At 37.5% G+C, this 144,179-nt stretch overlaps 2 protein-coding genes and 1 pseudogene across 2 annotated transcripts; 2 read left to right on the plus strand and 1 right to left on the minus strand.

Annotated features, from left to right (window-relative positions):
- Positions 1–8,645: 8,645 nt before the first annotated feature.
- On the minus strand, positions 8,646–91,031 carry LOC139727903 (dolichyl pyrophosphate Glc1Man9GlcNAc2 alpha-1,3-glucosyltransferase-like). The gene is made up of 13 exons (XM_071638874.1): positions 90,964–91,031; positions 54,996–55,074; positions 52,866–53,059; positions 25,305–25,429; positions 23,718–23,785; positions 18,206–18,332; positions 16,131–16,234; positions 13,157–13,277; positions 12,711–12,853; positions 11,699–11,838; positions 10,420–10,517; positions 9,609–9,681; positions 8,646–9,122 (listed from the first exon to the last, which is right to left on the minus strand). Exons 1-13 carry the CDS (start codon positions 91,029–91,031, stop codon positions 8,867–8,869), a joined length of 1,596 nt encoding a protein of 531 aa, XP_071494975.1. The 3' UTR covers positions 8,646–8,866.
- Positions 91,032–101,215: 10,184 nt separating this feature from the next.
- On the plus strand, positions 101,216–125,282 carry LOC139727937 (uncharacterized). The gene is made up of 13 exons (XM_071638910.1): positions 101,216–101,282; positions 106,679–106,861; positions 108,189–108,334; positions 110,082–110,331; positions 113,037–113,131; positions 113,679–113,880; positions 114,579–114,677; positions 119,128–119,310; positions 120,027–120,154; positions 121,241–121,490; positions 123,182–123,276; positions 123,801–124,002; positions 125,173–125,282. The coding sequence occupies exons 1-13, from the start codon at positions 101,216–101,218 to the stop codon at positions 125,280–125,282; spliced, it is 2,010 nt and encodes a 669-aa protein (XP_071495011.1).
- A 14,984-nt stretch (positions 125,283–140,266) lies between these two features.
- The window catches only part of LOC139727938 (sulfotransferase 1B1-like), a 13,924-nt pseudogene continuing 10,011 nt past the window's right edge, over positions 140,267–144,179 (plus strand).

Consider the following 144,179-nt stretch of genomic DNA (forward strand, 5'->3'; position numbering starts at 1 on the left):
TATGTTATGTTGAAGTAAGCACAGTAACTCCTATCTTTATGTCAATGTACCACAGCGGGTACTATAGTCATTGACACATGTTGTTCACAAGAATTTTGCCCAGAACTGCCAATTTCCTAATAATCTTTTTTGACTACACATTTTGCATTACATCTCACAATTGATTGCATTTTTAACCAAGATGTGTGTAGCAACGATAACACCGGCACTGGAGAAAGAATAAAACAAGTTAACATTGCGGCTCTGGTTGCATTGTACATTGTTATACACCCATGCACACTGAAAGTAGAGCAGATATACATGTAGAGATGCAAGTGCTTTTAATGAGAACCTCAAAGGAGAGCTTCGGATAGGAACATTTCATTCTGGTATGATAATCATCTAGTCTAAAGAATCAACATGACAATGTACTGGAGTGTGGTGCTATGTGTGGCTCCAGTCTCAAGATTTCCCTGTGAAATTTTAATAAAGGCAAAATAAATAAACTAAAAACAAATAAAAATAAATACATGCAGTGCACGACAAGTAGGTGTCTATGTGTTTTTTTTTTTTTTCTGTGTTACGGAATCTTTCATGCTTTTGCCTTCTCTTTCCTTTTCAGACCCATACTTCACCCATTCAATATTGGAATATTTATGCAGACGACGCAAATCAGTATGGTCTGTCTGACCTAGATATGAAGCTGAGTCAACAGTATGTGGGAAAACATTCACATATGATATATGGAGACCGATATTTGCAGAGGAAAATTCAAAGAATTGAATGCTCTGGGTATTCAGCTTCTCTACGCAGGATTCGCTAGAAGAAGTGTGAATATAGGTCACATGAACACATCTAGTCCAGCTGTATGAATTATTACAATGTACAGTACTTCATTCAACTCAAATACACATGATATGAATCAATTGACACAGAATTTTCTCATATGTGTATTTTGATAGCTTCCATCAATAGAAATGTTTACATTTCCAAGGCTTTATCTGGCAGCCAGTCTTTTGCAGTACCCACGCACAAGAGCGCAAAGCATCATCTCACTGAAAAACTTAGGAAAGAAAAAAAAGTGGCATAAATGCAGGCAAACACTGCAGATGCTGAATGTTTCTTCGTACAGCTTGCCTGCACACAGCATATTGGTGTGCAGGTGCACAGAGCAGGCTTGGCATTTATGTGCAGCTCCTGCTCGATAACTGGCGAAAATATACTCCCCCCCCCCCCCCCCCCCCCCCCCCCAGCAAAATATTCTGCATCAAAAGTATCTAAGGACACAAAAAGTTGAATATTGGCGATCAAAATTTACAGAAAGACTACAATGTATTAATTGTTTTCATTCTTTATACTTGATGGGAACCTTTCACAAAATGCAGACGTGATCATGATTCTGTAAGGGTTGTGTGTGTGTGTGTGTGTGTGTGTGTGTGTGTGTGTGTGTGTGTGTGTGTGTGTGTGTGTGTGTTTGTGTGCTCAGTGTAAATTTTGTGAGCAATGCTTGTATTACCCAAAAGGGCCATATGTTAAGGAAAAATTGATTTAAATTCCCTCTGCCAAATTGTCTTGTGATGTACCAATTAGAATGATTAAAAAAAAAATTGACACATTGATCTAAATGTGGAGCACAAGTTGCACACATTATAGTACAGCTGTAGATTTAGTACATTGTACATGTATTCTCATCAGAACAAATCTTTGGGCTAAGGAATATTGTCTACTATGGTGGTGAAACCAATCAAATATTGTACATAGTAACTTTAAGCTGTTGGACCAATAAAAGTAGCTAATTTATTGACAAGTGTTTGTTACATAAATGTTCCAAATGATGAGAGTCTTGTATTGGAATAAGGCACCAAGTACAATTATACAAAACATGTAGGAGGTTCACTTTCACCTGAGCAGTGAATGCACAGTTGTAGAATACACAGGCTCTGTCTTGTTCCAAATTACATACAGGGAAATCCCATTATAACAATGTCACTGGGACCATTGATTTTACCACATTATAACTGGTACTTCATTGTAAAGATACTATTAAAAAAGAAGAGACCAACTGAAGTACAGTAATGGAAAATTGTGACTTCCAAATTTACCTTCTTAAAAGTGGTTCTCAGTTATAAATGAGCTCACTACAATGGTGTTTCTGTGTATAACGGTGATACTTGTACACCATGTACCTTGGCAACCAAATAAAGCACTGAGTATTACAGCGAAAATTGTATACAAGGGAAATTTTGCTCTGAAGAACTGATGAAACCACATAAAACAGTCATATGGAACACAATTACATCAGTATGGCTTATGATTCAGTAATGGTTCAATGTCAGAAAATTTTTTGTTGCATCTTGAAAATGCACCACAAAATCAGCTACATCTGTATCACAGTCACTCAAATGTTACATAATTCACTGTATGCAGGAAAGACACACACACACACACACCCTACACACACAAACGCATGCACACACACAAATGCACACACACACACACACAAACACAAATCATTCTCAATGTATGAAGGAAGTTTTCTTTGAAGATGCGTATTAGTGCATCACTGGTCAATCTTGAGTAGAAATATAGAAGAGTATACACTGTATCTTCGAAGAAAACATCCCAGGCGGCATTATAATGTACACAAGTAAGGTACAGTAAGCGCAGGTGTGGTACTTTAAGAACCATTCAATGGGTCGAATTTGGCATCACATCTATAGAGTGAAGTACAAATTTCCCCTGATATTTTGCTTTTGTTTTATTGCATTCACAAGGAGCTAAACACAAGCAACATTCTTCTTCAATTAAAGAATGAAATTGTATTTCAGATGCATTCTCCGATCATCATGCCAGTATTTATCAACTTGATGCTTCTATCAGCAAGGCAGTATGACCTCATAAATCATTTCATATTAACCCATTGAAACTCAGTCTGTCCTCAACAGGGTAGTATCGCTCACATGGTAGGGTACATGATCTACCTTAACACTGACTCTCAACTTGTGATGTCCTCTGTATACACATCATACAGAAGCTGGGAAGTTCAGGTAATACATACACAGTGGATGCAAACACCTACACAGTGGACATAAATCAGAATGGCTTTCACAAACACATGTTGAGAAACAACTTTCGGATTGCTTATGGAATAGCCTTGAATCTAGTGATGATATAAGACTACCATCTTAAGGACAATGACAGGGCAAGCAGGCAAAGCCACTGGTATGCTATACATTGTAGTGACTTTTTATTAGGGCTTTACTTGAGATTTTGCAGATTTTGCATTGTTTCTGACTGATGTCAGAAAATTCTTTTTTTTTTAGTCCACCAGACACTTAACATGTGCATTTTCCCAGAGTTCATTTCTCAGAGAGAGTGATACGTAGAAAGACCAGGTACCGAAAAACCCTGTTATAACACGGTCTCCTGGACTTCCCATTTTACCTTGCTATAACTGGTACTTTGTCGTAAGTGTAAAAATGAAAAGAAAGACCAGCTAAATACAGTACCCCGAGGTATAGTGGAAAATCGGGACCATCAGGACCATCGGATTCATCTTAAAATCTTGTTGCAAGCAAACTCATCATAGCAGGGTTTCCCTGTACATTGTAAACCACACTGCGAGCATGAATATCGTCTCGCTTTAATACATCGTGCATCAATCTGTAGTACTGTCATATCACAAAATGAGGTATCAATTAATGCTCTCCAAAGATTTTATTTTGCTTACATACACCAATATGTCATACCCATGATTGCTTACAAGCAAGGTTGCAGAATTCGAATGAAAGTAATCAGAGGCGGATCCAGGAATCCGGAAAGGGGAGGCGCATAATAATATAAAACGAGACATGAAAACTCGTCACATTGAGGACGAGTTAGGTGATACGCTTGGGGTCATCAGATGACAGTCATCTGTGATCGACAAAGAAAAGAATGTGATATAGGCACCTTGAAGTTATATTGAGCGTGCATGGGAAACCGTTTCTGTAACCACTCGGCCACGGGTCATGAACGGAAATGGTTAGACAAATAAAAACAACAATGTATAGATATAACAGGGGGAAAGTCAATGCCCACTCAACTAACGTGGCCGTGTGAACATCTATTGCATTGCTAGACGGAAAAGCGGCCTTGTAACGACTGAGGTCGCTATGCCATTTCTGGCAACTTGGGAAAAATACGTCCCGCAGACATAAAACCTATAATCGGCTGGTTTTCATACCTTGCCTTTAATCACAATTTTCAGTGTAATGACGTCATCAAATTACAAAACAATGACATCGTCTTGAAAGACAATTGTTCAAAGTACAACACCTCAGTCGTCGTCATTACATACTATGATCGGTTTGACAAAGTCAACCTGGAAAATTTTGCTGCAGTCGAAGCAATGTGGTCTCCAACACACAAAAAAGAGGGATATGGCGTGTGTGTGTGTCTGTGTGTGTGTATAGGTGCGTTTATATACGAACGTGATTTCTACATGGACGAATATGTAATACAAAATTGAAGAAAAAAAAGTAAAATAGCTAAGTATTTTGTTTCGTGATCTTGTGGGGTTCGAACCCGCAACCTCACGTCTCTGAGACGTCGCCTTTAACCACTCGGCCATACGTCTCCACGAGAAAACATGAGGAACGCAAACTTATGTATGTGAAAGATGAATCAGGAATCGTTTCGTCCACATTCCATTCTCATTTTCAGTTTTAAACTGCAAAATTGTCAACCTGATGAGGAGATTTCGAAGAAGAAAATGCATGATTATTGCAGCTTATTGTCTCAGCTACAACATACTTAAGTTTCAGAGGAAATGAAGCAGAATCAGCTGAGATAAAGGTGCTTAAACGTTGTCAAGTCAATGCATGGTTTTAAAAAAGATCCCCTCCCATAGACATAACACGTAAACTTGTCCGATTTTGCGTCTTTACCTTTAATCACAATTTAAAGTATGATGACGTCATTAAATTTCAAAACCATGACATGGACCTGAAAGGCAAATGTTCAAAGTACAACATATCTGAATTTGGGATAATATTGAGCTTAAACAACAGAGATACGAGCAAATGAATGTCAGAAACAGTACCTCAAAAAAATTAATTCCACTTTTTTGATTTCAGATGATGATATGATGACGTCATAATGTAATTATGGAAATATTAATACTTGAAACGTTATTTCCAATTCATATGTTTTTGTAATATGCAATAAAAACATAGGGTAACCAGACGTTTTAAAGAGCTATGGCGAAATAAACAAAGACATGTTTTTCGCTATATTTGCACAAAGACGCGCACACGAAATTTCAACTTTGACGCCAACGCATTCCTTTGTTATAGGTCAAAATTGATCGGAAATCAATGGATATTGTTACTTAATGTATCAGGAATCCAAATCTGTCAAAAAATGTGCATTTTCAGTTTGCTTACGCGCACTACGCGCGAAAATGTGCGGACGGACGCGAACGCGCGAAACGCTTAAAATTGTCTGAAACTTCGAGATTTCCCATTGGTAAGTTGTTTTGAGCCTTTTAAAAGTTTGACGCGCGCGTACGCGCGCGTAATAATGTCTTAGGTAATTAGCATTAAAATGTATGATAGAGCGTGACCTGAACTTAATGTCCGCCGAAAATGATACAGACATGACCTTTAGATATGAAGTTATGATCGATCATGTAACATGGTCCGAAAATCACAAAATGGCGCCTAGATGACGTCATAGATATGTTACTGTCATGAAAACCTTATTGTGGCTAGATTTTGTCATGAGACATGTTCCCTGAAAATGTCATGTTATTCCGTAATGTCATTCTTGAGATATTGATGACACAAAATTGTCCAGAAAGAAAGAAGAATAACGAGACATGAAAACTCGTCACATTGAGGACGAGTTAGGTGATACGCTTGTGGTCATCAGATGACAGTCATCTGTGATCGACAAAGAAAAGAATGTGATATAGGCACCTTGAAGTTATATTGAGCGTGCATGCGAAACCGTTTCTGTAACCACTCGGCCACGGGTCATCCACGGAAATGGTAAGACAAAAAAAAATAATGTATAGATATAACAGGGGGAAAGTCAATGCCCACTCAACTAACGTGGCCGTGTGAACATCTATTGCATTGCTAGACGGAAAAGCGGCCTTGTAACGACTGAGGTCGCTATGCCATTTCTGGCAACTTGGGAAAAAAATACGTCCCGCAGACATAAAACCTATAATCGGCTGGTTTTCATACCTTGCCTTTAATCACAATTTTCAGTGTAATGACGTCATCAAATTACAAAACGATGACATCGTCTTGAAAGACAATTGTTCAAAGTACAACACCTCAGTCGTCGTCATTACATACTATGATCGGTTTGACAAAGTCAACCTGCAAAATGTTGCTGCAGTCGAAGCAATGTGGTCTCCAACACACAAAAAGAGGGATATGGCGTGTGTGTGTGTCTGTGTGTGTGTATAGGTGCGTTTATATACGAACGTGATTTCTACATGGACGAATATAGAATACAAATTGAAGAAAAAAAAGTAAAATAAAAAAAATTGTTTCGAGATCTTGTGGGGTTCGAACCCGCAATCTCACGTCTCTGAGACGGCGCCTTTAACCACTCGGCCATACGTCTCGACGAGAAAATATGGGGAACGTAAACTTATGTATGTGAAAGATACATGTGAAATCGTTTTGTCTACATTCCATTTTCATTTTCAGTTTTGAACTGCAAAATTGTCAATCAGATGAGGAGATTTCAAAGAATAAAATGCATGATTACTGCAGCTTATTGTCTCAGCTACAACATACTAAAGTTTCAGAGGAAATGAAGCAAAATCAGCTGAGATAAAGGTGCTTAAACGTTGTTAAGTCAATGCATGGTTTAAAAAAAAATCACCTCCCATAGACAATACACGTAAACTTGTCCGATTTTGCGTCTTTACCTTTAATCACAATTTAAGGTATGATGACGTCATCAAATATCAAAAGCATGACATGGACTTAAAAGGCAAATGTTCAAAGTACAACATATCTGAATTTGGGATAATATTGAGCTTAAACAACAGAGATACGAGCAAATGAATGTCAGAAACAGTACCTTAACAAAATTAATTCCACTTTTTTGATTTCAGATGACGATATGATGACGTCATAATGTAATTATGGAAATAATGATACTTGAAACGTTATGTCCAATTTATATGCTTTTGTAATATGCAATAAAAACATAGGGTAACCTGACGTTTTAAAGAGCTATGGCGAAATAAACAAAGACATGTTTTTTCACTATATTTGCACATAGACGCGCAGGCGAAATTTGAACTTTGACGCAAGTGCATTCCTTTGTTATTTGTCAGAATCGATCAGAAATCAATGGATATTGTTACTCAAAGTATCAGGAATCCAAATCAGTCAAAAAAAGTGCATTTTCATGTTACTGACGCGCTGTGCGCGCGAAAACGCGCGGACGGACGCGCACGCGCAAAATCGTTTGAAACGCTTAAAATTGTCTGAAACTTCGAGATTTCCCATTGGAAAGTTGTTTTGAGCCTTTTAAAAGTTTGACGCGCGCTTACGTGTCCTAGATGACGTCCTAGGTAATTAGCATCAGAGAAAGAAAGATAGAGCGTGACCTGAACTTTATGTCCACAAAAAATGATACAGAAATGACCTTTAGTTATGAAGTTATGATCGATCATGTAACATGGTCCGAAAATCACAAAATGGCGCCTAGATGACGTCATAGAGACGTTAATGTCATGAAAACCTTATTGTGGCTAGATATTGTTATGAGACATGTTCCCTGAAAATGTCATGTTATTCCGTAATGTCATTCTTGAGATATTGATGACACAAAATTGTCCAGAAAGAAAGAAGAATAAAAAGAAATAAAGAGAGATTTTGACAATCACAATAGGTGATACGCTGATAGCGTATCACCTAATAATAATAAAGGGGGGGCCCCTTTCAGTTTTTATTTTCTAAAATTTCTTTTACTTTAACAAAAATTAAAGGGGGGCTCGCGCCCCTTGTGTCCCACCTGGATCCGCCACTGGTGATTTGAGACATGATTCTGATTTTCCACCTCTCTTGTAATCCACTCAAGAAATTCATACCACATTTTTATCATTATTTTGTCCATGCACTCAAACACACAAGTAGGACAATTACAGTGTACATTGTAAATGAAAGATCCTCCATACTGATTGAATTGAGAGGAAAGGAAATATTATGTTTGTTTGTTAGGTTTATTTGTTTTCGTTTAATAGTGAAGTACCACGTTAAGTGAGGCGAATAGACATCCCTACATCGACAATATTGAAACAAGTTTTCCTGAATCACTGAGTTGGGATATTCAGAGTTCCTCTGTACATCTCCAATGGGGTTTTGCATTCACTGTATGTATACGGACTACTCATGACATGCACATTCTGAATATGTTTTTACTTATTCTTAAAAATAACCCCTCGGAAACTAAGACAAGGGCTACGAATGCAATTAGGGACCCTTAAACAGAGACGATGATGCTTAAGTACTGGCAAGAAGGGTAAACTCACATCATGATAAAGCGAAAAATAGTTCCAAGTCTTGGACTGGTAGAGAACTACAATATCACACAAAGGACTGATTCAATTTTTTTCTTGGCATGATCTATGCTGTTCTGCATAGGGATATACAATATCATTCATCTTAGTTTATTTCCTCTCACCTGCTAATTCTTTATTTCTTTGCACACCTCATTGTAATCCTATGCTACATAAGAAAAGAAAAAGAAGTGGAAAATCTATCAACATAAATGAAAATAACATTACACTGTGCTATACATCAAGAACTGTTCATTGGTTTGTTCTTAATAAAGACACATCTGAAACAAGGCTTTTTTTAATAACTTCAGAAAACTATTCTTGCTTATTCTTGTTAACACCACCCCTCTTCAATGTGTTCCAGTACAGACATAGCCAGGAGTAGAGGACACCCACTGAGCAGTATACAGACATGAGGAGAAGAGGGAGGAAGGCCAGTTTTTGTGACAGCCCCAATGCGTAGTGCACCAGTTCGCAGTACAGGAAGAGTGGCACCAGACCCACAATGTACAGCGTCTCCACAGGGTTTAGCAGGGAAAAGTGTGGGAGGGAGTAACTCACAACGAGGGATCTGCCAAGGGAAAGGGAGAGAGAGAAAAAAAAATTCACACAACAGCTATGACACAAATGTCTGTTAAAGCAGGTGAATTTCTGAGCCTACACACCTGCTGGCTCACTTTACCATTTAATTACAAGCTATAAAATGAAAGTGAAAGTCATGCATATTTTCAGTGAGATAGTGCAGGTACATTTAAGACATAGGTTACACTTTTTGTTGTTAGTACCAGATGTGTTACAATTCATGAACTGACTACATGTGAATGCTCCATACGTTTTCATACTTCTTTTTCTTTTTTTCATACATGTGCTTCTTCGAATCTATTACCTGCCTTAGATCAATAGAGTTTTATGAATGTGATTCATGCGATCATCAATGCTAATTCATGAAAAAGACAAACAAAAATATAACATATTCTTTATTTTTTCTTTTTGTCTCAGTCTTTTAAATAAGAGGAAATTCTACACAACTCATAAACTTGTGTTGTCATCAACTTGCCTGTGGCATGTTTCCATGGCAACAAAAGTAAAACTGGTGTAAGCGATCATCAGTGCCACTTTGATGGGTGTTTCTGCAAACAAGAGTTAGACAAAGGAAACAATGTTAGATTTACGTTGTCTGATTGCAACACAGTTGAACAGATGAGACACAACTGTGTATAAATCACAAATGCAAATTATGTCCCATTGAGCTCCAGAAAAAAAAAAGGAACATGCCCTGCATCAACAACAAACTGCAATGTGATGAAGTTGTCTTGTGAATTCAAATAAGTCTGAAGAAATAGGTCAGCATGACTTTTGGCCATTAAAGCATGGCCATTAAAGATTGCGATAGAAAAATATATCATGATCTGCTTTAAAAGTTTAAACTTGTACCATATGCCTTTTTGAACTTCCATCAAAGTTTCCACGATTGTAGTACTTGAGAAAACATGTAAGTCAAACCATTAATGTAGTTGCTTTTCCACAGACAGATAAAGTTAATATGTTTCCTCTTCAAAGGGTAATATGGTAATTGCAAAAGAAAAGGAGAGAGAGAGAGACACGAAAAAAAAAAAATCAGGCTTTTGATATGACAGGAAGAGGAGTTTAGTATTGTAAAATATGAAATATTCTTCAAGAATGCCCACAGTATATATGGTGCTAAATGTAGGCTCGCTCCCTGCCCTTCCGACAGTGTACGTCTCAGATTATCTCGCGGCAGACTGGACAGAAAATTTCTGCATTTGCTCTCGGGGCCGAATTTTAAAATGAGAACACAAGAGCTGGAGAAAGGAGAAATTCTTCAGAAATATGAGATTCATTCTTACCGGCAGCAGAAAAGAGCAGCGGAAAGAGAGAGAAATGGCCAACGGTCGATAGGATGAGAAACACCTGGGCATCCTTGAAACTCTGAACGGCGAGCAGACTATGGAAAACGAAAAAGAAAGTGGGAGGAAATTAATTCGGGCGTCAAGTTCACTCAACTCCTTGATGCTTCCAGCATTTCATACAAGATGTAGTAATTCATTTATAAAACTACATCAAGACAGGGTGCTTGACTATATGGAAATGACTCTTACTTTCCCAAAAATTCAAAAGCATTTCTTCTCATGGGTTTTTCCCCTTTTCTCCACGAGAAAAAGTAGGTGGGTTCAAACACTGTTTCTGGCCAATTCTCCCTATCGCATACAAATGTAGACAGTTTGTCTCTAGCAGTTGGGTCCATAAACTGGCTGTACGCTACGTGCAAATGAATGAGGTGATCTTATGCATCCACACGCAACACGCAGAGGTCAAGTGGGGTCACACTTTGTAGGTGTCGACTTGTGCACTTCCGGTATGGCATCATAAGTGTGGTATCATAGGCTACAAGATGTATCAACATAATTATTATAAATACCATGGAACATTCAACATTTACATGTAGATATTTCACATTTGCAGTAAGCAGGGCCTGTGAAAAGAACCTTGCAGTATCTCTGAACAAAAGACATAGCTGATACAATGTATTTGTAATAATCTTCAAGACCGAAGGGTGCTGCATACTGCAAAAGCAGAAACATTCGCAGTATGAATTTTCGCGAACTGAGCCAACTTTTGCGTTCTGCTACTGGCATTCAGTGTATTGTGTAGGCACAAATTTTTGTGTGCAGTTGGTTTTTGCAAATCTTGGCTCCTCGCGAAATTCAAGAAAGTTTCATGCACCCCAACATTTCTGGCTTTACATGAGAGGAAAAACTGACTATTACTGAATTTTTGCAAATTGAGCCAAGGGCCTTTATCACGGCGTGAAACTTTTGCGTTCTGCAACTGGCATTCAGCGCCAGTAGCGCTGAATGCCAATGTCGACAAAAGTTTTTGTATGCAGTTACTTTCGTGAATCTTGGCTCCTTGCGAAATTCACGAAAGTTTCATGCACCCAAAAATTTCTGGTTTTACAGTAGGCCTTAAGAGGAAGAACTGACTAATACAGACATTTAAAAGAGCATGATTAACTCGTTGAGGATGGGCTGTTTTTTGCTATACTCAGTAACATGCATTTCCCGTAGACACATGCCTGAGTATATTCAGGACTAGTCTTCAAAGGGTTAATGGGACAAAAACTACCTGAGAGGAATGATCATGAGGAGTATGGCCTTCTCGTGGACGTGCCAACCAAAGATGAATGAGCTGAAGGCGCAGAGCGTCAAACAGCGGATGAAGCCCTTCGGGCCACCCGGGTACCGCCAGAGATGGAGCAGGGCTGGCTACAAGGGGATGTTAACGCATCATTAGCATGTAGGTATCAAAGTAATCATACAATAATAAAACACCTAACAGCATAAAATATAGAAACATTCTGTAGGAAAGTGACACAGATCTTGTAGTTGAAGTGATACAAGTAACACATCAAAATGTAACTGTTGTATGTACAGAGACTCCAACTCTCCCGCTTTCGACGGGAGATATCCCGCCGAAAGCCCATTTTTGCAAAATCTCCCGTTCTCCCGCTTGAGATTTAATTTCTCCCGCCCTGGCTCTGTGTCTCCCACTTGAAATGCTTTCTTACTTATTGCCATCAAATCAGCCTTAGATAGCACGAGAGAGCATCTAGAACCCTAGAGCTTCGGACCCCGGCCGTAAGGGACTTTGCATTTCGCGCACATCAAGTTGGAGTCTCCCGTTTGCTAGGGGTTTCAGGCGGGAGAATCTCCAGATCAGCAGGTGCTTGGGGTTGGAGTCTCTGTATGTATAGGCAACTTGTAGAAGAGTTTGTGGGAAAACTAACCATATACATTGTAACATACTACAAAGAAAGAAACATGTAATGTCACTTAGGGTTGGAAAACTTACACAGACCTATCACATTGTGAGAAAAGTACAGTCATTTAAATGATACTGCAAATGCCACATATTTCCTTAGTACATTTTGCAAATGGGACTTTTTGCATGTGGTTAGATTCATGCAACTGCAATCACATATGCCTAATTGTACTTCCCAGAGATATTCTTTCAAATTCTTTGATTTCTTCAAGAGCAAACAAAACAATATAAAAACAGCTCAATATGGAAAACATCCCATCATTACTGGAATTCAGTGTGCCTCAGTGTTTCTCTCTCTTTCAACAAAAAGACTTACAAGCATGGTGACACCAGTCAGCACAAAAGTTGCTATGGGTGGGACTGAGGGAAGAGCAGTGTGCTGGAATTCTTGCACAAGACCGCCAGTCATGGCTGCTTGCTTGGTCGCAAAGTCAGCTGGAAGTAAGCCCAATTTCAGACCTGAAAGATATGGCATGTAAATAGACAATTGTATTGGGGACGGCTGCATACAACAACACACACAGTTACAGGATGAATACGATACAGATCAGAAAGTAAAAAAAAAGAAACCAACATCTTTTTTATTCTAATTATAAAAAAAAAAAAAAAAAAAAAAAAACAGATCAGCATCACACAGTATTGACAGTGGAATATTCTATCATATAGAATATAATCATCATCATCATCATCGTCATCATCATCATCAACATCATCATCATCATCATCATCATCATCATCATCAAAATGTAAGTTCAGACATACCAGCGAGTGTTACAGTCTTGTCGGCAACATTGTAGAGGGCCCAGAAGTTTGGGGCCCAGTAGGCATGGCAAAGGCCTCGCTTAAATGGAAAGAGCCGGGAGAGAACTTGAGGTAGCTGGTCCTGCAGAGCCAAGAAGACAAAGTCATCTTTATCAATATTATTGATACTGTTATTAACATAATCAAAAATCATGACACCATAGTTACCATCATAACCATTATTATCAATAAATATCATCAATATCATCATATTTGGAATAGCAGGAACTATACAATTATAACAAATTTACTTGACATCTCCTAATACACATGTTGGAAACACTTTTGTAAAATTTCATATGCCATAGTCTTGGTTGCCAGGGGTGCAGAAACAATTCACTTAACACGTTGAGGACGAGTGCCGAGTATACTCGGGCAATTGTCTTATGGGAAATGAATGTTGAAGCAAAATCAGCCCATCCTCAACGGGTTGATAACAATACGGTCCTTGGACCCACCTCACTACACCAAGACCACTGCACATGCAGTTCATTATGCATCACATAATATTAACTGAAAATACAACAAGAAATAAAATTTCCATCAAAAAACAAAACAAAAACAAAACAAAAAACCCCCCTAAATTTAGGTTCCTATTAAATGGAAGCAGTTGGGAGCAGTAGGAAGAACAGTAAAGAAGAAAGAACAGGGGGAATCATGGGTACACCTCAAACTTCCTATAGTCTTCTTACTTTGAGCAGGATCATCTTTTCTTCAGGAGTATGTGAAGTACATTATAGACCATTTCTCAAATACATTCTAACATTGTGATTTGTTTTTTACTCCTGGAAAGTTCAGCCAGGACAATTCCCAAACTTTCAAGAAGTTTGCTTATCTCTACCAACGACTACATTTAATAGGCGAAACAGAATGCAGCCCCAAGCTCAGAGCTGAAAGACTTGGGTGCAGCAAGCAGCTTGTGAAGGTACTGTGCAGGTAATACCCATGATCTTGAACACATACGAAAAGCTGTCTTGTTGGTAAAATTTTCTGAACAAACAAGTAAGAAGAATTGCTATTAATTGACCTCAAGAGACATGAAAAAAAAAAAAAGCCCGCTAACCTGGCATTCACAATGGGTGTCTGTACAAGATTTAATCTGTCATAACTTTCTTGATTTTTGCCAGCATTTGTGCTCGGTTTTTGACAATCTATTCCTTTTAATTTCCCTGCTGCAGTGTAAGTCACATTATCTTCCTTTGCGGTCAATTCCCCTCTAATGGATTGAACAGACCAGGAGCAGGTGGTTTCATTGTCGGTGGTGGCGTCATTTTAAAGTTGGAATGGGGGGGGGGGGGGAGGTGGGGGATGGCAGTTGTTATTATGAGGCCAGAGGATATGTTGTGTGTAAATTATTGACCCCTTAAGCATACTTTACTTCAGTTCACTTTCACAAAGCAGTCAAATGACGCACCTGCCACATTCAACTAAAGACAGATGGATGAGAGCCAGAGGAATATTGATGTATTTTGCCTAAAGCCTGCAATAACCCATGGTCAACCTACAATCAAATCTCATGAAAGTTACATGCCCAAATAGGAGCTTGCCTTTTCACTTAGACATGACATAAAAAGTATTTTTTACATTTTTGCTATTAACCCATTGAGGATGAACTGATTTTGCTACAACATGCATTTCCCATAGACACCTGCCCGAGTATACTCGGGACTCGTCTTCAATGGGTTAAAGTTTCTGATGCAAATGGATTCAATGTCACTAGGAAAATGTCTTACACAGGTACGGCTGACATATTAAGAGGGGTATCAACAAGTGGCCCTCAACAAATAAAAACAAAAATGAAATTAATTATGCTTAATACTGCAAGTGGTCTTGCAGTATTACAAGAATGATAACAGAATACACATTTGGGGCAAGGATACTCACGATCACATGCAAAATGCATTATCATAAAAAACGGGGTAAAGTCTGAGGAAATCGCTAACCCTTTCTATGCCATGGACTTCAGAAGGTGTGTGCAATGCTATGGGGTTTTCTGTACCAGTTGGCACTCAAGATACACATAGGGTTAAACATCTTTGACTAATGCAAGAAGACAGTCAATATCACACAATATGTGACTTTTTGTTGTTGTTGTTGCTGTTGTTATTTACTCTTTTTTTGGGGGGGGGGTTGAAAATCATGATGTAGCCTTTTCAATGGCACTCAATGGCAGGTGCAATTATTCATATACATTGTATGAACAATGATTGAAGATGTTTTTGTGACATGGGGATGGTGTGTATGTGGGGGGGGGGGGGGGGGGGGGGGGAGGAATCTAATTCTATCAGTACTGTGTAGTTTGGAGCACATGATCATTCAATTATACATGATCCATTTACAACTATATTTCTCCCAAAGGAAACCCTGAATACAAAAGGACCAAGTGTGAACATGAAAACAGATGCAAACGGTATTAGTTTGTTATTTTTTTTTAATGTTTCTTGTCAATAAGGGAACCAGCTCTAGTAACGCTATGCTGCAGTACTTCATAAAAATCTTCAAAAGTACTTGACATGGAGAGCTTGCATCTATTGCTCTATCAAAAAAACTTCATGCTTCACCAACAATAACCAACGCCCACACCTACATATCACAATTAGTGAACCGTCAATGTACTATTGCATCAAGTGTCTCAAGGGAGGATAGACTTCTACAAACTACCTAACTGTAAAATCAAAAATATTCGCGGCATGAAACTTTCGCAAATTGGAGCCGACTGCCTTTTTTTGCTGCATGAAACTTTCGCAAATTGGCGACTGGCATTTAATGCATTGTGTCCACACGCAAAAAAATTGTGTGCACTGTACTTTTGCGAATCTCGGCTCCTCGGCACAAAAGTTTTGTGCAGGCAAAACTGTCTCGTTTTAGAGTACTTTCCAAACTACAAACATTGACAAGGCCTGACAACCCAATTCATATTGAGCGAGCTCCTCACCATGAGAATGAATGGTCCAAAGGACAAGGCACACACGGCGACAACGAGGACTCCAAGAGCCAGGAAACGAATGATGGAGAAACTCCTCCATCTAACACCACCATCTGGGGAAATGAGAAATATAATGAAATAGATCATAAAAGTAGAATTTGGAGGTCATTGACACCTCCAGTAACAAATTGCAACACTAGAAAATGTCATCATTTGTGCTAGAGTTGATAGGCCATTCTACAAAGGAAAAAAAAAACAACAACACAAAAACACTGGACAGATTATGACAAAATTTGAAGACCAGAGTGACATAATGTGTATTTTCTCATTACACGAGAAGTTTGCTTTGACCTTTAAGAATGTTCACTTGCCAAGAAATCATAATTTCTCTGCACACATGTGAAATGTGTAGCTAGCTTGGCTGGTCATTGTTATGTCATGCTCATAGTTGCATATGATAAAAGCAAACTGTGGAACAATCATGCATGCATGCAGAGACCTGCCAGATTTCTATTTTCATGATTTCTTTTTTTTTTTTTTTTTGCAATATGATGGGGAAAACTAAAACATAGCGATCTTTGCCCCTGAAGTATTCTGCAAATTAGAATGGCATTCAGTCAGGTCTCATGAAATACTGAACTTGGACAATAGACACTATCTACTCTTTGAAGATTCCTGTGTTGGTAGAACGTTAAGTGGTGGATGGTTTCATGGTACACCATGTATTCTTTCTTGGGCATGAGTTTGTTCCTGACAAGGACCTATTGACTGTATTTCCATTATTTCATATCATGGAGTACATAAATCAACAGCTCCATATATAGATTTGTGGAATTTATTGTGGTCCTTGAGCAGAGGTATCAATACTCTGAAAAAAAAACCAACAACACAAATTACACTGAACAGGGATGATGACATAGAGCCTCACATATTTCAGAAATGTAGCAATGTAATACCAATACAATACCACAAGCTTAACAAGTTCACCTGTGTAGAATTCATGCATTCTTTCTTCTTTTGTTGTGCTTCCTTGAGCCCCTACTCATGCATTCTCATACTGAGGCTGCCATGTCATCATCCTTGTTCATTGTGACTAGTTATAAATTTTGAAAACATTCTAATTCCTCATCCCAATCATGAATATTAAAACTCTGTTCCCAGTATAACCAATTTATAGTTGTTGATATGTAAAAGTCTGAAAACTATCCGGAGGTTTCCTTTAATCTTGACATTTCAGTATGTACACATGTACACTATATTCTTACTCAATACTGGCTGTTTTCTTGAGGACTGTAAGAGCATGCTCACCGAAATTTTTGAGATTGAGTATGTCCTTGTCAAGACCACTCTCACATTCACACACACACACACACACACACACACACACACACACACACACACACACACACACACACACACACACACACACACACACAAACACACACACAAACAAAACAAACAAACAAACGTAGTATACCATGAAACCATCCACCACTGGACAAAGTTGAATGTCTCTCTGTTTCTGTTTGAACCACAGGTGCGATTCTTGAGGAACAAATTGAAAACATACATGTAATTGAATGTCTGACAAGGAAGATACACAATGTAGTTGACACCAACATCATTAAGTGAGTTGAGAAAGTGCAAAAAAACAACAACCCATAACTGTAATTTTCACACTTCTGACTTGACACAAACATGCAGATGTCTTCTATTTCTTTTTCTTTTTTTTCTTTTTTTTTTTGGGGGGGGGGGATTCATTGCATTTACAATAATCAGTAGAAAAATACTGATATCAATGTTGATTATTTTGAGAATTCCAGAGTCTGGCAAAAGTTCGACACCTTTGTCACTGTCTTGCTAAAGAAGAAACAAGAATGAAAAAAAAAATCTCAATCACCACTACACGATATTATGAGCTATTGTTACCCCCTTTGCCTCCCCCCCCCCCATTTTATTTTTTCTTCCTTTTTTTCTGGATTTTCATATTCTTAGTATGATCTCCTTGGTTTAAGGTGATACAGTTTGTAGGTGCTAAAGAGTTATTGATGCATTGACACACCAGTTGGTTTTAATATACTTGCCTTGGTTTGAGGCGGTAAAGCAGTACGTCCTCAGCAGATACACAAAGTAAGCTGGCGCAACGTAGACATAGATGTGCTTGAAATTCAGAAGCGCCGCAAACCAGACGGCTCCCTCAAGGGTTCGGTCCTGGAATGGTACAATGCAGATCAATTTACCAAATTTCAATTATTCTAGTCCAGTAAGGATAAATGGTAGGCTCGCCACTTTGCATACTGAGGTACATCTTGCACAAAAAAAAAAAGGGGGTGGGGAGACCCGTGGGTCTGGTGCTCAACTGAGCATCACACTTGGCCTTCAAGGCATTCCGCCTGAAGCAAACTACGTCAAATTCTAGAGATTCAGGGATTTGCTGCAGGCCCCCTGGGCAACAACATCCTAATTTCGTATGTACATGTACCTATGGGCCCCATCCTCTGGGTCCCCTCGAGGCATCACCACCATTTTGTACAAACTATTATTCCCTCCCCCTATTGATGATATTGGCCAAGTTTGGTCAAAATCCAGCTACAATTTTTCAAAAAGAAGATGAAAATGTGAAAATTGTCATGTGCAACGTACAACCAACAATTAAAAAAAAAAAGACATCAGCAACAGACAATGCATAGGCAAACTTGAGGAATCAGCATTTGAACATGAAAAAAACCCCAAAAAACAATAGAGACCTGGGGTCTCACCTGAGTTATCACATATCCACCTTCCACGCATTACACATACATGCAGCACTAACATAGCTTTTAGTTTGCAATTTTAGAAAAGATTTGAAAAGATTCTTTAATTTGGGGGGTTTTGTCCATATTCCCCCCCCCCCCCCCAATACATTGTACAGTATATTATTCTATCACCCAAGTGATAATACATCGTACATGCCAAGTTTGGTGAAAATTTGACCATGCATTCCCAAGAAGAAGATGAAAATTACGATTAAGTACAATTACGGCCCATTTTTGGAACTTCCTCCCCCCCCCCCCTAAAAGTTTTTATGAACATTTATGTAATTTGAAGACTGGAAGATATCAAACTGTTAATACTTACTTGCTTTTTTGATACTCAAAGTTCATGTAAATGTTTGGTAATCAACAACAGACTAATTACAACATACAGTACTTGAAAGCTAAACCAATAAGAGCATACCCACAGAAGTCATCATAAGCTAACCTTTTGCCCAACTTGCAATAAATCTCCCTCTATCTTACACCCTCGTTCCACAGAGATTTTTTTTTTCTCATCGGTCACAGTGTCAGACATGCTGGGTGTGATCCGATGAGTCAAGATGGTCAGATGAGGATCACGCGCGACATGTCTGACACTGACCTGATAGTCGACAAACACAAGTCGGATTCATCAGACTGCCATCCGATACACTTCGGTGGGTGGCTGGAAGCAACAAACTTTGCTTCTGACGAGTGACCAATGAGAAAAAAATCTCTGTGGAATATTAAAGGGTATAATGCTCAATCCCTGACTTCAAACTTATGGAAATATGTCATAAAGTTTGTTGGGTCTTTGTACAGTCAGTGGAAGAAAAAAAATATTGGAAGGATAATTCAATGTATATTTTATAAATGAAAATTATGCCATATTCCATGAAAACTATAACTTTTCATTCAAAACTTTTCATAAACTATGCAATCGCAAGGACTGACTCTAGAGTGGGGATGGTTCAAGGAAATGGAAGAATCTGGGCAAAAAGGCCGGCAGGTCTGGCTCTTGGCTTGACTTTACGTCCCACTAGGTGATGGAATATAAGTTGGGCACAGGAAATGCAATGCTTCAGGGGGAGAAAGAAGGAGAGATTTTGGGCATTAAGACAAGTGGAAATGAGACAGGAGTCAGTGTTTGTTACGAGATGAGCAATACACAGAGTCTCCTTGGCTTGATGCACCGTAACCGTACACCTTTGCAAAAAATACCACACCCGGTGGAGGCATCATCTGCATTTCCCATTTCGCAGTTTCAAAACTCGAGTACTTGCCTGCAGAGCGTAAATCCTTCTCTCTTCTTCTTCTTTGCTTCATTTTCTTCTTCTCATCTTCTCACTGTCTATGTCCTTATTTTTTCTTCTGCATCTTCTCCTTCTTTTTTTAATTTTCTTCCTCTTCTTTTCTCAGTTTTTTTTCTGCTTTTCCTTTTCCTTATCTAAGTACAAAATTTGATGGGGTGATGATGCTATATGGCGTCACCATCATGTCTCATGCTGACCTATCCAAAAATACATCTTTACTAAGTCTTCTTCTTAATATTGTATCTCCTCATCAGATTATTGTAGTGTTGTGAAAATTCAGTAAGAGAGTAATGATGGCTTTCACAGGGAGAGGATGGAAACTGAGAAAACATTGACTACAAACATGATTTCTATTCAATTTTTTGAGTTGTGAAATGATAACATGGTGATTTCATTTTGCGGTAAACTATTCGACTCTTTCTTAAGTGAACTTTGGTGGGGGCTGTTGCAATTATAAAAAAGCCCAATGAGTCTAACTATGACTTGCCGGTACAGATTTTTTTCTTACCATGTGATGAGAAAGTGACATTCCTCAAAATCTTAAATTTTTTTTTTTTTTACGAGTGAATTTTTTTCTTTCATTTTGAGAGCTAAAATATTCAATGAATTCTTAGATCGTTTCAAACCCCATTGCCGTTTTATCTGTGCATTACAGTTGATTTTGTTATTGTTCAGTGCATTAAACGAGAAAGGAAAGGGTATATCGGCTTAGCTCCATCTTGAACTGATAACTGATAATAGGTCAGATAACCACAATTAAGTGCTTCTTTCCATGAATGATATCAGCACCTTAGGTATTTTTAAAGACTTCAACAAAAATAAAGAGAAAATATAACAATAACAACCACCCCTTGGAAATCTGGACTTTTTTCTTTATTTCTGTTTTTCAATGACAGGTCAGATTACCTTCCTCTCCTTGAATAACATTAAACTATATCTGCCAACACCTAGATGTCCATGGATACTCATGCTCCTGGTTGACATACTCCCCAATCACTGCCAATGGAGATAACATCTTAGTTTTCCGAATGAAATGGCAGCCTGGGCTTGAGGTACTGGACTGGGAGGCCAGTGGCAAAAGTAGAAAAAAAAAGAAGAAGAAACAAATACGGAAAAATAAGGATTTATCCTCACTTGAGTAGGCCTAGATTTGCCACAGAGGCAGAAAGTAAATGTTGTGTTTTGAGGGCAAAAGATGAAAAGTGATGCCCAATGACGTAGAAAGAAACAAGGGGAAAAAAGGATGAAATTCAAGAAGAAAGAGGAGGAAAAATGGTTTGAAATGGCTCTCAATCTCCCACTGCCTCACATCACCAAAGAAGTTTTTTGAGGCATCTATGACGGCAAATCTTAATGGATCTATCCCAGTTTTCAATCCGCTTTGGTAATCCCAAGTGAGCCGGCAAAACTGGCGATGAAGTGCAAGAAAAACACCGCCCTGGCAAATATCCATGGATCACCTTCCTGGTCCGTCCCTGTTTCACCATGCCTGCCCTGCCGCCGCCGCCGCCGCCGCTGCCGAGACATTTGAACCGTAATCCGATCCCACTCGGCAAATGCCCACCACCTACAGGACACCACGCTTCGCCGCATCTCTTCTTTGGCGCGACAAATCTTTTGATGTGAAATTGACAAACAAAGAGCCGGTGCCATCTCATTCATCACATTCCCATGTCACAGCTTTCTTGGAATGCTGGTCCTACACCGGGAACATTTTCCTGTTCTTTTCTTTTATCCCCTTTTCATTCTTTTTTCTTCGGCAAACCAAACATGACGTGGGTTGAACTGATGCAAAGCGGATGGACTAAAATGTCACGGTCAACTGGATTTCCTTTCTTTTCTTTCTTCTTTTTTTTTTTTTTTTTGCATTCCTAAACTCCAGGGGAAGCTCTCACAAATTGCTCAGGTAATGTCCACTTCCCCGCATCTTCCCCCGGGCCACGGCAAAATAGCGGCCCAAATCCCTCAATCTGGATGATCGGATTTCACCACCAAAGGCCGGACAAATTCAGTGCTCCACGGTCCCCCGGCTCTAACAAGTGCATGTCCCACTTTTCTGCGCGTCCATCCACGTTATACCGAACAGAGCTCAATTTTCGCTGCATCCACAAACAGCTTGACACTGATGTGGCGGTGTGGTTCAGTAAATGTGTTCTCTGACTTGCAAAAGTATAGGAATGTTTGTCAACGGTGACTTCATTATTCATTTATCTAATTAGCCATTGACATACCACATATCACTTGGGCAGTCAGTTTTTAATTACTACCAATCAAGCAAAGTGACAACATTTTACAGAATTCTGTAGCTGTACTCTTGTATCATAAAGACATCCATATATGACTGTAATATTCTCTTCTTTCTTTTTTTTTATACTGAAATGTACTACCCTTGTACATCGACCTCAATCAGATACAAAAGACCCTCAAACTTCTGGATTCAATTTTACGTGATACATAATACTGTATCTTTTTCACAACATTGTCTCTGAAATATGTGTGCACTGTAACCAAGGTGTTTGCCCTAATATTACGAAGATAAATCTAGCATAGCATTCTTTTGATTCAAAGTTGTTGCTTCGGATACAATGTATTTGTTAAAAGACTATGCGTATACATGTGCTGCATTGTCCCCCCAATCATTGGGACATCAAGATAGTGACAGCCAGCTCTAAAATCATGACACATATATCATAGATTGTCATGTAATGCACCTCACAGTCACATCCTCTTATTCATATTTTGATAAGAATGTCATTATGATTTGTCATATAATGATTTCCTTTGTACAAGTGAAAAATTGAAATAAACTGTAAATGAAACTGACAGAATGGCAATGGCCATTTGCAAACATTGTGTTTTTGTCATTATTTTTTTTTTCAAGAATGAGAAAACCATTCCAAATGATAAGATCCTAGTGATCAATTGCATCAGCAAAGTGAACAACATCACTCCATTATAAATTCACCAGAGCAGACAATGCTTACATGATCTGTTCTTTTATACTAGTATTCACTATCCTTGTCTTCCATGTCTTTTTGATTGCTTTGCAAGACAAGCTTTATATAAAAGTGTGACTAATACACTGTCGCATCAACTGTCGGTGCAATAATGCGAGAGGAGATTTGAAACAGAAATCACAGGACTTGATTCTCTTCTGTTCTTAATCTGCACAGACACGCTATCCAATCATCACATTCTTCGCAAAATCGATATGAAATCCATAAATGCGGTACATACGCATGTAATGTGGCACCACAAATCATGATTAAACTGACATTGTGGGGTACATTATAGGAGTGATTGCGACATTGAAAAGCAGTTTTAAAAGAATTACAAGCCATGATACTGGAAGGGGGGGGGGGAGGAAGAAGCTTGAATCTATTTGAGGCGTGAGAAATTGCCCGACATTACCGTCGATATCACACCATGAAGAGGCATATAAAGTGGCATAAAAGGGAGAGGGTACACAAGAGAGGGAAGAGACAAAACTAAAAATAGGAGGAACTTACCTGACAGATTCTGGTTATGGAGAGAAGCATGAGGCCAAACAGGAATCCATTATACTGAAAGTGGATATCTGCGAGTCAATTGATGGCGGTGTGTAAGTCAAGGAAAGGCACTATCCAAACACACACTCCAACCAGAAGATTGCTCAGAGCTTTGTGTTTTTTCCCCCACCCCACAAGTCAGCACTCAGCAAACACATTCAAGTGAAATGCGACTTGCGAGACATGACGAATCCCAAGTAATGCAGTTCGGGAGCGAATGATAAAAACACAAAATGTTGTGACCTTAAACAGTAGAGTCTAACCCATTTGTTACTCATTGCCTGGTAAAAAAAGGGAAAAAAATGCAGACCACGATGCATAACTGACAGAGACACTCTCTCTCAGACTGATGGAGTCGTTTCTGAAAAAGATTGAGGGGTATACACACTGCATCACTGATCATAATATTCTGGTCCAGTTGAGAAGCTGTACCGCACTCCTCACAAGAACTGTTACCTCAAGAGAAGTTACAGTACCTTGGTGTTGAAGTACCCATTCAAGGAATATCATAATTACACAATCTCAGCCAGGTATTTTGAAATCCCTACCAAGTAATCATCAAGTTACAAATTAATTACCTTCAGATTCTCAAATATTAATGATATCTTTTATCTAATTTCACTTAAAATTCAACTGTCCTTCTTAATATTGATTCCCTGCCTTGGCAATATAATTTTTGCTATGATGAACATTCTTCCAAAAAAATGTTGCCAGAGTTTTCATCTCTAAATGGTATCTGACATCTGTATAGATGATGTCTCAGTTCAGATAAGTACCAGGCTCATTGCTCAAGAGGTCCACATCAAGCACATAGACCTTAACTCTTTACGTGCCACATTCGCACGCCCGACTCAGTCGACAGAGTGCCAACTTCGCGTATTCTGCTCAAACGCAGAAATCCGCCCAAACCGATCGATAAATCGCCAAATGCCGTGGTACAACAAAAGCAATTCTAGCGATTCCCTTCCTCTCACACATCGCTCGCATTTAGTGATTGACTAGCAAGCGGTGTTCCCTACTGGATTTGCGTATGAATGATAAGTTTCTGTCACTGTTTTGTGTGCAAAAGTCATGACTTTAAAGTAATGTACCGTAGCTGCTGGTCATTTGAAAGACAAACAATTATAGACTTGTCATAAAATATACATCAAAGCAAAGCTTGGCATTTTCTTTACAACTTTGCTCACTACATGTCCAGTTTATCTGAAACCCATAAAAGTTACATGGATTTGAAAAAAAAAACAGAACGGTTTGCCAAAGCATGAATATGTTGGTGTCTTAGAACAACGTGGCACACAGGAGGTTTACACCATGGCACATAAAGAGTTAAATTGAGTCAGGACTCTCATATGAAGAATTTGTTACTGACTAACAAGAAAAAGAAACCTTGCACTAGAGATGGGTTATCACAGAGCTCTCAGATCAGAAATATAGCAACAGCCTGCATGGGTCCTCACACTGAAAGGGTTAAAAATCACCCTATGTCTGCAGGTCGCGTGTGGCTGATGATGGAGGGAGACTCCAGTGGCTTAAAAAAAAAAAGGATACGATCAATGATGAGCAGACCAAAGTTGCAGATGAGCAGGATGGCAAGGGTGAAGCTCGGCTCAGTCCAACCCCCGACGACTCCTTCCCGCCTGTAGCTGGACGGCTTAGGTAGAGTTAGGCAGAACCTGGAGGAGGCGAAAAGAAGAAAAATGGGTGCCAAGAGAAACCAGAAAGACAAGAAGAGAGAGAGATACATTGTAGACAAAGAGAGGGAGAGAGACACAGACAGAAAGAAAGAGAAGTAGATGAAGAGAAAGTGAGAGAGGGAGAGAAAGAAAGAGAGATAGACAAAGAGAGAGAAAGAAAATGGTAAATTGAGAGGAAAAATAAGGGATCAAAACTTAAAAGTATTAAAGACAAACTCATTAACATGATGCACACTACTGACATGCACGATTGTTCTTGGTCTCGATCTTGATAATGAAATTCAATGTGTCATATGTGCAGTATATACTACACATGCAACATACACACAAACACTCCTGTAGAATTGAGACAAAGAGTTAGGCAATTTTCAGTGTGACTGTAAATCAGAGAAGACATGTACAAAGTTGTATGAGGGAAAGGCTATGATAGCAAAACTCGTTTGCATTGCCACAGCCGTAGGGACCTCCATCCCCAGAGAATCTTGCGCGCAACGCAACGATCGCTTTTGCTCACAGCGAGAGTCAGCCACGAGTCACGCTGCAAACGTGGACCGATAAAGCAGCCGGCAAGCCAAAGAGGACTCAACGATCTTCTTGCGGCGAAAGTTTGCTCGAGATGTTTGCGCTCCCCACCGTGTTTGCTCATGGATGAGACGCCCTCTTCCAGACGACCATCAGTTATGTGTCCATGTACCCCGGGTGTGACGGTTGCCTAGCAACCCTTCCAGAGGATCGTTTCGAGCCTAGCTCTCAATCTAATTTTCTGGTTGCCTTAATGCTGCCTGATTTCTTTCAAATCTAATCAAAGGCAAACAAAAAAGGAAAGATGCTGAATGATGCTGCATTTTATGATGGTGGGGGGAGGGCATTATGGGATACTAGCTCTTTCATTTCTTTGTTTGCAAAAGGCTTTCGACTCATTCAATTCATTCACACTGACTAAGCTAACTGTATGTTTGCATACCTCCTTCATTTCGTGGAGCACATGACTTCCCGTGCTTGCTGTCATCAGAGCGCTGATGAATAGGTATATCTCTTTTTTTTTGGGGGGGGGGGGGAAGGGGGTCTCTTTATAATGGAAAGTCATTTCTGCAATCACACTGTATCGAAAGGGAGTGAAAAATAAGGCAAGGTAATGAATTATGAATATTTCATGTGCACTCTCCAGGTCTCAATGTTACTTCAACAAAGGAGGCTTAATTTACGAACTGTCACATCTCAGAAATCACACATTAGATCGTGTATTGGCTACCTGGAACATCCAATATTCATGGGTATGTTACATACGCACATAACTCCTTGCGCAAAAGAGCACAAAATGTGTTTGGAGTCACGCTTGTCTCATGGGATGAGAAACTGACAATTCAATGTACACTGACCTGATCGGGGTTGCCCTGGAAGCCGATATGATGTCAAACAGTGGCAGCCACTATACTCGGCCCGGGTCTCACGGCACATGACTGGAATGCTCAAAAACAGACTGCTCCAACTAGTCTACCTCTTCAAAAACCATGGAATCAGTTCCTTGAAATCTCTCCCATGGCTCACATTTTGGTCACGATGTACCTCCCTCATCACAAACCATAAAACACTACTTTCACTGCTCACTAAAATAATAACATTTCTTTTTCATGTACACTGTATCAAAATTCATTGCGTCCCATCATCATTATAGTGACTGTGGACTAATGTTCTTCTGGTGTCTTGTAGAAGAGATATACAGGGATTCCTCACTTGGATTTTAATGAAAATTTTGTACAATATTTTTACTAAATTTCTTCAGACTATTAGTCACCTCTTGCAGCTATTATCATTATTATCTTAAGGATAAACTGTAGTTTGAATGTAGATGGAAATAATGATTTGTTGCGCATTCGAGGAACAAGTCATCCGACTCGTGACATACGACTCTCAGAGTACAGATGGGTCACAAGTGTCACACTGCATGATTTATCACGTTCTGTCACGTCGTGACTTACGACACCCTGGGGCTACAAGCGCAGCCGAATGAAAGAGCAACTTTTAATGATAATTGAAGGAAACTGAAGCACTATCAATATCCACATCCAAATTTGATGGTAACTGGGGCATGGTGAAATGGAGCCCTCTTTAATTGGTCCATCCATAGAATGTAACAGATACATATGCATCAAGAGAATACATTCCACGTTTGCTCAGCAGAAAAGCAATATAATTTCAAGGAAGTGGTGCTTTGCATCACCATACCATAAACTGAATCCAAAAAAAAAAAATATCGAAAAAAAGTGAAATGAACACAACACATTCAAATGCCATGATAGGATCCCATTTTATTATTCAGGTAGTAGCAGAGTCAAAAGAGTAATACTCTTTTGATCCTAAATGTGAGTTGAATTCTAGCTAAAGCTGCATGCATAGTGTAGATATGGGAAAAATGCATACCCACCACTTGCATTTCCTTTTTCTTCCTTAGCACGTTTCTGGCTGTCTCTGAATTGAACAAATAGAGAAAGATTACTAGGTATTCTCTTTATATTGTTCAAAATCCCATATCTTGCCTTATGCCTAATTACACTTCTCCTTGAATGATCATTATCACTCCCCCCCCCACCTTTTTTTTTTTTTGCAGGGGGAGGGATATTGGAATTGTTACATGAGCTGGGCAGACTAATATATATTATTTGTCCACTACTGTCCACCAAATACACTTTTGATATTCATACAATACTTGCCACCTTGCACAAGAAAGCCCAAATACGTACTTATCTTTTGACATATCTTGTAATCTCTATCCTGGTTGTCATGGTTTCCATGTGGCTGCAGATTTCATGTCCTCCCTATCAGTTTCAGACTATGACCACTCAGTAACAAAAAGCATGTATCTTTATGATACTTTTTTTTAAACTGCACTTCATCATCACATGACATTGGGACATTTCTCAGTTAACCCGTTGAGGACAGATTGATTTTGCTACAACACGCATTTCCCATAGACCTCTGCCCGAGTATACTCGGGACTCGTCCTCAACGGTTTAAGCGCAGTAAGCAGGAAATATTTTTCATCAAATATGTACCAAATACTCTGTCTAGAAATAATGACTTAATTGAATTTTCCTACAAGGAGAGAACATGATTCTAAAAAGTTTTATAAGCAATTACCACGGGGGGGGAATCAGATAATTGTCACTAGGGAGTATAAACAGATTGGTGAGGGTCGAGAGAGTTATAAAGATTGGCTAAAACAAGTTTGTAACAGTTTTGCATGGAAATCTGCACTCTATTGTATTGTTTGGTTTTAGTCTTTTGCTTCTATCTGTTAATTACTGCTGCAACAAGAAACCCTTTCCTGTCCTGTAGTTTTAATACCGGTACCCAAAATGAGTGCTCTCTTAAAGCCATACCTGTCAATCAAGCCAGCACTTTAACTTTTCAAATATTGGATGGTGATGCTTCTGTGCGAAGAGCAGCCACTGACCTAGGCTTGGCCTAGATGCTTTTCATCCATCACAGAAAAAAGAGCATCCTCTGATACCAAAAGTGTGACATCTCCAAGGTTGAGAAGCCATTAAATTTTCTCTTGAAGAGGGATAATGCTTGTTCCCATCTCCTCATTGCGATTCTCGATTACAAATTCAACCACTCGCAGATATGTCTAAGTCCCAACTCGTGAAACAGTATGCTCACAAAAAAGTAAAGGCACAACATACAGAACATTTCCTGCATGGGAGTACATGAATGAACTCCCGGCTCAACCTATCGCTGGCCGGCTGATGGAGAAGTGTGACAGAAGATGCCAATGGCCTTGATTGCGGTAACCAAGCCTCAACGCTGCCGATGAGTCAACGCCCCCGTCTTCCTGAAAGCTCTGCGGTCTTAGCCCAGTCACATGGAAATTCAAAATCCGAGGGTCCATGATAAAATATTCCAGTGATCCGCATAGGTCATTATCCAGGCATGGTTCAGTACGTCTCAATGATAGCCACACTATCCAATGTCTTGCCCTTTGACCTATACCTAACCTCTTGTAATGTCACATATAGTTACGTCCTTGAGAGACTGACATTGTCGCTGTACAACAACTGGTGGTGAGGGGGCCATTCCAGAAGACTCAATATTTTCAAACAAAGCCAGTTGCATGAAAATCACTTGCCAGCAAATAATTGCTGTAATGATATCTATTCCAAAAGAAATTCTTTCCAAAGATCGGCACCGATTATCTGATGATTTTCAAAATATGAATGGCAGCTAATGTGTCTTCACAAATTTTGTCACTATCACTGGTAAAAACTGTACAGACACTGAAAAAGAGGAATGTAAATAAAACTGTCCATTCCAGCAGGGGCTAACTTAGAAGAAAGAGTAATTCGTGTCTCGATACATCTAATGCAAATGCTTATGACCGTAAACTTCAAAATCCACAAATCCACCTACTACACCTGCAGTGAATGAATTGCGGGGGGAAAATGAATATCTAGGAACAGTCTACTCATGACAGAGAGACTGGAATTGCTTAAAGGGGGTAATGTTCACTATTCCGAAGGTTCGTGGATCCAAAAATGAAATAAAGTTTGTTTTTTCCAAAGGTTCATTATTCAAAAACACACAAAATCTGTATACTTAGAAGTTCATTAATCCCAGAATGAAAAAGGGTTCGGTAATCAGAACATTTGTGGCGTTATTCTGAAGGTATGTTATTCCGAAGGTTTGTAATACTGAAAATGGAATAAGGTTCATTATTTCACAGGTTCATAATACCAAAAATGGAATAAGATTCATTATTCTAAAAGATCGTTAATCAAAAAATGAAAATAAAGTTCATTATTCCAAAGGTTTGCTGATTTCAAAATGAAATATGGCTTATAAGTCCAAAAATGAATAAAGACTGTGCATACTTAAACTGTGGAATCACAAACCTTATTTCATTTTTGGATGACCAATCCTTCTGAATAACAAACCTCTCTTCATTTTTGGTTGAAAAACCTTTGGAGTAACAAACCTTGTATCATTTTTGGATTAACAAACCTTTGGAATAACCAACTTAATTTCATTTTCAGACTAACGAATCTTTGGAATAATGATAACCCTATTTCATTTTCAGATCAACAAACGTTTGGAATAATGAGCAGTAATCCTTAAGGGCACATAGTTCTCACTGAGAAGGGCTCAAAATTCATCTTCCAAAATTTGAAATTTGCTTGCAATGTACTGAAAAGTCTATCAAGAAAGTTGTTCTGCTGACAGGATAATGAGTTCTTTTGTAGTATTTTGAGATCAAATGTATAAGATAAGTTAAATTGGAGTCCCTGACATTTATTCCTCACAAGCCCTCCCAGTTCAGCATAGCAGTAGACAGTGGGTAGGAAGAACGTTACATGATGATCGAATGTGTCCAAGCAATCATGTTTCCCAACATGCTGCATGCAATTTATTCTCGTGTGGAAGATTGATGGATACTGCTATGGTCCGATTTGTCTATTATCGATAATCGATTATAAAGTATTACATAGCAACCACGATCCAACATGTTATCAGACTGCAATACTGTTGATGTACCTTTCTGGCTAATACTTTGCATTTTCATCGTTAACCAACTGAATTTTTTTTTTTTTTAATGACAGTGTTATTTCACACATTTCTCATGCCTACAATGTATTAATTTTAAAATAAAAACTGACAGTTTCTGCATCACATGGAGTCCATGTTTCACCTTACCTGCCTGAGATAGAGATCCACTTCCCAACATCCTCATTAGAGTCTCAAGAATCGACTCATGTATAAGTGGGGCCACATTTCACGTGAAATGTCCCGCTGGTCAATAACCTCCCTTACCTTGCGAACTCAATGCCTCATTCTCCCCTCCCCCTTTTTTCATTGAACTCATCTGTCTTCACATTTCAAGAACTCATTATCTTTGATAATTCAATTTGGGTACACCAGGAGAGAAAAAAATAAGAGCAATGGGCAAGTCATACTTCTACAGAGCAGGCTGATCACTTTGTAATAAATTGGATTAATGTTCGCGAGGTGCAGTATGTTAAAAGGTATTATTCGCACATATCTAGGGGATGGGGGAATGGGTTTTACACTTCCTAGCAGATCTGTTTGCACAGACAAGACATCTGTGGACACTCAGTGCCATTACCTTTATTAGTGTACCTCCATCGAGGTGGTTATGTTTTTGTCGGTGTTGGTTTGTTTGTTTCATGACTTATACTAACTTTCAATGCAGCAGCATTATTGTTTAAAAAGTTATTACAGTTGAAAGTGAAAAGTGTGTAAAGGGTTTTTAACCTGTTGAGGACAGGCTAATTTTGCTACAACACACATTTCCCATAGACCCCTGCCCGAGTATACTCAGGACTCGTCCTCAACGGGTTACGAAATGAAAAGGAACCTCTCAGACATATCGCATCACACTATAGGAGAAAAGAAGTGTTCTAGATAAACTACACAAATAAATCTATCCACTCATTTTACGATTCCGCACTTCAGAATTTGAATGTAAAAGAAAAATCACTAATTCAGAAAAAAAGGGGGGAAAATTGACTAAATTGACTATGTTGACCCATTTCACCTATTTTGAGCCCTCATGTTACATCAGATCATGCAACATTTTGTTGACTTTGTGATGAACCATAAAATATAATCTATCATGCAGACTTGCTATAGTTCTGCATCTGTAATGGACTTCCAGTTATAGTAATAGTCATATAGACTGGGGTCCTGTGTCTTTTTCTTCTGCTTCTTTTGTGGTTCTTTATATGTCACTCCTCTTGCAAATGTTAATCTTCTCTGCACATTTCTGCTCATGTACCTATCTAATAGATGCATCTTACAAATTATTGTCACCATCAACTTTTTTCCATTTCATGATTGATACTTTCAAATTGAATTACAAAGGCTCAGAAGCTCCATATGTTTCCTGGACATTGTAATGTATCTTTAATGTCAGCAGTGAAAAGCAGCGACAAGAAAAATGACATAAGCAGATTCGACGTCTGTTTTTCTGTTTTTTTCCAAGACATTCAACATAAATGCTACATGTCTGGACAAAAAAAAAAAGAGAAATTATTGCATTAGAAGTATGACTGTGCAAATTGGACAATTCTCAAAATAATCTCTGAATGAAACTAGTGATGGCTATCAAGGATAGATAGCATCTCTACATGGGAATACGATGACTCCATAGTGCAAGAGCCCATCTGGAATCGAAGTCTCATTTTTTACTGCCGTTTGTCGAATCGGCCAGCTGATTTCTGCATTCCTGTCAGCTTCAATACATCACTTTCAAAACACGTCGACTCCCCATTCAGAAGATTTAAAAAAAAATGACTGAATGGATCTTGTTGTTGTTGTTGTTGTTGTTGTTAAAAAGGAAGAGTCACCCGACACAGTGTCATCAATTGCCTTGCTGAAAGCTCTTAATCCCTTCTTTTTTTCTTTTTTTTGTCTTCACATCTCGGTTGTCTCTCACGAAAATGTCACCGCTCATTTTCCCCCGATATATATATTGCTTGCCAAATCTGACGAGCTATGGTATGAAACGAAACACTGAAAGGAGGGACCATCATCACAGAACGGGCTGCATTAATGTTTGTTATCCCCCGGCGGTGTCATCGCATCCCTTCATTACCCCGCGTCCCTAATGGGAATGGTTACAGTAACCGGAGGCGCTAACAAAAAAATGCGGAGATTGCTGACTGCCGTGACGACGCCAACTCCAGCCTAAAATGGTATGAGCATCGAGGTGGCTTGGATTTTGATGATGCAGTATTCTCTGGGGAAAAAAAAAAATGACTTCTCAATCATTTGTGCATGGAAATGAGAAATGGGGAATCTGAAATGATTTGGGACCACATAAAATTTGTATGTACATGTAGGCCCCTACATGCGTGATCATGAATCCAATGAATGGGTAGTGCACAGTTGCATGTTTGCATGATGTTAATTAAAGGAAAATTCAGCACCAGTGAAAAAATTACTGTCTTCAAATAAAAAAGAGACAAGTACAGTTGTACAAGCACAACACTAACAGTGCAAATTTGACCAAGATCAGGTAGACTTTTGGGCAGTCATGAAATTGTGAAGTTTTGTTATTCTTCACAAAACAGTTTGGGAACAGTCAATCTGAATAGGCAAATGAGTGAGTTAATGATGTTTTCATAACTGCAACTTGCCACATAGTTTGTCCACAAAATCTCAAAATATCAAAGTTTTTTTGTTGTTGTTCAAATGTAATTACTATGCCCCAGTCTCAAATCCTAATAGATATGACTGATCATTATTTTGAAGCTATTCAGCTATGAATAACATTATGTTTGACATTTCACAGCAGATCAATTGAATTTTTGTGAGGATGTTGGGAACAATTAATAAGAAATCAGAATTATGAGGTGAGGATATCATCAGTTCACTCATTTGTACATTCATATCAACTGAATGAGATCTGTTTCGCAAAGTTAGCAAACTTAGTTTGCAAACTTCGAAATTTCATAACTTCTTTTTTTTTATACTACACTAATAGAATATTTATTGCTGTGCTTGTGAATTGTTCATCTTTTTTCCCCAAAAATAATGTAATTTCTGGTCAAGAATCATCCTGTAACTGTGAATGCCAATCCTCATTCAAGTGAGTTGAATGACTGGAGAGGAATTTATCTGACAGTATGGTGGAGGTTGCAGCAAAATCAAGAATGAAATAGGAAAGTGAAGGGATTTGAGAATGTCGCAGGCTTTCAAGACATAGCCATAGTGGTATCAGTGGCATGCATGGCAATAACACAAAGAGATGGTGCCCGCATTTCCCAAGTTTCCCATTTAACCACATCCTTCTATAAGAAGGTCTGGCTTGAAATGAATTCAAGAAGAATAAGTCATTTCCTTAGCATCAACTTTTTGTGTTTGAATAGTAGAGTTGTGAGTTATCAATGATGTCTTTCACGCAGCTAATGGTGAATTACAGACAAAAATCACTGGAGGAAATTTCTTTAAAAAGAATCTGTTGCTCAAACACAGAGATCGGGGAGATCGAGTGAAAGCACAGAGAAAAATGTTACAAAGGTGAGGACCACTGTACTTCCAGAGCAGCCAAATACTCCCAACTCCTTAAAAACTCATTACCAAACCTTGGACATGGCCAGTATGGATGTGTGCTTTCTTTCCCACGCTCCATCCCCCAACGAATACTGGACCGCCATCAGAGCTGGGGGAAAACGTGATTAATTGCTCTCGCCAGCGCTGACGGAGCAGATGATCAAATCTGATAATCACACGCAAAACTTTGCTCTGCTCCGCCCGCGGAATGAAACATGGCAAAAAAAAATGAATTACTGCCATGATGTCTTCCAGCAGATCGTATGATAAACTGATCGTCATGACTAGCAAAAAAGTGTAGGCTCCTACAGAGACAAGTCGGGAGGACCAAAAACAAAAACAAAAACAAAACAAAGATTTTTTCCCTTCCCACACACATGCACACACACACAGACAAGCATGAAATGAAACAAAATGTGTATAATGTGAAATATTTCGGAGCAAACTAATTATTTTTTGTGATTTGTAATTGATTGTATCATCATTCACACTTTATATATTACGGCTGCCAAATTGGGCGCTATCACGCTTAAAATTGAAAATTCAGGCTGCAAAATATGTACGCCTATCTATAGCACCATTGTGGCTACAGCTGGGCTTGACTGATTCGTAGCCCCTTAATTGTAATAGCAGTTTGCAGCTGAGAGGAGGGTGACGCCTTCGATGTGCCGCAATTTCTGTTTTCACAAAATTGGATCAATTTAGCTAATCAAAGAACAAGGGACGCGTTCTGAAGATGAGGGAGCTTTCTGCGAAATGGTGCCAGACGCTTTCTATCTTTGAGACTCATTCTGGTCACACAAGAGCAGTTCACTCTTTATACATGATGGGGTACCACTCTTAGAGGCAGTGTGCTCCATTAGGAGAACGAGAGCGCCAGAGAAGTGTCCCCTCAGATGGCCTGCTCTGTAAATTTGTGCGAAGGATTTAAAAAAAAGAAAATTTCTTGTCATAAAAATCTTGTCTGATTAATGAATTCACTACAACTTGTCTCCCGGCTGTCCTAGATTCATAAACAAATTAGTATCCCACCTAATCCCATAATACCGCCTGAATCCAAAAGCAATCTTGGTAGAAATAGGCGGGTTAACCCCTGAGAATTGGTGTACCTTCAATACCATTCTGGCTCTAGATTGACGACACATGTTCCAGACTTTTTCTGGTCTGAGTTCCTCTTCATTTATACAATCTTTTCCTCTTTTTTTTTCAGAACAAGAAACAAGACTTTCTTTGGAAGCTCTGTCTCTTAACACATTGAGTACAGACTGATTTTGCTACAATACGCATTTCCCATAGACACCTGCCCGAGCATACTCGGGACTCGTCCTAAACGGGTTAATAATTCCCCTTATCTCTTGTTTTCCCCTAGAAAGTCAGTGTGCTGAGATAGGAAATGTCTTCACATTGGTAGTATCACAAAAAATGACATTGTCATCGGCACATTTAACATTCTAATCCTGACATAATGAATCTCCAAGACATTGCAGCCGCAGATATTTCAAATGGGACTACACTGGATGAAAGGTAAAACAGTCTGTTTGTGGTGAATTTCTATTCCATATTAAAGCTGGATGAAAAGGGCGAGTAAATCACAAACAAAGTGATGATGAAGACCACGTTTGTATACTACAAGAATTAAAGAACAGACATGTAGGAGTTCATTCTTCATATTACCTCAAATTCCACTGAAAAAAAAAAAAACTTGATGAGCTTTGCTGGTGAGAGCATATTTACATGTACAGTGTATTTACTTATCATTTTCCTACTTTCATGGGCATTTACTTCATTCATTTTTAGTGAACATGATTATCAATTAATATAAGTGTCTTCAAAGGCATACTGTCTGATTTTATGGTGCTTCTCTCAAAAGTATACCTGCAATTTCTTTCCAGAAATTTTTATGGGTTTCTTGTTTTTGTTTTGCTTTATTTTTTTGTGCATTTGTTTGTTCATTTGTGGTTTTTTTTGTGTGCTTTTTTGAAGGGAACTCTGATCCCCTTGTCAGCTTCTACTAATTTACAGATCAAGATCAAGATAGGGTTCACAAGGACACACTGACTTTTGGTTTCATCGATATTGTGTCCACAACACATAAGCTATGAATGAGGACCCCCGGCTGCTCATGGATAGAGCATAAACCCTAAGATGTATTGTGGTTCTATTCATCGACTAATCTTTAAGATTGCTAACCTGCAAGTACATCTACTTGGTGCTAATCTACAAGCAAGCTAATTAATGAAATTCAAAACTATGAGTTACTCTTTGAGACTAGAAATGTCATGTGAACCCTACTTGTATCAATACCTGAATGCAGCAATTAATGATTCTACCAATTTCAATTTGCTTTATTTCCCTTCTAGAAAGCCATACCACATCACATCACACACGAGTCATTACATTCATAATGTAGCTGTTGTAAGACACAAAATCTGTCTAGAAAAGATACCTTGCCAAAATTAAGAAACTCAATTTCTAGTCTGCAGATATCTTTACTGGGCATGGAACAGATTCATATTATCCTTCTCCTCACGTAAGAACATCATCCACTTCCTTTTCCCTATCTGCTCCCCCATGTCACTCCAAAACCATCCCCACCACTGGCCATTTTTTCGATAATACTTGAGATATGACATAAGGGCAATGGCAAAGAGATTAACTGGTCCCAGAGTACCCTTGAGTGGCCATTCTGAATGAGAATGATTTAAATAGCAATCCTCTCCCGGTCAAGAGATGAAGTTTCAAGTCCGACGGGCTGTTGCGGGCAGAATACCAATAAGGATGAAAGTCCACGATGGTTCAGTAGAGGTAGGGGGTCAACGTCCACATGATTGTAAGATGTTAAGGGTTTGTCCAGAAATTAGCAGATATAAATGAGATGCCCTCCCCATCGATGACCTAGAAATAGATCTCTTCATCCATAATATTCGGCCATCAGGACCTCTTCCGTCATCACTCGCAGCCATCTCGACAGACCCCGTGCGTGAGCGCCGGCCGCTCGCTGAGCGAGCGAACAGAGGCCTGGATCTGACCGAGGAGATGGAGCGCGTGTTTACCCTCCTCCACTTCAGCGCTTGGCAAACGGAATTGACCGCGCTCTCGTAAACACGGCGGAAGAAAGCCCGATGCCACTCGAGTCGGGGATAAGTGCTTGGGTCAACAAGTGAAGCCCATTGTCATGACCTCATTATGACCATCTGATATGTACGAGCCCGCAGATCAAGTTATCGATGCTCTACGCCGCAAAGAAATTGAGACGCAGTGCAAGAAGATAGAGACAAGTGACCATTCAGTAGACAGATAAATCAGACAGTGAGAAACACAGACCTGCATTAAACCCACCAAATTCATTCAATTTTCAAATTTTATAGTGCCTGCATTAAGGATTTTTTTCTTTCTTTCTTTTCAGTGCACTATGACAGTAATCTGTTCTTTCACTATCTCTCAACAGAAACTATGAAGCAATTGCTTATTGAGGTAATATACTCTCTAATGAATAATACTTCTAATTCTTCTTTGGCTATCAAGTAGGCTACTATGATTATCTTCATATACTCATATAAACAAACTAGTTCAAAGTTTTGTCCATGTGAGGAAACCACCCCATCATGGTAATCCACAATATGTATACCTTGATAATTTCAAAGAATACCGACTTTTTTTTAATAGATAGGTTAGGAAAATCCATTAGTATTGCATTTTACATCATTTTAAAGCTTAATGTCTGCTCTTTCAGAATCTGCCCTTAACTAAAATCATCTTATGGCAATTTTTCTGGTGGTTTTTATGATGCAGGGTCACACATACAGTTACATGCTTCTGTCATGACAGCCAAGTTTTAGCAATCAGAAGTGTTTTAAAAGGTAAAGTGATCCCAATGCTATCCTCATCCCTGTTACAACATGTTTCATGTAAAAATCACAGTCATAATGATAACTTTGTAATAACTTTTTCAAAATATGTTATTATATTTTGGGACAGTGATATAGAAAGAGATCATTTTAACTCATAAACTAAGTCCTTGATTACTTATTCTTGACTGTGGAGCAATGATGCATAGTGCAGTGGTACTAGTGCTACTGCTGATCTTCACATGCATGGACTGCCTATGCAGCCGCTACGGCAGCAGGCCATTTTAATAGCATTATACAGTTTGGTATTGTGATCAAAGAAATAGAAGGAAGAAAAAAAGACAAATTACAGGGCTTATTGTCAGGATTAAAATTCAATCTATACTGAAAGACACAAGATCCATAATTATAAAGGAATTCATATTCATCTATTTTTGTACATAATTGACTTAATAAATAATTACAAGTATTAGCATTAATTAATTGTTGTGTCACAATCACTAACACAGCAGAAGTATGGACTGCACAGATTATACTGCAAGTAGTACCGTAAAGCACAACATTTTCATGAATTGCCACAGGCATTGAATGCATATAGTGTAGAAGAAATTTTGCGTGCATTTTAATTTCATGAATCTTGGCTCTCACAAAATTCGCAAAACTAAAATGCATGCAAACATTTCTGGTTTTACAGTAAACATCACTGGGTTTGTGTGTGCATACATAGAACTAAAGAAGAAAATGTGTGAAACATGGCAATATCTTCAGTATTCAATGAGAGCCAATTACACTTTGCATGGTCCTCATATTAATGTATGGTTAAAAAAAAGTATCTAGTTCTTTAGAATCTACTTTAGACCTGCTTTATGGGCACGTGGGCAGAAATTGACGTCCTTTACAGGAGTGCCAGGTGTTTGTACATGGAAAATGGTTATAATGCATGAAGATAGTACCAGGCTAGTGTTTGAGTACAGCACAGAGCTTTCAAAGTATGGGATAATCTATGTAAGAGAGAATGTGACTTGGCTGTATCTTTAAGCTATTCATGATTACCCCATTTCAGGTATGCAATATTCTCTGATCAATGTAGTACACAATGGGTAAGAAGAGCATGGAGCTCTTTTAGAATCAACCTTCATACTTCTGAGTTATGGGTGTGTGGGTGGAAAATGGACTAATAGCCTTTGAAGGAATGTCAGGCTTATACTAAAAGTGCTTCACCGACCACTGACACAACATGGCATTAAGGAAACACATGTTATTCATACCCAAGTGAGCCATGCTTAAAAACCTCCTTGGCTTGAGAACAGAATGTATTAAAGTGAGAAAATGGGAAGCATTTTCATGGATAAAAAGGTCATCAGAAGGAGTAAAAAAAAAAACCAGAATATGTTGAAATTTTACAGGTAGCCGAGCCGTGACAATCTATCTATGACTACAAACTTTGTGATGCTCAATCCCCCCCGCCCCTCAGGGGTACCCAGCAAGATATAAGTCCCACTCCAGCTAGTGCTTGAGACAATCCCCTAAAATGTCAAGAAGCTATCACGCTCCGAAACAGCCTCCGGAAACTCACGTCTCTCCTCAGATCCTCCCGTGAATGAAACAGAGTCTTATTTTTGTGGCAGTTGGGCATGCTGAATAGAGCTGTACATGTTCCACAAGTCGACCAAATATATTTTCCTCTGGCAAATTTTCCGAGCCCCCGCCGTCACGGCAGCCCCTGGGAATAGCTCCCTCCTCGCACGCTCTGAACAGCAGCTGAAGTTTTGTCCCCCGCCACAGAGTGCCATTTTACTCTCTCCATTCCTGCTTGAATAACAACAAACTGGGGCTACAAATATTCTCTCTCTCTATCTGCTCTTTGAATTCCCAGGGCGACAACTAAATGCTTCAAGTTGTGTGCCCGAAAGGACAGTGACACTGCTCCGGGGAGAGAAGGCCATATAACATCTCCTCTTGGTTTCACAGTAGTGGTCACGGAAACAATTACCAGTAGTTCACTCCCATCTCCCTTACTTTTTTTTTTAATGTGACCCTGCATCACAAAACCACCAGAAAATCAGCAGACAGGGATTTCTAGCTAAGGGCAGATTCTGAAAGAGCAGGCTCTCTTGTATGAGCTTTAGAATAATAAACAACTGAAAACAACCTGGCTTTCCTAGCCCAGCTAAATAATGGAAAGAAAGTACACCCTCTGGAAAAGTGTTTACTGAGAAGAGAGGCTTGAAGTTTAGGGTCTATTCGAGTACTCGATCTGCCCAGTGGTGCTCTCTGTACAACGAATGGGGCAAAGCACAGGACGTAAAACTCCGTAGCAATGCACTGTGAAGGGATTATCAGATTAAACTGAAAATTTAAACACTTTTTGAGTAAATTCTATTCAGGCCTAAGACTAACTTAAATGCAACAGCATCATCTTATCAAAGGTTATTAGAGTTGAAAGTGAAGAGTGAAGGGCTATAAAGGAATGAAAAGGCACATTTACATTCTACCTTATCACACAGACCAAAGAAAAAACCCCAGCAAAAGCGACAATATCCCATTTGTTTTATGATCCAAAACTTTAGAATCACAGAGAAAAATTGCTCAGTAAGAAAAATATCAGAAACAAAAAATTGACTGGGTTGACCCATTTCACCTATTTTGAGATCTGATCTAAAATCAGATCATGCAACTTTTTGCAGTTTGTAATTCATTCATAGATTTTAGAAATCAAGATGATTTTGAAAATGTTTCAATGAAAATATACAAGAAGTTTGGTGTTTAAAATACACAGAACTCACTTTAAAGATGATATTTTTACTTTTCATAATAAAACACTATCTATAAAAAGGGCAGTTTTGAACAAGGAGACACAGTATCACACCATAGAAATGCAGCTTATGGGACTTGTTGGGTTCAGCAAGTGGTCATCCTTTCAACCATAATGCTGGTCACAGTTTGTTAATTTTATTCCAAAGTTTGTTAATCCAAAAGTTCCTTATTCCGAAAACTTTTATGCTTATGTGGAGAAGAAATTGGCATAAGCTTTCAGATCTGACTTTTGCATCAATCTGTAAAAGAACACAAAAACAACATCTTCTATTATGTCACACAAATGAAGGAGCATAGAGTACCTTTCCCATATTTGTGTGCCTGATATAAGATACTTCCTCAAGACAAAAAAAAGAAAGAAAAAAAAAATGGAAAAAGGGCAGTGAAAGAATGACACAGAACTTGTTCTACCATCTGCTCTAAATCTGGAAATGGAACATTTAAGTGCCTCACCCAAAATGCCCCATGGGTGGAGGTATATAATCAAAAACTTCTCTGTACGCTTCTTTCACATCTAACAAAGATCAGAGAATATATCATCCAACCAATCAGGAGGGCAAAGAACTTTGAAGGAATCTTTCATTGTTGAAGGCAGTAGCAACAGATTGAGATTTAGTGAAGTTTATCATAGCTCTTTTTTTTTCACTTAAAACATAAAAAAAGCAACAAAGCAAAATAGGACCAATATTAATAACTGCTTTCTGTACTTATAATGGAATGGTAAACTCTGGAAAGTCATAAAGGTACATATAGTGTGGCCCATTTCTTCTGCAAAGTGATTTGTCCCTGATTTTTATTTGAAGCAGTCGTGAAGCCATTGTACATGTACTGGCACCATCTCAAATGAACTTAAATGGCCTACTATTCTTTACTGTGATTTTACTCCTATGTAACATCAACCTCATATTGGCAAGTCATTCGATATTCTAATACATTGCTTGGATTGCAAGTTTCAAGTCTTATATGGCTTTATGGAGAAATTCATTCAACTTGTGCTGCAATATATAACAGAATACCCTCTCCAATCACCCCCCCCCCCAAAAAAAAAATAAAGCAAAAAGGTAACAAAGAATAATGCCACTACCTAAATGTGAGAAATTTGACTAGAGCCTAACAGCTCTAATGCAATCATTACAGACATTCCCCTGAGAATATACAACATGTGACACTTCATATTGAATATTTATGAGTATTCTTTGTAAGCTATGTTCCTTAAAGGACAAGTTCACCTTCATAAACATAAGGATTGAGAGAATGCAACAATATTAGTAGAACACATCAGTGAAAGTTTGAGGAAAATTGGACAATCGATGCAAAAGTTACGAATTTTTAAAATTTTTGTGTTGGAACCGCTGGATGAGGAGACTACTACAGCTTGTGAGTCATATGCGTACAACAGTATAAAGAAAATGTAAAGAAAATTCAACATATTTTCACTTTTTTCGCATAATAAAAGAGTACTTGACTTGCCTCTTTCTAAAGGCAGGGGGAATAATATTACCCATAACATTTGTCGATAACGAGTCGGGGGAATGTGTACTTTTTTCGAAAGATGAAATTTTGTGAAATTCTCTTTATATTTTCCTTATATTGTTGTACACATGTGACATCTAAGTTATTCACACATTGCAGTAGTCTTCTCATCCAACGGTTACTGCACAAAAACTTCAAAAATGCATAACTTTTGAACGGATTGTCCGATTTTCCTCAAGCTTTCAGTGATGTGTTCTACTAATATTGCTACATTCTCTCAATCCTTATGTTTATGAAGGTGAACTTGTCCTTTAATCTAAAAAAAAAACCCATAACAACAACAACAGCAGCCATCCTAAAAACAAAAATCCCTGCTCAGGGTCCTACTCATCACATATGGAATATGCTCATCCAATTCCCATCCTTTCCCTATCCTCCCCTACCCCCATTTCATGACATGTAAAGGCAAATGGGTCTTTTCCTAAGGTATCCAATTACAAACACCTTCAGCAGATCAACGAGATATTACATGCATTCCGGTTCATTACACCTGAAAAGTGAGATTCCACGACACCCATTAAGCCTCTGGTGAAATTTCATCGCTCCACAAGATCCCCCTGCCCCCACCCCCCCCCCCCCTCCAATCCGTCCATACAAGCTGAAAGAGCAGCAACTCGGAAAGAACATCTCGACGGCATGATGAGTACCCCAAGTGCATCGTGGGAGATAACTGATTCAGAATCTTCCATTCATGAAGCAAACCATGAAGGGAATGTTTTTATTTTTCTTTAGTTTATGTGTTGCTGCTTTGGGTTTTTTTACACTGCACTTGTCCTTTACGACATGTCCATCCATATTTTTGTTCGTAAATCACATATGGAATTAGAATCGCTGGGTTTTCCCTTTTTGCGATTCGGTAATCATTGTGACTGAGCATGAATCATTAATGCACATGAACTGATATCACTACCTACACAATGGGAGCAGTCACGCACGCTGCAGGAAGTGGCGGAATGCAAAATTTTCAGACAGATGCCAGAGACGGGTTAATACCATCACATGACTGGCAGTAATGAATTCTTCATTTTTTTCTGAGAAATCACGCATATCATACACCACATCAATGCATGCATGTACACATACAAGTTCTCCATGTTTGATTAATGTTATATTTATCATTATCATCATCATTATCATCATTATTATCTGATAAGAAGTGATGCACAGTGCAGGACATTACGACGAAACATTCATGCATACCACAAATCATTTTTGTCAGAAGTGTAATAGCATACTATTCTGAGAACAGAATTTTTTTTTGAGGGGGTACCATACATGAATAAGAATACTCACGACACAAAAGTTAAATTTCATTCAACGTTTCACCTCTATTAATCTTGTTTGAAAGATCTGTAAATTTTCTCTTCATGAAGCAGCACGACCTACAAAGAGCAATTCACTGTCTAGAAAGCAATGTGCACCGTTTGCACCTTTCTCTTAATACAAGGCATAAAACACTGTGTTCCTTGGATTGGACATTAACTCTTCATGTGCCACAGTGTAAAACCCCTGTGTGCCACATTATCCTGAGGGTGCAATGCAGGCATGCTTTGGGGAAAACATTCTGTGTTTCAAATCCATGCAACTTCTTATAAATTGTTGCTATGCTTGACATGAGTAATGAGCAAAGTTGTAGAGAAAATCCCAAGATTCCCAAAATTCCAACAGGGAACATTGCTCAATATTCAATCACCACATAATGAAAGCTACAAGTGAGTAGATCAGAATTGCGAGTGACGCTTTCATTGTAATGTGGCATTTGGCGATTTATCGATCGGTTTGGGCAGATTTGTGCATTTGAGCAAAATCTGTGAACTTGGCACGCCATCGACTGAGTCAGGCGTGCGAACATGGCACACAAAGAGCTAAAAGAAGGACCCCGTTTACAGTGCGAGGCTCGGCCGCGGCTGAGTCCACCTTCATTTCAGTGTAAACGCGCAAAAGGCCAAATGCAAGGCCAAAATTGGCCGCGCATTTGGCCTCGCTCTGGAGGTGGTCTCGGCCGTGGCCGAGCCGCGGCCGAGCCCGGCCTTTTCTCAGTGTAAACCAAAACTGGGCCAAATGCGCGGCCAGTTTTAGTCTGGCTTCCAAACCCTCTGCCTGTACTATTTTGCTGTTCAGGATATCAACCCCCTCAACGTCGATAACTAGTATAGTTTAAGGTGGTTTTGTCCTGCAAAGGCTTTTTTCCTTCGGCAAAGGCCTTTGCCGGAACGTCGACTTCGTCGCCACGGAATTCATTTGGCAAAGGGTCTGAAAACCAGACAATACCAAATTGCATTTGTTTACAAGCAGAGGGCCACTACGACAAAATATTGAAAGGTTTGAATCAAAAGCGCGCCCGAGCCCGGCAGTGTAAACGGACAAAACTGCTCGGCCGCCGCTCGGCCCAGCCCCGCACTGTCAACTGGGTCTTAGTCCCAGTGTAAGAGCTGGCCATGACTCACACACGTTAAAGATTCCACTTCATTCATTCATTGCAAAGAGCAGGGGGCTAACCTGGTGAAGTGGCCAACCTAGCTAAACACACAGAAAACGGGCAAATGATGCCAACCCCTCGTGGTTTGCCCCAGGTGACTAGCTGTAGTCAGCAAACGGTATCAACCAGGCACGCCGTGCCATACGAGAAGAAGAAGAACCTCCGTAAGTGACCTTTTACTACACTTATGCTGCTTAAACTGTATATGGAATGTTGATCATACTGTAAATCTGTAATCATATCGTGCTTATTTGTAATTCATAATGCTGAAATCCATCCTGCTCTCATATATACATGTACATATCTTGGCTCAGTTGCAACTTGCAAATATAAATCCTTTAGCATAATTTCATATCATCTTTATCCTATAATCTTCCCACACTTTATGCTCTTAGATATCAGTGCAAACCTTTCTACCTCTTTGGGAAGTTAAAGGAATATTTCCTTCAATCTTGGGAGTTTGAAAACAAGTTTGCAATCTGAGTATGAATCAATCTGAGTATGAATTCTACTCAGTGCCACAAATGTCAAATACAACTTGCACTTTACGTGTGCTGGATTATCCTGAACTTTATGATCAGGCAAGCAACACTCTGCGGTGATCCAAACTTATCTCAATGACATGACAGATATATGCCTACTATGACTGTTACAGGGAGATGTCTACTACTTTGTTGATGATGATGATGATAACAAAGTTGATAAAAATAGTAATAATGATAATTTATTAATATTATCAATAATAATAATAATAATAATAATGATAATAACAACAACAATGATTATCATAATATGATGTAATATTAATCAAATCAAACAATAGTAAGAGTAGTAGTAGCTATAATTGAACACATACATTTCTAAGTAGTCACTTCTTACACTGCCATTACAGAAGCTTCAATTCTTTTCTTCATCTTCTCTAATTACATCTCTGTCTCTTGTTTGTACCCATTTTCATTGTTAAGTTTACTTTGGAGTATGGCAATGATTAACCCTATTAAGCCCAAGCTATTTTGACCCCTCGCAGGCCCAAGGGGGGGCACATTGTGCCCCCCCTAAATAACTTTTTTATTATTTGATGTATCATCGTCATATTTGGCACGTGGGTAGAGTAACTCATACTCTACATGACCATACATTTGAATTTTCACAAGGTCACCCATGGAGGGCGCTATTTACAAAAATATAAAGAAATACATAGGAAATATGCTAAAAACATGATTTTTCGGTATAATTTCTTTATCCCCATTATATATGTCTTATTATAGACCAATCATTTTCATATTTGCCACAAATGATAAGCAAGTGGAATTTTATTGTTTTTTTATGTTTGAAATTTCTCAAGGTCACCACATGGGGGCGCTATTCATATCAACATAGTGATACATTATGAGACCTGAGATGAAATGTTTGGGATGGGAACATGTATAGTAATGACATTTCATATTTGCATAATAGTGGAATTTTGAGATTGCAAATTGATAATATGATAAACTAATGATATATAGAGGCATAACTTGGGTGAAGGAATCAAAATAACTCAAAATATAAGGGCAATCTGTAGAAAATATTATTGTTTTCAATTATCTCTATTATATCTATTGTTTTATGCCTTTGTCACATAAAAACAAAGGAAATAATAAGAAAAACTTTCCAGGACCATAATTACTTCAAATTTTGCTTCTTCAACAAATTTCAGCCAAGAAACACCCATTTCATACACTGTAATGCTGTTAAATGAAATGGGAACAGAAAAAAGATGCAAAATCTGACTGACATGGTTGTCAGTTTATGGTTGCCATGGCAACCAGCAACATCAAATATAGCTAAATTATATACCAAAATGTTCGCAATAAGATTTTAGGAAAAGTCACCAAATTTGGTTGAAATCGAATTAAGGACGAAGGAGTGGCAAACGAAAATCTGGTAGGGGGGGCACAATGTGCCCCCCCTTGGGCTTTATAGGGTTAAGGTACAGCAGTCATACAATTGTATGTACGTTCTACAGCAGACACAAAAGCATATCAATGTGATTGAGTTTCAGACTCTTAGAGTGGAATTGCTTTCTGGCATGCCCTAAAAGAAAAGCCCTTTTTTATAAAAAAAGCAATCAAAATGAGGAAATTCCATTCAATAGAAATGAGCACGCCAGACTCCCCCATAACTTTGCATCAAATTGCAGCAGTTTGTCTACAGATTCAGACTGGAACTGCAAATGTGAGTTTCATGGATTGCTATGTTTGAAATATTAATGATGAATATCTGCCATGAGCATCTGCTCATTTCAAATAAGGCAAAAAGGAATCGAGAGGTGAATTCATTACATTTTTTTAACAATAACATTATGTATCACATCTCAAACAAGCAATTGTTGTGAAGCCAGAAGCCAGAGAGAGCAGAGGTGATAGTAATATTCATTGAAACGGGAAGATCTGGTATATATTTCTTTCCAAAAATGATTGCATGAACACATGCTAGATTTTTTGTTTCCTGTGAGTGATAGGCAATTAATACTCTAATCCCAAGTAACATAAAACTTCACCACCAGGAAAAAGTACATTGGCAAAATCAAAGCAGAAACTGTTTAGGCTTTCAAAAGAAACAAGGAAAAGTAGAAATTACGCGGTGCATAATATATGTCCCTGCCGAAAGTAGCATTTTGTAGCAAAATGTACAATATAGGTCAAAAATCAAGGTCAAAGGTCAAAGAAGTCAAAGATCAAAATTCTGTGTAGAAATTTTGAAGCCCTCACCTAGTGCCATCACATAAAGCAAACGGAATCAAAATCGGGTTAGAAATGGCGAAGGAGTAGCATTTTGTAGCAAAATGTACAATATAGGTCAAAAATCAAGGTCAAAGGTCAAAGAAGTCAAAGGTCAAAATTCTGTGTAGTAGTTTTGAAGCCCTCACCTAGTGGCATCACATAAAGCAAACAGAATCGAGATCGGGTTAGAAATGGCGAAGGAGTAGCATTTTGTAGCAAAATGTACAATATAGGTCAAAGGTCAAAGTCAAAGGTCACAACTGAAATTCTGTGTAGAAGTTTCAAAGCTCAAATGTAGTGCTATCATATAAAGCAAACAGAATCAAAATTGGCTCATAAATGACAGAGAAGTAGCAAATTGAACGTTTTGATCACACACGGACGCACACACGGACACACACACGTACCGAGCCCGTTTCATAGTCCCCTGCTCGAACTCGTTCGGCGGGGACAATGAAATATAGGAGATGAAAATGTAACTGTCATGAAACAGCATATTAGACATTTAATCAATGTACATTTTTGAAATACAAAAATGGTAGATTTCAATTAAAAAGATATGAAAAGAATAAACAAAAATATATATGTGTTCACCAATCAGACAGTTATGTCATAAACTGTCACTAAACCATGTGGGCCGACTTCTGGATGATTGAAGAAAGCAATGGCAGCTGGGCAGCACGACGACAGGACAAGATTGTTTTTCATGTTGAACATGACACGTAATCAGAGCGACAGTGCGACGACACTCACACCCACGCTTCGGCAAATGATCTGCTCTGAAAGACGGCGCGTTCTGTTCCTGCCCCACCGCCGCCGAAGCGCATCCATTATGGATCAGTTTCTGCTATGATGCCGAATGGCTCACATGAATTAACTTAAATCCCTTACACACTCACTAAATGTAGCCCAGGGCGGCAGTCGGGCTTACTGAAAAACAGCGAAAAAAGAGCAAACAATACGCAAACAATGTTTGCAAATGTGGAACCAGTTGATGTAAGAGCTCTTTGAAAAACATTCGGCTTCAGTTTGCAAAAACCTTTTCTTAATCCCTCTTAAGTCCCCAAAGTGGCAAAGAAGGTGATTGTAAAACCACAGAATATCTTCTTTTTCTTTTCTTTTTCCAAATTACACAACTTATATTCAACTTTGATAAGAGAGATATTCCATCACTTCTAACATATACATACTATTCTCCTCAGACCCTTTGTATTGTTATATGATTGAACCTGCTGAATTACAGTCACATGTAGCTTTATCATCATACTGACAACATTGGACTCATTTTTGTTTGGGTCTGGGTCTCAAAGACTAAGAACTAATCTAACTGTTACTGTCAAAGAACTCATATTATGCATAGTTTCTTTTATCATGTATGCATAGCATAAAGCTAATTTCTCTCAGGGACAAATAAAACTCTCAAGATCTGGGAATACCCGTAACTTGTTGCTTGGGTAATGGATGAATTCAGGCAAACTTTGACAACTCCAAAATGCAACTTTCTTTCCAATAGTCCTTCCTTCTTTCCCCGACTGCCCCTTCCCAATACTGTACCGTCTACATTTTTGTTTCCCGATCGTTTGTATACCTGTGTGCATGTGTGTGCATCTGTGCGCTTCCATTATTTTGTCTTTTTTCTTTTGTAAGTCCCATCTTACTGCATGTACATTGTACCACATCTCTACAAGCTTGTCTTTTACATGGGCCTCTCTTTTCCAATAAAGCAATTTATTTTGAACAAATAGTTTCCCATAGATTACACACTTGCTCATTAAATCTTCCACTTTCAAATTTACGTTTATATATTTTGTATTGCATGAATTTGTTGTAATAGTTGCATTTGAAAGAATTTGTGATATTGGAAATTAGAATTTGATTTGAACTGAACTGACCTGAACAAACTGTATTAATGTATTATAATTGTGTAGTTGAAAGAATTTGTGATACTGGAAACAGAATATGATTTGAATTGCATTGGTCTGAACAGACTGCATCAATTTGTTGTAGTCACTGCAGTCGAAAGATTTTGTGATATTGGAAATGAGATTTGATTTGAATTGAATTGAATTGAACAAACTGCATTTCAATTGTTGTAATTGTAATATTTGAAAGAATTTGTGATACTGGAAATAGAATTTGAATTTAATTTAATTGAACAGAACAAACTGTCAAGCAGGCAAACAAGAAGTCTTTCATTTTTATTTTTATTTATTTAGTCTTGTCCTGTGCCTTCAAAGCATCGCCATCTAATTTTGACAGCTTTGCTCTTTATTTCACTCTCACTAAGTGAAACAGAGAATGTACAGCGTTCTAAAAAAAAAAATCCCCTTGCCGTGCTCTCTTCTGGGGCATCTTGTTGATCTTACACAAAAATAATGTAAATGGGATATCTGGAGACTATCTCTATGCTACATCAGCCGGACATTCAAAACTGGACTATGTCACTTGATTCTGATCATTCTTTTTAGATTTTAGGGACATCATTTTTTTTTTTCCAACCAGGACAGTCTCAAAAGACATGGGGCAGATTCTAGTTCATACAATCTGATCTCGCTGCGGTATCTCATGGCTCCCAGATGAGAATGCAAGCACTCCTCTCAGGCTGATTAAAACATGATTGGATGTGACTCTCATGTAGCTCTGGCACACATATATCTATCGACAGAATGTTTGATAGAGTGTGCATCTGCATATGAAAAGTCAACATTTGTCGCAAATGAGGAATTTTTACCGGTCGCCTATTGGGGATTCTTCTCCATTTGTAGCAAATATCATGGGGGGAAAATACCATGATTGAGTACCTTCTCACAAATCACAATTCTAAAATGAAATAGACAACAGTTTCATCATGGAGTTGACATCAATAGCTAACTTGCCTGAAGGGATAGAATAGTTTTGGTAGAAATGGTCGGCTTCAGGTTTCCCACTTTTTTGTGTGAGATAATGAAAACCTCTTATGAAATATGAAAGAACATAGAATTCTAAGAGGAATCAAATTTTATTTGATGAAAACTGGTTTTGAAATGGCTGAGATATCCAAAACAAAGCAATCCTAATAAAAGGTGGGACCCACCTTTTATGAATATCGCTTTGTTTTACTTGTTTTACTTCCTGCGAAACTTCTCACGAATCTTCCCACTCCAGCTAGGGATACTTCCCCCACCCCCACCAAGCTTCTCCATCTTTTGCCAGTGTGACCGCTAGAAACTGAAACTTTGCGAAGTTTGTCGTGTGACCAGTCCACCACCTGTTTGCAGGTGGTGTCTCCAAAGTGCAGGCAATTGTGATGCACAGGTGTTCATTGTTACGTCTGTGATGCACAGGTGTTCATTGTTACGTCACAATAACTAGCCATCAGACAGCGAACTCTTTCTTTTTTTCTTGCGCAAACCCATTAGTGACACAAACTTCTTGATCCAAAGATCGAGAAGTTTGGCTACCAGTGTGATCAGATGACATAAAGATTGCAAAGACTATGTGACCTTAAACTTCTTGATTCTCTGCCAGTCTGGCCACACCTAATGACTGAATCAGAGTTTTACAGAGAGTGATCCTGAGGTGCATAAAACAAGCAAAGTTTTAAACAGATATCAAACAGCACAATCCTGGTCAGCTTGGTGGGCAGCTTGAACAGCAATTGTTGAAATGTTACACAATGTTGTTGTCATTGTTATTGCTGTTTTTATTTGTTTCATTTTCCATCTGAAGAGATGGCTGGATAGCCCATATTCAGGTGCACAAGCTGGTCTTCCATGGGAAGATTCACTCTTATCCTTGAAAAATGACACCAGATACCAGTAACATCATTTACTGGACTTATCTTGATCTTGTGAAAGTTATGGCCAGAATAAGACATTTTTAGCTAAATTTTGATGACTTTTGGACTTGACCTTTGACCCTTCATCCCTTTCACCTCAAGCAAACCATGCATTTCTTCATTTGAAAGGAGTGGGAAGAATAAATATGAACAGCTATGATCAGATCATTCTTTGCTTTGAGTTTGTTTGTGTGTTGTTGTTTTTCATATCCTTTTGTAGTTTGTTCCCATGCATTTCAACAGTCACAACTTCCAAACTATTTATTGGCAACTGGTCGCTCATGCATCACATTGTACAGATACAGTAGTGTAACATCACAATATCATAAAAATATTGTTTAAAGTAAGTATGAAATGAATTTCTATTAATGGCAGCTTATCTCGGCACATCCATGCTTACAGGCTAATGAAGCATGGCTAGAGATGTGCAGATACAGTTGAAGTATTTTTAAAAAAGGGAAAAAAAGTGTAGTAAGGATTTAATGAAGACTAAATGCATGAATATTGATAAAGTACATGTACAGTCAAATCTGTCTTGGCAGCCCACCTTAACGGCTACAGAAAAATTCCTCCAAGAGGAAAGCCATGTGAAAGACCCACCAATTTTGTATCCTGCGGTAGATTTTAACCCATATATACATGTAGCAGCAACAGATCCATACTGAGCAGAACTGCAGCCGAATTGGTAAATTTGAGCTTGTTTGGGTTTTGGGAGGTTTTCTTTTGCTTTGCAGCCATACCAGTAATACATTTTTTAACATTTTAATGCGATCCATCTCTGCACTCACCTGCCTTTCAGGCATAGTGATGCACTTTAATATGAAAAGCTTGATTCCTGTATGCATGCTATTGTGCAATAACCTAATCGATAACGGCATGAAGCATGTGCATACAAACTACCTACAAGTAATGGATGTACACGGTAATACAGTACATACATGCATGTAATACCGCCGGTACACATAAAATGTTGGAGAACCTGACTATAGTGGCCACCTGTCTGTAACAGCCACTCTTTTCATCTCCCTTGGGTGGCTGCTATAGACAGGTTTGTCTGTCACACATTTGGGCAGGTCATACGTACTCCTTGACTGCGTAGGCCAGCACGAGGTCTGTGAAGATGACGGACAGCCTCTGGAACAGGATGGTGGCCGGCGAGGCATAGTTCAGGTTGCTGACCTTCAACATCTCGGGGTCAAAGTGCACAGCCACTTTGGACAGGAGCCATTCGAACCAAGCAAAGAATGGTGGGTAATCTAGCGTCCATTCAGACGTGTCCTGTAGGGAAGGGGGATAGTGAGAGACGGGGGACTTTTGATTACATCACTGCAAATCTTCAAAATATAGTGATAAAAAAAAAGTAATATCTCACATTTTCATGCCACCTGCGATTCAATTGATAATCACATGAAATACTTAGTGCTTTAGATAGTTTACATGACAAAACTACAAATGTATGAGGGGAAAAGAAAACTGTTGATTGTATTACTGCAAATTTGCTGAACATCTGAATTCTAGAAAAAAAAAAAGACGAAGTAATATCTCACACTTCTATGTCATCTGTCAGTTGAATGACAATCACATGCAATTCTTTGACATAATCTACACTTGTACATACAAAAACTACAAATTTATTTAGGGAAAAACATGACTAATTGACTTGAGATACTGTGACAATAGCAAACAAGTGGAAGGATATACTGAAGGACAAAGGAAGAATGGATAAACAGGAGGTACATACGTAGAAGACACAGCAACAGTAGACAGGGAAAAAATGCAACTTCAGAAGGAAAATGCTTCCACTATCTACATGTAAATCAATCTTACTCGACAGCATGAATGTGTATTAGTGGCAATCATGTATTCTATCTTTTTTTTTCCTTGGGCATGTGCAATACACTGTAGGTCTAATTTCTGTAGCATCAATACATGATTTTCAAAGGGCCTTTAAAGGGATGGTATCATTTTGTTTCAGATGGGGATTCAGCTTTTAACTTTTTGCGAGAAAAGTAGAAATCACCTATGAAATATTAAGGAGCATACATACAATTCTAAGAGGAATTCAAAGTTTATTTGATGAAAATTTGATAAAAAGTTGGAAACCTGAAGCCCCATCTCAACCAAAACTATACCATCCCTTTAAACTACATAATGACAATAATAAAAAAAAGAAGTAGCAGATACGGGATGTGTTATGTATACTTTAGATTTGAATGACATGCTTTGGTTTGAAAGTGTGAACAATGATATGCATTATGCACCACAGCCAACTCCTGATGGTATGGACATACAAAACTTGCACATTTTGCTACAGATACAGACAAGGTCATTGTACTAAAGGGTACAAAAGATACACTGCCAAACATACAGGCACACACACACACACACACACACACATACACAAACTACATACGGGAAAAAAAGTGACTCCTGAAGGCAATTCAATTGCTTTACATGAAGTGGCTGGTGTAACAGTTATGAATGAATAAGCTATCAGATCATGTCTGGCGCACACAAACCGCCAACGTCAACAGCTCTTGATTGCCACCGATTTGAATTGCATGTGGGCAAACATGTGGACGATATGAATGAAATTCTCTCCTAATCTAGGTCTGTCCCAATTCCTAGTAATCGAAACTGTATGTTCCTCCTAAAGCAATCAAATGAATTGCACTACCAGATGATGGGGTCCATGACTTCAGCAATGGACAGCCATCAGAAATTAACGGACAAGCAGCTAACATGTGTGTCAAAAGAATCTACATGTACACTATATCATCTTAATTACAAGTAAAAAGAATGAGTATGTATCACAACTTTAAATGGCCTTTTTCTCTCTCTTGTTTATTTTTTTTTTGGGAAGGGGAGGGGGAGAGGGCAATTCTCTATTTTGTTAGCAATAAAAGAAAAGGAAATTGGCAACTTTCAAACTGCAGCCACTTGACAAGAAATGTGTAAATTTTATCGTCTGTCACCACTGAATGTTGCGGGCACATAGAGACATACAAAATGACGTGTACCTATGCATCCAGTACTGGATACTACAAGTACCACACTGTTTCTTCCATGTATGAATCATTGACATGAATATTCCATTAACAACATACATTTCTTGCAGTTATAAATAACAATGAATTCAATGACATTAATTACTCTGAAATCACGATAACATACAAAACAGGCCACTCACATAAAAATAAGGCATTACTCTTACCTCATAGTACCACTTTGAGACTGGAAGACTGTGTGTGATTGCCAACCAGTTTCGATGAACCTCAAAGTCCGTGGATCGACTGCAGGAATATTCGGAGAAAGAGAAATAGGGAGTTTGGATGTTGTTATTTTCATGGAGTGAACTAATATGACTTTACCTTTACACAAATGATAATAATCTATGTTGTTAACATTCAGCATTCGGGTAGTTCCACACTTGACAGAGCGTACAATGTAGATGAGGCATAAAATGTAACTTGACCTCATTATTTCCACTCAGCAAAAACAAACAAACAAACATTTCAGTTGAACAGTCCGGGAAAGAGAAACAAATGCCTTCAGTCACATAGACATGACATTCAGTCATTGTACAGCGGACAATGCAACGATTCAAGAACAGCAAGTTAAATACCTCATGTTTACGGAGTAAGACCTATACAGCTAGTGCTACATATTGTAAAACAAGGAATATTAGCGTGCATCTTAATTGTACGAATTTCGCGATAGCCAAGATTTACAAAATTAGAATGCACGTGAAAGTTCTCGTCTACACTTATATGCTCTGAATGCAAGTAGCAATTCGCGAAAATCACATGCCATGAAGAAAAAAAAGGCCGTCTGCTCCAATTCACGAAAATTTCATTCTGCGACTATATCTTGCTTTAAAGTATATTTTCTCCGGCACACTCTAAACCACCCAACAGTCTTCAGATATCCTCTTTTCTTTCTTTTTTTTTCAGGATACCCCAAGTATGTTAAATGTCTTGCTGTCCCTTGTGAGTCCGTTTTGTTGTTGTCTTGTCTTGTCTTGCTTTGTTTTTATATTCAATTTTATCTGTGGTTTTCCTCTTCTTTCTTCCTTTTTTTTTTGATAAATGCTTTCTCCTTGATGCCTAACTCTGATGGAGTGGTGGGAACCTTTCTCCAGTGTTCGCGGTACATCTGTACAGGATGTTCCGATCAATCTAATTCTTCCTCCTCGACATGGGGGAGAATGATGGTATCTTGATCAAGCGTTAAGGGTGCACGGGGAGCACGGGATGGCCAGAATTTAACTCGATCAATACGGAGTCACCAAGAAACTACTGTAGAAGGGGAAAAAGGAGAAGGGTTTCTACAGAACAACAAGAGGGAGGGGGTTAACAGGATTTTAAAAAGTGCACCATGCCCTCTCAATGTAGTACAAATTGTTGTGTAATTCAGAGTGAAGAACTTTTGGATCAGACCCAATATTCTCTACGAGTCGCCTGAAGAGATTTCGGTCTGTTGGTGCTATGGAATGTCTCCTACTGTACTCATAATAGGCTTAATTGTACAAGCCTCATCAAAATTGGCACTGGAATAGTGTAAAACCAGAAATTTTTCGTATGCATGAGACTTTTGTGAATTTCATGAGGACTCAAGATTCGCAAAAGTACAATGCACTCAAAAAAATGTTGTCTACCCAATGCATTTTCAATTCAAGTGGCAATTCAAAATAGTAACATGCTGCAAAAAAGGCCATCAGCTCCAATTCGCAAAAGTTTAATGCCATGAGCGTTCCTGGATTTACAGCGAGACATTTATGGAATGTTACGGAAGTTGAACATGCTATCATGCAACAATGAAATTAAAAGCAAGCACAAGTCATGCAAATTTGATGGGGCAATGAAATCATGGTCTCATGGTTCTCCAACCGTGCCTTTACATGTACCACGAGTGCTTAATTTCAATGCTGAATTACAAGCACGATTGCAGTTACAATTCGAATCATCATTCGTTCATGTGACCGAGGAAAAGGACTTCACGGATTCTGTGGTTTTGAATTTCAGAGCGAGGAGGGGAGGTTTGACTTACTTCCAAGTTCCCTTTAATCACTCTTGAGCTGTCTTTCTGCGGGAGTGGTTGGAAAGTCATCGTAATCTCCGCCCCCCAAAAAACACAATTGGAGTTCAATTCCGTTCACACAGTTAAATTCTGGTGAAATGTGATTGGAAAACACCTCCAGACTGTTGTTAGAAACACGATTGGAATTACATTTCAAATCACCTTCCGTGCTTCCAGTTTGCATTCACACCGCAAGAATGTTTAATTCGAAACACGATTCTAGTGATGCTTTAAATATTGCAATTGTGTTTGAAATTCAAGCAAACACAGTAGGTGTGAAAGTTAGTGATAAGACCTACACACCAAACTTGCTTTTTTTAACATGAATCACCACCAAACATAGAAACTGAGAAATAAACAAACAGACAGAAGACATAAAGACAGAAAGACAGACACAAATACAGCATGAGAGATAGACAGAGACAGAGGCAGAAATAGAGAGAGACAAACAGACAGACAGTCACACACACCTGGGATGCCAAGTTCAAAAAAATTTCATGAGTGAGATTTTCATGACTCGGCATCTCGGCACGCGAATGTGCAAGCGAGCGAGGGTGTGGGATCGAGGAGTTTTTCCGTTCCCCCCTCCCACGGTAGGGAGCTTCTTCAATTTTTAGCTCTTAATTGTGCGATCAGGTGCATACTTAAGTGAATATTTTTTACTTATTTTGAAAGACAAAAGGGAAATACACCTACAATTACAACTATCATTTTAATCCTTTGAGCTATGCTCATTATTATAGGCCCAAGCTGCAGACTTTGCTCGATGTGTGAGAAAAATGGGTGCCATGCGTGAGATCGTGAGACGGCCCCTAAATGCTTGAGTCTCACCCAGAATGCGTGAGACTTGGTATCTCTGACTCACACACACACACACACACACAGTGAGAAAGAGAGTAAATGTGTGAGAGAGTGAGAGCAGAGAGGAAACAGAAAGATAGGACATCAGTACCGAGACCACATTGAGGGCGCTCTCCACACTGAAAGTGGATTAAGTCCCTTGGGAGCTGTACCAGTTGATACCAAATCACAGAAATAATTGGTCTCCTTGCATACAAAGGTTGGTAAAACTCCACTGATCTCACCTAATGTCAGGGTAAATCCACACAATCTCTGTTTAATTTACAAAATGCACTAGGATAAAATCCCGTTTTAAAACAACACGCAAAAAAGTATTGCTCTCGATCTTTTTTTTTGTTTTGTTTTGTTGGTTGTGCGTTGTATCTTTGGATTTTTTTTAATGTGTGTGTGCTTTTTAGTGTTTTTTTGTTTTTTTTGTTTTTGATCCCCTTCTTAATTTAATTTCCATTGTCTCCATCCAGGGCAATTGCAATTTAGGGTTTTGTTTTGTTTTGTTTTGTTTTGTTTTGTTTTGTTTTGTTTTGTTTTGTTTTGTTTTCAACTGAACAATTCATCTCTCTTCCCAATGGCAGGAGGTACTACTTTGTGTGAGGATACAAACAAAATGGCTTCAGAGGAGAAAAGAGTAGAGCGTACAAATGCTTCTTAACAAGCCTTTTTTGGCAAATATGTGACACAAAGCAGTAACACATGTAGGAAAGAAAGTCATCTGAAATACATAATATCTGCTGTATTTGTCAAAGTCAATTTTAACATCTGTGCAATTAGTTGTAGGATAAATGAAGTATAATATGCAAAGAAACACAAAGGGAACATCAAAAACAAGGCGTACTAGGGATATGAATACTGTATAAGCTGTTATTTTCATGAGGGCTTAATTTTCACAAATTTTGCAAATCACCGTTGGCCTGCGAATTTAACAACACGAAAAAAATGTTGCCATAACCTTGGGATAATCATGCACTTATAATAGCCTCTTTCAGGGGTAGATCCAGGAATTCCGTAAAGGGGAAGTCTCTTTACAAAATTAAAGGGGGTGCCCGGTGCGCCCCTCTCTGAATCCGCCACTGCTCTTTGTCAATTCGCGAAAAAAACATCTCGTGAAAAATGTCCGTGGCCTCCTCATTTGCGAAAATATCTGTACATGAAAATAACAGTTTATACAGTACTTACAGTGTGAGCACAACTGTGAGGGAAAAAAATGAGTGTGAGGGGAAGGGAGAGAGGGCATCAACGCCCTCTACACTGAAAATCCCTAGGGAGCTGTACCAGGTGCGTGCACTTGATACGTAGTCACAGAAATAATTGGTCTCCTTGCATACAAAGGATGGTAAGACTCCACTGATCTCATCTAATGTCAGGGTAAATCCACACAGTCCCTGTTTAATTTACAAAATGCACTGGGATAAAGTCCTGTTTTACAACAATGATTATGTGAACTTTGTTGTTTGTGTTTTCTTTTGTTTTTGGTTTGGCTTGGTCTCTTTTTGCTGTTGTTTTGTTTTATTCTCTCCTTTTTCATTTCATGAATATCCAGTCTCCAGCCAAGTTGGGTTTTTTTTCCCCTTTCTCTCTCGCTTTTTTTTTGTTTTTTGTTTTGCAACTGAACTCTCTGGAAATGGCAGGATGAAAATATTTTCAAAAGAAAAAAAAGGGCAGAAAAAAAAGAGCAACCACACAAAACATGTAATTGTGTCATTGCTTTATTAAATATTTCATTTGATATTTGATGTATAAGATATACATTGTATACTGCCTCTTAGTCACAATTCTTTACCAGTATTTAGGAACAAAAAATGCAAAGAAACAATTGTATTCAAGAAAATAATTACAATGACAAGCAAAAGAATATGCACTTGAGACATGCACTCTGCAAAATGTTTGTTTTGGGGTTTTTTTGTCACTCCAATTCTTATTTCTTGGAGTTTAAAGGTAAATTTTGAAGAGTATACAAAAACAAAAATGACTAGCAATAGACTAGCTGATCACCCGATTATTTCCATTGAATAATCATGCTATCAATATTTTTTCCCAAAAAAATGTTATGAATGAAAGTGATATGCAATGTGTGTGCAATCAGCGAACTGATTGACATGGAATCTCAAGATCATTTGCAACGTGTATAGCTAGAACACACACATCAGTTCTGGCACTTACAGAGCAGAGCTTCAACACGCAGCTGCACAAGTGCCATATTGTTACAAAAATATGATCGGGGGGGGGGGGCGTTTCATCAACGAGTTCGTCGGAGGTTTTCACCGACAAATTTGCTATCAGCCAATCAGACGCAAGGATTTCAGTAGCTTTTAACAGTTGTCAGTATAAATCACTGATAAAAAGTTTCATGAAACGGTCCCCTGATTGATCAAAATATATACTTTCAGGGGCTATCACAGGTGAATTATGGCTGTTTTTTGTGTAGCTGTACACAAATTTGATTTTCAGCTGGGTATGGTACACTTTAAAGGAAACCAAAACCCAAAGAGAAATGTGGATTTAGTGAAAGCAGCAATATAGTAGAACACATTAGTGAAAGTTTGAGGAAAATCGGACAATCAATGCCAAAGTTATGAATTTTTAAAGTTTTGGTGTTGGAACCGCTGGATTAGGAGACTACTAGAGGTTATGGCGTCATGTGTGGACAACAATATAAAGCAAGTATAAAGGGAATTCCGCAAAAATTCATTTTTCATGATAATTACACATCCCATCAACTTGATACTGACATATGTTAAGGATACATGTAGCAATTATTCCCCTGCTTTCTGAAAGCGGTTTAATAGTCAAGTGCTCTTTCATTATGCTGGAAAAGTGAATTTTTGAGGAATACCCTTTATATTTTCTTTATATCATTGTTCACACATGACTTCACATGACATGACCTTTAAATCCCTGTTATATCAATAACAACAGCCTGATGAGGGGCTGCCAAAGTGCAACATCCAGGTAAACTTCATCTCACTTAGATATCATTGCCATGTTGCAGGAGGAGTGAAGTAAGTGATAATAAATTGGTCACGAGTTAAAAACTAGCAGAGATAGAAATGTCAGAGGTGAAAATGCCTGAGATATTGATGTACCACACTACAAGGTCAATTGAATGATGGCGGCTAGATTTTGCTATTGTTAGTGACATTTAAATACCACATTGTGACTCTTATCGATCTTCAATTTCTCGTGAAATGATACATTAAGTGGGGGTTAGATCAAACGAAAAGGCCACTTTAAAGTGTAGCTTTTGTTTGCAGGGGATTACTCACACATAATTCATCACTACTCCTTCAAAAGCTATCTAGTCCAATAAATTTTCCATCATGACCAAATGATTTCTTGATTAATAATTCATGTCCCAGTTTGGATACGTGTCGGCCCTGTCCTTTTGAACTGCAGAATATGATCAACATTTGATGTACTGGTATGTTGAGACTATCTTTCTATTTCCCCGTACATTCTTTTTTTCTCTGTCTAACTTTTTTTCAAATTATTTGTATGCAGAATGCTCGCAGTTGTACAAGCAGTGCTGGAAGAATTTATTTCAGTGAGAAGTCAATATGTCCTGAATAATCAATTGTAATTTCATTCCAATAAAGAATGACATCATATTTTGGTCTACTCATACACTGGATGTCTGCACAGAAAGATATAACAACATCAGATGACACACAATAGTTTTGAAAATCTGCTCGGACGACCTAAAATATCTCTCTCAGTCAAAGTTTGAACCATATTTTCTTTGTAATGATGGATGGAAGGTTCTGTCAACAAATATTTGTAATGGCAAAGTACTCCGGTTGAGAACAGTTGTAGCACTGCTTTAATAGTTCACAAGGTTTTTCTTTGTGTGTGTGCGGGTGTGAGTGTGTGTGAGTGTGAGTGTGTGTGTGTGTGTGTGTGTACATGTATGTGTGTGTGCATGGCCCAGTAATCTGAAGAAAATAGGAGAGAAATTATTATGAAATATATGGCTCATATTTAGATATTCCTTTGCCCACATAAGTCATGATCAGGGTATTATGAATACAATACAAGTTTTACCATGCATTTGCATTGCACAGTCCCTTTAAGCTACGATGCCATCACGATTTCATCACTAACTGTGAAAGTGAAAAGTTTCAAACACACACACACATAAAAGAGAAAATAACAAGTAGGCGATGACTGGAGTAAATCACATCCATCTCACACTCTTATATTACAAAATAAAGATAGGAAGAAAAAAAATGGTATTAATGCATCAGTAATGAAATTCAAAAAAAAAAAAATTCAAATGGCCCGGGAGAGGGCAGACCACGACAATTTACTATTTCACTAGGGGGTTACAAAATATTAAGACATCTTTCCTAAAAATTCTCTGATCACAGCAGCTGATTGGCAGAAGATTGCAAACTAAATGTTAACAAAAACTTCAGAACTTTGCGAGGAACCCCTCGTTGATGGACACAGACTGCGTCAGCTCCGGGAATGCACGGGGGATAGACAATATCATGCAAATGTGTTTATCGCAAGATGACAAAAATGCCATAGGCAAAGGGGGAATATTACCCACTGAATTATTAACTTCGCTGTTATGACATATATTCTATGATCTGTTTGAGTGTGTGTGTGTCAGCCATGGTAACATGCCTGGAGGCGAAGCAAATGTCAAAGCTGAATCGGCGATGGCATTTTCTTTCTGAGCAGCTTACCCCTATCAATTCCTTGATGTGATGAATTAATCGGTTTACCTCACAGCTATCCCGCACCCCAAAGATTTGCTAAAATCTCTTAAAGGCAGCAACCCTCTTATCGCAAAGCCTCCCATTAGATTCACACATTTGCATTTATGACCATTTGATTTTAAAAGAAAAATGCTTGTACATCGGCATTTCTATTAAGCAAGATTGTCAACTTTGCAGTTATGACCATTTAATTTGAGGGGGGAATAATAAGTTGAAAAACTTTGACAATTCAAGTTAACATTCACTGAATCTCAGAGAAAATACATGGTAAATCATTACACTGCCACTCTTAACAATTTCCTGAGATGCAGCTTCCATGTGTCTCACAAACACACATAAAATATTAAAGCAAATAACAAATCTCACTGGAATAGAAACTTTTTTACAGGTCGTTAGTTTTATGAGAAGTATCGATTGTTAACTACTACCACTACATTTTTTATGACTAAAGGAGCATTTCCTTCTATTATAGATACAAGAGATTTTAGATGAATAGTACACACCAAAAGTTTGAAAGAAGGAAAAATCACTCGAATGAATGATGTACAATTTTGTACATGAAATATTCTATGAAATTTGTAGACCTTGACAAACTTTCTGCAAAATCCATTCTGACTAAAATCTTAGCTCAAGTTGATCAAAACTGTGCATTAACTATGAATGAATGTTTCTAAAATATTGTGTGTTGGGTCTGATAGCAAACAGTCAAAGAGAAAACTAAAAGTCTGACAGTAATCACAACATTTCAATTCAGTCACTGCTCCCATGGTCGAAAAAAAAAATGTTTGTGCAACATGAATCCTCTCATGTAGTTATCCACGGTGAATAAATTCCCAGTCAGCAAGGAATCAATGACATATGAACTTGTTTGTTTGTCAAAACCACGTGCATCTGACATAAAGCTAGGCTAGCATGAAAATTTCTTACGATCAATTTTCATTGTTACCTACATTTTTGTACTATACATGTATTAAATCTAGAATTGACTTCTTAAAATGATTCTCCAGTTGTATTTCAAACTAATTTAGTACCATGATATGTTGGGGTTTTTTTGTTTTTTGTTTTTTAGATTACCCTCTAATGTCTATCAAAATGCAAAACACAAACATTTTGCCCACTGACATTTGGTATCATACAAAATGTGTTTCTTCCCCTTATTTGGCTGAAAAATATACAATTTATGACACTCAGAATACTGGCTTAAAACTGGAAGGCATGATACAAACATCCCATTACCTGTCTCTTCATCAGGCCAGACTTTGACGCAAATTCCCTTTAACCCTTAAATTCTGCAGTACTGCAGTTTTCATACTTAATAGACGGAACACCCAGTTCCTAGAGGCAATAGGTCAGCCGACACTGCTACTCAACAGGCTTTCTCTTCCCCCTCCGTCCTCCTCCCCCTCTCCCTCTCTCTCTCTCCCCTTCCTCTCAATACCCCCCCCCCCCCTCTATCTTTCTCTCTAGCAAAACACTCTCATTCTTATACTCAGATTCAAATGCACATGACCGACTTCACAAAGGTTATCCATTGCAACACCCCAAACTTTCACACAGGTTTTTTTGCCCCCGGCTTGCCTGACCTAGTAACACCTCACTGCTTCCAATTCCAATGGTGGAAATATGACAGAGCGAGAACAAGAATGAGAGAGAGACGGGAGGGGGAAAAAAAAAAAACAAGGCTCCGCAAGAGATGCACCGTCCTAGAGTGTCATGCATGCGCAACAATTAACATACCAAAATCCTGGGTGATACCTGAGTGCCTGGGATGACACGGATGCGTTCCTGTGGTTAGCCTCCCCTCCCCTCCCCCCCCCCCCCCCACTTTTATGTCTTCCCTTGACCAAAGTCAAACAGTTGCTGAAAATTGGCTGATGTGTCTTGAGGAGATTATACTTTCACAAATGCATATTTAATGACCATAAAAAAAAGGAAACCGTTGCCACTTGCAAATGCGCCCTCCGTCATGTACACACGCATACGGTATATGTAATGACTATTTAAGAAGCTCATTTTCCACCAAGGTCAAATTTTGCAGTTGTGTCACATATTTATGTGTCTTCATATATGCCCTAAATTAAAAGAGATACCTGAGCATGAATGAAATTTACAACGATCATTAATACTCTATATTTATTAACTCATAAGAAACAAAGCATACATACACGTATCTGAAGTGGACACTGACATTTCAAATGCAACAATCTGGTTGTCAACCATTATAACATGACATTCTGCTTCTGTCCAGTTGTACTGTCTTCATCAGTCACTAACAAGGTGAAGACGAGTCCTGAGAATACTCAGGCAGGTGTCTATGGAAAATGCATGTTGTAGCAAAATCAGCCTGTCCTCTAACAGGTTAAATAAACAAAAAAAATACATGTACACCAAGGGCCCATTGCATAAAAGTTACTTTTATGGTAACCATGGAGCTATGTTTGTAGCTCCATGTGGTAACTTTGCCATTCAACGGTAACTTCCATGGAATTCTTGACTTTGATTGGCGTTGAGTACTGCTGCCACATGTGGTAGTTACCACTGGATGGCAAAATTACCATAATTGTAACTTTTGTGCAACGGGCCCCATTTTTGCAGAGATATTGAAGCTTCTGAATTCCGAAGCATTGAAAGACACCACATAATTGCATCATCGGTCATTCCATGTTGCAAAATCACAGATACACAAGCTGGAGACTGACAAAGTGGGGGGAGGGGCGAAGAGGTGAGGAGGAAGAGGAAGGAAAAACAAAGAAGTTCATGTCTGGTCATGTAATCGCATACTGCCGAGCAGGCAGTAGTAGATCCCTTTCAACTCGATGAAAAGTGCTAAAGATTACAGGTACATGTATTACATCCAGCGCGGCGGTATGCATTCAGTTTTCTTGTACGGATCAGTCGCAACCATCAGGTGTGCATTTGCATCTCATACGACTTTCCACCGTCTCTATGAGGTGATGAGTGATGCGCTTGCACGCAGTTCAAATTTTTCTATTCTCAGAGATTTCTCCATGAAGGCAAAAGAAAAAAAAAACAACATTTAAAGTAAACTTGACTAATGCAGCATGATATATATTATATGTAGGCTCATTATGCTTCTACAATAGCCAGTTTTCATTTCAAAACATTTAGGGTGATATATTATTCTGTAAATGGGCAATTCCACGGTAACTGATGTTACACGTAAGGATTTTCATGAAATTGTTTACCTTGTAGTTTTGTGAATGAAAGCACCTTGGGCTTGCAATTAGCATTGATGAATAAGTTCATGAGAATGAAGAAATAGGTGGAAAGTTTTTCTCTCAAACTGCATTTCTTATCACATAGCAAGTGAAAATGTGTCGGTAACTGACGTTACGGAAAAAGGACATGGGAAATTATGGTGTAGATGTAAATGGAAATATCTCATGTCCCTGACATTTAGCCTTTATGTGTTTAATATGGCAATACACCTAGGTTCTTAGGAACAGGTGTGCAAAATAATGTGCACTTTAGTTGTCTCCTTTTACCACCATGCCAATTTCAGTGAAGGCATGACGGTAACTGACGTTACGTAACTGACGTTACGCTTACATTTGCCATAGGGTTTACACATGCAAAATCATGATTGGGAATAGCTATGTGATATTTCATAATTCTGACCATTCAGAATGATTTGGTTGATATGGAGTCATACCTTGGTTCATCAGTCATAAATACACAATGAAATGAAACAGTAGTCCATTTTCTTTGTGTTCTATGAAAACTTAAAGGTAAACATGTCAGTAACTGACGTTACGTAACTGACGTTACACATACTTTGCTGTGGGGTTTACAGAGAACTAATTTATTTAACAGGTTATTATACTGCTGCAATGTACCAGTGACAATCCCAGGCAACTACAGCAACAAATTAAAACAAAATCTAAAGACACAAATAATATTGGGTGGGCCCTTAGGGGGCACCCCCCCCCCCCCCATGCCATAGCACAGTTGGGCAAAAATAATGTAAATGCACACGAGGATATTTCTTGACATTTGTCTGAAGATTTAATTTTCATTCAACATTTATGATTGCACAGAGCCATTAATAGATTAAGCAGTTCCAAGTATGAATATATTGACATGGCTAAGGGCTTTTTTGTTTGTTTGTTTGTTTGTTTGTTTTTTAATGAACAGGAAAGTTTTTATCTACATAGAGTGCTCCACCCATAATACCTTGTAGTACTACACAAAACATGGATATTTTTGTGCTTGAAAAAAATATCAAAATATCTTCCAGGTCATGGGGAAAAAAACATGTATCAACTCATAAATATGCATAAATATGTATGAAATCTATTGTGATATATTTCTCCTTCTTTTCTTTATTTTACTCCTGATGATCTCCATCATCAATTGATTTAAATGAAAAGTGTAGCACTTTTAATATTTCTCTGTGAAGAAGAAAAATAAATGCTTTTTTGGTCAAAAGAGCATTATTGTTTTATTCCTAGCTTGAAGTAATTTAACTGTTTTTCTTTTCCTTTTCACTGATATATCACGGCTTGCAAATCCATTCGAGATACCAAGAAATCGGACTTTGCAACGAAAGAATACTAAAATCAATATAAAAAACTCTTCCTGTTCATAATTATCATGTGTTGTATTACAAAATGTCCCTGCATGAATAGAATAAAGTAATCAACAAATACACACTGTATGAACAATTTTTTTTTAAACCCTATAGAATCCTCTCTCACTTTGAGCAACATCAGTGTTAAGTTTCAAACAATAATGAGTACATGCCTTACGTACACAAGATGAGCCATGTTAACTACACCACACATTTAAGTGCAAGAGAAGAAATATCTGTTTGTGCATTTGCCTTGAGGTAGAAACTTGACTAAGCTTCCTGAAAAAAAAGAGAAAAATGCCAGCAAAAGCAAACATTGGTGAAGATTGTTAAACTGTTGGTATACAGCTGTGCAGAAGTTTGTTTGGTTTTTTTGTGTGTGTAGAAAATGTGGTTAACATGCAATCATGTCACTGATTAGGCCTACAAACTTTGGTAGCTTTATCATCTTGTAGGACTGGGAATGTACTTATTTGAGTGCATATATACTGCATGTGGCAAACTAAACTTCCAGATGATTTAACCTTAAACTTGTGCTGAATCAAAAATCGAAAGCTCAAGCCCCCCCCCCCCTCCAAAAAAAAAGAGAAAAAGATAATCATGGTAAATGAATGAATAAATGAATTTAAAAATAAAATGAAAAAAAAAATATCCATGGACATACCATGGTATTGACATCATTTCCTATGAAAGGGATTGCTGCTCTTTGTTGTAAGTTGACTTCCCAGATGTATTGAAATGGCCAAAAGTCAAAAATTTTGCCTCAGTTATAATTACTCTCATGGTAACTGACGTTACATACTCGTGTATGACGTTTCGGTAACTGACGTTACACATTTTGTAGTGTTCATTTTGACTCTCCAGTATGCCAAGTATCCTTATTTCTGGTATTAAAATAAAGGCATATGGGCATACATTAGAAATCCCAAGTTACATCATACAGCTCACTTCCTTTGATGAATAAACTTAAAAATTCCAGTTGTTTTTGGTAACTGATGTTACATCCATCATTATCAAAGTAATTAACAGTTTTTATCAAATTCTTTAAAGCTACCAGCTTTTTTTTCTATCGTGTGGTAAAAGACTTCTCTGGTAACTGCATATATATGAAAGATTGTTGTTTAGAGTACTAATAAAGTGGATATACAGAGAGTAAGTTATGCAACAATACACTCTTTTCACCATTGAGTTATAGGCATATTTTGGCAGCCATTTTGAAAATCAAAATGGCCGCTTTTATTGAAAAACATAATGATTTTTAAAACTTCAACTCAAGTACTGTCTGAAAATGTATGGTGTTTGAAACAAATATCATTTTGAATTTTTGGCACCTGTGTCCTAGTTACCGTGGAATTGCCCAAATGTGTAAATGCAAAATTTTGTATTTTATGAACACATCATGAAGTTAAACACAGGCCCTCACATCGAACAGGCTCACACTGCTTGTGTAATGTGCACTTTCATGCACCCATTGAAAACAAATTTTCACATTTTTTTTTGGGATGGTAAATTTGTTTTAATATATCAAAAGCTTATAGCAGGGATCAATGCACAGAAATGTGGTAAATAGCAGCTCATAATTTATGATAAGGGGAAAGGCTATGCTCAACATACCTGGTAGACCATGTGATGCACTGTCCCGCAATGAATCTTATTAAAGCTATGGTTGATACTCCTGAAGATTCTATCATTGCTACAATATTAATTAAAGATCGCTGACCATATTTTTACCATAAATCTATTGAATCTCAACAAGACAAATTTGATACAAACGTTCCATTGTTTTCCGATATCTGACAAAAAAATATATATCTAAATTAGTGAAAAAATGAGCAAAGAAAATGGGTTTCCATCAGGATTCAAACCCAAGACCTTCAGAGCTAGCCCGGTGCTCTAACAACTGAGCTATACGTGTAGAAAGCCCTAGTACCAGTGTTCGTCCTAGAAACCTCTAATTCTCAATGCTGGGATGGTCAGAAGCTATAGCAATGTGTATGTGCATGACACACATGCACACACTTTTAAAACATGACATAAACCCGAAGGATAATTCAACTTGGGGATGAATGAGAAGGATCACCACAGTGATGCAGCTTTTTGAGTACATAACAAATGCAAACAGAAGGAAACTGACCAGAAATGAATATAATCTATTAGTGGAACAAGGTAAGTGCCAAAATGTGTCTCGCCCATTCGCGTAGAAAAAATTAATGTTTTTTCTAACTCCTAGAAGTTCATTTACCCCGCCTATGACCTTTGACCTTATGGTGACCTTCAACTCCCAAAGGGACATTTATCAGCCAAGTTTGGCCACAAACAGACATTGGGATCAAAAGTTATGTGCCATAATCGAAACACGCTGTAAAAACTTAACATTGGGCCCTAAAAGTTTGTTGAAACCTTTCTGTAACCTTTGACCTTGTGATGAACTTCAACTCCCCAAGGGACATCTTCCATCCAAGTTTGGTCACAAACGGACTTAGGGATCAAAAGTTATGAGCTATAATCGAAAGGCGCCGTAAAAACTTAACATTGGGCCTTAAAAGTTTGTTGACCCCTGTCTATAACCTTTAACCTTGTGATGACATTCAACTCCCCAAGGGACATCTACCATCCAAGTTTGGTCACAAACAGACATATGGACAAAAGTTTTGAGCTATAATCGAAACGCGCTGTAAAGATTTAACATTGGGCCCTAAAAGTTTGTTGACCCCTGTCTGTGACCTTCAACTCCCAAGGGGACATCTACCATCCAAGTTTGGTCACAAACGGACATACAAAATTTTGTATACATCAAAAGCTATGAGCCATTATCAAAACGCGCCGTAAAAACTTAACATTGGGCCCTAAAGTTCATTGACCCCTGCCTGTGACCTTTGACTTTGAGGTGACCTTCATGTTTGTTATAATGTGTAACTTTGTATAACCACTCTTCCCTCCAAGTTTGATTGAAATTGAAGTCCTCAGTAGAGAGTTATTCAAGTTTTTGTAGCGTTATGGACGGACGGACGACGGACGACGGACGGACGGACGGACGGACGGACGACAGACAGACGCCGCAGGTGATCCGTTAGTCTCCCCTCACCTCCGGTGAGCTCGACAAAAAATAGCAAAGAAAATGAGATTCCATCGGGATTCAAACCCAAGACCTCCGGATATTAGCGAGGTGCTCTACCGACTGAGCTTTAAAAAGCCCTGGTACAGTGTTTGTACATCCTGTGCCTACTCGACCAGCATCTCATCCCAAGTAAGCAGTCAAAATAATGTGCCTTAGATACGTTTTTAAGGTATTGTCCCATGAAAGGAGTTACTAGTACTCCTCTTTACCAAGCCTTGATGATTATAAGGATGACTGTGTGCCATAATCTCTGCAAATACCATACATAATGTGCACTTGTGGGAAGGACTTGTGTGTGGGCCTCCCATGATGGTAGCGGCCGCCGAGCCACGCACGTCTTTTAGTTTGAGTAGAGATGCACTCACCGGAAAGTTGTGACATCTTCACACACAAAAGAAACCACCAAAAAAATCACAAATACATGTATATCTCCTCTTAAGCTGCATAAAGCACTATTGATTTCCTGTCAATTACTCAGAGTTCTAAAAGCCACTTGGATGAGCTGTGAATTCATGCTTTGTGTAAAGCAAGCCTTCATTTTTTTTTTTTTTAATGTTGAAAATTCCCCTGTGAGTTCAGCCAATTTACGAGACAAACTACATGTAGATGTTGTGCAACCTGAAAAAAGGACAGCCAGAGATGTACACTTGTACATGAAGTAATGTATGGTGGATCAGAGTAAAGATCTACCTCGGTAGGAATGTACAAGAAGATGAACCACAAGGTTATCATGAAGATAACTACTATCATTAACGCTATGATGAGGCACTGATTTTCCGTAATTTTTCCTACTAACTGCGAGTGCTGAGAATATAAAAGTAGTGACATGGAAGGAAAGCATGACAAATGTACATTTCATAGGCAAATTTAGGGCCTTTTTTTGCTGGGAGATATGTACCTAATCTACATGAAATGCATTATGAATTCAAATTTTCTGCAGACCTGTGATAACAGCTTACTTACAATGTATTCTTATTTGAGAGAGAATAAAAAAAAAAAAAAGGTTTGATAGTATGTCAAAACTTGCAACACATCTAGGAATGCAAAATCTACATCAACATACAAACTTTGCTTGACATTTAATGGGCTACTGCTAATACCAGTGAATATTTTGATGCTAAAAGTATTGATTAATTACGGCACCAATATCTACTTCATCAAAAATTTAAGGACACTGTTTGCTTCTGTTTTTATCAAATAGTTCAATGTCTAAACCCTGTCTTAACATACCTTTACCCTGACAATGTCAGGACAATGTCAGGACAATGTCTGAAGAACAGAATTCCTTGCCTTAGGCAATAAAACTGCAGGAGAAAGCGAGGGATACTGTTTTGACAGACACACATTGTAACTTTCTCAGGATAGGTTTCCACGAAGGGTGTGTCCACTGATGCGGCTACCTCACCCACCAGCCAGTGGCCACCTATTCTAGATTGTGCACATCTAGGTAGGCAATTGCGTTAGTAAACAAAACATGGTTACACTCACTGATCTCAACTACTCAGAGATGAGTGGTTACGGTCAATGCACGTGATTCTCTGTCTGCAAAGTTGCAATTTTGCATGTTGAGAGTATCAAAGGAATGTTACTGCAGGAGCATTCTAATAGAAAGGTTGTCAGGATAATGTCAGGGTAATGTTGGGGTAATTACCCTAGTTGACTAGGGTAGAATTTGGCAAAAGTTACTGCAATAACATCCAAGCAACATTTTGCGTGGACCATTTTAACAGGCAGGATGAAAAAAAGGATTACCCAGATGCTACCTGGACATTGTCACGGTAACTCTTTGAAAGGCTAGCGATGTTAAAATGGGGCTTTTAAGAAAGCACACATCCTGTCTTGTCAGTACTGCACCAACCGCCGCTGCTGGGCTATAAACGTGCAGTCCCTCATGCATACAGTTGCAGCACTTTAAAATCTCATTTTGGACAAACGAGATTTAAAGATATCAATATTGGTTACAGATTTTATTTCAGCTGGCAGTGTGTTCCAAATTGGGATTGTCCTTGGATAAAGTGAATGGTGGTAACAATCTTTGTTGGTCTGAATAGTATTGTAATTCAAGGGTTGATTTAACCTGGTTGCTGGTCCACTTCTGACATTCCTTTTAAGATGATTTATATTTGACGGGATTAAACGATGAGTTTCTTTATAGATCAGTGAAAGCCTGGCAATTGTGCGTCGTCTTTGAAGAGAGTCCCACTTTAGATCTTGGAGCATGTCTGTAACACTGCTGGTTTTCCTGAAGTCGTTGGTGACAAACCTAGCAGATCTTCTTTGGACTTTCTCTAAGTTGGTGATGTGGGTGACTTGATGAGGGTCCCAGATAGCACAACAATACTCTAGTTTAGGGCGTACAAGGGTTTTATAAGCTATTTCTTTGGTAGATTTAGTGCAGCTCCAGAGGTTGCGGCGCAGGAGACCCAAGATCTTGTTTGCGCCAGAGATTGTCTGATTGATGTGTCTTGACCAGGTAAGGTTATCTGTCAGATCAATGCCTAGGTAAGGATGATGTTTCACTTCCTGTAGGACGGAGTCATTCATGACATACTTGTGGTGGTGAGGGCTTCTCTTGTGTGTTATTCTCATAATATGACATTTTGGACTATTGAACTTCATCTGCCATTGTGACTGCCAATCACACAGTGCTGAGATGTCTTGTTGAAGAATATCACAGTCCATTGGAGAGAGAATATGTCTATAGAGAACCAAGTCATCTGCAAACAGTCTAACTTTCGATAGGACGCAAGATGGAAGATCATTAACGTACATAAGAAACAGTAGTGGACCCAAGACCGTCCCTTGCGGCACTCCTGAAATCACTGGTTGGCTAGACGAGCACTGGCCTTCAACCAGTACTTTCTGGGAACGATTTGTTAAAAAGTTTTGAATCCAGTCATTTGTCGATCCGCGAATACCAAGGTGGTCAAGCTTGGCCAACAGGCGATGATGAGGTACAGTATCGAATGCTTTGCTGAAATCTAATATACAGAGATCAGCTTGCCCCTTTGCGTCAAGAATTTGTGCCAGGTCATCAGTTAATCCTGCCAGCTGGGTTTCGCAGGATCTCCCTTTTCTAAACCCATGTTGGCTGTCACTAAGAAGGGAGTGCTTGTCCAGATGACTCATAATGTTGCTATGGAGGATGTGTTCAAGTTGTTTACATGCAATGCAAGTAAGTGACACAGGGCGGTAGTTGGATGGTAAGGACCGATCGCCCTTCTTGAAGATTGGTGTGACATAAGCGCTTAGCCATTCCTTGGGAAGCGATCCGGAATTCAAAGACTTTTGGTATATCTTCTGGAGTATTGGGGCAGCACTTGAAGCGCATTCCTTGAGTATACGGGCTGGTAGGTTATCGGGACCTGTAGCCTTGTGGGCTTGGAGGTTTCTGAGGAGTTTTTCTACCCCTGATACGGTTATGATAACATCAGGCATGTCAGGAACCGTACTCTCACCCAGGTCTGGGACGGAGGAAATGTCTTCATTTGTGAAATTCGAACAAAACTGTTGATTAAGCACTTCCGCCTTTTCCTTGGCACTTGAGACAATCTTTCCCATAGATGACAATGAGCAGACACCAGTGGCTTCTCTGCGTATAGCTTTAACATAATTCCAAAAAGGTTTCGTGTTCTTGTTTTGAAGACTTGACCCTATATCCCTAACATAATCACGATGAGATTTTCTAATCTGCCTATCAACTTTCCTCCTTAGAATTTTGAACTCATCCCAAAGTGCAAAATCGCCTGACTTTCTGGCCCGGTCATACAGTTTCCGTTTTTTTCTAATGGATCTCTTCAAAGAGACATTAATCCAAGGCAGTTTTGGTTTAGAGGATGTCATCTTATGTGGAATGTTCTTGTCCATAGAACGAAGTAGGGTGGTTGTGAATTGTTGCCACAATTTGTCGACATCTGAGTTGGCCACAACATCATCCGTAAACTGAGAATTTAATGCATCAAGATCCTTAGATACTTCATTGTAGTCTGCTTGAGTGTAAATGAAAACTTTTCGTCTTGGTTTTTTTACCCTTTTGAGTTTAATTGATGCTTCCACAATAACAATATCATGATCACTAATACCTGCTTTGACTTCCAATCTGTCTATAAAAGCTGGGTTATTGGTAAAACAAAGATCCAGTATGCTTTGATCTCTGGTCGGTTTGTCAACAACCTGATGGAGATTGTGATCTAATGCAATATCTATCATCAGCTTGCTAGGCCCGGGATACCTTCCATTTGATGGCAAGCTGGTAGAGTTCCAATCAACATCTGGCATGTTGAAGTCGCCTAGTAACCAGATGGAGGCATTTTTGGGAATCTTCTCGATTGAGGTTTCCAGAAAGTGCATATATTCATTTCCTGTCTTCTGGGACCGGTAGAAGGCACCAATAAAAATAGGTGCAATTCCCTTCACATGTATACTAATCCATTTCATTTCACAATCCTCCTCATCTAAGTCATGTTCATCCTGGGCAATCAGTGTGTCTTTGACTGCAATGAAGACACCCCCATGAGTGTCACCAGCCAAATTACGGTCTTTACGAAACACTTGAAAGTTGGGTGAAAAAATCTCTCCTGTTCCTATGTTGGAGTTTAACCAAGATTCAGTACCCACGAATCATGACATACTATCAGACTAAAGACAGAAATTAATGGCGAGACAGAAAGATATATATCTGACCATACAGCCACTATTTTTCTACCAACCAATATGTCAGAAGTAATAGTAATAACTGCACAGCAATGATATCCTTTTGTACATGTGCATTTGTCTAGCACTTGCTTTTTATACACATATTAAAACCTTTTATGCGCCCATGCATTTACTGTAGCTCAGCTTGCCAAGCTTCTTCCATCAGCATGCAGAATCCATCAAGACTTGACCTAGTTGAAACTGACGTCAAGTTAGTTAATGCACTCAGACATACAGCTGTAGCAATGAGGCTCAGTCCAACGGGAAGGCTATGATTACACAGTACAGGGATTAGGTAATCTCTGTAGTCATCAACAATTAGTTAACCAGCCATCTGTGCCAATCGCCAAAGAACATGCTCCATCTGTGGGCACAAAGTGGTCCCAAAGTGCACCTATAGCCTCAACATGAGCAATACATTTCCACTCGCGAATGCTCTCATCCACTCTGGCGACGGGGGCTTAATATGGCAGCCGCCACATTCCCTCCAACTACACTTCCCCCCTTCTACCTACACCACGGGCACAGCAGATCCCGTTTGACAGACCTAATATGCAGCTTCAGTCATTAAGATGTAATTGGGGCGGAGGGGTTGTCACCAATGCATGCTCCTCTGAAATGTGAGCCGGAGAAAAAACTTTTCATTCCCATCGCTTTCATCCAGCTTTAAACTCACCCAATTCGTTCAGGAACTGCCCTAAAGAACGATTGCATAATTGCGTTCTTTCTTCCCTTGTTCTTCAATGAGGGAACCCAGATGAAAAAAATGCAAAAGCGGTGATCGAAGCGAAAGAAAAAGTTGCCATTGAACACCAAAAAGGTCAAAGGGATCACATGTAACAAATATGCCTCTAAAGCTATTCTTGTTCCCCCATCACTCCCTCCCTCTCTCCCCCTATTTCTCCCTCGATTGTCCTCTCTTTCTTTCTACAGATCACTCTGTCTTCCTTTTTTTCATCGATGACAAATTCTGGAGCAGCAGCTTGTTATTCTGAGACAATCAAATTACCCAACGGATTACAGCTGACGATCACCCTGTTTAATGACACACCTGAATGTCGCCCACAGTGCAGCATGAATCAATTGGTGGTCTGGAGAGGATCGGTAGCTCATTTTTTTTATCATCAAGAAATCTAAAGCTTTGCCTTATGAAATGCACTCTGTGCAATATGTTTAGTGAGTTCAAAATCTATTATTGTAGTATGACTTGGTTTTTGTGTTTACCTCAACTACAATCCAGCAAGCATGATGTTACAACATTATTACATCACCATCACACATTGAAGGCTATAGAGATACAGCTTACAACGTATTGAAGTTACTCACTCATTCCGCATCCCCTCCCCCAAACAAAGGCTCTGCAGAAATGGGTGATCTAGAAGCTAACTACTGTACATGAAATGGCAGGTTATGAATTCATCAGTTCATGTGTGCCAGATTTTTCTGTAGACCTGCATTCTCACTGGCGAGCTTTATATCTGTGAACACTTAGACGACTGTTGCGTCAACCATTCTCCTCTCTCCCTGCGTCGTGTTGCAAAGTGGCTTTAGATTTCGTGAAGATGTAGCCTATAAAAAGTACAACAGTGCCCCCATTTGTCTTTCATGAAGTGTGAAATTTCTCCCAATCAAAACAGCTAGCTGACGTCATAATGGCATCAAGTAGCCCTCTGCGTCATGAATATAAGCCGATGCTAAAATGGTCCAAAACCATTGTGAAAACTCAAACAATGAATGCAAGATTGATTTTGATAAGCAGTCTTGCACACGCACAGAACATGGGTTTTATCATCATAATGTTTGCTTCACAGATCTAACGCTCCCTATTTTCTCATGAGAACGGCATTACATTGCATCCCTTATTTCCTGTGAATAATGTCGAGACAAGACTACCAACAAACAAAACATGTAGATCGAGACATCAACTTTACCTACAAATTTGATGGAATGAAAAAAAAAACAAACAAACAAGCAAATCTGTAGAAAATGTGTTGATCTTTTTAAAGATTAACTTCTCTTGATCCACTCATTCTTTAACTTATAATGAGGTCAAAAATTCCTTATAAGGAATTTGTGATCTATGTACATTCATGCCAAAAAAAAAAATTCAATAAGGGACTTCTGCATTCATGAACTAAATTTCAAAAATCAAAGTCCTCCTATCTGCACTGTAGCTTCCTCTCCATCCATTTGACCTAGATCTTGATGGCATGGCATCTACAGGTGTTGAAAAGGGGGAAACCCCCGCCACATTGCGATCATTTGGCTCAGGCTGGCAAACGGCTCACCTGAAGGCGTCGCTTCGGCAACATGATATTCTCTGTTTTTGTGTGCGTGTTTGGTTCAACTTGGGATTAAGAGTCCACTGTCCTTGAAAAAATCCTGAAGACTTGGACACCAATCCTCTCCAAATAAGGTAGTATCTGACACTTCGGGATATACTCTTATGACATTTTATGCTCCTGGTGTCATCTTGGCTGTTTTCACACGTGCAGAGAATGCGTCATTTGACTGATGAATCTAGTGAGGCATGCATCACAAGAACTATTATTCAAACGACACATTTTGGCCATGTGTACATACGAGCTAGAATCGCACAGATGAGTTGCGCAATTCAAATGAAGGTCCGGAGGTATCATTTTGTGATGTTTTTCCAGAATAATAAAACAAAACAGTCATGTGTACAGATTGACCTCCAAATCATGTTTGGGGGATATTTAGTTCACTCTGACCTTTCAACAACTTCTGCAGAAAAAAAAATGCATGCTTCAAATGCACAGTATATCACATGTGATGCTGTGTAGCTGTGTGATGCCATACTGTGAGTGCAGTCAGCAATCCTAATCCTGACTGACTAGCTTCACACCAAATGTTACAAATTCATTAAAAGATAATATACATGGGACTACGTTGAAATCTAGCACTACAAGCTGTTAGTACATGTAGATGCAATCCTTTTATGATAGTTAGGCAGGGATGTCAACCTTGAAAACAGCATTGCACTATTCTGAGGCCTGAAAAGTCATAGTTTTGGTGGAAAAACAGTACAGTGTATTTATATCTTTCTAGCAATGGACACATGTAGTAATACAATTTTCAAGATAAACAGTATTTTCCATGAAACCTACAGTATTTTTGGCAGGGAAAAAATGGTACAAAATACTGCCAAAATGGAACATGGGCATGTCTGATTAGGCATGAGCTTAATATTTTGGTATCATCAGATTTTAAAGCAATGTGTACTAATGTTAATTTGTGCATGGAAGCCTTTTTGCCTATCTCTTCACAAGAGAAAGGATGTACATAAGAAGAAATACCGCTATCAGTAAAATTGTAATATTTGCATTTACATACAAACTGTATGCTACACTACGTTATGCATACTAGCGAGCCTGGCCGAATAACAAAAAGAAATAGTCAAAGTACATATCATTTACTGCTAATTCTATATGGCTTCACAAGCTCTGTTCAAGAGTGATTGATGGGTATCTGGAAAGAAGCCACACCTCCTTTCCTCACTCTGTGATGCAAAGCCGCAGATTTTGTGACGCCTTCCTTGGATGTGTGTATTGATGATCATTCTAGTAGCATAATTGTATTTCAGCACTGCAACTTAAGTTTCTCTGCTCACGTGAAAACGGTCCTAGTCATTCGTAGATACATTGTAAATGGTCAACTGATCAGGCTACATACAACACTGTGCCACTAAAGTGACCATTACTGACATATAATGTGCGTTTTATGGACTGTCACTTCTACAGCTACAAAGAGCTCATTTCTGTTGAGACATCCACAAATATGGATGACTCCTGTAAAAGTGTCATTTTCGGACATAATATCTGGCACAAGAGACCAGCGCAAAATAAAAGCATGCAAAATTCTTTGCTAGTTATATGACACTTTTTTATGTTTTGACTATACATGCAGAATTGGAAACCAAAGTAAATTCATCTCAACCAACTAAGTGCGACAAATTGCAGGTGAAAATTTTCACTTTTACAGTAACTCATCATACATGTATGGGCGACTAACTTGCAATATGAATATGGGCCTCCTTAACATTTGAAGTCTCTCCTAAGCCAAGGGATACTTTGCATGTGCTGAATAAGTCATCTAGCATGTGCACTGTACAGACTTACAGGGTGCTATGCTAATTTACTTGCCAACTTACACCCAGTGCAACTAAAACTTAACTGTTGGGCAAATAAAATGAATGAGCACTCACCCATTCACTGCCTGCCACGGACCTAACACAAATGCCCATTTTGGGCAGGTAGGAGTACATCTTTGGTTTTTGTTTGTATACCCTGAGGTGTCTTGAAAATGTTACTCAGATTACACTCAAGTACATGAGGTGATGAAAATTAATCGTGACCTGACGAGTCTCCATTTGACCTACAAGTACAGTATATAAACAGCATACACACACACAATCTTGGTAATCACTATTTTCAGGAACATGAAATCAACAGGTGAATATTGACATCAGCATTTTTATATGTTACAATAACCTAGCAATGATTTTTCAAGGACTTGCAAGGGATTTGGTGATTTTCAATGATTTTCATGATACTTTGGTGTACTACATAATGGGAGATTTGCAAGTTGATGACCTCATCACCTCAGTTAATATGCAAATATTGTGACCAATATCACTATTTGGAAAATACACATGAAACTTTCACATTCCATTATCTTGATAGTTTCCATCTAATTCTGATGAAACTTCTGCCGCTTTGCGATCTGATTTTACTTTATTTTATCTACCGTATCGAGCATGACCTGTCTTAATCTGGTACATCAAAATGCCAATCCCAAACATTCTATCACTTTCATTTCTCATTCCACTCACAGAAAGTCGATATTTAGAAGTCTGCCTGGTGCACAAAGCAAAGTTCAAAAGGGAGAAAGTAATCCAACGCATTTAGAGCTTGAAATTATCATTAAAATTTTTTTCTTTGCAAAAAATCTGCATGGGAGCCTGGGAAAGGCTTATTTTTTTCACAGAACATGCTGAAAAGTCATATACTGTAAAAGTGGATATTTTCGCACAACTTATTTTTCGCGCTCGGCCGCAGTTTTGCATGTTTTTAATTCCGCGGAATCAAGACATCACGCACAGGAACATATGGCAAGCAAAAATATTCACATGCTTTTATTTTCGCACTAGTTTCTGGTTGCGCAAAAATTTCAACATCGCAAAAATTTCCACTTTTACAGTACCTTGTGTGCATTCCATTAACTTTCCCATCATACACTTTACAGTATACATCTAAAGTCTCTAATATGCAAAGTTTACTTAGAAAGTACATGTATATCAGACATGAAATTTCATAAGTGAAGGTCATATTTGTGATTACAACCTAAAATAAAAATTGTACAGGTCTAAATCAATGCCAACCACTTAGTGCTCTCAAACTAGATTATTTTTTTTTTCTCACTAAATGGCTGTATAGCTAAACAAGGGACAATATAGTATAAATGAAAAAAAAAAGTAGTTTATTGATGTTGGGATGATCATGACTCCATTGTACTGCAACAAAACTACATACAATGTAAATAGATGCTCAACCAAACATGGTGGCCTTTGTAAACAGGTGAACTCTTACCTCTGTAAACAGGTTGGTATCCAGTCTGAGTTTGTCAGGAAGTCTCCATGAATATGTCATTCACATCTGTCATTCATAGTGATTAGTATTACGAATACACGGTGGTTTTTACACTATGTCACTAATTCAATTGTCATCTCTCAAAAGGTAAGTCCAATAAATAAAAGGCTGACAAAGTGCATGTAAGGCCAAGTAAAAAAAGAAAGTAGTTTCTCGTCCGGGTTTTTTGAGCAAGGCGATGAGGGAGGTCCTTACTATTTGATATCTTACTATTTTTTCGAGGATTGTCAAAATGAAAGTAATATGTGTTTCTCGTCCGGTAATTCTGAGAAAAGTAACAAGAGAGGGCTTTACTATTTTCTATATGGTCAGTTTTACGGTAAAGGGTGTAACTTTCAATTTTTAGCCTTTTGGCCCACCCTGAACACATAGATTTACAGATCTCAAAGATTTTTTCCCATGTGAGTCACCTTATGAGTAGCCACCTTGGGTAGCATAATCAGGTCCAGGTATTGATGCGTTTTGTTTTGACAGTCACATATGTACCCTAAAAATGACTATTTTGTTGCATTGAAATTTATATAACATTTTTGAAATGTTAATAATTTTCTGCAGCAACTGCAGAGATCTAATTTTTTATGTTAAAAGCATAGTTGTATGGTCAATTGAAATGACCAAATTAGTTTGGTTTGTATCTGGCCCTTTATTTTAGAATACTATGACTTCAAATTTGAGGTTTCGGAGGCTTCATTTTCCGTTAACAATTGTTTACAAACTTTGATGGACAGTAATGATCAGTGGATGTCTTTTGGTTACTTTCTTTTATGCTGAAAATAGTAAGGTACAGCTAAACTTTAGACTTACATCAAAGTTTACTTGATTCTAGGGCTATTTGAAATTTTGTGATAATTTCATTCCATCAAGTGAAATTTCCGTTAGCAGTTTTGAAGCCTCCGAAACAAAGTGTTTAGTCAAATAATATGAATATAGATAAGAGAAGCGACCTAATCTATATGTCAAAATGTAGGATATGGGGCCCTAACCTAATAGACCAAAAATAGTTAAGATCCGCCAAACTCTCTGAAAATAGGAGACAATACAAACTTTCCGTTAACACGTGAAGCCTCCGAGACGCATTGAAGCCTCCGAAACAGCAAAAACATCTAATTTGACATTTCTGATAAATTCTTTGAGTGTCTGCCCCAAATTATGCTATGAAATCATCAACAGACATGGACAGACAACAAAAATGATAAAAACATTATGATACTGCAATGATTTTTTGAGCTAATACACTTTATAGAGAAAAAGTGGTTTCGGAGGCTTCAAAAGGATGTTAACACTGCATTTTTGTGATTTTCTCCAGACAAAATCAAATTAGATTTATTGTTCACCCACCCAATGATCGCTTATGACATATCTAAAGATTTTTAATCACATTCAGTTTTCTGGCTGCTTTGTTTACTCACCAATATAGATTTACCATACGATTTACCTATTTTTCTTAAACAGTGCAGATGTGTCACACATAACTCACCTTTTCATTCAGCAATAAAATATTAGCAGATGAGGATGTTGCCCCACAAATATGTTTAAACAGTGTATATCAACCAAAAAAGACACAATTTACCCATCACTTTCTACATAACATACATGATTTTCATAAAAACATCAAGGCATACCAAATTAATTTTCCAGATGTTTCGGAGGCTTCATTTTATGTTAACAGTATGTAAATGGAATGTTTTGATTACAATTTTGTAATTCTAAGTCTATCAAATAACTGTTTGGACTGAATGAGACTTAATGATTCCTCAAGCAAGGTGTAGATAGTTGTTTAAATGTATGAAAAGCATTTATTTTGTAGGTTTCCTTTTGAAAAAATGGAACAGGCTAGATATTGTGAGTAATGAAAGTGACTTCCAGCTTGCGTGCATGCCCACATCATGCAACAGTAGTGCAACAAAGCAAGTAGTTGTGGATACATCAATGTTCTTAAGTTGGATAACTCATTTTTACTCTTGACAGAAGTTGAAGTGTTGTGACCATATTTGTATCACTCTTTTGACTGGTTAGACTTTGATAATGAAGACCAAACAATTACTTGATTATTTAGTGTTGAATACACTTCTTTTTTTTAAAGAACTGAACACTATTCATGTCCTGAAGATTCAAGGACTTTAATAGATGGTTATTCAAGAGGGAAGCATACACTTAACTTTACTATTACTTTTGAATTTAAGGTTGTATCTTTTATGCATGATCCAGAGCAAATGGTGGAAAATACTTTTTGGATTTTTACACTTTCGACTCACTATCATCTGAGTGTAATAGTTTCGAAACACAATCTTTTACATAGATGTCCATCTATAACCCATTGACAAATCCATTCCATTGTTACTCACATGGCATTTGTTTTTGCCATACTAAAATCTTGACTTTTTCAGCTTTCCATTTCTTAACAAATTCTTTGGCTTTCATTTCCAATACTTACTTGGAGGAAAGTAATTAATCAATAAATTTGTGATTGGATTTGAAAATAGCTAACATCTTGCAGATTATCATTTTTGTGGTGTGACTTGGATCACACGGTACTGTTTTGGAATTTTGACATTTGATTACTTCATTCAGACAGGTTTTCATATCAATCTGTATGTCAGATCTGATGCACGCAAGGTGCAACACAATCTTGATACTATACCCTATTTTCCATACTTTATCATGCTGGCAGTGACCACTTGACTATTTCTGATTAAACAAAATGTAACTTGTGTTACGAAACCTGTCTTCGCATACATGTGTGAGACTCTATGACATGTTTGCGGATGTAGTTCTCAGTGCAGTAAATGGACAGTAATGGTTGGGATAGGATTGTTTATAAATGACATATAGACCTCTACTTATAAATAGCCTGTTGCCATGGGGTACATGTAGTTTACATGGGTGGGTGACTGGAGAAGTTATGTTCATGAAGAACAATATTGAAATTATTGAAATCTTTATAATCTGTTTAGTCCTGGCTTTTCTGGAAAAAGTTACAAGCCCCTAACTATTTTGAAATTCAAAGGGTTAAAACTGTAGTCTGTGGGTTTATATACTATTTAAAACAAACTTGTGGGTTTCTAACAAACTTAGATATTAAACACATTTGCTGCTTTTTAATTTTTTGCTAAAAAGGTTGTCATTTTTAGAAACAGTAAAAGTTCTCTTAGCAATTTCTCAATGCGTACCTTCAAAAACAGGCCTCCTAGCTGTCACAGGAGTCACACAAACTGGAATTTTATAAAATAACTATAAACTAGAAATGTCGCTATGGCGACTGATGCCTCCGCCATAATGCATGATTCTCCCAATAGGGGTATAGTACAATGTCTTCACAATGTGTGATCCGTGACAGTTTCACATAACTGGCAAAAAAATAAAAATATGACAGGTTTGTCAGAAATGACTTGAATGATCACTTTCCTTGAACTGGGAGTGCAGGTACACATATTTGGGGAATTGAGAATTTTTACTTGAATTCGGACAGACCCTTTTATAAGTTTATGCATTGAGTAATTTCCAAGGTATGAAGAAAGAGTGTAATAACAGTACAAAATAGATTTTTTTTTTTTTTTTTTTTTGGGGGGGGGGGGCATTGAAACCTGGCCATTGACCCTTAACCTTTGACAACCTTTGACAGTCTGGCTGGAAATTTCCTGGAGAATCTCCATTAGGTAATGCATGTATATAAGTCAGAAAACTAATAATGCAAGCATTTTATATACTAGTGCATGAGGGAAATAGTAAAATATTGAGGAGTTGACCTTGACCTTTGACCTATGACCCCTAAATTCCCTAGATAATCTCTGCCAGTCAGTACATGCGTATGTACCAAGTTCCATGAAGGTACATTGAACCATTTGTGAGAAAAGTGATATTACAACATTTTCACTTAACCTTTGACCTTTTGACCTTTGACCTTATGACATGAAACTCTGGAGAATCTTTATGCAGTAGTAGGGGCCTACATGTCTACACCAAGTTTCAAGAAAATACCTTTGGGCATTGCATAGATATGGGGGGAAATAGCAACATATTCAGGATTTGACCTTGACCTTTTGACCTTTGACCTCTTGCCAATGTCACTACAATCTATTCAACTAATTGTCCCATCATACATCATCCTTGGACCAAGTTTGGTGAAAGCTGCTTCATCCAGTTTTGAGTTATCACGTAAACAGATAAATTTCAGGATTTGACCTTGATCTTTGACCTTTGACCTCAGTCCGATTTCACTAAAAAACTAATCAAATAATTGTCCTATCATACATCATCCTCCAACAAAGTTTGGTGAAATTTGCTAGATCCAGTCTTGAGTTATCGCGTAAACGGATACAATTTCATGATTTGACCTTGACCTTTGACCTTTGACCTTCGGCGGATTTCGCCCAAAATCTAATCAACTAATTGCCCCATCATACTTTATACTTGGACCAAGTTTGGTAGAATTCAAGTCAATATTACTCAAGTTATCGCGTAAACGAAAGCGGACGGACGTACGGACGTACAGACGTACGTACGGACGTACGTACGGACGGACGGACAACCCGAAAACATAATGCCTCCGGCACCACTTCGTGGCGGAGGCATAAAAAGAAGCCTTTGAAGAATTAAAAAAAAATGAAAAATAAAATGATATGAAACAGGGGTGACTTGTATACCACAGAAAAAGAAAGTAAAACTCTAACTATCATATATTATAGGGAACTATACATTTGGTCAACATTTTTTTTTTAATTCAAATTCATACACAGTCATGGATAGGGTATGTACATTTATCTTTTCAACAGGCGATTCAAAAAGATGAATGGGATCTTGACCATTTCAATTTCTATTGAGCTCCATGATAATATCACCAATATATTGATTATTCCAACTCCATTTTGATGATGACAGTTTGATGATGACCCTTACATGGAATGGCTGATCGGTGTTTAAGATTGCTGTTCTATGACCATGATCACTGCATTTGATAGCTATAATAGGGGATATCAGGCATGGTCATATGCAAAAGAATGTTTATAAGCCTTTTTCCCCTTTCTATATTTTACAATGCTATGTTGTAATCTAACCGTCATGCCATCACATAGTCTATATACATATTTTCTATCCCTTTCTCATCAACAGTTGAAATTGATTTCACATGTATATAAAACAATTATGATGGGTGGTTTATGTCAATATACATCCCACAAACTGCACTTATAAAGCAAGCAAACATAATCTTTGCATTAAGTCTATAGCTACAGTTCTAACTCATTGAAAGTAATTCTTACTGCATTATGATGAAAAGTTTGACAAATGCATACAGCTGTACATGTGTGTAACCTAATCATGTTCTGCATTGCCAAAGTCATGGATATGCAAATACAGTGTATGTATACAACTGAGTATAAAGATTTAAAATATTTTTCTTTGTCTCTTAACATATATGTTGGAAAGTCTTTTTTCTGCATACAAATAAATACTATTTTACATGTTACAACATTGTTAGTTATTTGGAAACAATCAGCTGCATTAATGTACTTCATATCACCTTAAAATGGACCATTTTTGCATGTCAACAGTCATGGTGAAGCCTCCGAAACATGCGTTGCTGCTAACTTTAAGCCGCAAAAAAAAAGAAAAGAAAGATGTTCCTAATCAGTGTACTTTTATTGCTACTGTTGCAGTTTCCTTTAGAATCATATGGCCTCATGTAATGTCATAAATTCGAACTGAGCATTGCTCAAAGTGTACACAGTTTGTTATTCACTTTTGTGGAAGCCAATTTCCTTATAATAATTCTAATAAGTACAATTTGTATGAAGGGTAAACATTATGCACTGCCATAAAATGTACATCTGTATACTGTTATTCACATTTTATTGATGCCTTGTTGTTATTCTAGCATGTAGTGATAGTTGCTTACTGTAGTTTTATTATTTTAAGTGAATACAGGACTAGAACTTTGTGTTAGCAGTTTTGAAGCCTCCGAAACACACTAGTTTGTTAACTGAAGCCTCCGAAACTCACAAGTCTGAAAATTTCAACTTTGTCAAAAATAATCAGATTTCTTTGGGATTTTGGTTGATAAATGTTTGTTACCAAGAGATAATTTAGGGCTATGTTTAGAGTGGCTCTTGCTTCTAGAACATTCTTTTAACTTAAAAATAGTTTGTCAGGTACCATTTTTACCTTGGAATTTGAAGTTCACATCCAAATAATTGCAAGAGCGAATATCTGATGGGGGAAAAGTGTTTTGATATTTCAAATATATGTTCACAGCAAATGAAAAGTTGCATTACCTCCACCATTTATCTTCATTTGGTTGCTGTGGGTGACCAAAACATTCTGGTTGTTTTTACCTAAATTTATCTAAAATTCCATAATAGTCACTTCATTTTTCATATTTAGCCTAAGAATTAAGCTCTGGAATGAAAAAATATTGAAAATATAGACATTCCTATATAAAATAAAGGCAAAGATAAAAATGGAAACACAACTTTAATTTTTGACCTTTGCCACATCAAAGTTACACCCTTTACTGTAAAACTGACCATATCCAATTTATGAAATGAAATATCACTCTGTTAAGTGGCAGCTGTGTTATGAAAAACCAGGTCCCAAGTGTATGTCTTGCCTGCACTCTCAAACATTTTCAAACAAATAGATATATGTACCATACTTGAAATGAAACTTCATGCATGCAGAAATACATTTGCTTTTTCTTTCCATTACAGATGTCAAGGGAAAATGACCATCTTAATACTGGTATTTAGTGTTGTAACTAATGGCATTTCTGATACCAGTGTACCAAACTGGTACTTGCAATTCTGATGTATTGTGCTATTAATTGAAACAGGTATAAAACATGTCTTTCAACAAATGTACGACTGAAATGAATTCCATGATATTCAAAACACTGCTTTATTTATTACATTGTATTGTGTTTGTGACATTTTGTGTCCACACAGCTGGTACAGTGTATGTATATATGTATTTCTTCACAGTACAATTGTAGCACATTCAACTGGAAACTGGCTTGTACAATTGCAGATGGATGTCAAAATGATACGATTTATGGCATTATAGCATTAAACAAAGATGTTTCTTCATGTTCTAAAAAGACATTTGATAATCACTCATCATTTGGATGATGATTGTACAAGTGGAAACTTGATATAACGAGATGGTCGGGTACGAGTCGTGTTCCTCGTTTTAGCCGATATCTCGTTATATCAGTAGGCATAAAAGAAGGCATAACATAAAGACATTAATTTGCACACGTGGGACTACCCATCATCTTTCAATCAATACTGATAACTTGCTAATGTGTGTGAGGTAATTACTCACCTTTATGGGTAAGAAGATGTTTTTTTGCCAATGAAATCCGATATCAAGAATGTTTTTCTTATTAATTGTAGAATAGATGTTTGAATTTGTAAATCTACATAGCTTGCAATTGTGTGAAGATCGTCTGTGGATTGGTATGTGGTTATGGTATGGGTGTTGTGTGTGGAAAGCTTGAATATGGTCTGCACAATGCTGTGTGTGTGTGTGTGACACATTCTGTATGTACATTATGACTGCATGTGTGTGTGTAGATGGGGAATTCCCTACGTAGAAAGCCAATCACAGCATCAGATTGCCTCACACTTGCTAAACGTCATGATGATGTCATGTATACGGCCTTCCCACCACATTTTCTGCATACACCATCAGTGCGCGCACACACACACACATACACGTACAACACACGGTGCTAGCTGTAGAGTGAACTGTCATGAAGAAAATGTGTGTGTACAAGACAGTTTTTGGCGCATCGAGCTTTACAATCTCGGACCGTGATAGCACAGGCGAAGTTAAGCTTTACCCGAAGACATTTTGCTTTACCTCGCTATATCAGGCTTGATTGGCTATGTTTTTCTTTGTTTGAAAATCACAAAATTTATCTCGCTATAGCAGTTATTTCGTTATAGCCAATCTCGCTGTAAGAGTAGCATTTTACATGGACTTGTGTGGAAGGAAATTTGGGACCGGGAAAATTTCCTCGTAATAACCCATATCTCGTTATAGCAGTGTTCGTTTTATATACCGAGCTTCCCCTGCCCTGTATACCACACTACAGATGTTACGATTCACGGCCGTGTCCGTGAATTTACGTCGTAAAGAAAAGTATCCCGCAGAAATACGATACAAACCAGAATCTGTGGAAAAGTTATTTATTTTGTAGATACACCCATTTTATGATTCCACATTTGCTGGAAAAGCGCACTCATTTTCTCTTCAAAATACATCGCCGTCAGATACAACGTTACAGAACAGAGTGTACGGGCCTCTACACATTCGAATGTGTTCATGCGTGCGATGGCCTGGGGACCCGATTTGGACAGCTAGCAAGTTACAGACACGGCCGAAAAAATAGTAAATATCAATAAAGTCGATGCGGCAACTGAAAATCGATGCGGGCGGGGAGCGGGCTGGGACGAGAATTATGAATTTCTTGGTATTTTCAGCGCCATTTTGAAAATAGTAAATAGTAAAAAAATCGATGCGGCGGCCAAAATCGATGCGCGCGAGGACGAGAAACTGGTTTCTTTTTTTACTTGGCCTAATATACATGTGCTATACAACATGTGCAAATAACACTAAGGTATTTCAAATGGATTACAAATATTACTGTAAAAGTGGAAATTTTTGCATATTTCGCGTAACCAGGAGCTAGTGTGAAAAGCAAAGCACTATAAGTGAACACTTTTGCATTCCATCCCACGTTCCAGTAGTTCATGTCATGTTTCCACAGAATTCAAAACATGTGAAATTCATCTCACCCGGCTGAGTGCAAAAAATTACTAGCGCAAAATTAACCACTTTTACAGTACTCTCAGAGTTCATACACACAACTTTCTTGTAACATTAACTGCAACCACCCTGAACGCTTTGTGTTCAGGCTGCGGATAGCAGGATTTGGAGTCTCATATGGGGTAGTATCGCCCCTAAATTCCAACATCAGTACCAAAGATAGCTCCAATTTGAATACATACAGATGTAGTCCGATTGTTGACAAGTGTCTTAGAGCATTTGGTTCCTGCAATAGTCCCTTTCTGTCCAAATTGATGACTTTACATGATTCGGTCAATAGGAATCTGTGAGAACGACAACTGCTAAATATGACAGATTTGAAACCTGTGTGCATGCGCTAGCTGGCAGCAGTGTAGCCTTTTGACAAGGCACTCTCGCTGCGGGACATCATGTAGTGCCAGTTTGCTCTCTGCTGGGCACGTTTCACTCAAACCCTTACGCTCGCCACCACACACCAAAAGGGCCTTGTCCAAAGGCAAAAAACATCTCAACTTTCATGCATATTCATATTGCTGATGTGCAAAGTGCCACGCAAAGGCTGTTTCAAAATACGAAGGAATGAAGAGGAGGTATGGAGATGAACTCGTAGAAAAACGTCTTTTCAAGACCATGGGATCAATCTGGTAGTGGAAATGAGCAAGTGCACGTCTGGTAAAAGTGGTATGAATTAGATGAATTTACAAAACGTATGTACAGTTGGTAAAATAGGACACTTTCAGACATGCTTAAACTTGTCTTTCTTTTTTCATCATACGGAGACACCACTCTGAACCCCCTTTGACTCAGGGTGCTCCCAAAGTATAAGTACCGGTAGATCTAATTTTACTTGATTATTTTAGATCTACTGTACTGAGTACTGTGTCAAGTTATTTATAAAAAGGCACACTCACGTATGACTATGACTGTATGACTATGAGAGACTCTCTGACTCTGCTGGTAGAGCTAGAGGCCCGAGCACAGTACCTACCATGTGAGGCGTGTATAGACCGATTCGGGTTTGTTGAGGGCAGCAGACAATTTGTGGCACTGGGCGCAGCCATGAGCTCATTTTGAGGTGTCTTAGCCGACCCCCCCCTCCTCTCCCCCACCCCCGGACAACATGTTTATCACGCACTTGTAACAAAGGTTCACGCACTAAGCAAGCGTTTGCGCACTCAGTACGAGACGCCTATTGGCTAAAACGACCATGCATCAGTTTTTCATTCCGCGCACGGAAGGGGGTGGGGGAGAGGGGGGGGGGGTCGGCTAAGACACCGCGTTAATGCCTTAATGGCGCTGCCCATGCCAAAAATACACATAGCGCGTCACAGAATCGGTCTATACATGTATGCCGAAAATTGCATGATACTAAAAACTTAACAGTTAGACCTACAACATAACACTGCAGTCAGGTAGTCTGGGGACTAGATCTCACATGCGCGATATGCATATGATGAGTTGTGATGAATTATATCTTGAACAGTTCACACACGATTATAAGCATATGGGACTGATGGAGAGCACGTCGAACATCTTGACCATCGTTCTCTGTATATCAGTGCAATTAGCTCGCTTGGAAGTTACAAGTAAGGTAGTAAACAGGTTAACAATGACTGCATTTGACGTGTAACAAGCAAATAACTTACTAAGCAGGAATGAGGAGGCATTTCACAGCTGAGATACAAGCCACGACGACCCACACGTAGGCTGCCATCTTGATGGATATGTCTCCCTCTACGTTAAGATTAGTCATCGAATCTCCGAGGGTGGGTCACTGGAGTGCAGCGGCTGCGAGACACAAAATGTCACTGTTATGAGGTCGACGTGTTCAACGGCACATGTAAGCGATAATAATAGGCCTATATTTAAAACTTTCAGCTGCGTGTCAGTGAAGGTAATGATGACTTTTGTTTATAAGATATCTAATATGGAAGTGATAGTAGATTCTTACTACAACAGCAGCTACAAAATATTATGAAGATGATACCGGTTTATCAATTCCGGTCACTTTAAAGGAGAGTCCGAATGTTAAACTGCCTGTAACGAGGTTTTAAAAAAAAGGGAAAAAAGAATTAATGATGATGATGATGACGATGATAAATACAAATAACAATTCCTGCAATATCATATGCAACAACGCTGACAGTGGACAAAATATTGATGATGAATATCATTATAGTGGTCGAAGAAATAAATATTATGTGATAAAGAATGAGAAAAACAGTGAGCAGTAGACGGTATATACTCTACACATACATACAAAACAACCAAATCATGGGTGACAGTAGATTACATGTACATGTGACAAGGAAAAAGAACATAAAGCTACGATGAAAAAATGATATAGGGTGATCACCTCGATCAAAATTATTTTTTAATCATGCGCATTGAAAGCTATTTTCAATTCAATTCAAATAAACACGTGGTAAAGTAATACAAAGCAATGTTATGCATAATAATCACTTTCATGAGTATATAATATTGTAAGGAACTTTGAATCACAAACGTTTCAACAAGACATGGATACAATATCAAAATAATATCAACTTTTGTTTTTAGATAAATAAACAAGTAAGCAATACAATCCCATTTTGTAACTCTATATGGAAAAGAGGAATTCACAAGAGAAGTGTTACCCTTTGTGACAAGTTAATCATAAGGAGTTTACACTCTCAAACAAAAGTACGACTACTTGTAAATTCAATAACTAGGTGTATATAGTAATCATGAGAGTCTACGTTCAATAACTTTACTATCAAGATCAGCTGGAAGTATATTCTTATCAATGTCACGAGTTACTTTTAGTGTGTGTGTGTGTGTATGTGTGTGTGTATGCGTGTGTGTGTGTGTGTGTGTGTGTGTGTGTTTCGACTGCTAATTTGACACAAAAAGAATGTGCCGATCACAAATACAATATTAATTATTTGAATATAATAATTATTCAATGTCAACAGCAACAAGATATTACAAGAAGAAAACCTTTACATAGTTGCTTTGTATCAATATTGATCAGCTCCTGCACGCAGACTCAGATCTTCGTCTCAACCAAACAGTTTTTTTTTTCAAATAATGTAAGTATTAGGCTTTTTGCCCTCTTTTTTTGACGACATTTCGATTTATGATTGCCAGTTGAGAATGTTGTGAATAGGTCCTCCCCAGATTGAGATTGTCAGGCGCATGGTGTAGGACCTATCAATGTTTCACGAGTTTTTGCATAATATTACGCATACCTATAATGGTAGGGCATATAATATGCGCGTGTGGAATATACATGTAAATACAGGCATTTACTGTTCATTGTTATATACACGAGTTAGATAGGCACAATGTCATTCGAGAGCATGCCACGGTGTTATAACCCGAGTACGAGTCGTTATTGATTATTATCATTATATCATTTGGCCATAAATAATCACACAAGATTGCAATATAGTCCTGCGGATAATGTATCAATCATTATGTACACATTATAGTGACACACGGACCAGGGCTCACGAAAGTAACATTCTATATTCTGTTACCAGGAGAATGCATCTTAGCCCTACCACGTTACCAAGGTGCATTAGAATCCCTTTACGTGACTCTGTACAGTAGCGTAGTATAGTAGTATAGAAGTGTATAGTAATAGTAGTAGTAGCAGCAGCAGTAGTAGTAGTAGTAGTTATAGTAGTAGAAGTAGTAGTAGTAGTAGTAGTAGTAGTAGTAGTAGTAGTAGTAGTAGCAGTAGTAGTAGTAGTAGTAGTAGTAGTTATAGTACTAGTATGCTGCAGCTCGACTGTAGGACCAGAATGAATAAAGAAAAAGAAAACAAAAGTGTAACCAATTATGGTAAAGCATGGTGCTGTATCAGCATTCCTATATACCTTGAAGAAAACCCAAACCCAAACAGAAATGTCGATTGACTGAAAGCAGCAATATTAGAAGAACACATCAGTCAAAGTTGGAGGAAAATTGGACAATCGTATCAAAAGTTATGAATTATCAAAGTTTCGGTGTCGTCATCGCTGGATAAGGAGACTACTACAGTTCATGGCATCGCTTTGGACAATAAAAAGAAAATAATGGAAAGAAAAAAAACACACATTTGCACTTTTCTAGCATAATGAAAGAGCACTAGACTTACCTCTTTCAGAAAGTAGGGGAATAATACTACCCTCAACATAAATGTCAGTAACAAGTCGATGGAAATTTAATGAGTACTTTTTGAAAATGAAATTTTGTGGAATTCTCTTTACATTTTCATTACATTGTTGTCCCGAATGACGTCATGGACTGTAGGAGTCTATTCATCCAGCAACGACGCCCTGGGGCAATGACGGAACCGATCTAGATGCTTTATACAAATTCATAACTTTTTAATCGATCGTCCGGTTTTCTTCAAACTTTCACTGATGTCTTCTACTAATATCAATGTTTCCACTCCATCCCCATATTATTTTGTGGGTTTCAGTTTTGTTTAACTGAGAGAAAAAAAAAAGTGGTCGACTTATTTATTCTTTCCTGTTGCTTCATCGTGTAATCACGCAATGGATAGCTATTGCAAGATTAATCTTGATTTCCTGCAGTAGCGGGGTGCGGCGGGGAATTCGCACGTACATATGCTTCGGCGTGCGAGTGCTAACTGTAACTGAAACAAGAGCTAGCTGTCGCACACGATTGACATAAATTCTGAATGGGGTTTTCACATCGATGTGCTATGTGTAGATCGAACGTGATCGTCGCCTTCGTCACCATTGCCACAAATGCCGGATTGAATTCGAATCGGATGAGGACTTGAACTGAAACATAAATGAGCTTTGGGGAAATTGATGTACAATGCATATCCCTACTGTCTGTGGATTTGATTCATGTTTTAGCTCTGAAGGGATGTGACTCTATACAAATGAATTGAAGGCATTATCTCATAAACGAATGCGATAATAATATTACAGTGGTAGCTTATGAAGCCATGCTGATAAGGCCGAATGACATACTCAGACATTTATACATTAACACATTTATAGTAGATTGAAGTTGATAATCAACATGAGGCATCATTATACTTATTGAGGTAGAATTATAATGTGAACATGGCTATATCCGAGATTAGCGTTCCCTTTATCCCCTGAGACGATCGGGAAATGAAGATTAAAAATGCTCAATCCCTTACATTGATCCCTTGTGTATACGCCATGCATGAGAAGGAAATAAAATGAGATTGAATTCACATACCTGCCTGCTTGGTCGAATTAAAGTGGAATAACACACTAAACATTGAGACCAATTCCTTCAGCAATGTTAATAAGTTATCCCACTCTCCCGCTCACATCTGTGTAGCACATCATTTAGTAATGGGGATCGTTTCTATGATCATGGTATTTTTTTTTTCTGGAGACGATTAATTCTACATGTGGACCGTTGAATTCCTTGAACTTTAGAAAAGAGTGCTTCTGGCAATCCATTGTATATATATAAAAACAACAACAACATTGTCTCACCACGGAGACAAGAACTAGTTTACCTGTTGGGGTTTGATCCTGGTATACTGCAAGCCTGATTATTTTTTCCCCAAAATCATGTGCTTCGCACGTGAAGACTGCTAGCATCTTTTTTTTTTTCAAAACGTCACTTGCATTGTTCAGCGGTCGTCAAAATACATCTCTCTTTCTCTCTCTCTCCCTCTCTCTCTCTCTCTCTCTCTCACTCTTGCTGTCTGGCTGTCCGTCTGTCTCTTCCTCCTTCACTCCCTCCCTCTTCTTTCTATCTTTCTATCTACCTATCCATCCATCTATCTATCTTTTTCTCCGTATCTATTTATCTATTTATCTATCTATCTTTATCTATCTAATTATCTATGTAATAGCTATTTCTCTATCTATCTAATTATCTATCTATCTATCTATTTATTTATCTATCTATCTATCTATCTATCTATCTATCTATCTTTCTATCTATCTATCTGTCCATCCATCTATCTCTTTTTCTCTGTCTATCTATTTATCTATTTATCTATCTATCTTTATCTATCTAATTATCTATCTATCTATCTATTCATTTATCTATCTATCTATCTATCTATCTATCTGTCCATCCATCTATCTATCTTTTTCTCTGTCTATCTATTTATCTATTTATCTATCTATCTTTATCTATCTAATTATCTATGTAATAATTATTTCTCTATCTATCTAATTATCTATCTATCTATCTATTTATCTATCTATCTATCTATCTATCTATCTATCTATCTATCTATCTATTTATCTACAGCAGGAGAACAGAGAAATTCCTCCCGAAATTTATCACGCTGTACATTGTGTATTTTCAATTCACAAATTTTCGGACACCTTGCCCTGTGTCAATAAATCAACGAAGTATCTGTCTTTGTGATCATATTCAGATATCTATATTCATTTATTTACGTATGCAGCTATTTATTTATTCATCTGTCTATCTGTATCCATGTATGTATATATATATACATTATGTTCATCTTTATTTTTCTATCTATCTATCTTTATAAATACAGCTAGACACGGAAACACCATAATATTTCTGTTTCTATCTGTGCGTGTGTTTGTGTGCGTCTTTATGAATTTGTGAGTAGTGTTTCTAAGCTATATTGCACACAACATGATCATCAAAAGAACAGATGGAATGACGTGCTAAAGCTGTTTCCTTCGATCCAAGAAGAAGAAGAACAACAACAACAGATTTGCTTACTCGTGAGTACTTACGTCACATAAACTATTACATACGTAGAAAGGCCCGCGCATTAAGAAAAAAGAGATTAAAAAAAAAAAAAAAAGAAGATGAAGAATCTACACGTGTATTCATACATGCACCAATAGCAAGACAAAAATCAGAGGAGATGTAACACAAAATACCACACTTGACCTCATCCCCTCCACTTAAAAGGCATTTACGGAAGTTTCGAAATCACTCAGCCACTCATTTTGCGCGTTATATTACGATCCATACAATCAGCACGCAAAGACCGTACCGATGGGCTTTAAAGGAATGTACAGTTTTGGTTTAGATGGCACTGCAGGTTTCCAACTTTGTATATGTGTGAGTGTTAGCGAGATAATGAGAAATCTCTCATGAAGCATGAAAGAACATGTAATTCTTAGAGGAATTCACAGTTTATTTCATGAACAAATAGCTTTGAAATGGCTACGATATCCAAAACAAAACAATCCTAATAAACGGTAGGACCCACCTTTTATTAGGATCGCTTTGTTTTATTATATCTTTGGATATCTCAGCCATTTCAAAACCGATTTTCATCAATTTATACTTTGAGTTCCTTTTAGAATTGTATGCTCTTTAGCATTTCATAGAGTGCTGTCTAAATATCTTGCAAAGCGTTAAAAGCTGAATCCTCATCTCAACCAATACTATTATCTGTACTATCCCTTTAAGACTCTTGGGAGCTGGTCAGCTTCTGGAAAAACTCCGATTAAAGACTTTCCGTTTCTCACAGAGAGGTGTAAATCTTTAACGATGCGCAAAGTAGCCCTCCATCTCAAGCTCCGCCGAGTCACTTTGCATGATTAGATAATCGATACTTAACCCAAAAGCCCAGGCGACGCTTACATTCGGGCTACTGCGTGGCGTCACACGAAATTATTCAGACAACAAAGAGATATACGTAGTAGGCACAGAAAACAATCCTTGACCAGAATCCTTTTGAGATAGTTCCATTAGGGAAGCCAATTTTATTAGAAATATTCTCATAGTCAGCTTTGTTTATTTTTCTCAATTTACTACGCAGCCATTAAACAGGTTTATAGCCGTACACGCATGGTTCCCGCTAATATTCAGTCATCGTCTGGGCGTAATGGCAGGCGCACTCATTACTGAATCTATACCCCACAATGTTACACTTTCTTTTTTTCACGTAAATAGGCCAATGAGTCAGAATAAATATTATATATATATATATATATATATATATATATATATATATATATATATATATATATAAGAAGGAGAAAGAAAGCAAGAGAGACAGAAGAAGAGAGTCTACTAATCCTTTTTCTTTAGTCGCCATGCCTGTTAAGAACTCATAACATCTTCAACAACTGATCGAGGACGCAGTATGAAATTGTCGCCCCGCCCTTTTGGCGCACAAAAAGTGTGAATCTGTGAAGGAGGGCTTCACATTTCCGTTTTTGCATGTTTCTTCATTGAAAGAGGACACGCAGGTCGCTGGATGGACTGCACAACACAACTGATGAAGCTGTACAGTGTTTTGCACACTAATCGGAGTGGCGTCCGCGTTGACGTTAAAGTTGTCGATCTGTGACCCGGAAAATATGACTGCTGTGAGATGCGGAGTGGAATCGAACTCATCTAGTTTGGCAATTAGCGCCATGTCCTGGGACGAAAGTGATGGAGGCATATTACTCAAGAACGCGCCGACGCGTGAAGGGAATTTCGAATTCGGAACTTTTTTTTAGGATCTTTTAAACTTGTTTTCTGTTAAGTGGTGGAGTAAAAACGCCGTCATCAATTTTAAACCGCAGCTCTGTTTTTGTGAAAGTTCATGACGACAACGAAATGCATTTAATGATCTGAAAGTGACTGAAACAGATTATTTGCACCACAAACAACCTGAACTGGTTGTTTTCGAATGTAAAGTCAATTTGTCTAATGATAAGTCTACAGAGATTGCGTTTAACCAAATTAATTATTGTGTGACTTTTATTTCAAGTGCATTACTTCCGCAAGAGTAACTTCATTTTGTCACGTTGAATTAATGTTCTTAAGTCGTAGTTCTATTAACCATTTGATATAGACTAGCTGACATTGTTTCAAACATTTCTACTACGTCGGAGGTATAGGTTGTTGTTATGCATTCACAGCAGCTGTATACCATTTTCTGCTCGTGGACATTCCTGCCTATAATTTTGATTAGTTTGTCTCACTATCAACAGCAACAAAAATGACAACAGAAAACTTGTGCCTTGTAAGAGGGCTTTGAAAGTCCAATGACAGTCCAACCTCCACGTTGATGAGTACAGTAATATCGATATATATATGGCAAATTGTCATCGAAATTGACATTGATTTGGGATATTGAATTTCAAAGTTTCCAACCTTCACAGTCCAGCAATACATTCAAATTACATAAACTGATAAGATCCTCATCTTACGATTTCAGGGGCGAATCCAGGGAGGACCGCAACCGGCGCACGCCCCCCCCCCTTTATTTTTTGTTGAAACAAAAGAAATAAAAAGAAAAAATGGGGGAGGGGTGCGTGCGCCCCCCCCCCCTTTAATTTTGTAAACGTGCCCCCTCTTTACGGAATTCCTGGATCCGCCCCTGGATTTCCCCAGTTGTTTGTGCATGATGTAGGCCTGCTATATATATTGGTCGATGATTTAGTACATGCAACTGCAACCGCTTTCCTTATATGCAAGTCATAGTCATCGTTGCGAGGTTATTACAGCATTGTCTGACGTTAAGTGGGGGGGGGGGGGGGGGGAGGGGGAGTGCCCTATAGAGCACTTCACCCATCTCCCGCAATCCTAGCAGAAGACTTCCCTACTTCCCTCAAACCACTGTGCAAACCCAGATCCCCTTGTTGTTGTTTTTTATTTGTCCTTGTTGCTTTAAATCTGCATTTCTTTGGATTTAATGTGCTCATCATGACGATTATTTCCTTTTCCTCTCAGAGTCTAGAACATTCCAATGATGATGAAGTCAACATCATCTGAAAGTATGCTGTTGTTCCTCACACTCCGTAATGAATCACCAAATCAAGAGAAATTGTTTGTTCGTGGAAAGAAATGATGTGCAACATTATCAATTAAGGCGTAACCAAAAAGAGTAAGCCTCATCGTGGCTGTAACGATCATGATGCATTTTCTACCTGCCATGCACTTCTACGTCTGCATGTATTCATCTATCAGTATTGACAAGCTCGTGTTTATTTGTTTGTTTGTTTGTTTTTTACAGAGGGTTTTGGTGATATTCAGCAATATTCTACCTTGCACATTCTGAATTTAAATGCATACTCCATTGAGCACAAGAAATATTCAATAATATCATTCCCATGCCGTGGTGGTGGTGGCTATCGTCCACAGTGGACGGAACGAGCACGACGTGTAAATGACCGTTAGATCACAGGCGGAATGTCACATCACATCTAAATGTATTACTTTCTGAGAATTCATACGTTCGTCGGAGTCATTTACCTCCCGCCGAAATGGGAATGGGCTTTGTTTGATTTGATATCGCACAAGGAGAAAAAAAAAAGCCGCAGTCAAAATGAAACATGAAAAAACATACTAACTACATAATAGGAAATATTGAATTGCGAGAGAATAAAGAGTGTCAGAGACCTGGGTATTTTATAAAAAATAAATATAACTTTTAAAAGTACTCAGTATCGGAAGAATGGGGGAGAAGCCTTGAAATAAAAGTGTTGCAAACATTGAATAGGGGGGGGGGGGGGGCAGGATCAGAGAGATTAGGTCATGATTGGCTAAAGTCAATCTTTACCATTGTTTACATATAAGACAATATGCTAACATATATCTCCCTAAAGCTGGAACCACAGTATATCAATTATATGTATATGTATATGAATGTATATATATATATACATATATATATATATATATATATATGTATATATATATATATATATATATATCTCTATGTATATATATATATGTATGTATGTATATATATATATATATATAATGTATATGTTTATGTATATATATATATATATATATATATATATATACAGTTGTATATACATAGAGAGAGAGAGAGAGATAGATAGATAGATAGATAGATAGATAGATAGATAGATAGATATATTGTGGTATGCCTCTTTGCTGTGCTTCGGTATGTTAAAAGTGTAGGTATTGCAATAATGAGAATAACCCCAACCGCCTCTGTTGGATAACATTCGGAGTCTGTTCTAAACAAATAGGGACGCAATAGAGTAGTGCCGAACCGAATAAGAATTGGACGATGGAGGAAAGAGAAATAGAATAAGGACATTTAACAGGGGAGAAAGAGAAAGGAAGAAAGAGAAATAGAGATAGAGACATTCGGCGTCTTTTTATGGAAATGTCAGGAATCTTGAGAAATCGTTCACTGTGAAAGGGTGCGCGTTGATAACGGGCCAAGAGCGCCGTTTAGAATTGCATCGGTCCTTTTCGCCGCTGCCTGAATGAACGCTCCGGCTGCAGTGCGCCAGCCTGGTCGCTCGCTGGAACGTACTTGATTTGCTTCTGGGAGTAGGCCATACGCACTGTGGAGTGTTTACCGAACTGATCTTAATCTTTCAACCTGTTTCTTCTGCAGTGTGTTGAAGTTACCAACAGGGACGGTGGGAGGGGTGAGTGGGGTAGTTGTGGCCCCATACATTCGGCTAGAAAATTAAAAAAAACAAAACAAACAAAAACCAACCAACCAACCAACCAAACAAACAAACAAACAACACACGTACAAAAAAGCAATGACTTCCGAGGGTTACTCCTTGAGATATTTCCCGTAGAAGGGGGGGGGGGGGCGGATTGATCCTTCTCCCACCCCCCACCCCCACACACACATTTAAAGAAAATAATTCATGTATTTTATGTTCGCCGTTCCAAGCTCACAGGAAGAAGGTACATCTTGAGTTGAAGAGATGATGTAGTGCCTACTCAACACGCCTGAGACAAGTTGTTTGTTTGTTTGTTTGTTTTTGTTTGTTTTTTGGTCACAGATCTCCTCCCCCCCCCCCCCCCCCCCGCCTCCTGACATACACACTAAGCATTCGGGACGGAAACTTTCCAGCATTCACACTGCACCAAGGTCCTCTAATTTGATATCTACCTGATATACAGCGGTATTGCTGATGGCGTCTTAAACTCTTTCCCCCGCTTTCAATTGATATCGACTGGAGGAGAATGGACACGGGGTCATCCCAAGAACCCGACACCCACAAGTCATACGGATGGTTGGTTGAGTCTGACAGTAGGCAAACAAGGCCCACGAGTCCGACACTAGGCCAAAAAAGGGTCACAAGACAGACAATGCGTTCATTAGAAAATGCCCTGTGATGTAATGTCGGTCTCGTGGGTATTATATGCCTAGTGTCGGACTCATGGGCCTTCCCCCCCCCTTTTTTTTTTTTTTGCCTAGGAACGAACTCGTGGGCCTTGTTTGCCTGGTGTAAAGCTCGTGGGCTGTATAACTCTCGGCCGGTATGGCTCGTAGGTGTCGGACTCGTTACGTTCACCCAGTGAGACATGTCTGTCTCGAGGTGACCTGGAAGTTGCAATGGCAATTCAGAATATATCAAATCATCGTAGATATAAATATAGACCTAATCTTGATTGGTAATCACAAAGGTATTGGTAGTCTATCAATGCGTGTGAAATGACATTTTATCCCCAAACAATCAATTTGTACACATGAGATGAAATTCAATTGCGAAGGGTCTCATTACAAAGATAGAATGATGTACTATAGCACTAGAAATTATAGGTTATTTTATCCGGCTGAGTGTTGGTGATCTGCAAAATTGTTTCTTTTGAAATGATTTTCTTCTTGTTTTTTTCTTCTTCTTACTGTTCTTCCTCTCTTCCTTCTTCTCCTTCTTCTTCTTCTTCTTCTTCTTCTTCTCCTTCTTCTTTTTTGTCTTCTTTTTCGTCTTCTTTTTCGTCTTCTCCTTCTTACTTTACTCCTCATTCCTCTTCTTCTTTTCGTGGTATATGTATTGGGTAAATGACGGGGCCTATAGAGTTGACACAAAATATGCTACATATTCAGCAGGCCACTTTTCAACAGATAAAAATGCATCCATTCGCCATTTTATCAAATTCTAATGGTGACTCTAATTGCTATTTCAAATAGATGAAAAGCATTTCCCATCACGTACACGATTTTACAAAGTAGAATCATAAGATTACATGGATCAGGTGCCGAAAAAAACCAAACAAGAATATGATTCATACATTAACACCGTGATCGTAATTGCACTTTGCTAATAATTTTTTTCTTTAGAGGGCTGGGAGCAGATTCCAGATTGCTAGATGGTATTGCGAAGATTTTTAAAGGCATATTTACTATTTGTAGACAACACAAAAACCCAGCTTTAGTGCTTCAAAAAATTATTCTAAAACATTACTTAGGAATAGAAACAACCAATGTAAAAAATTAATGTTAATCAGTGTAATCAATAATAATCATTTTTAAGTATGCAAGTATGCAAGTCTACAGTTATGATTTATTGAGAAAAAAAAAGTGATATCTCCTTTTATTTTAGGCTTTATTGCGAAATTTTTATATGGGAGGATGTTTTGTTTTCAGACCTACAGTTATTAAACATCAAATGTGACAATTCGAACATTTTCAAAATCATCCCAATGGTAAACAATACCTTCAAAGACGCCCCAGACAAATTATGCAACAATATCAGTATCTCCTTGTGTGTTTTTATTTCATATATTTCTTTTATCACCGAGCCAGTTCCTATTGTGTCAGTAATCGGGTAAGTACACGTGCTTCGCAAGCGTGGTATACCCTACTGTTGAAGAAATCGTGTAATTATGGTTGAGACCTAACTTCAGGTTTCTAGAATTTTGGGTGAAATAATGAAACCTCTAATGAAATAAGAAAGGGCATGTAATTCCAAGAGAAATTCGATGTTTGTTTGATGAAAATTGGTTTTTAAATGGCTGAGATACCAAAAACAGAGCAACCCTAATAAAAGGTGGGACCCACCTTTTATTACGATCGCTTTGTTTTATTTTGTTTTTGGATGTCCCAGCCATTCAAAAACCGATTTTCATCAAATAAACTTTGAATTCCTCTTTATAGAATTATATGCTTTGTACAATTTCACAAGTGGTTTCTTGATATCTCTCAAAAAGTGAAAAGCCCAATCCTCACCTCCATCAACACTATACTATCCCTTTAATTACTGGTAACAATGTTGTTTGAAACCAATTATAACAGTCGGCTGCAGTAATGGGACAGTGTTGTTTATAGTACAGATAAAATAATAAGACTCTTGACTTTCAACAGAGGTCGAAGGTACGAATCCCACCAAGCTCTTTATGCCATGGCCCTCTTGGCCCGGATTTGCATTGCTCAGATAATTTTCAATTTCAATTTCAATTTATTTTCACATTTCACCCAAATTGCACAGAAAAAATATAATTATACAGTAATAAAAATTGTACAAGACCTAAATTAGATGAAACTTCACCAGAATGTACAATAGTTGGTATCGTTCTAAACACAAAGGTCTGTATACATTAGAGTTGAGCTATGGTCATAATGCGAGAAATATGATGGGGCCTGCGTAAAAGCAAGCTCGTACAGCTGCAGGTCCCATGAAAAATCAGATTAGGGGAATTATGAAATACAGATCTTTAGACCATGGTATGACTGGGGGAACCGATTGAAACAAAACAAAAAACCGATCAAATAAATGTTATCAAATAAAACACAGAATAATGATAATGATAATAGTGACGATAAGGGTTCTCTAAAACAACAGTGACAACACTGGATAAGCTGCCCTAGTGGGTAAATATATGACTACATTATTATTGCTATCCATAAAAGGTGTAGTAGATAAGCACCTCCAGAACAACAGTGACAACACTGCAGAAGCTACTCTGATGGGGAGATATATCATTACATTATTATTGCTGTCGTCAAAAGATGTAGTAGATAAGCCAAACGAAAAACAGAACTTAAAAACAAACTTTTCTCAATAACCTATATTCAGATAGTCATATGGTGTGTATTTACTCTACCTCTTGAATCTTATTCACATGTTCCACATTGCGTGTGAACTCTGGTTTTTACTTTGCAGTGGGAACTTAAGTAGTGTGATAATAGTGGTAGTAAAAATAAGAGACACCAGCCCCCCTACCAAGTACCTACGTGTATGGGGGGGGGGGGGAGGCGGGGGTTCGAACGAACCCCCGCTTGAGGTTACCGGGGTCGGTCCTTTTATAAAAAGTAAGTTAATTTTTCTTTCTTGATTTTCAATTTCAATTTGTTCCTGCTACATTTCTTTTTTCTTCTTCAAGAATACATTGTACAAATGGAATTACAATAACACCGATTTCAAGTATGATTTCGCTTGAATATCATTTTCAAAGGTAGATCAAGTTTTCAAACAAAATCGAGACATCATTTAAAAACAAAATACAGTAAACTGTTGCATTTTCACTTTCATGACATGGTCAACGTTGGAAGGGCCGTCACAATAAAACATACCTGATGATGTTTGACGAGATGACAGCCCTTTCCTGATAAAACGAGTAGAAAACTATTCTCAAGGATTTACTCGCGAAAAAAGAGACAGAATTTAGTGTGTTTGGGGTTCTTGTTTGTTGTTATGCAGCGTTGATAAGTCACCAACGTATCGAACGGTCTTGATTCAATATTTTCCAAATGTTCCACACGAAGTGTCCACCACATCGTTGAATTTCAATTCTAACAATGCAAAAGCTCCCATCAGTAACACCTGGCTCAGTAGCCAAGTAAGTGAGGTAACAGAGGTGGTAGTTCAGTGCTCTGTATAATTATGATGTAATAGAAATACGTATGCCTGGAAGTTGCTCGTGGTACCTCAGTGCACTGTGTACGTAAGGCTTTTTCTTTTTCAGAGTTGCATAACAAAATTTAGAACATGTCTATGCACGCCTTGTTTATTGGTGTTTTTTATCCACACATGAAAACACACACACAAAATTGTATACACATAATATGCGCTCTGAAAACAAAAATCAACATTATTGCAATCTTGTCTTCTCCAACCTTTTGTGAAATTTAAATTCAACACTCAAAATATTGAACTACCATTTCAGAAACAGTTAATACAACATTTCTTTTTTTGTGTTAAATTTAACATTTACACAAAAGGTTCGAGGAGTGACAACATTTAGAATGTTGATTTACCATTTGATAACAGAGAATAAGGTAAACAGAACATAGTGTAATGAAAAGACTACAATAATTGAGAACCTTATAGTAATTATACTTTGTAGTAAAAAAAGAAACAGAAGTGGTCGAATGAAGTACATGTATAACCTTGCTTAAAGTGCGAAAAATGGAGAGACCCAATAAAAAGACAGAACTTGTAGAATATGATATATAACTTGTAGATTTCTCTGTATATATATATATATATATATATATATATACACACACACATATATATATATATGTATATATATATATATATATATATATATAGAGAGAGAGAGAGAGAGAGAGAGAGAGAGAGAGCATGTGTCTGCATTTTTCGAATTTTGCATATTGTGTTCTTCCCTGCTATAACTTGAGTTTTATGACAATGTATAATTATGGCAAGGTTCTACAATTACTGTGCACTCTTTTATCTTTCGTAGTTTCATGCACGTTATTTTCTGTTACACAAAAGTGATGTCTATATGTTTTAGTCGAAAAATGAAATAAGAAATTAATAAGAAAATAAATAATTGAAATTGAAAATGAAATAAATAAATAAAAAGATAGATAACCCTATATAGTACATATTACACGATACGTTTTCAAGTATACACCCTCTCTCAATATCCAAGTCACTGAGGTAACGGAGGTCTGCGGTAGTCCATTGCACTGCGGTTACAGCTCGTTATTCCGAAGGTTCGTTATTCCGAAGGCTCTTCACTCCGAAGATTCGCTGTTCCGAAGGTTTGTTATTCCGAATTTCATTTTCGGATTCACAAATCTTCGGAATAGCGAACCTTCGGAATAACGCCACAAATGTTCGGATTAACGAACCCTTTTTTATTTTCGTATTAACGAACCTCTAGGTATAGGGAATTTGTGTGATTCGGATTAACGAACCTTCGGAATAACGAACCTTCGGAATAACGAACAGCACCCTGCACGGCGTCATGGTGGAAAAGAAATACTCAGGTGGTAGCTCACAACTTAACAGCCAGTGGACTTTGGGAATTTCTTTCTATAGGCTGTTTGCAAAATGACGAGAGATTGTTTGCTTAGAAATCTCGTGTTTAAATGCAGGATTCACCTTTGTTCAATTCATTCATACTGTCGTCAGTGGCCCTACACGTGACCTTCACAGTTTCGCGAGGAGGCAATAATTAATAGGTGTCACAGATACGGTACAGGAGAGTTACAACTTACTGAATCGCGGCTTCTCATTATACCAGCTACAATGGCAACTACAAGCAACCGAGGTGACAACGAAATATTTCTTTTTTGCCTTCTGTGTTTTCTAATAATATATCTTTTACTATACCTTCACTATAAATATCTTTTTTTTTCTTTCTTCCCGCTTTATATGATAATTTTGTTCTTGTCTTTTTCCATATATGCATGTGTCACAGTATTTTACTCCTATTTCCATTTTCACTCAGAGGGAATTCTCGAAAGTGATGAACCCATCTTTTCCTTCGAAGTGCCTTTGTGTGTAAAAGAGACATGCCACGAATATCGCGGTGTGGTTATGCCAAACGTCATGCCCCCTCGCGCCTTAAAGGCCCTGGAAAACTTCAAAGTGCGGCCAGATGATATCTTTGTCGTCACTTTTCCAAAGTCGGGTAAGTTTGATAAACATTTTGCGATAGATTAAAGCCCTCTTGTGACAATATTATACAATATTATACGATATCAAAAATAGCATATAGGTTTCGGAAAGAGTAGTTATTGGTAATTGTTCGCTGCATCAGAAATATATACCTTTTCTCATATGGCGCAATATGCCGTATCGCTCATCACATCATAGGGTTGAGCGATCGGCCTGTAATCAGACTACATTAGTCGATCAGCATAACTCAGGTGGACACAAACCTACTTCGCCTTAGTAATATTTAGCGTTACAACTATTATCTCTCTGTCAGTCAATCCATTTCTCTCTGTTATCATATATATATGTATATATATATATATATATGTATACATATATATACATATACATATATATATATATATATATATATACATATATATAATATATATATATATATATATATATATATATATATACAAACATTGTAGTTGCTCCACGTATTGGCAGTACTAGAAATAGCAATAACAATGTCACAAAAGAGGAATGCATTAATTGCCAATCTTGATTTTAATGAATAATCCGAATTTTCGAGGATCCTTCCTCTTCATCAGGGATGACAGTGCGAATTTTCACAATGATATCATTGTGAAAATTCGCACTGTCATCCCTGATGACCATTCATCTGACCTTTGACTTCCTGTTTATTCTTTCCTCGCGTATAAGAGAGCTGCTTTGTTTCTGTCTGTGTGCGCGTTTGTGTGCGTATTTGTTTTACGTTCTGTTTCCCCGAGGAATATGTCTTATCGTTTCGTTTGATCATTACTACAATTTACTACTCACGAGGGGGCTGCATTCTACAAGCTAGGCTTTGTAGCAATCCCCTCCATTTCCGACTTTTTTTTCTTTGTTTCGATTCTGTTATAATTTGTCCGTGCATTTCTTCACCTAAAGTATGTGTTGTCTCGTAGGAAACAAATGACGTGCATTTAAATCTCATTTTAATATGCAACAGTCGCATTGTACTTTACTTTGTCTATATTATGCAGACGTCATATTGTGTACTTTCGTCGGAAATGAAATGAAATGAAATATACACATAGATTGCGTAAGTGTTTATGTGAAAATGTTGACATATACATGCAAATTATATGTATATACGTGTTCATATAATTTGTAAGGCGTTTATGTAAATGAATCTATGATTAATGTTTTCATAATTACTAATGTATATAAAACGCATAATATGGCGGCTCTGACCTCTCTCAACCTATATCTGTGCTACATTTATTCATCTTCTGTATATGGTTAGAAGCAAAAGGAAATCTAACTAAAGCTTTCATTGCTCTTTGCCCGATTAGGTACCACGTGGATGCAGCAAATAGTGCTGCTAACTCTTCATGAGGGGGACGTGTCTAAGTTGGACGGGGGCCATATAATTACGAAGGTTCCCTTTTTAGAGATGGTTGATATCCATAATTATACTGACGTGAGTACACTCAATACAGTGAATTTGACTTTCCGTTGCATTTTCTCTCTTCGAGTTTCATATAAAAAAATAATGTATATCGCACTGCTATAAACAATGGATAGTCTGATTAAAAAAGGGATATTACGCATATTGCAAAAACTGGAAACGGGTCATAATATACGTAAGATTCCATTGTCAAGGAGACGGGGACGGAGAAGAAAAAAAAGTGCTTTTTTATTTTGTTTTATTTGTGGATTTTCATTTTGGAATGTTACTTACAAATGAAAGTATTTGAATGACAACAACAATGCATTGATTGAAATGGTCATGATGGTGGTATAAGGATGCTTTATGGTGCTGTTAATGATGATTGCGTAATACTATACAGTCAATCCGCACGTTATGCGCGCTGCTTCTTAATAAGTCCCTCCATTTTTCATTGAAAATACCTTAGCCAGGGATGTGCTTTCCTTTGTATACTAATTGATTTCACTGTATCGACATTTCATTTGAATATCTTGTTAAATTTGTTTTCTGTTGACAAAATGAAATCTGAATCAAGTTTGAGCTGAACCTTTATCATCCGCTGTCATGATGGTTCAAAGAAAACTGTTTGAGGTCCTTAGATGATGATAATGATAATAATAATAATAATAATGATAATGAAAATGATAATGATAATAATAATAATGATGATAATAATAATGATAACAATAATGATAATGATAATAATGATAATAGTTGATATTTAATGAGCGCATTTTGCACTGGATACAAAGCTCAATGAAATTTTATCCCTGGCCGGCACAGGAGTTAAAATATATTCAAATTACCAAGCAGCGACAGTTCAAGTCCAGTGCATACATAGGGATTTCAAAACAAGCAGGTCTTCCAGACATTCCCCTATGTACTCTGAAGGTCTGTTCTTGACTACTTTGCAGACCAGTACGAGAAGCTTGAAAGATATTCTAGCCTTGACTTGCTAGCCAATGGAGTTAACGTATGAGATGAATATTTCTTCAACTTTAGGATGATTTGGGGAAATTCTCTATGATTTCTAGCTGGGTTATTTCTTTCCTGGTAAAGCTGGCCTTGGATTCACAGGTCTGTGTAAAGAGGAATCACTTCTTGTCAACATTATCATGTCACTCGAAACCGAGCGAGGTGACTTCTAAAGCTCCAAGACTTCTATTTTTTGTGAACATATTCTTTTCGATATCCTTAACAATAATATTGTGTGTGCGCGAGTGTGTGCGTGTGTGTTTCCGTACCTTTCCAATACATTTATTCTATTGTATTAAGTTCAATGTATTGAGTGGCCCACATCTCTACAAGCTTGTCTTTCACGTGGGTCCCTCTTTTCCATTAACCCTAATCCTACCGGGTTTTTTGAGGGACTTGAAACCACCGGAGGGGGGGGGGGGGGGGGGGCTTCGCGAAAATTTGCACAAAGGTAAGGCCAATGTAATCTACAACAAATTTGGTCTCAAAAGTTGCGCAATACTTGAAATAAAAAAGTCATAAAATGTCGCGGCGAGAGCATCACGCGTTGCGGAATAATCACGCGAAACGTCGGGGGGGGGGGGGAATCATTTTGAACAATTAGTTCCATAATATGCATTTTTTGTTGAAATACATTGTACGTTTTGTTTTCATCGAATTTTGTATATACGAGAACAAACATGAGTTATTGGAAATAAAATTTCATTTGAATTTGAATTGAATTGAAATGTATGCTGACATGCACTCTTTCAATCAAAACTCATATACCGTTTAACACCAGCCCAGGAATGCTCCGCCGTTGGCGGACGTAGCAAGCGAGATGCCGTCCCCACGTATCTTGAAGTCGCATTGCCGGTTGTCATGGCTACCCGAAGACATCCGAACAGACGAACCCAAAGCCAAGGTCATCTACGTGGCGAGAAACCCCAAGGACACCGCCGTGTCTGTCTTTCACTTCTGTCATTTTGTAGACCATCTTCCATCGTACAACTCTTGGGATGTATTTTTCGAGGAATTCATCGCTGACAGAGGTTAGGAGGGACGTGGGAGGAAATAGAGTTGCCATGGTACCATCAGGGAAGTGTTACAGATAGAAACTGAGCTTCTGCTCTCACTCAGTCCGTATAAAAGGCCTCGGAACACCGAATTCGGTAACGGCAACGGATCTTTTTGTTTGTTTGTCTGTTTGTTTGTTGTTGTTTTTGTCTTTGCTAAAGGAACCATGTCTGGTTCTGTTAAAAAAGGGAAAAAAAATCAGTACCCAGTACAAAATCACCCAAAACATTATTCTTATGTCAAAATCAAGAACAGCGAAATTACCACTTGAAAACTTTTGTAATAAAATCATATGCGGGATGTGGTATTGTAACGGAAATCAGCCATGGATAATTTTGGATCACCATAAGTAGCAAAAAACCGGACCGTTGCCATTACCGTGCTCGGTATGCCGAGGAGGCCTTCAGTCATGCTCGGCATCGCTAAGAGTTGAAGTTATACGCCCCAAAGAGCTCATCAGTAACAGTAGACTCCCGTTATAACGAAGTCCTCGGGACCGGCTGTTCTCTTTCGTTACATCGAAACAACCGAACAAATAAACAATAAAAATACATAGAGGGGATAATGTTGCGGCCTGATTTTTTTTTTACTTCGTTGTAACCGGAATTTCGTTATAACCGTGTTCGTCATAACGGGAGTGCACTGCATCAGGACTATAACGCTAGCACTCACACAGCGGACAAGACCTCCCTTGCTGTGGTTTGCTCTCTCTTTCAATGAGCTGGCAGCAGTGAATGTGGGTGTGCTATGAATTGAAGCAGTGAATCCGAGTGCACAGTAAACAACAACAACAAAAAAAAAACAACAACAACAACAACAAAACCAAACACACATTTCAGCCAAAAAACAAAAAACAAAAAGAGTAGAAATACACGGTGGAACACAAAGATCAAAGTCTGGCTGAATAGAAGATAGAAACCCGACATGCGCAAATGAGAATATCAAGGAGTGATATATTATTTTAGGTGAGGGCACCTAATTCTCATTCAATATTGATTTGCACATTGCAGAAATGCTTATTGGTATCTTTGAGTTCTTTCCTTAATTTCTTTTATTTTGTAGATAACTTCTACTTTCTAATTCAAATTTTGTGCTAAAAAAGAGCCTGTAATATCTCATGAAATGCAAACCTTTTTCTTTGTCCCAGAATTTCGTCTTGGAGCTAAGAACATGACTTCAAAGCAAAGAAGAATGTTAGCCACCCATTGTAATGCGTTAGAATCCAAACAAGCGTTTGCACGGATTACGAAGAGTTGTTACTCCATCTATAGTATCTCCCTACTATCGCAGTGCTGTGTAGAGGAGACCTCCAGATGATTTTCAGATTTTTACATTTGAACAACTATAAATTAGCTATACTGAATACAGAGTTTCAGAATTTATAGTGATTGCGACGAGGAATAAGAATGTTTTCAAAATTCATAACAAATTGCAATGGACAAGGATGATGACATGGCAGCCTCACCATAAGAATGCATGAGTAAGGACTCAAGGTAGCAGAACAAAAGAAGAAGGTATGCATAGATTATACACAGGTGAACTTGCAAGCGATCAGTATTGTAATGGCAATTACACTGCTACATTTCTGAAACATATGAGTCTCCAATGTCGTCATCATTATTGTTCAGTGTAATTGTTTTAGATTTTTCAAAGCATTGTTTCTCTGCTCAAGGACCACAACAAATTCCACGAATCTATCCATGGAGCGGTCGATTTATGTACTACATGATGTAAAATTATGAAAATCGTCTGGAATGCCCCTTTAATTAATAGAGGTGATTGAGCAAACTTCATTATTTGGCTTTTCAGGCAAATCGTCTCATTATTTACATGATTTAAGAGGGGTTCTTTTATCTGAAACATGAGCCATAGAGCCACGAATTTGTGCGTCATGTTCCTATTTCTCCATTAACGTTGATTTGTGAGAGTGGCCAGTGACGCTTCCATAGAATGCTTGCTTAGCTTACAAGTAGGCCTAAGTCCAAATGAAGAATTAACCTTTATTACTACATTACAACATAACACGTGTATCAGGCAATCATAAGTGTTCATCTAACAGTCATGCATGCATCAATGCTGTGATATGACAAATTATGAACAAATCAATAGTTTCATGTGTATAATTATGTTCATTATACTATTGTAATACATTTTACGTTTTGTTTTCCTTGAACTTGCATCGACAAGAAAAAAATGTGATATTGGAAGTAAAATTGATTGGAATTGATTTGATTCGAAAAAAAGAGTAATAATAGACAATCTGTTGAAAAGAAAAGCCCTAGTGCAGTGTTCGTCCCAGAAACCCTTAATTCTCAATGCTCGGGTGGTCAGAAGCTATAGCAGTGTGTTTGTGTGTGACACACACGCACACACTTGAACCTGGCATAAACCCGAAGGATAATTCAACTTGGGGATAAATGCGAGGGATCTAGGGCTTTCTATAGCTCAGTCGGTAGAGCACCGGTCTAGCAATCCGGAGGTCTCGGGTCCGAATCCCGATGGAATCCCATTTTCTTTGCTCACTTTTCCACTAATAATTTATATTCTTTCTGGTCAGTTTATTCTGTCTTTATTTGAAAAGAAAAATTGTCAGAAATTCAAATAGGAGATGATAGAAACTTGTTGTGAGCTTTGCAATTAAAATCCTATTACTTTTGCTATTGCTTGTACTTTTTCTAAGCTCCCCAAGGGTCATGGTTTGAGAACGTGCTCCCATTGTGGGAGAGACGCAACCATCCCAACGTGCTCTTCCTGAAGTACGAAGACATGAAGAAGGTATGTCATTGAAAAAGACTTCAAATTTGTAGTTTTCATTTCCAAAGGAAACAAACAGCTTACAATTATAGGCTGAACATGTACATGTACGCCAACCACTCAACCAGGCAACTCCCCCCCCCCGTCCCAATACATAAACGTTAAAACGTTTGGCCCTCCCTGTCATACCACAATCATACCAAAATAATACCAAAATTAAGTATTCAGTGCGGAGCAAGTTGAGCAAAAGCTATTTCAAAATCTCAATTAATATGGCTAATAAACATGCATTAGATGCTCTGAAAAGTGTATAAAAATAAATAAAGCTTGCACTTATTGCTCTTCGCTAGATCTCTTAAGCACTGTTATATGCGTTAAAACATACCATACACAATACATAAAATTGTCTGTACAAATAAACTAGGTTTAGATAAAAATCTACGTGTTCTGTCTGACTCTCTCTCTCTCTCTCTCTCTCTCTGACGTAGTTCGGTGTCGCGATGTACCAAGCACGAAATAAGCACGCACAGACTACAATGTAAGCTAATAATCCTATTGTCTGTTCTAGAACCTCCGTGGAACAGTTGAACAAGTGGCCCGCTTCATAGGCAAATCCCTCTCTGATGACGTCATCGATCGCATTGTTGAGGCTTCCACTTTTGGCGCGATGAAGAAAAGCAAAAGTGCAAACCCGGATTTCTTGAAGGCCGAACTTGACCCAAGTCAGAAAGAGCCGGAAAGCAAGACTTCGTCCTCCTTTATGCGGAAAGGTATTAATGGAACTCTTTGTGTCATCACTACCAACCATGACATTCAATACTCTATACAGAGGCAGAATGTGATGTCACAATTAGCGATTCACGGCACTAAAACGTTACTGATTTTAATTCCTTGTATATATATATATATATACATATATATATATATATATATATATATATATATATATATATATATGTGTGTGTGTGTGTGTGTGTGTGTGTGTGTGTGCGTGCGTGAGTGTACGTATGTGTGTGTGGGCGCGCGTATAAGTATATCAAAATGACAACGAAGAAAGAATAGAATGAAAATGGACACAGCCTTCAACAATGACTCTCTTATCTTGTTTTGTGACGTAGGCCCCACGTATGCTGCTAAAAAAGAATCGGGCTACCAAAGCAAAGCGACCATTATATTAGTTTGCATTACGTGTTTCTGGCTTCTCTACTACAATCTTTGATAATAAAGCAGGTCCTCGGAGAGAAGAGCGTTGTTGACATAAGGAGGTGACATTTAAACGTTGATATTGATGTGAAGTGTTGCGTCATAACATTCAAGAGTTTACATAATGCACCTTCATAAAACTGGTCTCGCATTAACACAGGGAGTTGATGGGACTTCTGTCTCTCAGTCAAGACATCTCTTCATCGATGATATCTGCTCTCATTGTCTGATTACTGATAACACCTTATGGTATTTTTTTTGACAGGTGTTGTAGGCGACTGGAAAAATTACTTCACGGAAGACCAGAACCGACGGTTTGACGAACTCTACGCCGAGAAAATGACGGGCTCTGGGCTTGAATTTCAATTCGAATGAAATTCTAGGCGACAGATAACATAAATTATCAATTTTGATACATATGCATTTTATTTCACCGTTTAGTGTTCATGTTCATTCCTATATGGGCAACGCCTATACTTTTGACTAATCATAATACCCAGTTTGATAAGTGTCATTTGTTTTAGTCCCGGATGAAATCATTGGGAATTTCGCAATTTTGTAGAAGAGTGATTATGGTTCATTTTATTTTAGGTAATATCATGCACAATCATCTCTTTGTTTTCTCCAGGTAAACATCTTATAAGGTTCATGTGCAAAAAAAAAAAGGCCTCATTGTCTAGATTCAAATATTGTGAAAGAATTTTGCGTCATTGCATATAGTGTAGATATAAGAGTGCTTCCTGAAATTATCCATCTTTCAAAACGCAGCTGGTTATTATTTGGATTTACATCCTGATTTAAATAAAGTTACAGACCAATAGGTTGAAATTATGAAATTCGTATTTTTCCAGCACTTATAAAAGAATGAGTTATTTTTTCCATGTGTATGCATCTATGTGGCAAGGCTTTTAGAAAAATTTGACGAGCCTTAGTGTCTTAAATGGACATTGTTAAGTTCGTGAACTTTTTTGGTGAGATCTCTTTTCCAGGGAATCTATTCGACTCCTTAGGATGCCCGTAACAAAATTCATTGCAGAATAATTGCTTCAATTTTGATTTCAATTTTATTTTCGTATTTCTCGATGAAAGTACATGAAATGTTAAAAACAAATATGATAACACATAAAGACCAGCTTGGATATGCGAGAAAAAATGCAAACATATTACATAGCGGTTGATGTGTCAGTTTCAATCAAAGTAAAAGAATGATAAAGAGGAATGCGATGGAACTTACTTAAAAGCAAGCTTTTTGAATGTAAGTCCAAACAGACACCTGGTGTGGACAATAGGAAGAGGAACACCGGTACAGCTAAAGAACAAACTAAAAAAGAACAAAAAGCGTACTCAGGGAACAGAAGATTCTTCTTAAATACGATCATAGGAGAACAAGTGATTAAATAAACTAACCATACTAAACAAGGAACAAATTAGCAGTTTCTCTGATAGCAGTACTGACAGAGGTGTAATAATGTGAATGCGACATGACATTACGGCTTCCATTGAAAATACACGGAAGTGTCGGAAATGAAAGACATTTATTAACAATTCCTACATACCAGCCAACTGTGATGCGGCAAGAAAAACAGAAAGAAGGTAAAATAATGAAAGTAATATGTGCAAGGTGTTATTCTAGAAGTATGCGGCCTTGAAAAGAAAAAAGCATACCCACCTAGTGCGCCATACATTAATGTATAAGCCGTGTATTTTTCCTCGGTTTGGAAAAAACAAAACAAGTAAAGCAACAACAAAAATATGCCAATTTCCCGATATTTTTGATTGAACGATTTGATTTAAATGATAGATTTTTCCAATAGCACCATTTTTTATACAAGTTCAAGGGAAAGGTATGTCTAATGTATAATGAATGTGCGACAATCCGTGAAATATAATGGTATTATTGATATCTAAGTTATCATTTCTTACTGGAGAGAATTTCTAAACTTAGTGAGACTGCATAAGTAATATTTTCTACATTTTATTGATAATATATGAAAAAAACTTCCTTTGTTCACGGACCCGAAACAACTGTAGGGCTATACACTGCATAGACTGTCAAATTATATTTTCATGATTACTATACCTGTATAATTATCACATACGAACAACGTTTCATATTGTGCGCTTAGTCGTAACAATAAATGATGAGAAATTTGTGACATGATGATTACATGTGTACATGAGGGGTCTGCTTTTTTGGGCTGTGTCCAAAAGAAGCAATGAGTTGCTGTATCTAAAGATTCAATAACTACTATCTGAGTTTCTGTCCGTCATGACATAATCGCCTCTTTTTGAGTTTGTGTTTCAATCTGAAAATGGGGAAAAATGTATTCCTACTGTTTATTAACCCCAAAAAAAGTTTAGAAAACGAGAACACACCCACACACACGCACACGCACACACACACACACACACACACACACATACACATACACACAAAATGATGCCTTGTAAATAACTTTCGGATTGATAGTAACCTTATTTTGTTTTTGAATTAAAGGGGATGGCTAGTAACTGATCAGTGGGAATCAGTGGGAATGCTGGGGGATGATTGTTCCAATTCTTGTGGGATTCATGTTAGGGTACATTATATATCTATTGTTGTGTGAAAATTATTTGCTTCAAAACGGTCTCATATTCAAGTAATGTGCAGTTAAATGCCCCGTCACTGTACAGGCATGCTAGCCTGGAACCATTAAACTGCACATGACTTGAATATGAGACCATTCTGAAGCAAATACTTTTCACACAACAATAGATGTATAATTTAGTCTTAAATGAATCCCACAAGAATTGGAACAACCATCCCCCAGCATTCCCACTGATTCCCACTGATCAGTTACTAGCCATCCCCTTTAACGAACCCTCGGAATACCGAACGCTCAGTTAAACGAACTGTAACCCAATGTTTTAGGGTATTTTCAACTGAAAATTGTTTCTAGTCAAACTGCTCAAATGTGCAGATTCCACAAAGTGAGACAAACTTAATTTGATTATATCATACTACTTGATATTTCTTTATGCGTTTTTTTTTTTACGCGACAAATCCTTCCGATTTTATTTCATAATAAATCTGTTGTTTATGATTGAATGAAAACATAATGAAAATTACATCACAACTTTAGACTCTTGTAACCAGTCACTTGTATGAGTTATACTTGAATTTGTGCATTCAGTAACATGTCACTTTCTGCATATGCTGACTTCAACATTAAAAGAGTGAACTGAATAAACTTCATTGAAAACTCATTCCATTGCATTCTTTGATGATCGCTGCTGATATTCAGTTCTTAAAGCAAAGCCTTGATACTTAGCAAAACTTCACAAATTCATAACCTTTCTTAATCTCATCTGATTTTAATCAAATTTTCACTGTTATAGGATTCAGACTAATGCATAACTGGTCTGGAATTTAGAACATTTATGACACAATCAAGATGAAGAAATTATGAAATTTCAAGGTTTTACATTGCCTTTATTTCACAGTATGACAAACTCAAATTACAAGAAGTGATGCTGTCATCGTTTAGAAAGTTTCCCCATTAGTTTCAATTTTCAGCGAATCTCCCTGTTAACGGTAGTGACCAGAAGGGAAGGAATGTTATCACTCTCATTATGACTATCATATATTGTATATATACCTGTATACACCTACTCCATGAAAGGCCGTTTCTTTTTTTTTTCTCAGAGTCAGATAAACCTGGTTTTGATATACTTGTATATAAACGTTTACTAATGAGTCGTTTTAATTGCTTTTTTCACCGAACAAAACATGCATCATCTACAGCTTTATATACATAGTATTATATGCATATACATATACATATATATATATATATATATATATATATATATATATATATATATATTATGTATTCATATACTAGTATATATATATATATATATATATATATATATATATATATACATATATACATACATGCAATGGTAACTGGTTATTCATCGCACTGCATTAGTGGAATAGAAACACGCAGACGCAGTGTAGGGCGGTGAGTTGGCTCAGTCGGTACCGCGTCTGCCTCACGATCCCACGGCCCAGGTTCGAACCAGAGTCTGGACTGAGCAATGTTGTATGTAAGCATACCGTCCCCTCTAGCAAGAGGCATAACACTCTGTCCCTCGAATAGGACATAAAATGGAAGTCCCGTGTATGAGAGAGTCACATCTCATGCACGTAAAAGATCCCGCTTCATTCATTCATCGTAAAGAGCAGGGTGTTTAACCCGGTAAAGTGGTCCCACCTCACATCCAACTGGACCCCATGGAAGACCAGCTTAACGTAGCTGAATATGGGCTATCCAGCCAACTTCTCAGATGGAAAATGAACAAACAAACAAGCAGGAGGTAGCTCACAAAGACAGTGGACTTTGGGCATTTTGCCCACTGGCTGTTGACAAAGTAAAATCGGAAAAAAAAATGAGAACTCTTGTTTAGATAGGGGTTTGCCTTTGTCACGTTCATACCGTCGCCAGTGGCCCTACAAAATCATGACCTGTACGGTTTTGCGAAGAGGCAATAATCTGTTGCAGAGATTGTCGGCGGAATCTCAGCTTATTCCATCGCTGCTTCTCATTTTACGGCTACAATGACAACTTCAACTTCCAGAGGTGACTATAAAATATTTCTTTTGTGTCTTCTGTGCTTTCTTAGATATAGTTTTTGAAATTTGTAGACATTATGCTTCTAGTGTAGTATTTCTTTCCTTTTTTTTTCTCTCCCAGCTTATGATGATTTTTCCTTGTCTGTTCCATATCCACATGTCATAACATTTTATCCCTTTTTCCAATTTTACTCAGAGGGAATTCCCGAAAGTGACGAACCCATCTTTTCCTTCGAAGTTCCATTGTGTGTAAAAGAAATATGCCACGAATATCGTGGTGTAGTTATGCCAAACATCTCGCCCCCTCGCGCCTTAAAGGCTTTGGAGAACTTCAAAGTGCGGCCAGATGATGTCTTTCTCGTCACCTATCCAAAGTCGGGTAAGCAAGTTTTGATAAATGTTTCTAAATCGTCCTGTCTTAATCGCGCCTTTGTGATTGCTTTAAGACGCGTTATGATATACGAAAATACTTAGTATATCGGCTTAGGAAAGAGAAGTAATTAGTAATTGTCATAGCGGCATCAGAGTTATACGACAATCTTCCTGTCCACGTGTGGCACAATATGGCGGCTCGGTATATACTTCATGAATGCATACGTAATTATATTCACATCAACACTTAACATAAACAATAAATAAATAAATAAATAAATATACATATATATATAGTGTGTGTGCGTGTGTGCGAAGAAGAGCTCTCGTGGACGCAGCTAATGAATGCTCTTCTTCTCACACTGCACTGAATATAAATAATGAAGGAGCTACACAGGTGCTGTAAATGGTCGAGACCCCTTCTCTCTCTCTCTCTCTCTCTCTCTCTCTCTCTCTATATATATATATATATATATATATATATATATATGAAAACAAACAAAGGGAAAACTGACCAGAAACGAATGAGCATATTTGTTAGCTCAAAGTCCGGGCTCAAAGTTCTTTCATTTTGTGTTTTATGTAAACATTTCCCTTATATTCGACGCAAAACGTACTACATGTATAGGAGATGATAAAATCATTATATTTCCTCTGTATTCTATCATTATTAGATCAAAGCGAAAATCTAACCAAAGCTTTCATCTTTCTTTGCCCAATCAGGTACCACATGGATGCAGCACATAGTACTGCTAACTCATCATGAGGGGGATGTATCCAAATTGGACGAGGACCATATAATTCAGATGGTACCCTTTTTAGATATGGTCGATATCTTTAATTATACCGATGTGAGTACTTAATACCGGGAATTTATTTTTTTTCATATTTTTGTTTACAGAAAAGTTTGTAACGGTGCTCTCAAGAATAAATACTTTGATTTAAGACAAAATATTGAGAAATATATTGGAAAAACTGGAGACGAGGCATCCCAAAGACTGTTCACATGCAGTGTTCACAAATTGTCGGTGATGTGAAAACGCTCGAATTTAACAATGTGAATGGATGATTTCACACTGTGGTGTGGTTTTCACAGTGTGTTCACATGTTTTATTTCACACTGTCAATCGGTGATTTACAATATGTTCATAGTGTTGAAACCCTCGAATGTAACATGATGGTGTGTTCACACTGCGTTACACATTGTGTTTCACATTGTGAAACACTGTGTTCTTTCCAGCAGAGATTCCATTGTCAAGGAGACAGGGAAATAAAGCAAGAAAAAAAAAAGTAAACACTCTTTTTTTGCCGTGAATGTTGAACGCAAACGAAAGTATTTGAATGGCAATAACAATATGTCGACTGAATTTAATGGTCATTATGATGGTAAGGATGGTAAATGCAGCTGTTGATAATCATGTAGTCAACCCGCGCATTGCTCGCGCTGCTTCTCTGTAGGTCCATCCATTTTTCATTGAAAATGTCTTCACCAGGAAATTTGCTTTCCTTGTTATGGCAAGTATAATAATATTGTCTTTGATGATACGTGTCAATCAATTTCACTGTATCGACATTTCATTTGCATTCCACGTTACATTTGTGTTCTGTTGATAAAATGAAATAGATTTAGATTTGAATTTGAATTAAGTTTAAATTGAACATCTATCATATGCTGGCACGATGGTTCAAGGGAAAATTGCTTGAGTTTCTTTATTTCTATAACTATTAGATAATTTGGGGAAAATTCTCCATAATTTCTAGCAAAGTTATTTATTTCCTTACCGAAAATGGCCTTCACAGATCTGTGTAAAGTAGAGTTAATTCTTGTCAATATTATCATGATGATACGTACATGTGTCAATTGAAACCGAACGAGGTAGTGTTCAATGTATATGCGGGACATGCGCTCTTTCAATCATAACACCGTTTAATACCAGCGCAGCAAAGCTCCAACGATGGCAGACGTAGTGAGCGAGATGCCATCTCCACGTATCTTGAAGTCGCATTGCCGGTTGTCATGGCTACCCGAGGACATCCGAAAGGACGAACCCAAAGCCAAGGTCATCTACGTGGCGCGAAACCCCAAGGATACCGCCGTGTCTGTCTTTCACTATTGTCGTTTGGTACGCAGTCTTCCATCCTACGACTCTTGGGAGGTCTTTTTCGAAGAATTCATCTCTGAAAGAGGTTAGGATAAACGTGGGGAGAAAAATAGATTAGTCACAGTATCATCAGGCAGGTGTTACAGATGGATAATAAACTTCTGCTCTCCGTCAGTCGGTAAAAAAGCCTCGGCACACTGAGTACGGTGACGGCAACGGTCCGGTTTCTTTTTGCTATGGTGTGCCTATAAAGGAGCAATGTCTGGTTCTGTTGTCACAAATCAATTACTCGGTGCAAAATCACCCAAAACTTTATTATTATGTCAAAATCAAGAGCAACAACATCAACACTTGCAGATTTGCTTTGTACAAACAAAATTATTAGCGGGGAAGTGATGTTGTAACAGAACGAGACATGGTTCCTTTTGGCGCATCGCAGGGAAAAAACGACTGGACCGTTGCCGTTCTCGAGCTCGGTGTGCCGTGTCCTTGTTATGCTCGGCACTGCTGCTGAGAAGTTATACGCCCAAAAAAGCGGATCAGTGCTAATATCAGGACTACCGCACCCACAGCAGAAAATACTTCCCCTGCTGCAGTTCGCTCTCTCTTTCAATGTCCTAGCAGCAGTGAATATGCGTGCTTTAAATAGGAGCAGCGAATCCGAATGCACTGTTAAAAAAACAAAAGAAAACAAAAACAAAACCGCAAAAAAAACATAAACGTTTCAGCAAAAAGTAGAAAAGCACGGAACACTCAGATCAAATATGGCAGAATAAAAGTTAGAAAACTAACATGCACGAATGTGGGTATCAAGGAGTGATATTATCTTACTTGAGAGGACATAATTTTCGTTTTATGTCGATTCGCACATTACGGAAATGCTTATCGATATCATTGAATTCTTTCCTTCATTTTTGTAGATAAATTCTACTATCTCATTCATATTTTGTGTTGAAATATAGCTTGCAATTTTTGATGAAATGTGAAACAATTTCTTCTTAACCGAATTTCGTCTTGGAGCTAGAGCGGCGCCGAGCATGACTTCAAAGCGAAGAGGAGTGTTATATAGACATTCATTGTCATGATTGTAATGGTTTAGAATCCAAACATGTATTTGCACGGACTACGAAGAATTGTCACTTCATCTATAACACCACCCTATCATCATAATGCTGTTTGAATATCAGTGACTGAGAAAACTTCAGTGATTATTTGACTTTTTCAGGCAAATTGTCTCATTATCAGTGAAGAGCTCCTTTAATCTGAAACATGCGTTAAGCCATAAAGCCACGAACTTGTACGTCATGTTCCTATTTCTCCATTTATAACGTTGATTTTCTTTTTTTGAGAGTGGCCAGGGCTGCCTCCACAGCTGCATGCTTAGCTTGCAAGTAAGTCCAGATGAAGAATAAACCTTTTGTCCTATGATATTATTACACTATTAGGCAGTCATAAATGTTCATTTAACGTTCATGCATGCATCAATGCTGTGATATGACACAATTATTTTGAACAAATAGCTTCACATGTATATGTTCATATATTGTTGTATTACATTGTATATTTTATTTTCCTTGAACTTGTATCAACAAAAGAAAATGTGATATTGAAATAAAGTTGGATTTGAATTTGATTTGAAAAAAAAAAGAGTAATGACAGACAAACTGTCGAAAAGAAAAATTGTCAGAAATTCAAATAGGGAATGACAGAAACTCCTCGTGAGTTGTACAATAATTTAAAACCCATTAATTTTGCTGTTGGTTTTATTTTTCTAAGCTCCCCAAGGTTCATGGTTTGATAACGTGCTCCCATGGTGGGAGAGACGCAACCACCCCAACGTGCTCTTCCTCAAGTACGAAGACATGAAGAAGGTATTCGTTTTTAAAGACTTCAAATTTGTAGTTTTCCTTTCCTTTACAACTACAGGCTTCAATATTATGTAGATAAGCACGTCAAACACCCACCTACGCAACTCCCTCCCCGCCAAAAGACACAAACGTTAAAACTGTCATACCGGTCATATACGTGCGTGGAGCAGAATGGCATTAAAACCTAGAGCAAGTTGCAGAAAAAGATATTTCAATAACTCAATAGGGCCTATGGCATAACACAAACAAGCATTTAATGCCCTGAAAAGAGTATCAAAATGAATAAAGCTTGCACTTCACTGTACTGCTCTTCGCTACTGGAATTGGATCTCCCAAGCACTGTTATACTCGTTGAAAAAAATACAAAATACGCAACAAAAGTGTCTGTACAAATAAACTAGGTATAACTAAAGTCTTCGTGGGTTTTTTTTTTATCTCTACGGCGTTGTTAGGTGTCGACGATACCAAATACGGAATAAGCACGCAGAGACTATACTGTTTTCTAATAATCCTATTGTCTATTCTAGGACCTCCGTGGAACAGTTGAACAAGTGGCGCGCTTCATTGGCAAATCCCTCTCTGATGACGTCATCGATCGCATTGTGGAGGCCTCCACTTTTGGCGCGATGAAGAAAAGTAAAAGTGCGAACCCAGACTTTTTCCAGCCCAAAGTGGGTCGTGCTCAGAAGGAGCCGGAAAAGAAGAGTTCGTCGTCCTTCATGCGGAAAGGTATTAATGGAATACTTTGTGATGTCATTACTACCACCCATGTGAATTCAATGTTCTGGAGGCAGAATATGACGTCACAAATGGCAATTCACGAAAGCGTTACTTGTTTTAAATCCTTGTATGTGTATGTAGTTATGTGTGTGTGTGTGTTTGTGTGTTTTCGTGTGTGTGTGGGCACGAGCAGAAGTATATCAAAACGGTAATGAAGAAAGATTACCATGAAAATGGACATAGCCTTCAACAATACGACTTTCTAATCTTGTTTGGTGACGTATACGTACACTGCAAAAACATCGGTGTTAGATTTAACACCACGGGTGTTAAATCTCACACCGATCAAGTGTCAATAGAGGACCACACCCACAGGTGTAGAAAGTATGTTGTGATGGTGTTGAAAAGTGTTCACCTGGTACTTTATGGTGTTACTTTGACACTGCAGCGGGTGATATTTTTGACACTGCGCTGGTGTTAATTCAACAATGACACTATATGGTGTTGATTTGATATTGTTGGTGTTAATGTCAATGGTATAATACCCGCCCAGGTCAATAGGAGACCACATCAACTGGTGTTACTGTGGTGTTAATGTGTTCACACCATTTTTTTTTCAGAAATCAAGTACACGTACTTTATTGGAAAATTCTTGATCGTCTTGTTGAAATTGAAAATCAACAAGAAAAAGAGTAACCATGGTAACTAAGAAACTATTCAAAAAACAACTTCATATTTTGAAGTGACACCCGAAGGTGTTGATCTAACACCACAAATGAGCACCGAAAATTTAACACCAGCTCGATGTTTCATATTTACCACAGGACTTTTTTCAGTGTATGTTGCCACAACGAATCGGACTAGCAAAGCAAAGCGACCATTATCATAGTATTATGTTTTTCTGGCTTCGCCACTACAATCTTAATAAAGCAGGTCTTCGGAGAGAAGAGTGTTGTTGACGTAAGAAGGTGACATTTTCACGTTGATATTGATGTGAAGTGTTGCGTCATGATATTCAAGAGTTTACATAATCCAACTTCATGAAACTATTCTCGCATTAACGCAGGGAGTTGATAAGGCTTCTGTCTCTCAGTCAAGATATCGCTTTATCAAAAATATCTGCTGTCATTGTCTGATTATTGATAACTCCTCATAATACTTTTTGTTTTGTTTTGACAGGCGTTGTGGGCGACTGGAAAAATTACTTCACGGAAGACCAGAGCCGACGGTTTGACGAACTCTACGCCGAGAAAATGACGGGCTCTGGGCTTGAATTTCAATTCGAATGAAATTCTAGGCGACAGATAACATTGATTATCAATTTTTGATACATATGCATTTTATTTCACCGTTTAGTGTTCATGTTCATTCCTATATGGGCAACGCGTATACTTTTAAGTAATCATAATACCCGGTTTGATAAGTGTCATTTGTTTTAGTCCTGGACAAAGTCATTGGGAATTTCGCAATTTTGTACAAGAGTAATTATGGTTCATTTTAGGTGATATCATGCACAATCATCTCTTTGATTTCTCCGGGTGAAGATCTTGTAAAGTTCATGTGCAAAAAAAAAAAAAAATCCTCATTGTGTAGATTCAAATATTGTGAAGGAATTTTCATTGTATTTAGTGTAGATATAAGAGTGCTTCCTGAAATTATTCTTCTTTCATAATGCACTTAGTTATTATTTGGATTCACATCGAGGTTTAAAGAAAGTTACGGAGGAATAGATTTTCCAGCACTTTTAAAAGAATGAGTTTTTTCTTCCATGTGTATGCATCTATGTGGCAAGGCTTTTAGAGAAATTTGACGAGCCTTAGCATCTTTGAAAGGATATCGACTAGTTCGTAAACTTCTTGGTGAACTCTGTCTTCCCGGGAATGTAGTCGAATCTTTAGGATGCCCGTAACAAATACATTGCAAATGAATTGTTTCAATTTCACTTTCAATTTCAATTCTATATTCGTATTTCTCGATGAAAAATACATGAAACATAACAAATTGTGATAATACATAATGCCCAGCTTGGATATGCGAGAAAAAAAAATACAAGCGTATTATACATTGCGGTCGATGTGTCAGTTTCAATCAAAGTAAGAGAATGATAAAGAGGAATGCAATGGAACCTACTTTAAAGCAAGCTTGTTAAGTATCATGGAGGTCCCAACAAGAACCCAAAGATTCAATGACTATATCTGAGTGTCTGTATGTCATGACATAATCGCCTCTTTTTATCTTTGTGTATCAATCCGAAAGTGGAAAACATGGTATTTCTACTGTTCATTAACTCGAAAATGAAATAAAGTTCCGAAATCCGAACACACACACACACACACACACACACACACACACACACACAAACAAACAAAATGATGCCTACTAATGAACATTCGGAATACTAGTAACCTTAATTTGTTTTCGGATTAATGAACCTTCGGAGAAACAAAGTGTAACCCAATGTTTTAGTATTTTCAGCTGTAAGCTGATATTTCTAATCAAACTGCGCAAATATGCAGGTTGCGTGGTGTGAAACAAACTTAAATTTGATTATATCATACTACTTCATATTTGTACGTAAGTTTCTCAAGCGGTAAATCCATCGATTTCAGACTAAGTTCACCCAAAAAAAAGTGTTGTTTACGAGTGAATGAAAGCATAAGGAAATTACATCACCACGATTATAGACTCTTGTAACTAGTGACTTGTATGAATTATACGTGAATTTGTAATACATGCTCTTAAAAGAGCTCCCTAAATGGTATGCGGTAAACATTGCACTTTCTTCATATCATGTTGATTTCAACTCTTAAAGAGTAAAGTAAATAAACTTCCTTTCAAATTCATTCCATTGTGTTCTGGTGGTCGCTGCTGATAGTCTGTTTCGTAAAGCAAAGCCTTGATACTCAGTCGAAGCTTCAATAATCCCAATTATAGTGTGCCTTGCTTATAAGAGAAACTTAATTCTTTGCACGCAAGTGCTTTTTGATTGATTAGCGTTGTTTAGGAAAAAAACAAGTTCAACTGAAATTCACAAATTCTTACCAATGTAAATTTCCCGTGTTTCTTGTTCTTTTTCCTTCCTTTCAATTCACATTGTATTGTTATCAAACTCAGGCGTAGGACCCCGTTGCTAGAAACTTTGCGTTTAAATGCAACTCCAAAAATCAAACGCAAGTCCTCCAAATCTCATGCAACTTTGCGTTTAAACGCAAGTCCTTTTTTTTTTTCTCAGAGTCAGATAACCAGTTTTGGTAAACATGTATACACGTTTAATATAGAGTCGTTTTGATTGCTTTTTTCACTGAACAGAACATACATAATAGTATATATATATATATATATATATATATATAATATATATATATATATATATATATATATATATATATTATATACTGGCATCAAAAGACTTAACCACAACATGGCGGGCGGTGCAAGAACAGTAAATCTATTGACATCAAATCTTGCACATTAATAGACGTGGCTGGTGTTGGGTAGCACAATCTTCACACAGACAACACTACAAGACCACACTCAGCACCAACACAATCCTGAAGAAGGGCTTTTCGCCCGAAAGCTCGATGATTAAAGGGGTGCTACCCAACACCAGCCACGTCTATTAATGTGCAAGATTTGATGTCAATATATATATTATATATATATATATATATTATATATATATATATATATATATATATATATATATATATATAGAGAGAGAGAGAGAGAGAGAGAGAGAGAGAGAGAGATACATAAATTGAATGACTTGTTACCCAATATGCGTGGTTCAATCAATGGTCAATTCACTGAGGAAACGGAGGTGGTTACTTAGGGCACTGCATTTGGTGGAATAGAAGTGCGCTGGCGCATGAGGTGAGATATTTCACAAAGACAGTGGACTTTGGACATTTTGCCCACTGGCTGTTGACAAAGTAAAATGGTAAAAAATTGAGAACTTTTGCTTAGATAGGGATTTGCCTTTGTCACGTTCATATTGTTGCCAGTGGCTCTACATAATTATGACCTGTACAGTTTTGCGAAGAGGCAGAGATAGTCTGTTGCAGAGATAGTTGGCGGAATCTCAGCTTATTCCATCGCTGCTGCTCATTATACAGCTACAATGACAACTTCAATTACCAGAGGTGACTATGAAATATTTTTTGTGTCTTCTTTATAGTTGTTGAAATTTTTAGACATATTATGCTTATGTATTATTTCTTTCTTTCTTTTTCTTTCGCAGCTTATGATTTTTCCTTGTCTTTTTCCATACCTACATGTCATAACATTTTACTCCTTCCAATTTTACTCAGAGGGAACTCTGGAAAGTGAGCAACCCATCTTTTCCTTTGAAGTGCCTCGCTCGGTAAAAGAAAAATGCCATGAATATCGCGGTGTGGTTATGCCGAACGTCATGCCCCTTCGGGCCTTAAAGGCCCTAGAAAACTTCGAAGTTCGGCCAGATGATATCTTTGTCGTCACTTATCTAAAGTCAGGTAAGTTTGATAAATGTTCTTGTCGCCCTGTCCTTATCATGCGTTTGAAATTGTTTTAAAGTTGTTTTTTTTTTACGATATACAAATACAAAGTGCATATCGGTTTCGGAAAAATAAGCAATACGTAATTGTTCATTGCATGAAAATCATAATTGTATATACGAAAATCGTTTTCTTTTCCCCTTATGGCGCAGTATCCCGGCTCGATGCCTTTGTAGACTGAATTACTCGTCACACCTTCTGGTCGAAGGGTCGAGGGGTCGGTCTCTTAGCAAACATCATTGTTCAGCATAACTTAGGAGAACACGAACTCACTTCACCTTATATATATATATATATATATATATATATATATATTTATATATACATGTATATATATATATATATATATATATATATATATATAAGTGTGTGTGTGTGTGTGTGTGTGTGTGTGTGTGTGTGTATTTATATTATTATGCTGGCTCAAAGCTCTTTCATTTTGTGTTTCATTTAATGATTTTCTGTACATCGTTCGAGGCAAAAACGTACCAGGAGATGGTAATATAATTTTTCCACAGCCCATGCCCCCTGTATTCTATTATCTAAAAAAACATTATTATCATATCGATTTGTTCAACCAGGTACCACGTGGATGCAGCACATAGTGTTGCTTGCTTATTACGAAGGGGACGTGTCCATATTGGACGGGGGCCATATATTTAAGAAGCTGCCCTTTTTAGATGTCATCGATATGTATAGACATACTGATGTGAGTACTGAATGTGGTGAATCTGACTTCTTTCTGCAATGTATTTCTGTTTTGCCGTATTTATGAAAAAAAAAATTATCACAATGCTGTACACAATAGGATTTCTTTTTTTTTTTTGAAAGAATATAATGCATATTAAAGAAAATATATAGTAGGCTTGCCAAGGGCGAAAAAAGGGGTGATCGCTCATTTTATAGTACAAATATCCTATTCGGCACACATGTTCCTCGTTGCCATTGGACTTTTTCCATCTAAAGAGACAATCTGTATCTATGCAAATAAGCCTTCATTTGCATAATTTATGCAAAAATACATATACAAATATTGTTTAAAAATATATGTGCATCCAGCAGAAATACCCAATTTGGTAAAAGTATTCTTTAGAGTATGTGGAAACAATTCCGGCAAAAATTGATTTCATACCTATGTAAATAAACATAAAATTTGCATGATTATGCGAGTAATTCAAATTGATTTGTAAACAATGAAATCCCCCCTTAAATCTCTTCCTAGATAGATATAACCCTTTAGAAACACTCTATGAAACAAAATGAGAAAAGAATTTGAATTATTGAACCATCATTACCAGCTAATTTACATAATTACTAAAGAAAGTAAAGTAAAAACATTATTTTTAAAGTTTTTCTTACAGTATAAGAACTGCATTTTATGATAAAAACTACCAAAGTATTATGCATATGCTTTAGTCAAAAGGAAATGGTTTGAAATATCAAAACAATATTTCTCGTTTGTAATATCAAAGCACTATTTCTCTATGAAAATACCACCTAATTAGCATATTGTGCATATCAATACCTGAATGTACCAGAAGTCAATGGTCAAGGTCGACTTGTTTCAGTTTACGCGATAACCCAAGACTGGATTAAGCAAATTTCACCAAACTTGGTCCAAGGATGACGTATGATGGAGCAATTAATTAAGCAGTTTTTAAGTTAAATCGGCAAGAGGTCAAAGGTCAAAAAGTTCAAGGTCAATGCTAAAATTTCATTGTTTCCCCCATATCTATGCAATGCCTGATGGTATTTTCTTGAAACTCAGTGACTGCATGCAGGTACTATATATATATATATACATACCAAAATAAGATTCTTCACAGAGTTTCAGGTCAAGAGGTCAAAGGTCAAAGGTCAGGTGAAAATGTTAAAATTTCACTTTTGTCTCTGTATCTCACAAATGGTTCAAGATTTTTATTTTTTGTACAGGGTAAAACAATAAGTACAAATTACATAAATGTGACCGTGCACCTCAAAACAAACATAAAGTCGCACACACTGATTTTGCATGAGGACTGAAAATAAGTGAAATGGGTCAAGCTGGCCAAACTTGACTTTTTCATATTTTCTGAAAGAGCGGGTCTTCTTTTACATTATGCTAAAATTTGGTATCATAAAACGGGCAGGAAAGTGTGTTTTTTAGCAGTTTATCTTGAACATTTTTGGTAGAATAGTGTGATTAGGTGTGTCTTTAGAATCCCTTTTTCATTTCTGAAAAACCTTGTCCACGCTCTTCACTTTCAACTCTAATAACTTTTGAAAGGATAGTGCTACTGCTTTGAAAGTTGGCATTAATTATGGACAGAATGTGTTAATGAGGCATGCTTAATTTCAGTTTAATCTGATAATCCCTTCATTGTTGTTACTCTGGTGGTTTACTTCCTGTTTTTGTCCCATTCATCACACAGCCAGCACAGTTTGGTAAAGATTAAGCGCTTGAATAGACACTGTACTTCAGAGCCTCTTTTCTCAGTTCACACTTTTCCTGAGTTTGTGCTTTCTTTCCAATATTTAGATAGGTTAGGAGAGTCCATTTGATTTGAGTTGTACATCATTTTAAAGCTTAAGGTCTATTCTTTTAGAATATGGTCTTAACTAAAAATTCATGTCTGGCGACTTTTTGTTTGTTTTGAGGTACAGGGTCACAAATAACTGTATACAACAAACAAACAAGAATAAAGATAAAAATACTCAATATAAAAAGTACAAGTATTCCTATTCACTTCAAAAGCATGGAAAATGTGCCTAAATGAATTGAATTTTCTGCCAGAGTATACTAACAATCATTCGTGATATGAATATTAATCAATGTATGTATAATAACAACAAAGAGTATGTATATGTCTTCATGGAACTTGGTCCTGGCAGGGATTTTCTAGGGAATTTAGGGGTCATTTGTCAAAGGTCAAGGGTCAAAGATCAAGGTCAATTGAGCCCTCAAAATTTCACTATTTCCCTCATATTTTTGCAATGCTTGTAGGATTTTTCTTTAGAACTTAGTATATACATGTACATTGTATTACCTAATGGAGATTCTCTGGGAAATTTCCTGCCAAAAGGTCAAAGCTCTGATGAAAGTGCTATATTTCACTTTTTTTTCCATATCTTGAATGTGAATCAAGGTATCATAAAACTAAGTACATATTTGTGTATGTTCTTTCCTGACAGTGATACCCTTGTTGATTATCGAAAAAATGTTAAGCCCTCCCCTCTCAAGTGTTTTTATTTCCTCTTGATAAGCAGGAAAGGACATAGGAATTCAGTGACATGGTATAGTCATCACCGTCATTGCATCTATTGTATGGGTCGCATGAAAGTTAATTTTGATGTACACATGTATAACCTCTGACATTCTTACCTTTTACATTTCTACCTGTGTATCTTTTTTATCTTAACCTCTGACATCTTTGCACAAAACCAGTTAACATAACTATGTTTTTTTGGAAAAAGCTTCAAGATCATGTAGGTCATCATCTATACAGGTATTAGCTGGTATGTGGTGGAATACAACATTCTTTGGACCGCCAGGGATTTACATTATCCCAAAGGAAAACAATCACAACCAGGGAGAATATGACATTTACGATCCTCATAAATAGTAGCATGTGACGATCTGTTGACAAATCACATCCTAGTAATTGTAAACGCCATGTGATATACTCTTTTATGGCTATGAACATATTATTTCTGCTTTGATTTATTGTTGAAATTGACTGACTTTAAGTCAGAGAGTAAGATTAATGTTCAATGACAATTTTTGCATAAATTATTGCCTTATCAAAATGTTATTGTGTATAAATATCCTAGCATAGTTTCCATGCCATAGCAGCTAATAGTATACTGAGGGAACTTTTTTTCAGAAACAGACTTTGTTTCTAACTCAAGCTTGTAAGTTCTTAATGTGTGCAGATACCCTTGATCCTTATAATCCACATAATTTACACAAGTTTGTAATCAGTTTGATATAAAAAGCCCCTTATTCGCTTCGCATGAGTGCCTACAAAACACAATTATAATCAGAATTCACACTTTCACTATTGTAGTGTTTTTTTTTATGATTTCTAACCATGACCCCATTTGTGTACTGTTTGCAAGGGAAAAACAATCCGTTTGTAAGCAATATTATTGTTCCGATTTGCGTCTGTTCCTATGAAGGCCTTACTTTCATATTTGCATGATCATATTTAAAGAGTGTCACTATCGATTGCTATTTTTCCCACGCTGCAAAGCATTTATGCAATGGGGGAAAATTGATAGTAAAAAATCATTTCAAAGATCAATATGTTTCGAAATTTCACGTCTTGTATACTTATTAACATAATTCATGCATAAGATACCTAAGTTTATTAAATAACATGGAAACAACTTAAGCAACTGAAAAGTGTTGTTGTGAGAATATTGTCTTATTCCATTAGCATTTTGGATATTAAGTTCAAAGCGATTGAAGACATTGTCACATAATTGCTTTTTGTTTGTTCTGATTATCTATGTGTAGATTTTGATATGCATGATTTATTATGCAAATAACAGGTTGTTTGCATAGAAACAGTTCGTCTCTTTAGATGAATCATTTGGTTTTGACCCAAGGGACATCCATCCCAGGTTCAAACTTTGTACTACAAGATCCAGCGCTTAATAGATTAGAAATTCTTTCAAAAATGCAGATTTTTGCACAATAACTTGCATAATTATGCAAATTTTATGTTTATTTACATAGGTATGAAATCAATTTTTGCAGGAATGTTTCCACTTACTCTATAGAATACTTCTACTAAATTAGATACTTCTGCTGGATGCACATATATTTTAAAATAATTTTTATATATATTTCTGCATAAATTATGCAAATTAAGGCTTATTTGCATAGATACAGATTGTCTCTTTAGATGAAAATTTTTCATTTGCCCTAGGGAACATCTGTACCAAGTAGGACATTTGTACTAAAAATGCAGCGTTTACCCCCTTAGCAAGTCTACTAATAGACGAGTCATAAAACGGGAATTCCATTGTCAAGGATGTCAAAGAAACAGGGGTATGTTGTCTGCAGCTGAAAGTATGAATGACAACAGCTGATGTACAGGAGTTGTGGTGATGTTGATGTATGTAGCGATTCCTTTGTAGTCAAACGATAGCAAACAGCCCATTAAAAGCATTGCTTCATGGTACGTCCTCCATTTTTCACAAAACTCGTTTTAAACATACTGTTATGGCATGCATACTGGTCTTTGAAGAATAATATATACCCCTTAATGACACTGTGTCATCATCTTATTTGCATACGTTGTTATAATTTTATGTTCTGTCGAAAAATGAAACAAAGTATTATATAGATATATATAGATATATATATATACATACATAACTTGTATTCAATTTCAATTTAACCCTTATCATATCATTTCATGGTGGTTGAAAGGTAACTGTTTAAGTGTGAAAAGAATACCAGGTTTTTAGACGATTGGGGGAAAGTCCCCATGCTTTTTGCTGAGTTACATGTACTATTTCCCTGTCGAAGATGGCCTTCCCCACCTCCCAGTAAAGTGGACTTACGTCTTGCCAATCATATGTCGATGGGAACCTAAGGAGTTGACGTGCAATGTATACCGACATGCACTCTTGAAAACATGTTTAAACGCCTTTTAATACCAGCTCAGTAAAGCTCCACCGATGGCGGACGTAGCAAGCGAGATGCCGTCTCCACGTATCTTGAAGTCGCATTGCCGGTTGTCATGGCTACCCGAAGAAATCCGAACAGACGATCCCAAAGCCAAGGTCATCTACGTGGCGCGAAACCCCAAGGACACCGCTGTGTCTTTCTTTCACTTTTGTCAATGGAGAGACCAGTTTCCATCCTACGACTCTTGGGATATCTTTTTCGAAGAATTCATTGCTGACAGAGGTTAGAAACGATGAAAGAAAATGATTTTGTCTGTATAAACATACAAATAGAATCATGTAGTGATGTCTGAATATCAGAAATGAAGGAAACTGCAATGATTGTTTCACTTTTCAGGCAAATTTTCTGATATCGTACGATTTTTTTTAATTGTTGTTTAAACTGAAACCTGCGCTGTACCATGTATATATAGTAATGAGCTTTTACGTCATGTTTCTATTATTCCGTTTGCAACATTGATTATGCAAAGAAATTCTTATCGTAAATATGTGTGCCTTTTGACTGAATTACAATGTTTATGTTTCCGGACGATACTAAAAACAACTGCTATATAACTTATACTTTTGGACAATCATAAATGTTTATCTCACATTCATGCATACACAAATGCTATATTGTGTAAGCATTTTCTTTGTACATTACTTATTATAAAGTACATTGTTCTGTAAGGGTGAAAAGCATGAAATTCCCCGTAAAGGATAATGACAGGCAACTCGTAAAAAATAAATAAATAAATTAGATAAGGAGTGATAGTCACACAAAAACTTGATTTGAGCCGTATAAATTATTTCAACAGACTATAACTTTTTTTAACTTATTCTTAAAATCAAGCTATCCAAGGGTCGTGGTTTGAGAACGTGCTCCCTTGGTGGGAGAGACGCAACCATCCCAACGTGCTCTTCCTGAAGTTTGGATTTTGGATTGGATTTATTTATTCAATACTCCATAAAAACCATACAAACAAACAGAGAAAATACACTACATATAAGTACAAATACATTACATTTAAATTCATGTCGTCAAATTTGTATAAAATAACTGATATGACTGCAACGGATACAAAATATAAACGTCAACATAAGAAATCATGAAGCATTAGGAACTTGACAGGAAGGCGGTGCCTTATATGAAGCCAAGTCCTTTAACATGTACCAAACGAATATCATATATATTACAAAGTTACAAACAGCAGCACAAAAAAAACAAAAACAAAAACAAAAACAAAAACAAAAACAAAAACAAAACAAAACATAGACACACAAACACATTAAACAAAAAGTATATGTATAATCTTATCAAAAATATTTTTTATGATACATTTATTCTAAAGATTGTCTGTCACTTAAATACTGCTTAAGATGGGTTTTAAAAATCGTAAAAGTCTGACTTGACTTTATTTCCTCTGGTAACTCATTCCATATTTTCGGTCCATTATAAAATATTGACTTTTGATACGAGCTTAATCTTAAAAATGGCAAGTGATAATTAAAAAAGTTTCTTGTTATACATGTATGCACCTGGCTATTGAGCTTAAAGTAATTAGTTAATACTCCAGGTAGCATATTATGAGAACATGAAAACATAAATATTGCACTTTGATATATATACATATTATAAATATTAAGAATTTTCAGACGATCAAATATTGGCATTGTATGAGCACGGTAATCGCTATGAGATACAATTCTGATTGCTTTCTTTTGTAATTTAAAAAGCCTCAACATATTTTGTTCACTACAGTTTGCCCAGATTTGTATACAATAATTCAAATAAGGCAGAATTAGAGAATTATACAATAATAATAAAACTTCTTTTGGATATGAATAAAATCTATACAATAAACCAATATTTTTTGCAAGTTTGTTGCAGACAACATCAGTGTGCTGGTTCCAAGACAATTTTTCATCAATTATTACACCCAAAAACTTAACATATGGAACACGTTTAATAAAAACATCATTGATTTTAATATAAACAAAATCATTGTGTACTTTTTTGTTTGAAAATAACATAAAATTTGTTTTATTTATATTAAGAACAAGCTTATTTATATCTAACCAATAAACTAGCTTTTTTAATTCACTTGCAAATTGTTCCTGTAATATTTGTATATCAGAATTGGACATGAACACACTGGTGTCATCTGCATATAAAATAAACTTTAAACGATCAGACACCTTACATATATCATTAATATACAGAATGAATAACAAAGGGCCTAATATAGACCCCTGTGGAACACCACACTTAATTGTCTTTTGATTAGAGGTATAACCATTAATTGATACATATTGTTTACGATTATCCAAATAACTTTGAAACCATTTGTATACAATACCTCTCATACCATAACAATAAAGTTTATCTAAAAGAATATGATGATCAAGGGAATCAAAAGCCTTACTAAGATCTAAAAATAATCCAATAGTTATTTCTTTTTTTTCCAATGCATTCAATATTTTGTAAAGAAAGTCAACTAATGCATAAGATACACAATACTTTGGCCTAAACCCAAATTGATTGTCAGTTATAATATTACACTTTTCTAAAAAATCTATTACTCGATTAAAAACACATCTTTCGAGAACTTTTGAAAATAAAGGAAGAATAGATATAGGGCGATAATTTGATATATCGTCCTTAGATTCATTTTTATGAATGGGTATAACTTTTGCAATTTTTAAATTATTAGGAACTTCACCAGTTGACATAGATAAATTACAAATTTCACATAAAGGAATACAAAGAATATGAATAACTTTTTTAATAGGCAGAACACCAATTTCATCATGCCCAGGACTTTTACCATTTTGAATATTACTAACAATCCGGATTATTTCATCAGGAGAACATGGCTCAAAGAAAATACTACTTGCATTTCTTTTAATATTACTCATATAATTACCAACTCGTTTACAAGATGAGGCAAGTTTGGGCCCAATATCAATAAAAAACTGATTAAAAGCAGAACATATATCATCTTGCCCAGTTACAGTTTTACTATTGCACTTTAATACATTAGGGAGGGCATTTGACTTCTTTCTTGTACCAAGCATATCATTAACTATATTCCACACTTTTTTCATACTACCTGTAGCTGATTCAAATTTGTTTCTAAAATACAAAATCTTAGCCTTCTTTATTTCTTTTGATACCATATTTCTGTATTGCTTGTACCTAAAACATCTGTACTCAGTTGGATTTTTAACATACTTCCTGTACAATATACATTTTTTGTTACAAAGTTTACGTAATGATGTGTTAAACCACGGCTTATGCATATACTTTTTCTTATTTGTAACACGCTTGACAGGAAAGCAATCATAATATATTTTGGTCAACTTTTCAATAAAATCATTATAAGCATCATTTGAGTTATCATGTGTAATATTCCAACACGTGTTGCTAACCACTTGAACAAATTTCTCACAATTCATAGAATTAATATCACGTGTAAAAAAAATATCTGAATCACTATTATTTTTCAATAAGATGTTGCTCACAGAAAAAACAGGAAAATGATCACTTACATCTGCTAAGAGTACACCTGCAACTTCTTGATCAAGAACGTTGGTAAAGATGTTGTCAAGTAATGTTGCTGACTGGGGTGTAACACGTGTTGGAATATGAATCAAAGGGTATAAACTATTTGACATGCATAAATCTAAAAAATTATTTACATGATGACAAACAGATATCTCCAATAAATTCAAATTAAAATCACCTAACAAATACACAGATTTATTTTCAGCATTAATAACATGCAGAATATTATCCATTGATTCTAAAAAAAAATTTACACATTGGTTTGGTGGCCGATATATAACACCTACTATAACATTATGACATTGAGTCTTGAATTCAATAAATAATGATTCTATATATGGTTCATTAGTATCCAAATCTGTTCTAGGTATAAATGATAATTTTTTATTAATGTATATTCCAACACCACCTCCTCGTTTATTTCTTCTTCCTTTAGCTAAAAATGTATAATTTTCAATATCAAATAAAGAGTCACTCTCATATAGCCAGGTTTCTGTGACAGCTATTGTGGAAAACTGCATCCTTAGCATATCAAGTGTGGACTGCAAATTATCAAAATTTTTACGCATACTCCTACAGTTAAAATGAATGGTTGAAAATCTGCTATAAATATTTTCATGATAAAAAACATCAGATATATCTGTATTGAACTGGTCATAAGTGTAAAAAAACTGATCAGACCCTTCTTTTTCTTCACTTTTATCAAATGGAGATAAATACTCAGACACTCCTATACCATTACTGACATCACTATTGACAGAATCAAAATAAGTTTGAGTTTGATATTCAGACATTTACCTAATACACTACACATAAAACACACAGATTAAAAGTAATGAGTCACAAGGATTCACAATGATACATTATAGATATCAAGAAATACCCAAAGCAAATATCTAAAAAAAAAGCCACGGGGAGGCTATGAAGGCAGTTTAATGATCATTAACAATTATATTTCACGGCATGTTTGTTGAAAAAAGGAACACATAGAAAATCTACTCAGCATACTTTGTCCACTGTAGCCATACATCTGTATACAGCTATAGAGAGAGAGGGGGGAAAATGGAGAGGAAGAAAGATTTTGAAAAGAAAGAAAGAGAGAGAGAGAGAGAGAAAAAAAAAAGCATGGCATAACATACACTACATGGTGTATTTCAAACTCAAAAATATACAGATCAAATACATGAATAGGTACCTGCAGTGTTATGCATTTTTTCAAATCATAGTTTTGTGAGATCGTCTTTGCACTTTATCAGTCGTTTGGTAGATCTTCCATTGCTTGCAGGGATCAGGACAAAGACGCGACCATCTACAGTCCAAGCTGTTGTCACTTTCTCATGTCCTTGGGCCTCCAGAAGCAGATCGCGATTCCTGGAAGTAAGGTCTTCGTGGATGGTGGTTCCACTTCCTTTCAGCCTGCGACGATGCAGTATCAACTTCTGCCGAGCTCGGTATGAGGAAAGTTTCACGATGATTCCTCTGCTCCTATCACCAGTGGGTTGTTTGCCGACTCGGTGGCTGCGATCAATGTCTGCGACACTGAGATCCACTCCAATCCTTTTGGCAACATCAAGAACAACCTGGTCTGTACTTTCGTTGGGGCGTTGAGGAACACCGAAGATCCTTAAGCAATTTCTTCTTGAGTACTGCTCAAGGTCATTCACAGTTGTTTGAAGCATGTTGATCATGTTGCACTTGGAGTCCAGAGCTTTCTCGAGTGACTGGATTTTCTTGTTTGCTTGGCTTTCACTTGCTGAGAGGTCCACAACAGAAGCTTCCAGAAGTTCACACCGCTCAGTGATTTTGTGCCACGAGTCATTTACTTGTGTTTGCAGGTCACTGCATATCTTGTCTGTCTTTTTCAAAGACTTTTCAAGTCGTGACAAGCATTCGTCTTGTTTTTTTATTCTTTCCACAATTTCCTCCAGTTTCTTTTCCACTGATCTTTCCACCGCTTCAGCAAGGTGTTCAGTAATAGCATCAAGAAATTCTGTGCTTTCCAATAGTTCTTTCAGAATAGATGCAATCAATTTCTTTGAAGCCATGGTGTATCGTGGAGAATACCAAGTCAAAGTAGATTTATGGGATTTTCTGAAAGAACTCACGAATTATGTTTTGATGCTGCACATATCTAGGTCATGCCGACAATGGGTAGATCCCCTACACAGTACTAGCGTTCGTGCATGCATAGCAATAATGAACGCGAAATCCGTACAGAACGTGTAAAGGAAACACCAATCTTAGTATGTGGGACAACAGTGTAGCAAGAGTCTCATTACAGGTTCTCGGAGGTTATGGAGAAGTACAAACGGTATCAAAATTCCATACCATGCAGTGGTTGATGTTACTCCCCATGTGTGGCAAAAGATTGAGATATACAGTATTATCACATTGTGATCAGGACAATCTGCAGAGAGTTCTAGAAGATGGCAAGAAACGACGATTTTCACAGCCTTCCAGTAGGGGAAACGATTCCGGACCAGCGCCCTCTTGCATATATAAGTTCGAGGACATGAAGCAGGTATGTCGTCTTTGATTTAAAAAAGTATATATACTTTTAATCCGTAGCTCTCCTTTCAAAGCGAAGAAGGCAGCCACCCGAACGATTACGAGCAGAACATGTAGATGTGCAAGTCAAAAAAACTTAACGCTAGTAATCTAATGTCTGGCCAGATGAGCAGATCTGTCACAACTATTTGAGCAGAAATTTTATCTTATTAACACTTTTACAGTTTCAGACCATATACATATTAACATTCAATAATTATTCAGCCATCATTCATCTTCACAACATTTATGTGTACATTAATGTTTGCTAAGAGTTCTACTGTGTGTTCTATAGGACCTCCGCGGAACAGTTGAACGAGTGGCCCACTTCATAGGCAAATCCCTCTCTGATGACGTCATCGATCGCATTGTGAAGGCCTCCAGTTTTGAGGCGATGAAGCAAAACAAAAGTGTGAACCCGGATTTCTTAAAGCCCGAAGTTGGCCCGGGTCAGAAACGGCAGGAAAGCAAGAGTTCGTCCTCATTTATGCGGAAAGGTATTAATGGAACATTTTGTGTCACTACTACCATCCATGCGAATTCAGTATTCTGGAGGCAGAACTTATCATTGTTTAGTGTGTGTGTGTGTGTGTGTGTGTGTGCGAGCGCGGGCGCGTAAAAGTATGTTAAAGATGTTAAAGAATCAATGGAAGCATGAAAATGGATGCAACCTGCAGCGATGACTTGCTTTCGTTTTCGTTTTCGTTTTTTTGTTTACGTATAAGGTATCCTATCAAAATTATTCAGGCTAGCGATGCAAAGTGGCCATTGTTATAAATAATACTTTTTTTTTTTGCTTCCCCACTACAAATTTAATAAAGCAGTTTTCTTCAGAAAAGGGTGCTCTTGTCATAAATAAAACGTTGATCCATTACAATCAATGGTATAAAAAGGGATTGTACGCGTAAAACGTGAAATTCATAAGAGATGACATAATGCACCTGTCGAAGAATTGTTGCTGCGTTAACAAAGGAAAGTGATAAGGTACTGTTTCTCATTCAATAAATGCATGTATCATTATTTATTTAATTCCTTATTTTTATTCCTGACTCATGATTCATGTGGTAACATTTTCGTTTTTCTTTGTTTTGGTTTGTTTATCAGATGCTGTAGGCGACTGGAAAAAAAATTCAATAAATGTATTTATCATTATTTATTTAATTCCTTATTTTTTCCTGACTAATGATTCATGTGGAAACATTTTCGTTTTTCTTTGTTTTTGTTTGTTTATCAGGTGCTGTAGGCGACTGGAAAAATTACTTCACGGAAGACCAAAACCGAAGGTTTGACGAACTCTACGCCGAAAAAATGGCGGGCTCTGGACTTGAATTCCAATTTGAATAAACGACCAGGAGGCAAATAGCATATTGCAGATACGATATGATTTATACGTATAGGCTTATATGTGTATGTAAATTGACTCCTTTGGGTTTATGCTCGTGCCTAATTCCGCAGAGTGAAAACTTTTAAATATAACATACGCCATTGGATGCGGTTTGTTACATTCTGTTTAGTCATTCTGTTTATTCATTTAGTTATTCTGCAAACTCAATGGGAATTTTGGAATTTCTGTCAGCGTGATTATTATTCATTTTAGGCGACTGGTGTTTAACCTTCGCCACGTAATTCTACGGTATTCAATGTGTAATCTTTATGTGCAATGAACAATTTGTCATTGTCAAATTATAAACCCTTAAACAGACATGTGCGTCCTTTTGCATAATGAATATTGTAAATATAATAAAAATCATTATGTATTGCATTACTTTGGAAACGATTCTTCTTTCGTAATGCAGCTATTTTATCATATGATTTACAAGCCTGGTTAAAAAAAAAAATTGCGTAGGACTAGGTTTAAATTGTGAAATTACATATAGATTATGCAGCACTCTGTAGTAAATTCAAGTTATTTCTTGTCAATAGAGACTCTAAGAGAAATTTGATGAGCTGTCACTGGCTGTAATGCTTAAATCAGTCCTTTGAAAGGACACTTTCAAGCTTATATGTGACCCTGCTTCACAAAACCAACAAAAAGTCTCCAGACATGGATTTTTAGTTAAGGGCAGATTCTGAAAGAGCAGACTCTAAGCTTTACAATGATGTATAGCTCAAGTGAATTTGACTCTCCTAACCTATCTTAACATTGAAAAGAAAGCACACACTCTGGAAAAGTGTGAACCGAGAAAAGAGGCTCTGAAGTACAGGGTCTATCTGTCTACTCAAGCGCTTAATCTTTACCAAACCGCGCTAGCTGTGCGATGAATGGGACAAAAAACAGGATTTAAACCACTGGAGCAATAACAATGAAAGGATTATCAAATTAAGATCAAATTAAGTATGCTCTTATAACACATCCTGTACATGATTAATGCCAACTTTCAAAGCAATAGCGTTATCCCTTCAAAAGTTATGAGACTTGAAAGTGAAGAGTGTGCAAAGGATTATCAAGAAATGAAAAGGGGCCTCTAAGACATACCTGATCTCACTACTTTACAAAAATGGGTTGTAGAAAAACTGCTCAAAATGCATTTTCCCATTGATTTTATGACCCAAACTTCAGGATAATGTAGAATAAGGGTAACTCTTTAAGAAAATATGAAAAACTGAACATTGACTTGGTTGACCCGTTTCACCTTTTTTTTTTTTAGTCCTCACTTAAAATCAAGGGGTGCATCTTTTTGTCTGTTTTGTGGTGCACGGTCACATATAGACTCTTCTGTTAGATCTGTTATGGTACCATATCTATTCATATCTTTAGAATGCCCCTTATATCACTGAAAATTGCTGAACGTGGTGTTAAACAGAATTACTAGTATATGCATTCAAATTCATGAAATTCTTCCGTCGAGATGTTTTCTTTGCAACTGATTGACAAATTATTTACGTCGATGTAGGGCAATTTGTCAATCAGTTGCAAAGAATTATATGCATCTCTGTCATTTAAGTCATACATTACTAGATGTTGTTTTACCACCATGTATTTTCCTGTAGTTGACAAGGCAAAACAAAGCAAAGTCCTAAGCCAAGCTTTCCGTCTTTTGACTATTATAATTGAAATAATGTATGACAATGCGTGTAATATAATGGTACACAATTATCGTGCAACCAAACATATGCCGCACTGGAGAAAAGACAATGAGATATTCATGAGACTGCATAGGGAACAACTGTTCTCTATTGATAAAAGTACAAGAACATTGAAGAAAATTGAAAACAAAAGCCTCTTTTGACCATTAAAAGTGAAATACTGTAGGGATTTACGATAGACGGATTACCAACAGTGGCTTCTATAATCATGTATAGTTCAATCATTAGACGTGAGAGCACTTTTGGCAAAAATCATTAATGATATCTAAACCGCTGAACCACGAAAATATCATGGTTGCCATGCGTCTGGGATTGCAAAAGCTAAAGCCATATTGCTTTTGATTCGATTTTCCATTTACACTCGATGTTTTATATTTTATGTTTTATTTTATCATTAAGTTTTCAGATTTTATATGTCTTGTGAAATAAACTATAGGTGTAAGGTCATATCTTTATCATACAAGACATACATGTGTTTGCTTGTCTGACTAATTCGAAAGATTATTGTCTAAACTCTGTATGGAAAAAAAAGTCAGCCCGAAATTTTTTAGACGTATTTTGTCCCCATCGCTTGTGCCCATTAGCCCAAACCCATAAGAACAACATCGACTGTATATCACAACTCAATTTCTGTCACGTTTTCGTTCGTTTGTGGACAGGAAAATTTTTCCAAAATCACCGGTGTGATATACTATACAAATGGACACCATGTACCCCTGAAGGCTCTCAAAGTCCCACCCCCCCCCCCTGCAAAAACAAGCAAACAAACAAACAAGTTTGCTATGGGTGGG

This window comes from Diadema antillarum, unplaced genomic scaffold (genome assembly GCF_040938485.1).
Source record: "Diadema antillarum isolate AM-2024a unplaced genomic scaffold, OU_Dant_1.0 seq00000160_RagTag, whole genome shotgun sequence".
Classification (NCBI taxonomy): Eukaryota; Metazoa; Echinodermata; class Echinoidea; order Diadematoida; family Diadematidae; genus Diadema; species Diadema antillarum.

Coding starts and splice junctions, on each gene's coding strand:
- LOC139727937 (XM_071638910.1), top strand. CDS start 101,216: ATGGACACGGGGTCATCCCAAGAACCCGACACCCACAAGTCATACGGA. Junction 106,862..108,188: donor CGTCACTTTTCCAAAGTCGG/GTAAGTTTGATA, acceptor TTGCCCGATTAG/GTACCACGTGGATGCAGCAA. Junction 108,335..110,081: donor ACGTGAGTACACTCAATACA/GTGAATTTGACT, acceptor GTTTAACACCAG/CCCAGGAATGCTCCGCCGTT.
- LOC139727903 (XM_071638874.1), bottom strand. CDS start 91,031: ATGGCAGCCTACGTGTGGGTCGTCGTGGCTTGTATCTCAGCTGTGAAA. Junction 55,075..90,963: donor TGCCTCCTCATTCCTGCTTA/GTAAGTTATTTG, acceptor ATATTCCTGCAG/TCGATCCACGGACTTTGAGG. Junction 10,518..11,698: donor CTCATGATCATTCCTCTCAG/GTAGTTTTTGTC, acceptor CGTTTTCCATAG/TCTGCTCGCCGTTCAGAGTT.